This window comes from Schistocerca americana, chromosome 1 (genome assembly GCF_021461395.2).
Source record: "Schistocerca americana isolate TAMUIC-IGC-003095 chromosome 1, iqSchAmer2.1, whole genome shotgun sequence".
In the NCBI taxonomy this organism is placed as follows: Eukaryota; Metazoa; Arthropoda; class Insecta; order Orthoptera; family Acrididae; genus Schistocerca; species Schistocerca americana.
In genome coordinates, this window is record NC_060119.1 from 418,768,060 (window position 1) to 418,912,238 (window position 144,179).

At 43.1% G+C, this 144,179-nt stretch overlaps 1 protein-coding gene across 1 annotated transcript; it reads left to right on the forward strand.

The window, feature by feature from the left end:
- Positions 1 to 3,737: 3,737 nt before the first annotated feature.
- On the forward strand, positions 3,738 to 116,766 carry LOC124555913 (CLIP domain-containing serine protease 2-like). Its single transcript, XM_047130002.1, has 8 exons — positions 3,738 to 3,849; positions 45,993 to 46,195; positions 50,406 to 50,616; positions 60,420 to 60,525; positions 65,144 to 65,346; positions 85,739 to 85,837; positions 87,405 to 87,490; positions 114,702 to 116,766. The coding sequence occupies exons 1-8, from the start codon at positions 3,738 to 3,740 to the stop codon at positions 114,930 to 114,932; spliced, it is 1,251 nt and encodes a 416-aa protein (XP_046985958.1). The 3' UTR covers positions 114,933 to 116,766.
- Positions 116,767 to 144,179: the final 27,413 nt, after the last annotated feature.

Here is a 144,179-nt window from a genome sequence, read left to right on the forward strand (position 1 = left end):
ATCTACATCCACCTTATTCTCAGCAAGTCTCGTTACGGTGTGTGTTGGAGAGTACTGCGTATACCACTGACACTTACTACCTTCCCTGTCTCAGTCGTGAATGGTTCGCCGGAGAAACGATTGTTGGCAAGCCTCCATGTAAGCTCGAATCACTGTAATTTTGTGTTCATGGTCTTTTCTCGAGATATACATAAGGTAAAGCAATTCATTAGTGAACATGTAATACTACAATGTTACGGAGCTTACCAAAAAATTAAATAAATTTTTAAAGAAGTATGTTGGTTGATTCTGATAGGAAAGTACGCTCTCGAAATCTTAACAGTAAACCACACCTTGGTGCAGAGCGCTGTGTCACTGGAGTTGGTTGAGAATCTCCGTGACGCTTTCACGCTTATGAAATGGGCCTGTAAAGGAACGCGCAGCTCTTCTTTGCATATCCTCCATTTTCTCTATCTACAGTCCCGCCAAATGCGTTCTCCAAAGGAGATTTTTAATCCGAGGTTAGCCCATGGCTAGTAAAATTTTGGATATTAGACTGCTTACAATCTAAGAAGAGATGGTAGGGTTTTCGTATTGCCGTCTGTTTCTCTCTTCTGCGCACATGATTTCGGTACAGTATGTGAAGTTTTGTTATACGTACTGTTTAGACTTCTTGAGTATGGTCTTTGGCGAATGACACAATTTGTTGACTATGCTCGATGTTCTGAAAAAAAATTATGTATGCTGTTACCACAACACCCAACCTCAAATTACTAATGTATTTTTCTTTGGACTACAGGGATAATATATGCAAAAATGGTTTATTTGCGGCGATAAATTGTTCGTATTTAGAGCACACATCATCAGAGTCAACACCAAGACAGCCGTTTCATGGACGACGATGTGAACCGTCATCTTCCCAAATATGAGTTGATTGTGCTAACCACTGTGCACCGTCGCTCGCTAAGTGACCAATGGATTCCACATGATAAACAGGTTAGACATTTATTGCTCCTGAACAAAACACAATATAAATGAGAGCAATGTCTCAACAAAAAGACGTTCGCTGAATGAATGTTGGTAGATAAGAAGAGGCAATGGTCTGCAAGAATAAGGAAGGCATACGACAGAAACGAAAGGTAATGGCAGAATAACGCACGTGGTAGCTATTATGTTCGTGGTGTAATATACAGCTACACAGAAGACCCAAAGCAGCTCTACGCAAATTTGTGCTTACGGCGAAAAGGTTCCCTTGAAACTTAATGATTAAGGTTTGTTCCACAGTAAGGAGACTCGGCCAACGCCGTGCACGTCACTTAATGTTGCCAACTTAGTGTATTTTCCACTGAAACTGGTGGTTTCTACCCTCCATTTAGTGGCGAAATATTGCTTCTAGTAACTGGTGGATTTTATAATGGTTTAGTAGAATTCAGTTTCAGTCACTGAAAGTGCGATCTCTCAACCACTAAGCTATTTATATATTTCTACTTTATTTGATTTCAGGAGTATTTACTTTTACTGCGAAGACAACACTGATGCATTACAATGTGATATCAAAGGAATCGTCACACTCGGCAGACAACATGCGGGGATTCCCCGTAGAATGAACAGTATTTAGTAGCACCTAGTTATAGTTCATTTCACGAACGAAGGCGGCGTGCACAGGTGCAGGGAGTGCAGCAACCGGTTTCAAACAATGGGTGCTCACTTGTTTCATTGTCGCTTCCAGTAACCACTGAGCGCTTGCTGGCTCACGCAGGGTGCCTCACGTCAGATGCGCAGAAAAAGTCATCGTTCGTAGTGTGCACTTCATAATTGTGATTCTCAGTGTACGTATTATTTCTCGACTTCATACGTGCATAACTATGCCGAAACCACAATATACGCAAAAGGTTCGGTATTCTTGGCTGCAAGACCCACATTTATTACACTGGCTTCAAGTTATTGAAAGTACTACGCGTAAAGTCAGCGAAGTGCAAATTTTGTGGTACAATTTTAAGGAGTCACTATGGAGATTTGAAGTTTCGTGAGATATCAAAGAAGCATCTACAAAATAAAACGGTAAGCAACCTTTTTTTTTTTAATTGACTAGTCATTCATTGATCGGTTTTACATCTTTGACCACTCTTTGACTAAGTAAATTGTTGCATGTTGTAACTACACAGCCTAAAATTGCTCTTTAACCCGTAACTGGTACACCTGGGTCCCAGGGACCCGAGCGAAATTTCTTTTTTCCAGCTCCGTGATGTGTGTGGTAGCACTGACTTCCCTCTCCCTGTACTCTCCTAACAATCAACTGGCTACCAGCCCACAACATTGTTGCAGGCGTTTCTTTGTTAGTTTTGTTTCTATAAAGGTGATCGGGTCCCGTGGACCCAGGTGTACCGTTAGTGAAAGTTTTCTTTTCGTGGCATTATTTCCGGTATCTTGGATTTACGGTGTAGTGCTTCAGAAAAATGAGCGAGGAAGATACTACAGATAATCTGAACGAACCATTGGACAGTGATATTGAAGACATAAGTGGAAGCGACAGTGACTATGAAATTAGTGAACATGAAACTGGAAGTGATGAAAGTGATGATGGAGACAGTAACAACGAACAATCTGGAACTAATTATATCTATGGAAGAAACAGATTCAAGTGGTCAACAACACCCAGCATACGTGGAAGAACCTCTCAAACCAACATCATTGCTCCAATTCACTTTCCTGGCATACGTAATGCAGCTAGACAGGTAACAGAAAAGACCCCTCTAGCATTTTGGGAACTACTTTTCAGCAAAGAAATGATTGCAGAGGTAGTACTCAGAACCAATGAAAAGATTATGTCATTGCCACCTGAGTCAAAAAAGAATTCTTTTTCAAATCTAACAGACAGTACTGAAATAAAAGCTGTCATAGGTCTTTGTTATTTGTGGGGAGCCTTCAAGTCAAACAACGAAGATCTGAATGGTTTATATGCTACAAACGGCACTGGTAGACCAATTTTTAGGGCAACTATGCCCTTGAAACGTTTGCTGTTTTTATTACGTTGCCTTCGTTTTGATGATGCAGCAACCCGTGACGCAAGGAAACTCACAGATAAACTGTACCACATCTCTTGGCTCTTCAATTCATTGATAGAAGCTTGTCAAGAAAACTATTCAGTCGGAGAGTACGTCACTGTTGACGAAATGCTTGTAGGATTCCGTGGTAGATGTCCATTTAGGATGTACATTCCATCCAAGCCACGGAAATACGGTATAAAAATATTTATTCTAGCTGATGCCAAAATGCACTACTGTTTGAATGCAGAGATATATTCGGGAAAATCAGCTGTAGCCATCCCGCGCCGTGTCCTCTTACCAACAGCTGTTGTCATGCGGTTGGTTGAACCAATCAAGGGAAGTAACAGAAATGTGACAGGGGACAACTGGTTCTCAAGTGTGGAGTTGGTCAATGAGTTGTCGAACTGTAATTTGACTTATATTGGCACCATGAGAAAGAACAAGGCTGAGCTACCACCAAGCTTTTCAACAGCAAAGGGCAGAAATGTGTCTTCTTCAATCTACGGATACTCTGGTTCTGTAACAATACTTTCACACGTCCCCAAAAAGAACAAGGTTGTCAACCTGATATCGACAATGCACCATGGAGAATGTATGGTGGAAAATAAGCCTGAAATAATCCATGACTACAATAAAACAAAAGGTGGAGTTGACGCACTTGACGAAAAGACGCATAATTACACGACTTCTAGAAGAACAAGGCGGTGGCCTATGGCAGGCTTCTACACTATGCTAGATATAGCAGGTGTAAATGCTTTTGTTTTGTACCATGGGAAAGAAGATACTGATGATGTGACACGCAGAGAATTCCTCATTGAACTAGGTACACAACTCATAAGTGATTGTATGAAAAGAAGATTGGATTCTCCATTTTTGAGAAAAGATATCCGAAATTCCATTTGTGATATTCTAGGCATGACCCCCTCCAAGGCATCAGGAACATCCCAGGTTCACAGTGAAGCTGGTGCTACTAAATCGAAGAGGAAAAGATGCTCAGTGTGCCCATCTAAAAAAGACAGGAAAGCATCCCGGGCGTGTGCCAGATGTCGAACACCATTATGTTTGGAATGTTCCACTGCTTTATGTCCAAACTGTTTCGGTAGTCTGGATGAATGAAATAACTGAAATGGACTGGTGAAGATGCTGTATAATTGAAACCTAATATTTTGTCATAATTTCTGCTATTTTCAAAGATCACATAGTCATTTAGCTGAGAAATGTACTAAAATTTATCCAAAAGTTGTGCCTGCAGAAATTTTTATATTGATTTTGAACTTTTCTTCTGGCTTACTGTTGTGAAGCATAGTACATTTTGTGTTTAAACGTGAAGTTTCAGTTGTCTATCTTACTATTTGTAACTGATGTGCAGGACTTTCCAAAAGTATATTTTTCACATTTCGTATTTTATGCAGTTTATTGTCCTTTTTTGTAACATCTTTAAGGTATGACCATAAATGAGGAATGTGGTTTTAAAACATTAGTAACAAAACATTAATAAAAGTTTCATATTTAAATTTCATTTAAATGTGTTTTTTTTACCAAAATATACTCAAAACTTGGGTGGGTCCCGAGGACCCAGATGTACCTTATGTGTTACAATTTATAGGTGTACCAGTTACGGGTTAAGTCAGAGCCCATTGGAAATAAAAAAAAGGAAGAAGCAAGACTTCCATTGCATGCATACTAGTATACGGTACGTGTAGTCAACCATTTGGGAGAGGTAATTAATCACAGTCATGAAAAAGATATCGAAAAAGTTCAGCTGCACCGCACTAAGTGTCCCTCAGTTATAAAAAACGTGACCTAAAACAACACTGCAAAGATCAACCATTTAGCTTATTAACTGATATTTCTGTGCATAAATATTTAAGATTGATATAGTTTATTACAGTAAATTACACCAAAAAGTAGTATCTACATATTTTGACCTTGCTGAATAGCACTAGTGTAATGCTGAAGCCATTGTTTCTGCGATACAGAAGACAGTTCAGTGATTCGATTTGCGACTTGAAATTTTGATGGCCGTTGGAACAGATAATGCCTCTGTCACGGTTGGGGTTTTTAATTAAAGAGACGTATGATTGGCTTAGTCGCTCCTCTTCCAGACAATCTCTTCATAAGGAGCTATACAAAACCATCAACGATGGACAGGAACCGTTAAAAATAGTTCAAGCGCGCCAGAAAAGGTGGTTATCAATAGAATGCGCTGTATCAAGAATATACAAGCAATGGTCAGAGCTAAAAAGACATTTTTCATAGCTAAAGTGAGTGAAAGGTGTCACATGCAGAGTTATTGCACGCTATGTACGCAAACGAGATTAATTACACATATATTTCATTTTTATATCCAATATTAATTGAAATAGACAGGGTGAATAAAATGTTCGAGTCGAAAGATACACATCACACCGAACTCTTTGATGAGTTGACCAACCTGATAGATATGCTTGTCAGCAAAGTTAAGTTTCCTGCAAATAAAGTAAATATTTTTACTCAAAATATTCGTGATTTATTCGATCGAAGATGTTATCTGGGATTCCGCTTTGAAACAACGGTGGCATTTCACAGAGAAATCTTTTGACGACGCAACCTTATCCGTGCTAGGGAAGGGTTTAAATTTTGCACCCACTCCGAAGAATTTGCCGGTAGTTGATTATATTAGTTCAATTGAACAGGCAGTTTGCAAACTATCTCCTGACGCTGCAGAGGAAGTTAGGAGGGAGGCATGCCGTGTTTTGACTAGGGCTCGTCCACAAAAAGAGTAATGTAACAGCAGCAGAGAGGGCTGCTTTACGCTCTCTCAAAGTTAATCCCAGTATTGTTATTTTACCTGCTGACAAGGGCAATGCCACCGTTGTTTTAAATAAACATGATTATGTACAAAAGATGCAACGTTTACTATCTGATTCTGCGTATCGCAGAATCGATGCTGACCCCACGAAAAGTGTTGAGAGAAAGACCAACAGCCTCCTGAAGAAAAGTGGTTTGTCGCAGGACACAATCAAGAGGCTTAACACCTATAGTGCGGTTCCCCCTAGGTTATATGGCCTTCCAAAGGTTCATAAGGAAGGGGTTCCTTTCCGTCCTATAGTGAGCAACATCGGCGCTCCGACATATCGTGTATCCAAGCATCTTGCTTCTCTGTTGAGTCCACAAGTAGGACGGTGTGAACATCATATCAGGAACTCAGCTGATTTTTTACGTCGTTTGGAGGGACTGAGGCTGAATGACTCTGATATTTTAGTGAGTTTCGATGTGGTCTCTCTCTACACTCGTGTTCCTCTGTCTGATTCGTTGCGGTTAATTGAAGCCAGGTTTGGTGCTGATTTAACTAATCTCTTTAGGCATGTGTTGACATCCACTTACTTTTTATTTAATGACCAGTATTACGAGCAGACAGATGGAGTTGCGATGGGTAGTCAGTTGTCTCCTGTGATCGCAAATTTGTTTATGGAAGACTTCGAGGAACGTGCATTGGAGTCGGCGCCCTTAAAACCCGCCTGTTTCTTTAGATACGTTGACGATACCTTCGTTGTTTGGCCTCACGGTAGGGAGAATTTGAATGTCTTTCTAGAACATCTGAACTCGATCCACCCGAACATTCGTTTTACGATGGAGGTGGAAGAGGATGGTTGCCTTCCCTTTCTCGACGTGTTGGTTAGGAGGAAGGATGATGGATCATTGGGACATGCAGTCTACAGGAAACGTACTCACACCGACTTGTACTTACAAGCTAATAGTTGTCACCATTCGGCTCAGCGTGAAGGGGTACTTCGTACCTTGGTGCACAGGGCTCATGTCGTTTCTGACGCTGAGACTTTGCCAGCTGAGCTGTTCCATCTTGAATTTACATTTCGTCAAAATGGTTATAGTGATAGACAGATTGAACGTGCGTTGCGCTATCGACCAACTGTACATCGGGTGATTGATGATAATTCTGAGTCAACATCTAAGTCTACTGCCTTTTTGCCTTACGTAGGAAACACGTCCAATAAGGTCGGTCGTATTTTACGGAAATACGATGTGAAGTGTGTTTTCCGACCTCCATCTAAAATTAGAGCACTTTTGAGTTCCGTTAAGGATGATCTTGGACTGCGTAAGGCGGGTGTATATCGTATTCCTTATAGCTGCGGCATGGCATATATTGGTCAAACTATCAGGACCGTGGAGGACAGATGTACTGAGCATAAACGGCACACACGATTACAGCAGCCAAATAGATCTGCTATTGCCGAACATTGCTTGGATACTGGTCACCCCATGTTAGATAATAACACCGAGATGTTGGCATGCACGTCCAGCTATTGGGACAGTGTCATTAGGGAGGCAGTTGAGATTAAATTAGCGAGCAACTTCGTTAACAGGGATGGAGGTTTCTGTTTAAACTCTGGAATCCAGCTCTCTCCCTTGTCAAAAAACAGAGGAACAGAGTCAATGCTGCCTCACCTGCGAATTCATAGTCTCACTATCGATAGCTCTGACTTTGGTCATCTTCGGTGGCACTAGTGTTCAGCGTGTGTGTGTTATCTTTCCTGCTTCTATCCGAGAACCGAGGTATTAAATTTCCATGTACGCCGCCTGTCCGTTGCAGTTTGCCTTGAAAATGGCGGGGTGTTCTCCCGCCGAAATATCGGCGGTCGCTGAAAGTGTTACCTGGCTGAATTCCCGGAAGTTATTTGAAAGTTGTATACGCCAGGAGAAACTCAGGTCTCACATAGTCTTTAGCAGAACCCCATTTCTTTTTTGCAGTTCGACTTCATCCTCATTTTTGGACCATTTATCCTTATCCCGAACTCTGTGGCAAGGAGGTCGTCCATTCTGTTCAATTTTTTCTTCTTTGATTTCAGGCATAAGCATCGCACGTCCCTTATCAAGGGTATATATATTCCCCCTGAGTTTTTTTTTGTTTTTTTTTTATCCATCAGGAAATTGCATTCTCTTCTTGCTTTACTTCCACAATAGACAAAATGCACAAATTGTTATGAGCTGCGTTGCTGCCCAACACCCTGCTTACCACTAGTCTATTTTCTTAAGTTCCGTTTTACAGTACTCTAATTGTGTTATTGTAGATTATTCGTTTGACTTTCTAATTCATTCCATTTCTTCTCAGGGCTTTAAACATTTTATTCCACTTATAATCAATGAAAGATTTCTTTAGATTCACAAATGCTAAGAAAATAATCATTTATGTTCCTCATACTCCTTTCCTTTACTAAGTACTGCTTCTCTAAGACCTTTACTCTTAATGTACCCAACCAGATCTGTGTCCAGCATCTCATATAACAATCTTTCTATTCATCTAAGTACTACTCCACTCAGTCATTAACAAGTGTGAGGTGTTAGACATCGCCTGAGACCACTCACATATATCGTCCTGTGCATTATTATGCAGCGCAGTAATGCTTTTCTGGAAAACTGAGGCAAGTTTCCTGTATCACACATGTTTGACATCAGAAGAGCCACCTGGCTCCTACACAGCCTATTGATTACTCCGAAGATATCTCATCTACCCATGCTGAACTGTTTTACCTCATATTATTCAGTGCTCTGTCAAACTCTGAGCACATTAACGGATCATTTATTTGTTTCGTATATACACTTTCACTTTATATTGCGTTGCAGGACAGCTTCTTTAATCGAAGAAATCTACGATGCACTCTTACTATCTCTCTGCTTGCCTTTTGCACTCAACAGAGATTTCCATTCAGCACGTCGCTGAATAACTTGTTTACTTGTCACTTCCCAGAAATTACGTAAAATATCCTTGCACGTGCCGTAAACATTTCCAACGACCATACCTTTCTCGATAAATTACTCTTTCACCGGTTCTGCTGTGCTGCTTTTGTTTCCTGCTGACTGTATTTCTAAGCTGACTGCTGGTGCGTCACGTCATGCTTTTCATTCTTATATTTCCATCTCTTTCAACGATGAACTTTGGTATTTCTTAAATTATACATTTTCTGTCCCTATCGCTGCCTGCGTAACTTTCTTTACGTCTTTCTGAGTTATATTTCAGTTCTCCTCTCCTGAACAGCCTATAACGGATAATATCCGCTTCTTCCAATTCATACTAAATGCCCGATATTCAACATATTTGTTTGTCTTACTCTTTATCCTTTTGTCAGTTAACCTGCTAGATTATTATCTGGATTCTTATTCTCCATGGGAACAATTTTGCAGTCCTGTATTTCGTTCCGAAGTCTTTGTTTTCATGACGATGAAGTTCAGTTGATACTGTCCAGTGTTGATCAGTATCTTCTTCTATAATGTTTTAGAAGAGAATGTTCTCTGCACCCAATTGAAACCTTAGAACTTTAACAATCTTTTTTCTATTTCGTTTCTTCGCCTTGTATCATATTCTTCAGCAATCCCGTCTTCCTTAAGCATGTTTTCAGTTTCTTCACGTACTTTTCCCATTTCGCCAGCAGTGGGCATGTCAACCTGTAGAATGGTGGTTGGAGTTGCCTACGTAACAATCCTCAGGAGAACAAATCGATCACTGTACACTGTTTGCAACAACAAAATTTGCTGCTCACCTTCCTACTCAGTAAAACTTCGACTTACTGCTGATGATATTGTTCTCATATAACCACAAAGACAATTCCACGTTTTTCTACTCGTGACTACCGCACCAACTGAGCAAAATGTTTACATTAGCCACATAACTGTAGAGCGTCAGCGATTTCAGTTATCACTAACTTAGTGGTTTTGTAAAAATGATCAACTTGCTAAGTTCCGGAACATGGACGTTTTCATTCCTTTGAGGGCGTCCGTAGACATACAAAGACATCACACAAGGTAAGATGAATATCTTTTTAGGAGTTGCGAATAAAGCGGTTCTCAGAGACCTACTTTGCGTAATTTTGACCGTGAATTTCGATTATTCAAACTCCATAGAACTGGTTTTTCTACCAAATTTGACAAAAGTAACCACATCATAGTTTAGCAAAAAACGCCAAAAGAACATAAAATACGAAAATTCTCGTAAACAAACTCGTAAATAATTAATTAGATGGTTATAATTTTATTCAGGCGTAACTGTAAGAGTCAAATAAACACGCACCTGGTCATGAGTATCCCATTATGTGACGCTTTATGGAATGTAAACATAGTTTACGTACCTGTCAGTTGTCACATTCAAAGTTCCGACCTGTAGCGTGCCTTGCACCAATAGCGGAAGAGCCGTTTAACTGTGATTGGTCGGTGCTCAGAATTTACAACGGCTTACACGGGCTTGCACAGACCACAACAAAATGCGACTGCTGAAACCACTGTTCAGATTCCTCAAAGAATACCCTTCCAGAATAAAACGTAAAACACATGTAGTCACAACTACAATAAAACAAATAAGACAGAGAAAGTAAGTAGTAATAGCTACAATTCAAGGGCGGGCTCAACAATGATTGAAGAACGTTCTTTCCAGAAACTGAATTAATATTTTTAAGAACGCTTACACTGAGACAAGCTTGCCACAAGAAATAACAAAAGTATACGAAATTCTTGCTTTACACGGAGAGTGTTTGGTATTGCAGCCCATCATTGCGTGGTCTGTGCTTTCTGACCTCTTACATAATCGTTGTTGTCAAGGTCTCCAATATCTATAAGTATGGGTGGGGGGAGAAGGGGGTCTACGGGAAAGACAAAAGTGTAATCAGGTGCTGTTCTTTCAAAAAAGTCAGTATTACATAGGTTTTTAACATGGTCACATTTATGGCTAATTACTCGTACCATTCATTTTATAAAATATTGAAGATACATCATACCCCTAGGTCTAACATCGCCCCCCCCCTCCCCTCCTACAGACTATCGTATGGGTGCCGTTAGTTGTTGTTTGGATCCAGTTTCGTATGTGCGCGGTTACAACGTTACATACACACATGTTTCTGTTTCTGACATCCCATGTACAGTTTTAAAATAATATACAATGCACTTTTACTCGCCGATCGCGAAGTTACAGTCCGTTGCTTTTAACAATCACAATCACGAATCCACAGTTCTGGCGAAAACACTACCAGACGTCAGAGCAATTGTTAAGGCTTCCGGCGACAATTTTAACGAACTCGGCAGTTCATTAAGGTGCACATGATATAACAAAATTCAGAGTTCGCGCAACTCACAATCACAGTCCATTCGCGTAACTATTGTCACCAGTGGCGGCGCTAGACGAAAACTGGATGTCGGCGACAAATTAGCTTTGCATACCCTCTTTCATTTTCCAGTCAGAAAGAAAATGTTAAATGAGCTGAATTATACACTAATAATAATTAAAAACAAATTTTGTTGATGTACTGTAGAAGTACTAACTGTTTTTTTTTTTTTTTAAGATTATGTCATAGTTAACACGAGCGGCTATTTCCGCTTCAGTTGATAGTACTGAAAACGAGGATAGTTTTTCTTGGATCGTCATTTCGCAAGTAGGTCTTAATCGATTTTAACTTTAAGAAGTTTCTCTCGGCCAAAGCTGCTCTGTCCAGAACTGTGAGTAGGATTCTGATTGTTTTGTAAACATTTGGATCTACTTATTCCAAATTATTCTCTAAAATGTACTGAATAAATTGTTTCGCGTCTTTGATTGAGTCCACTGAATTGGATTTTAAAAGCTGGAGTTCCTCATCAAGTTATAAGGCTGTATGTCACTATTTTCTCCTTCTAGAGGTAGTGTATCTAGATCATTACAGTGCTTGAGAAGGTCCACTTTGGATAAAGATTTCAAATAATTGATATTGTAAATAAAACCAAACAGTTCAAAATATTCATTGAGCGCTTTGAAACGACATTCAGTGTCGACTATATAGCATGTATGATTGTGTTAAAAAGTTTATCCCTATACTGCATTACAACAGATTGTATAGGTTCATCAGTATGTTCATACCCGAACATTCGTTTCTTCTGTGCTATTCTTCTTCTTTAATTCTGAGACTCACTTTCGTAACTTTTTTTTCTACAAATAATCGAGCTTCTGCAACGCTTGTTTCAAATCCTGTATTACGGAATTCTTGCACCGTCACGAAATTAACGTAAAGTGTCAATACCGACTTTCAAGTTCACTTAGCCGTGAGGTCTGGGCGTCTTGCCACGGTGAGCGCGGCTCCCCCCGTCGGAGGTTCGAGTCCTCCCTCGGGCATGGGTGTGTGTGTTGTCCTTAGCGTAAGTTAGTTTACGTTTTACGTTAGATTAAGTAGTGTGTAAGCCTAGGAACCGATGACCTCAGCAGTTTGGTCCCATAGGAACGAAAAAAAAAGTTCACTTTAACCGATTGCCATATTTTACCTATATTGTTCACAACTAGTAATATCTCTTACCATACGTGCATTGCAACTATAAACTGAAAAGTTAACATTTCGTTCAAGACTGCTTCACAGTAGTCAAGAGTTTCGGTATCATCAGTTTTATTTTTTAGGTCATTCACGCTTTCGATGACATCATCAACTTACAAAGATGTCGGTTTTACTACTCCAATTCTACTTTCCCACTGTGTTTCAGACAGAAGTTTTAATGTCAATTTTAATTTAATTTTTATGTGATCACAACGCTTGCTTGACTTTGTAATGAGTACATAAACTTTATTGGTGAAGCCGCAAAATGTATTAGCTCTTACAGAACTGTTAGCTGCAGCTATCAAAACCGAATTCCAACAACGACATCCGCACGATGTGAAGAATGCTCGTGGATTAATATGGAGTACTTTTGTTGTGACACCTTCATTAATGCAAACCATATTGGCGCCGTTATCGTATCCCTATCCTCGACAGTTTTGGACATCTAGTTCATTACTTTCTAGTTTCTTTAAAATTGCATTTGTTAGATAATTTCCCGTTGTTTATACGACGGCAGTAAACTGAGCGAGACGTTCCTCTATCTCTCATGTCAAAGGATTGTAAAATCTTAATATTATTGAAATTTGTTCCGCATGGTTCACATCCCTAGTACAATCGAGCATGAAGTCATAATATTTTGCTTATTTGACTTTGTTTATAATTTCGTTAATAGCAGATCTGGATATTAATAAATAATTAATTCAGTTTGGACTTCGTGGCTCAGATAACGTTGACACAGTTGCTCTTCAGTAATACGTAGCAAGTGTTCTTTTAGTGTTAAATCATTACTGTATGACAATTTAAATAGATCTATCAAATTTCCACTGTTTCTGCTGTCGTTCGCGGTAAGGATTTCTCAATGAGCTCTACACGCCTGATTGTGTAAGACTAAGCAGGTGATAATACCGATCAATCTTTCAAACAAGTTATACCAGTACTTCTGTGATTAACTAATCAGTCTCTCGTTTTCTTTATCTATTGTTTTTCCATATTTGATTCCTTTACAAAATTCCATTTATTTAATCATGCACTCCATATGTCCTTGACTTTGTTCATAACTTTGCAATATCCTTCTCAGATCTTTCCAGTCACAACATTACCAACCATGTATGCAAATGTGAAAAAAATCTAATGGAAAACAATAAAATTGATCTTGAGATGTGGAGTGGGCTAGCCATCCGCGATATTGCTTTTCGCCGTTTTGCAGTAAAATGAAATTTAGTTAAATGTCTTTTATTTGCGTCTTTGGCATAACTTTCAATAGATTTCTCTAGGTTTTGTTGGGGACTATTTTACATTACGTCATAACGCCGTGAATCTGTTACTGGAAACACTCTCTTCCCCAGATCTACTTCTATAAATCACTCTCTTATATGAGCAGTTTGCTCTTGAGTTTCTGAGTAAAAAATCTTTTCACAAAAAGCTCATTATTGGGCTCAGAATCTGGGATCACAGCAGTTTCCCCAACTCTGATGCTCTATGAGAAAGGTTAACAGATTTATTCGACCCTGAAGCTGGGTCTGTTTCATAAACTAAAGAATCTTGGAGAAGAGATTCATCAGAGGTGTCTGGAGCAATTACATCTTAAGAAGATTTCTTAAGAAATTTCATCATACTCGAACTCATAGGTTGGTTGGATGTGACCGTCACAGTCTTTCTTCTTTTTGATGCACCAGATTCCCATTTCCTCATTTTGTCTCTGTCTCTTGAGGGTCCTCTAGACAAGATGGTCTAAAAAATATTTTTTGGTAAGGAGACTGATAAATACAGTTCTAGAAAGTACTCATTGTTACGGTACAGAGAGAATAGCATGTGTGATGATCAGCAAGGCAGAATACATTTTTCTGTTCTGCCATGTACGACAGCAGAATAAAAAATTTTAAAGTATAAAAATTATTTTCGAAAAGCTTATCTAAAATTTAGAACAATAAAACAAATCACGTTTTACAGACAAAGAAATATGCTAAGAGCTGTATTTGGATACTGACTTACCGTACAAGTGTAAAATAAATAGCCATACTATGAAAAATGTAAAAAAATTGATAAATGTATCAAAATATAAGTGACCAACGGCCTTGCCGCAGTGGTAACACCGATTCCCCTCAGATTACCGAAGTTAAGCCCTGTCGGGCTGGGCTAATACTTGGATGGGTGACCATCAGGCCTGCCGAGCGCTGTTGGCAAGCGGGATGCACTCACTCAGCCCTTGTGAGGCAAACTGAGGAGCTACTTCACTGATACGTAGCGGCTCCGGTCTCGTAAACTGACATATGGCCGGGAGAGCGGTGTGCTGACTACGTGCCCCACCATATCCGCATCCAGTGACGCCTGTGGACTAAGGAAGACACGGCGGGCGGGCGGTACCGTTGGGCCTTCATGGCCTGTTCGGGCGGAGTTTGGTTTTTTGTGAAAATACAAGTAATAACTTATTTACAATAGACAAATAACCAGTTTTTTACTTAACAACGAAAAGAAACGTTGCCAGAAGTTTTGCACATGCGAGTCACTGGCTCTGAGTTTCGTGCATTACTGTCGTAGAGCGCATGCGTGGATTTGCGACAGTTATAACCAGCGTGTATCGTGTAATCCATAGACCACAGATAACACAGACTGCGTGTGATGTCATTACACTGAAAACAACATCGAAGTCATGCGACTCAGGGCAGGACGCCGAGTTCCTGTTATTATGCACTGTATGGGGTGAAGTTGAAGGTTACAATTTTTCTCATTTATTGCTGAAATCAAGCATTGATTTTAGCAAGTAAACAATTTGCCTTATTGCTATTACACATATAGTAGTAGAGTTAATCTGCTTTCTCCGAAATAACTCGTCTTTTCGTACTTCCGTGTCGCCGAATTGTGCCTTTAGTCTTGTAGCGGAAACACAATTATGTGTAAGTTATCTTCTTCCAGTGGGTCTTATACAATGGAACCCTTGCTTTGTGAGGAATAAAATCACGTTGACCACAACTTAAGATTTGGCAGGTTGTACTAGCTGCCGAATGTGACCCTACACCATGTAAGTTATATTTTAGCATTATTTTTCCCCGTACTTACGGTGCCCTGACCAGTAGATCAACGAACTGCAATGTATGTGCATTGCCGTAGCACATGCGTCACGTTCTCGTTAGTGTTCTTGCGGCAGATCCATCCGGTTGTCGCAGCTGTGGTTCTTTCTCATTAGCGTCGCATTCGCAGCACTCCATTGAGTGAGCTCTGAGACTACATGGGAAAAATCCACGATATATCTGTTTGAAGAACAATTACTTAAAACCAATAAATACGAGAACGATATGTATTACTGTTTGTAGTCTGTGTGCATCCGGCCAGATATAGCAGTGTCGATCGAGGTGGCCTAGTGGTTAAAGTAGTGGATCCGGATTCCAAGAGCAACCGTTCAGATCCGCTTCCAGCAATCCAGATTCAGGATTTCCTTGGTTCGCATAACTCTCTTAAGGCAAATGCCCGAATTTCCCTTGAAAAGAGTGAGATCGATTTCCTTTCCTATTCTTTTGCAATCCGAGCTTGTTCTCCGTCTGTAAGGAGCTTGTTTCGTGTTGTTCAACGCTGACCTTTCCTTCAAGAGACAAGAAATAAACTTGAATCTTACTGAATTCTCGTTTCACGGGTTCAGTTCTGGATAACACAAGCATTATTATAACATTATGTGAGTAATAAGAGCGTAGGTAACATCGGCGCATGGTGTACATAGAACAACAAACGTCCGGAAAACCGAGATTGTCCAGGTTTTTCATCAAAACATACTGTGTCCCGAAAAGTTTGTTCGGGACGCTGGGATTCAACTTTTAGACATGGTTTATGAAATTCTATAAGTTTTTGGTCATTTCGCTCTATTAAACGGAATACAACACGATAAATTACTACATTTTAACTTGTTTCCCTGGCATCCATAGCCCCACAGTAATCACAATGCCAGTATTGATACACAGAAACAATACTTTATTCCGGGTGGTAGTGTGGCTGAAGAGTAGTTGTAAATGTGTAACAGTTCCTGGTGTTTCAACACGAGAATAGACCATTGTCATTGTCAGAATAGTGTGTAGTTGCCGGCCATGTGTCAGACAACCTCTACCGGTGGCTTATCGTGTTAGTCGATTTAGTTGCAAAACACAATGCCGACACATGCCTGCAAATTCAGTGAAAGTTATTGTAAGGAGTAGAATTTCATCAAGAAAGGTCGACTTGATTACGAAACAGAGTGTTCGGTATGTAACCGTTTTCTTAGTATCAATCATCGTGGGCGTTCTGACATAGTTAATCACCTCAAGTCAAAGGAACAACTGAGCTGTAGTAAAATAACGGTCACAATAGTTCAGCGGAACGAAGCAAAAGGCTTACAGGAGTACTCTTCTTTTTTTTTAGCTATTTTTCAGTCGAGTGAAGACACAAAAATTCGAAGAAGCGAGCTTACATACACTAGCCTACCACGCGGTAAAACATCAAAAAGCCTAAGGTCTAGTGATTGCACTAATAAGCTTAACAGCGTTATATCTGATGATTGCAAAAGGTTTATTTCGATAAGAACTAAACTAAAAGACGTTATCGCTCTCCAAACTTTAATGTAAAGCCTTGAGAACATCAAAAAGTCTTCTTTATACAGGACATCCACTGCCACCGATCGTAAGGCTGATAAAATATTTCCCTTTGTTGTTCAGCTTTGGATGTTAAGGAAGGAATTCTGTCCAGACTTTTGAAGGTGAGCTCCCTACCATTGGAAGCGTTTGACTAGAATGCTTCTAAAATGTAAAGAAAAAAATGTATATGTGGCATTTTGTGGAGACAGTGCTAACATCACCTATCGCAGTTTAGAAAGACAAGACAAATGTAACGTATTTACCAAACTGAAGACATTGCATGAAAACACTGATGGGACAGGCAGCCCTGCACATGGTTTACACAACTGAGTGCAAACGTCTGCTAATAGTTTGAGCTTTGATGTTGAAACTACCACTGTGAAGATGTACACAGTCAGCCAGCAGATGAGGGAGTAATCAGGCTGCTTGGACCTAAAAACCCCCAAAATACTAGTCAGTTTTTCAGCAGTCCTTTAAGTAAATCCTACTAGCACTTTGCAGCATGGAGTAAAGGAGAGGAGCAAGAAAAGTGTAACAGAGGTAAGGGATTCTGAAACGTGCTTTGAAACTGTTACTAAGAGAAAAATAGTAGCAGTTCATTTATTTTAATCTTGAATCAGTTATTAAAAGACCAGAAGTAACACATTAAGCAGAAAGTTACTTTAAGGAAGTAGCTGACAAATTTTATGGCATTTGTATAGAACATGTGAACAAATGAAGCATCTCAAATTCACCATTATTGTCGGTGTTTGACTGTATGGTATTGAAAATAGTGGCAAAATGGGAAAGTGTTGAAGAGACAGTTTCTTATTTGAAATCGATGACTCTATTCTCCTTGATCAGTTCGGGATATTGACAAATTTCGTTGATGAAAATCTTCATAAGTGGAATGATGATAACGAAGCGTCATTGCAGTGTTATGACAAAAAGTGTGAAATGATAATGAAATGCCAGCCCATAATGCCAATGTACTGTATAAGAATAATTCGTTCATTAATATTCAGTGGACTGACGAAAGGTACAGAATGGAGGTAGACTCCCTTGAAGCAATCCTACAGGTTCTGTGCAACTACAAAAGCGACTGTGTAGAATTTTGCCACTACGTCTCAAAGAACAAAATTACGATCAAGAAGGCTGCAGGCAGTGAAAAGAACCTTTTTCTCCAGGAACAGTCAACCTTATCTGCAAGAGCTCAGTAATGTTTGAAGCTTATGTCAACACAATTTTATTGAAGATTCCATGGCTACAACGTTTTAAAAAACCATAATAAATTTATTTTTTATTATGTATATTACATATAATTAATTAATCAGGTATTATGGAAATACAGAAGAGGAAATTTGTTTTTATTCTTTTTACTAATAACAAATAGACTGCCATTGTGGGGAGGAGGGGGAGGGGTATATTTGATTACAAGAAACAGATCGTCGTTGCCTCATTGCAATAAACTCACTGCACGCAGATTCTGAGACAGGCCTCTTGTAAAACAACAAGCTGTTTTGCTACTCCTAAATGACCATAACGCAGACCCAAAGAAACTTGGAAAGCTATTTTGTAATCCTTACATAAAGGTTTTATCTGGATCTGAGTGTAGTTAACAGTCACCAGCAGAATACTCTGCATTGCTACTGACTTGAAACACGATAGTTTGTTAACACAGATGAAATTCATTCTATAAATTCTGTGCTAAAATGATGTGAAGTAGTTGTGTCCATATATATATGAGAGGCTTCCAGTCTACGAAATGGTAGTACGATTTAAGGAGCCGGTTCCCGAACTTAGTGTGAATTTTTCTTCTTCAAAGGTCTCAGAATTCTTAAACGCTATACCGCTACAAATTCTCACTCACGAAACTTGTGGTTAATGAGATGGCGTAGTTCAGTCACAGAGCGCAATAGAAGAAAGATCTGCAGTTCAACAGCACAGAGAAATGTATACTTTTCTGCAGCTTTCTTTTCCAAAATACTCCTGCAATATTATTTTAAAATATTTAAGTGATCAACGTTGATTTTTGGATACAGGTTGAAAAGTTTCCTTGTGAATACTCCTTTCATTTTCTACAGGAATTCATCATCATAGTTGAGAGATTTCCGCTGTAATGAAGTGACTAGTTCTTTTGCTTTTCTCATATTGAGCCAGAATATGACTTCCTGTACACTAGTATCAACTACGATTTCGCCTCACAAATCTCTAATACCTCATATATTACACAGATTTTTGATGCTGTAGCCGAACATATGCGCCAACGTTTTAAAATATTAGGGTGTGCTCATCATGTGACACTTTAAAATTCATAATTACCCCCTATATAATTATAATAAAGGTAAATGCTACAAAAGTAACTTGAAATACATGATCACTCACCTGCATAGGAAGAGTGGAACGGGCTCCTCCTGATAGTTGTTTTGATGATGATTTCGTTGATTAGACATTCCAGAGAGATCGAAACGGATGTTCAATAATGCCACGTGATTTAACCGGTCTTGGTTCATGATGGCACTGGTATAAGTTTTCAGTCTGCGAAGTACAGAAAGCGTACGTTCTGCAGTACATGTGGATACAGGTATCTTTGAAAGAATTCGCAACAATTTTACATATTCTGGTATCACGTTCTTCAGAGCTACACACTTTCCATCCTCTGTCTTGCTACACTTTCAAAGCTATCTAATGTGACATTATGCTTTTTCACCACGTCCATCTAAACACCTCTATGAAGAGTCAGTCCTACACAGCCGGAATCGTAAAAAGAAGTAACGTAGCTATATTCTTTGCCTAATAAAAACTGTTCTATTTTGACAAGTGTCCACTATCTCAAAAAATGAAATTCGCAACATTTCCGGGGTATGTGATGAATTGTGCTACCTTCAAACTTTAATGGCAATTTTCTAGGGCGTGAAACAGTGGGGAAAATTAATTGGAATGCATCACACTTTTCTTTAGCGACTTCCAAAACTGATAAAAATGTATCTGCATTTCTGGTTCCTTGTATTGAAGACAAAACAGCATCTACAGAATTATGAGCAACGCGGAAATTCAATGAAACTTTTTGCTGTACTGAATTAAGTTTTTCTATTCTCTGGAATACAAAAATTATCATTTTGATATGAAACAGAGTTTCATATTTTCTAAAAAAAAAATGGCTCTGAGCACTATGGGACTTAACATCTATGGTCATCAGTCCCCTAGAAAGTAGAACTACTTAAACCTAACTAACCTAAGGACATCACAAAACACCCAGTCATCCATATTTTTTCAGACTTTTTAGAAATTCTTTAGCTTCTGCACCAGCATCGTTTCTTTCAGCTTGCGTTTCGTTAAGAAATTCCAATAGAGGTTCATAATTATTATCGATGCACAGCAGGAACACAACACTCATGAACCATCTCGTTGGACAGCATATCATGAGGATCTGAACGTAATTCTTTCAGATTTCCGAATTTTTCTAACCTCTTGGGTGAATCACGATATGAGATAAAATCTTTGAGAAATGACACACTATCTCTTACTGCAGGGATGTTGTTAAATGAGTCATGAACAACTAAATTTAGGGAATGAGCCAAGCAGTGAATGTAAATAGCCTGGGTTCAATTTCCTTTATCCGTGACTGTAATCCTTGCAGACAACCGTTAAAGTTTGTTAAGCCGTCATAGCATTGCCCATAACAATTGTTCACAGAAATGGAATATTTTAATAATATATCCCTCACAGATTTAAACCGAGTATCTGAGTCAGTTAATAGGGACTCATAAAAACCACAAAAAAATAATGAACAGCAAAATTTTGGTCAATAGTACGTACACAAACAGACATTTGCTCTCTAATCGATATATCAGATGTCTCGTCCAACGTTTGCATGTCAATCACATATATATCATATATCAAAATTCTCTGAAGAGGCGTGCTTATCAGTGTCATAATTTCATTAATTATGTCATGCGACATCCACCAATAACTAGTCTGATTAAGCCATAGTTTCAGTTCGGGTACATCCACCGAACGTAATTTCAGAAGATTGACAAAATTGTAAGACTCATCAACATGACCACGTAAGGCAAATTCTTAGCCAGCCAAGAACAATGTTGAAGTAAAAATTTTCCTTAAGTAAACAGTAGCGACCGGCTTTTTTTTCCTTGCTTTAGAATGACTTGATGACAGAATATTTATCTCTTTTTGCATAGAATTGTTTTTACTAAGCGAACAAATATGCAAATTACTTTTTTAGTGAGATTTGAATCTGTTTAGAACTACGAACCAATTCTTAAAGCCGTCCTTAACAAATGCTTTATAGGAATCCTTGTTTGCAGTAAAGCTTTTGGAGTCAATCTCTTCCTTTCGCACTTAGACCGATACGAAGAAACAAATAAACTCCGTCATCTTTTTCGTCACACTGAATCCATGCATATTTTTACCTGATGTTTGTGTAAAGTCCTGCCCTTGCGGCTGCCACTTTCGGTACTGATGATTATCAGTCGAAGTCCTGATGTGTTTCACTATGTACTTATCCGATTTAACGATTTCGATACGCAAGACATGAAGACATAATATAATTCCAAGCACAGGTGGCACAGGTCAAACAGAACACGAACTAATATCTAGCGGTCTGGACTTATGACTTATGACTACTTCGTTGCCCCTTCATTTCTTGAAGTCTGGAAATTCAAATTCAACATAAGTTACACTATATCCAACATGATTTCTGAAGAGGGAAACTCTCGCTGGCTGTTGCCAATTAAATCACAAAGAACTTCGCCAAGTTGTTATAAGTACTGTCCATTAATTGAACGTTTTAGCTAGGAGTGATGAGGCACTCTTAGCGGCAGCTGTGTCGGCTCACTGGTAACGTATTTGTTTGTGTCAAAAGGTTATCTTAAGCGAAACCTCTAATTAAATTCGTATTTCGTAGTATAAATGTTTTCATCGTATAATACCCAACCGGCCTCATTTCTAGTTATAATACAATACAATAATAGTAATAATTAAAGGTTACCGCCTTCAGTTTACATTACTGACTTAACGAGCAGCATTCTAGTAGTATTCGAACTTCATAGAAGACGGTCACTTCACTTATATGTCAACGTGGATTGTAATTCCTACGAATTCAATTAGTCATTTGTTTAAGATAACCCTTTTACAGCGGTGTATTACAAAAGCCAGCCGCCTATCAATGCGACGAGTGACTCAGTTTTAATTATGGTCAAGAGGCAAACCTTTATAACGCCGGCAAGGTACGATGTACGATGCTGCTTTCGTCCTCTCAACTCTGTATATTGACCGTTCCATAATCACTTAGTTTTGATTCGTTTATTCTCAAAATCCTTTGATAAGAACGGTGCATATCGTATGTGCTATCGAACAAATAGTTCGCCAAATGTATTCGGGACTGCCCTTACAGCTCCTCATACCCGCCAATGAAAGCGATGAATGCCTCTCTGAAGTCTTGTAGGTGTTTCATAGCGTAAAGCGGTCTTCAGCTCTTGTTAGAATAAGCTGTAGACTCAGGAAGGTTTTATTTTCAGTTGAATTTGTAGACTACATGCTATTTTTCCAGATAGCTTTTGACACCAAAATTTGCCTTACACAACGGACTTTCCTAAATGCATGACCGATCTATTTTTGTGTGACATTATTTTTAACGGTTAGATGAAGTAAAGAATTTTAACATTTTTCGATTCTAGGATGATAAACTCATTAGTTAATCTTCTGGCTCGCGTCAGACGTAGCATTTCGCAACAAACATCACATTTCGAAAATGTAATGTCTATTGTAGTCATTTGCCTAGACTAATTAAAAATTATGGGTAAGAGTGGAAGACCAAGAAATACATTTATCGTTATGGTTACAACGTCCTTTTCTTGAAGATATTGGAAGTTTGGCCATGGCAGCATGGTCGTCACAAACGTATATTTATCTCTCCTTCACAGTTTTATGAATCATCGATAGTTAAACAAAATTACATTTGGAATTCTTAAGATTTGTGACTTTCAGAAACAGCTTGACGACTGGAAATAAGCAGGGCTGTTGAGCGTTTAAATTAAGAACATGAGTTTGTACGCAAGGAGAATAAAAAAAGTTATTATAGAAAATAGTCAGACAGCACGTGCATTTTCACTGGGTCGCGACAACTGGCTGTACCACAATCATGGAGCTAACAACCCCAAGAGAAACTTCACGCACTCTCAAATGATGTTATATTGAGAAACCGGTGTGTAAAGAAGTGTTTGTGTGGCAGTGAGAAACAACGGAGCTTCACCTCTATGCACTTCAGACTGCAGAGAAATGTCTTTCCACAAGGCACCCTTGGCACCAGATCAAAGACCTCCGCTTACCACGACTTACCACAGTAAGGTTGACATCATAATATTATTCCAAGTTACAATAAACACTCTTTTCCCAAGCCTGTCTGGCTTCAGCGGGAACTACAGTGAAAGCTGAGAACAGAAAGACTGCTGTAGAGATGACGTTTTTCTTTGACAATGTCATTCCGTCCGCCGTATTAGAAAAATGAGGCATTCGCAAACATAGACGATTCTGCGTTCTCTGAATTGAGGGTTTCTTCAACAGCGGCCGGTACGTCATAGAAACTCTAGACCTCGAAACTCGTGGCCTATGTTCTAAGCATTACCAGACAGTAATCCAGCAGGACTATACTCATCGGTACGTTGCAGTAAATGTCGAACACTCTCGTCAGCATGACAATTATAGTGTCTTGCTTCGTTTGTCCTTTCACAATGGATTTTCGATGTGCTGGGGTCAATACTCACGTACTTCCGTCGGCACTGCAGCTAATCTTTTGGGTCATTCTAGCCATCTGGAAGGCCTTTCTTCGAACACAGAAAGAAAACATACTATGCATCTGTGTTTCTGACCCAAAAGCTCTTAGGAGTTTTTCTTCTCCTGCAGCTTCTTTCACCTCTGACAATAACTTCTTAATGTGAAAAGTAACTAGTTAATTCGGAGTCCTCGCTAAAATATAGGTCCCTACATAACTGGCTGGAAAAGTCAGTTCAAAAGTTCAAGGACGACAAGAACATACTACCTTCAATAGAACAAAGCCTATTAAAGCACTGCGCGTTTCAAATGAACCGTTCACTTGCGGATAACTTTACGTATCTTTTGACCATATATTGCAGTAATTTATGAAGAGCTATGAAATAGGAAAGGTTGGCAGATAAATCTAGCTTTATGACCAATCTAACGTTTTCCCTCCAAGCATTTGTGTAAAGTTCAATAGATATACAAATATTTACTTAGAATTAATTTTCTCATGTTAGGTTCCACGGTAGTTTCATATTTTCTGAAATCAACATGATCTCTGTAGAAACTGCGACTAAATAAATCACATCGAACACACATACGGTTTGTACAAACTTATACAATATAACCGTTAAGAATTTAAAAAGAAAAAAATTAAGTCAGAAAAATACAGTTTTTAACTTTTTGAGAATAAACACAACAAACTTTGCAAATATCGAATGTATATTCTATGTGTCTTTTTTACGTTCATATAAAAATGACTACTAGCTGCAATTCGTCAGTAGTGGTTGATGTAAGCTCTGTTATATGAAAATAAGTGATACTAGTGGAAATAGCGTTGTCTGTACAAAATTTTAAGGAGAATGTTAAACTCTGTTCATCGTCACACGAGACAGACGGAAAGCTCGGAACTAAATTCTAGACAACTTTATTTCGTAGACTGGGGGGAGGCGGGTCACTGTTCCAAAATGGGTGGTTGATTTGGGGGAGGGTACCAAACAGCGAGGTCGTCGTTTCCATCGGATGAGGGAAGGATGGGGAAGGAAATCGGCAGTGCCCTTTCAAAGCAACCATACCGGCATTTGTCTGAAGCGATTTAGGGAAATCACGAAAAACCCACGTCAGGATGGCCGGGCGCAGATTTGAACGGTCATCCTCCCGAATGCGAATCCAGCGTGCTAATCACTGCGCCGTCTCGCTTGGTATTCCAAAATGTGGCATACAACTATACGCTGTTAAGTTCCCCATACTAGCTGGGGCTCACATCACAGTGAAAATCCATGAGTCAGAGCACTGTATTCAGTCCGAAGCAAGGGTAAGGGACTTCGCCCTCGTGCTTGTGAGGAGTTATGCCGCAGGTGAATTATATGTGATACATTACAACCTCAAAATAATGACACATTTATTTCGATGAAATTCACACTGTAATTCTGACCCTAGCTGCTTTGTGAGACTATTATTCTTCATTTCAAATGTGATCAATCTAATGCAAAGTAGTTGCACCAGCAGCTGTTTATGGCGCAAACTTTGCGAAAAAATGGCGGCTAACAACAGCTAGTGGTCCACACTAACCTTGACAAGTATTTTGTTGCAAGGTGAAAGACAAATTAACTGAATATGATGTAACTGACAATAATGTAAAAGATAATCAGCCATCCATTATATATGTCGTATTTTGTTGGTGTTACACCGTCCGATTGTGCTACGATATTTAATACTTGCCTATGCTTCCAGCTTCTCAGTTTTAATCATAATATTATACTTCATTTACGACATCCTGAACGAATTTTCAAGGGCCTAGGTGGAGCAGACGATGTAAGCCCTATCTGCCCAAACCCAATTAGTAGACAGCCTCCGGGAGAATGGTATTGAGGGGGAAACAAGCTGCGCTTTTCTCTCGTAGTGCTGTCGCTGTATCCTTACTGGCTTAGCACTTCACGGCAGACCGATCACTTTGTAACGGCTACGGAACATGGTGGTACTTCATAGCAGCCGGACACAAAACATTCGTGACCTGAAGTAAACCGACTTCTATCTGCTTCAGCAGATAAGAAATTAGGGACGTTGTGAACAAACTGTTTCAACAGTTTAATAATCTTGTTGAAACACAGGTTTACTCGATTTGTCAAATGCGCAAGTTCACTGCCTTACTAACGGAATCTGCTCGCTTATAATGTGCTTTAATCCCCTTGTGTTTTGACTATATAGTGTAAGTTACTAACACATATGTTGATACGCTACCTGACATTTAATGTGTAGTCAGTGACATAACTAACAAATAAAGAACGTACTGCCATGGAATGTCAATTGGTACAGTACTGAAAGGAAGGCCGAAATGTAGTTTTAAACGCATATTCACTTGTAACGGCTACGGGACATGGAGGTACTTCATAGCAGCTGGCTTTCGGCTTCGGAATTAAGGAGCACTCGGTCAAGACGTTATGAATAAACTGTCAACAGTTTAATAATCTTGTTGAAATACGGGTTTACTCGATTTGTCAAATGCGCAGGTTCACTGCCTTAGTAACGGAATCTGCTGGCCTATAATGTGCTTTAACTTCCTACACTTTCGACTATACAGGGTGATTCACGAAGATATGCAAATATTTTAATATGTTATTCTACAAGAAAAACTAAAGAAAAGAAGTTCATATACCTATCGGTCCGCAAACATTTAGTTACAGCTAATAAAAGATTTTGCCTGAAATTTAGCAAATTCGCTAGTATGAAGCCATCACAAAACTGTACGAGGTTAGAGTAAAGCACGATTTCCATTTATTTTGTTGTTACTGTTCTAGTGACTCTAATAAAATATGTTCCAGACGTGTATATGCAGTAGTTTTCCAGAACATCAGAGAAGCAAAAATTATTATACAAGTCAATTTGTTGCCTTTCAGTTAAGAATGTAGAAACGTTTATGTCATTGTTTGCAACCGTTAGTGAATTGTTTCAGTTGTTTCTTAAACTTGAAACGACTTAGTTTTCTGTATTGTTCAGTGAAAGAACATAATAACAACAGTGTATTTAAGTGAAACTACATAGTAACTGTTCTAGTTTGTAGATTATTTGTAAAATAGGGCCGCGCGGGATTAGCCGAGCGGTCTCAGGCGTTGCAGTCATGGACAGTGCGGCTGGTTCCGGCAGAGGTTCGAGTCCTCCCTCGGGCATAGGTGTGTGTGTTTGTCCTTAGGATAATTTAGGTTAAGTAGTGTGTAAGCTTAGGGACTGATGACCTTAGCAATTAAGTCCCATAAAATTTCACACACATTTGACCTTTTTTTTTTAAATAGGGATGACTTTCAAATTTACGACAGAGGAATACGCCGATATGGTGTTTATCAGTGGCAAACGTGATGGTAATTCTACGGCCGCAGTTAGTGAATATCGCGTACGTTATCCAACTTGGAGGATTCCGAATGCACGAACCATTAGTGGAGTATTTCGAATGTCACGGGAGACAGGTTCTCTACCTAGCGTTGATAATCAGTACGTGTGCTAGATCGTGAAGGCGATGATGAGGATATTATGGATGGTGTTCAACGTAGTCCGGATACCAATACACGACGTATGTCTCAACGATTAAGCATCTCACAATCTACGGTATGGCGTACAACGAAATTCCAGGCAAAATCTTTTATTAGCCGAAACTCCGTAACTAAACATTTGCGGACTTAATGTTTATATAAACTTTTTTCTTTAGTTTTACTTGTAGAATAACATATTAAAATATTTGCATATCTTCGATAGTGAAAGCTACTAGCACGCTGCCGGATATTTAGTGTGTAGTCAGTAACAGTACTTACGATTAAGGAATGTACTGCCATGGAATGTCAGATGCTGCAGTACTGAAAGCGTGGCCGAAATGTATTTCAGAACAAGGCAAAATGTAGGTCAATGAAATGTACATTCACTTATAACAAACACAATACATATACAAATACTAATTGTTTCTACTTATGCGTCAATTAAACAACAAGCTGTGTATGCCACGTGTTAAACAGTAGTTGTTATATTGCTATTCTTGTGCGCGTATCTATACATCACTTGATATATGTAACAGACTACTACATCGTATAGTCAAAATAGCTACTTCCTTTATTATGATTTTAGTTATATGCTCCCTTTATGACTATTTCTAATTTGTTCAGTATGCTGTGTGAGTAGTCAACTGTTTAAGACTGGCGTTTTATTTCACTGTTATTTGCACCTTAAATGTTGTACTGAAAATAGTTCCTCTCGTTTCGTGGGACATGGATTATCGGTTTTACTTAATGCACTTTACTGTGATTAACATTAACCAGCAAAAGTGTGGAAGAATCAGATATTTTTTGATCCTGCCATGCATTGACTGATGTGCTGTCGATGTTTTGAAGATCCTCTGCGGCATCGGCAGTTCGGAACAAAAGATGTCGTAGATCGATCTCTTCGATTTATTGCAATTACTTAGAAAAATTATTCAGGAGGTTAAATGGCTTGCGATTCACATAAGAAATCACCTGCAATATTTAAAGCTTGAGAAAGATATAAAGTATAATAAAAGATGGATTGTATAATTATCTGACTCAGATCATAACGAAGAACTTCTAGAACATTCGCTCTCTGATTATAATCACCTACCCTTCCAATGAATAACCATCTTTTATATCACATAACTTTCGTACAGTATGCATGTTTCAAATGGCCTGGTGTGTAGTTTTCAATGTAGACTCCTGCACGATAATGACTTTCACTCACCTCCGTTATAAATTTATCCTTTTCCTGCAGTAAATTATTTCAATGCAACTTTTCAATGCATCTTCGTCTTGGAACACGGAAGCCAGACATGAAAAACTTTCACTTGTTTAACGGAAGCCGTTCTTAAGTAACTGGCAGAGAATTCTGCGCATGGATGCTATAAAAATACTATATTTGGCTGTACTGCGCAGCAGGCGGAAGGCAAAAAAATACATATACAATCTTGCTGCCGTCTTTAAACAAAACTTACATTCAGTTTAACATTTACTGGCTATTACAGCATAAGGAAACGTAGACAAAATTTTATAAAACAGATTATGAAAGCCATCACATTCCCCTATTATGAAATCCATCACATTCCATCCGCTGACACATGTTGTTGTTCCTAAATAGCAAAGCTAATGCGTGTAGAGAACAGTAATTAAAGCCCGAACATTGGCTGCTAGATCTGCAGTTTCATTGCCCTGAATTTCGTCATGTTCTTTTACCCAGGAGAGTATAATTATGGCAGTTCCCGTGTTTACGCCCATCAGTTAGACATACTATTTCGATGTTCACATAAGTTTTTGTTTAATATTATTGTGAAAATATAGTTTGGAGTGCTCTCTCTCTCACACACGCAAGCATGTAGAATGCGGTTTCTCGTAGTAGATGTACAGGCAGTAAGAGCATTGCTTCTCGTAGAAGACAGAAATCGTTGACGTCGTGTAAGGATAAGGGTCATTGAAACTCAGACTAGTGACAGCGTTTGCTTTTAGGCAATGTTGGTAGAAATTTTCCATTTTAACAGTTCTCTTCGTATTAATATCCGGCGTCATTGGGCCATATTCTGCTACGAAAATGGTTTGATACTTTTCATTCTTATGCCACGTCTACATCTCTTTGCTAACACTGAAATATAACTAAATTTATCTGTGCACTACAAATTGTATCTACTTGGATTAGTTACCGAAGGTGCGAAAAACTGATTACTAAGTTGATATATACGCTTTTGGTAGAACGTATGCATTCTGAGTATAACTTCTAAGGTAATTCGCACTTTAAGATAGCGAAGAACGGCTAACCACGGAGTGCATTCTTTCTCATGATGATTACGTTCGCCTTCCACATGAACTTTGGTGGCCATTTTATAATGGACAGGCATCTGAGCTGCCTTGTCCAATGATGCCGTCTAATTAAAATCGCAGATATCTCTAGCGCGACGCTAATCTGTGTCGATCAGTATGAGCGTAGCTATAAGTATGCCTCTGATGGGTTCAGAGCATACGTTAGCGTCATTTAAATACAGAGTGGTGCAGCTCGCTGCTCATTTCCCACTGGAATAACTGTATCTCGTCTGAGACAGCCCTGATCGAGTTAGGTTGAATAGTGTTGTCGCTCTACTATTATTGAATTTGTAATGTGTCAGTGAATATATGAGTGGCTGGATTTGCTCGAGGACTTCTAAGGTAACGGTTTCTTTTACTTGAGACTGAAGAGAATCAGACTGAGACGTTACGAGTGTATAAGGGAGCTTGGACGAACGTCGACGATCATCGCTTCCATTTTCCTCCATCTCACATCTAAGGCATGTGCCAAGATGGATTTTTAACGACGTTGTTTGTTGTTTTGACGGTTCCCTGTCTGAAGTTCTCCGCTTCTAGCGAACTGTCCGTTGGATGCTCATCTCAGACACCTTTACCGAGCGAGGTGGCGCAGTGGTTAGCACACTGGACTCGCATTCGGGAGGACGACGGTTCAATCCCGTCTCCGGCCATTCTGATTTAGGTTTTCCGTGATTTCCCTAAATCGTTTCAGGCGAATGCCGAGATGGTTCCTTTGAAAGGGCACGGCCGATTTCCTTCCCAATCCTTCCCTAACCCGAGCTTGCGCTCCGTCTCTAATGACCTCGTTGTCGACGGGACGTTAAACACTAACCACCACCACCACCAGACACCTTAAGAACTTGCTCATCTGAAGCTAACGCTTGTATCAAGACTATTATTATTATTATTATTATTGTTGTTGTTTTGTTTTGTTTTTGCTGCAGTTAAGCGTCCGAAAGGAATGACGTCACATGTGGCAGGCGAAGTATATCTTCGTCAGTAAGTTGATAGGGAAACTAAAAAACAAAAAAATATGAAGTGCGAAAATGGCTACAGCTAAAAATAGGAAAAGAAAGGGCAATACTCCTGTAGCCCTTCTACTTTGTTCCACTTACCAAATTTGACCGTGATCACGTGTACCCAAAATTTCTTTTAAGGTATCAATTCCAAAGCATTTTAACCACAATGTTATGGGAGAGTATACAACTATTCACTAGAATGAGGGATTATTGCATTGTCTTAGTGAAATCTTAATTAAAGGAGTTACAATTATAAAATTGAATTCTGATTACTTAGATGCGATTATCGTTGAATATAATACGTATTTCAGTGAAATATTGAAAAGATATTACAGGGATATGGTCGAAAGCCCTACACGGGAGAAATTCTTTTTGAACCAAATATTTGTGAATAAAATTATGTTCAAGTAACAATTCCGATAAGCAGTCCAGCCAAGAAGAGAATAGAAACTTTTGAAATGTGGTGCTACAGAAGAATACTGGGGATTAGATGGGTAGATCGAGTGACTAATGAAGTATAACTGATTGGAACTGAGAAAAAAGAAATTTACGAGACAACTTGACTAAAAGAAGGAAACGGTTGATAAAACACAACACATCAAGGAATGGTCAATGTGGTAATCGATGGAATTGTGGACGACAAAAATTGTAAAGGGAGTCCAGTGACTGAAAAAAGCAGGTTCAAATGGATGTAGAGTGCACTACTTATTCGGAGATGAAGAGGGTTGCCCGGGAAAGACTAGCATGGAGAGCTGCATCAAGCCTGCCTTCGGACAGATGACCACAACAAACAAAAATAGTAACACTCGTTCGAGTGACGTCATTCACTACTTGTGGGGAACCAAATTTTGCATTTAGGAGGTAGTAGAATTAAGTTCAGTCGCAATTCAGATTCATAAAATTTAGACCTACTTAATATGATTATTAATAGGATAGTAAACGAGTTAACAGCTGCTGTACGCAACACGAAAATAATGAAGCTATTTGACGTCAGTGTAACTCTTACTACAACGAATTTCAACAGAGAACTGTTTTTAAATATCCAAATATCACTAATAATATTCTTTAACATAAATGTTAATGCACTGAAAAAAGCGCTAATAGACTACTGCAGCGCTGAAGTAAGCCGGCCAAGACATTGGTATGCAGAAAGCACACATATTTAATAACGATCGTTAAATAAAAATAAGGAAGGAATAAAAGAGAGAAGCCGCCGGCCACATAGGTACAAGGGCTTCGGACATTAATTAGAAGAAGAAATATTGAAGAAAATGAGTGGACAGATAGGAACGAATTGAGAATGAAAATTAAATTTGATGTCTAATCTTTGATTACCGGCAAACCTAAATACGTTGTAAAACAGGACACAATAAACAAACTAAAAAGAAATTACTGAATTTTGCCAGATTATGCTATTTTCAGCAGATCAATTAATATATTTAATTAATTATGGAGATCATCATTTATGGAAACACACAAATAATACAGGACAATAGGACTTTATACTGTTCGAGATAATAATGACATGGAGAAATGTTTTCTTTCTACATTGACAGTGCATATAAAAAATATACTGTTCATGTTACGCAAAACACTGGCAGGCCTTCTACACTACGAAAAGTCTGCAGCGTTTTGATTTTACAGTTTTTACTGTTACAAATGCAAAGTAGTAGCTTGCTGGCAACAATGTTCCTTGCTTCCACGATATAACTGTTCACTTCCCGATGCTAATAGTTGTGGAACTAGCAATGCCAATTGGTTATTGTTACTCTAAGTATTTTTCCTCCCAGACATCTCGGAGGCTCATAATTAGTAGCCTGTAACCTGTTGCGTAATTTGGAATCACAAGAATTTGCAGCTTTCGTGTTCGCTGCGCCAGACACCTGCATCTTGCTGTCTCGCAGTTCCACCGCTACCGTTCTGTAATTTGCAAATTTGTGGTAAGGACTATGGGACCAGACTCAGCAGTCATCGGTCCCTAGGCTTACGTACTACTTAATCTAAATTACGCTAAGGACAACACACACACTCATGCCCGAGGGAGGACTCGACCCTCTGACGGGGGCAGCCGCGCGAACCGTGACAAGGAGCCCTGATCGCACGGCTACCCCGCGCGGCACTACCGTTCTGTCTACGGCCTAGCACTCGTCCTGTACAAAGATTTTATTTAATAACGATGCCAGTTTCTTTGCAATACCGTTTTATAAAACTGTATCATTTTCATAAAATACTTGAGTTACGAGAAATACATGGTGCGTAACTGTTTCGCAAATATAATATAATCAGTCATAATTCATAATTATATCTGTAAAAAGAAAAATAATTAATATTCAAGAGGTGATAAAGGTATTGTGAACTCATATTCCTCTTTCATATCCTCGACAGCTCTAAAAAGAAAGGAAGGGTTCTATCATTATTATCTACAACGTAGACACCTCACTTCCTACTGTGTTGCTACGTGGTTAGAACAGGAAAGCCGTAGAGCCATAGCTGCAGGACATAATTCTCACTCGGACTGTTGTTTTTCTGGCTCTTATTGTTTCTTTCACTTCTGGCAGCGATCCGGAAAATACAAAGTTGCACCTTGCATTGGAGTCCACGTTAATAGGTAGATCATCCTGTAACTGGGTAGATAGATCAGGTCTAAGGTCGGAAAGAAAGCGACAACTACCACCTCCAGTACGAGCAAGCACTGTGATGTTCAAAATCCTCAGGTTAAGGAAAATTCGAGGTTTAATTAGATAAAATGCGTGTGTGCGTTACTCATTCTTTAAAGTGAGTAAGGTATCACTTAAGACTGGCTTGCGGAGCTGAATTTCTCAATTTATCATTTACTTTTGCGAGTATAAAAGTCCTCAGCGCTCTCTAAAGCAGAACAGACGGCGATCCATAGCAAATCTGACAACAGAGTACTGTTCATACAATGTAGGCATTCACTGCCGGTATTGTCTTCACTAAAAACTTACGGGCTGATAGGCCGTGGTCGATGAATAAAACTCTCCCCTAACGTTTCGTTTCCGACTGCGGGAGACATCCTCCGAGGCCAGAGGGCGCCATACATAGTATATATAATCAGCGCTTCCTCGAGCCCTGTTTGCAGTTCGCCGCTTTACCTCGGTGGATGCCTCCGGTAGTCGGAGACGAAACGTCAGGGGAGAGTTTTATACATCGACCACGGTCTATTAGCCCGGAAGTTTTAAGTGAAGACAATACGGGCCGTGAAAGCCTACACTGTATGATCAAACGCCCCTACGGGAAGGATGTGTCAGCACGGTTCGATGATTCGAAGGAATTCGCAAGAAGAAAGGACAACAACTGTGTACCCTCACCTTCCTGTTGCGCTATAGGGACACTTCGACGGTTGCGAAACTTCTGAAGGTGAAGAGGATATTTCGCTCGGCTCAGCCTCATCGTATTTACAACCATGTTGAATCTGCAATGTTACGGGAGAGGATTCATCAGACGCCGCGAGAACTGGCGGAAACCAGGAGTAAGCTTTTTCACCTCCACTTGGTTATTAGTGATGCTATGCAGTGTGGTGATTGGAATAAGACTGACGGTCTAACATTCAAAACTATGGAAGTTAGTGCAGAAATATCAGCAAATAGACAGAAGAAGAAGTTCGCTAACTTACAAAAGAACATTTCGGGAGGTTCAGTTGAGGACAATTCTCGAACTGTTATTAACCTATCTGATAAAGGTTTATCAAAAGTTGAAATTTCTGTATTAGCCAAAGGAGGTAATTTTGCTGTGACGTCCCAAAACGTACCCACGGAGGATCTTGTAGGAAATATTGAGGCCGGTATCCGTCAGCTTCCACAGCACTCCGCTGATTTAATTAGAATGGAAAACATGTCGCAGGTACATGTCACAGGTACAAAGGAAGGCACTGAGGGGTATCAACGCAGATAAAAACATTATTGTTATTACTGCAGATAAGGGTAATGTCACCGTCATATTCAAGAGTGGGGATTATCATGGAAAGATCAATGATATTTTGGTTCCCTCAATTACAAAAAACGTCAGAAGGATCCGACTATGAAGATTTTAAAATTGAGCAATCGACTGGTGAACGCGTCTTCATTCTCCTCCGACGACAATTAGTTGCTTTGTAAAACAGAAGCGTACCCAACTAGATTGTATGTATTACCCAAAGTGCATAAACCTGAGATGCCTTTGAGGCCAATTGTCAGCGCCTTAGGCGGTCCCACCCACGAGTTAGCTAGACACCTTGCTTCATTGCTGAAGCGCTATGTTCGTAGGACTGACAGTTATATTAAAAATTCATCTCATTTCATTGACAATTTAAAGGAAATGAGCATGGGCACGGATGATATCCTTGTCAGTTTTGATATTGTGTCATTACTTGCTGTGATTCCGGTAAACGAAGCTGTCTCATGCATAGCGGATATTTTTCCTACCGATATTGTGGCATTATTCTGACACTGCCTCTCCACAACCTACTTCCAATACAATAGCGACTTTTAGGAAGAGATTGGCGGGGTGGCTATGAGCAGTCCTCTTAGTCCTGCTGTCGCTAACTTGTTTATCGAGACTTTTGAACAACGGGCGTTGCAGTCTGCCAGTAAGACATCAGCCAGATGGTATCGCTATGCCGATGACGCTTTCGCAGTATGGGCACACGAAGCAGAGGAGATGGATTCCTTTCTGACAGATCTAAACAGCATTAATCCGAAAATCCAGGTTACTATGGAGACGGAGAGTTATGAACAACAGAATTTTCTCGATGTGTCTGTGTTTAAACGACAGGACGCAGCGTTTGGCCACAAGGTGTATAGAAAAACCACACATACTTATCGTTATCTGCGTAAAGATTCAAACCACCAACCTAGACAAAAAAGACAGGGCGCACAAAATTTATGAACCTGTTTATTTAAAAGATGAGATTGAACATCTACGGTCGACTTTCGTGGATAATGGCTATTCTAGCAAGGAGATAGATCGAGACGACGAACAACAGCCGCCGAACGGCAAGGTTTTCTTTCCGTTCATTAGTAAGGTCACAGATCGCATTGGGAAAGCAAGTATGGGATGGAAACTACTTTCAGACCCACCAGGAAAATAAAAGAATATTTAAGATCGGCATAAGATGCATGACATCCCTTGACTACCCCGGGGGTATATAAAATTCCTTGTAGTTGTGGACAGATTTATATCGGTATCACAAACAGAAGTGTTAACACCCGTCTTCAACACAAGAGGAATTGCCGCCCGGGCCACATGAATAAATCGGCCTTAGCAGAACTTGTTTAGCAGGAAGGTAATCATGAAATAAAATCAGCGGGACGAGCGTCATTTATAAAACCTCGCATTATTATGCGTGAATGTATAGAGAGGCTACCGAAATTGATAAACACCGTAGTAATTTTAACAGAAAAGAGGAAGGTGTTAAACTGTATAAAATTTGTATGTCAGCGTTGCACCGGAAGCGTGTATCATATACTAGATTATGAATGTAGATAGATGACTATGCAATATGTCCCATTCATGGTTAATTCTCGAACATATACACCAAAGAATACCAGATAGCATCCTATACCTATGTAGTTAGCTTACCTACAATTTTCTAGCACTTCGATCATAGTGCTTAATTTATGATTACAACCGCCTACTTTTACCTATGTGGATGGGAGTCGTATTCTCACATTCTTAGGATAAAGCTAGAGACTGGAAGATCTCCATGCCCTATCTTTGACCAACCATCCCTATAACACTGTCCCCAAGTTAATCTGCAGCTGACCAAAAGTAGGAGGGTACTATACCCACTATATTCCAAGTCTGGTGAAGGAATTTAGCGAGCTGAGTCCGTAACAGCTCTTCAGCGAAGACTGTTCAGCGCCAGTCTTACTCACGGCACCTATCCAAGTGCACAAGGTCTCTCCAGATGCACACTTGTCGAGGAGGTTAGCACCCATTATCGGTGTGTAGGAGATATAAGGCTCAAAATGGCTCTGAGCACTATGAGACTTAACTTCTGAGGTCATCAGTCCCCTAGAACTTAGAACTACTTAAACCTAACTAACCTAAGGACATCACACACATCCATGCCCGAGGCAGAATACGAACCTGCGACCGTAGCGGTAGCGCGGTTCCAGACTGAAGTGCCTAGACCCGCTCGGCCACACCGGCTGGCGGAGATATAAGGGTGTTGTGATGGTAAGAAGAAGCATGTGGTTTAGAAGAAAAATGTGATTTGTGCATGATAGAGCTCCAGACAGATGGGGTTTGAAACATTTTATGTAAATCAACTGTGCTATCAGTCCTGAAGTATTTTTCTGGTGTTTGGTGTGAATACCAAGAAGATATCGGAAAGAGAGAAATGATCATTGAACATAAACACATTCCAAGAGCTACACGGTTCTACCCTTAAACATGCTATAATGCCAGAGTTGTGCAGTTCTCGACATATTAGTCACGTGGAATGCAACGCTGTTGATATTCCAATGAAAGAAATATATTTCCTCTGCATGACAAACATTCTCCCTGTAAGTTTCTCTATGATAAACTATGGTGACAAACTATAAGGTGATAAAACAGCTGCCTTGCACACCAAAGAAATCATCGATTCTTTGTAACACAAGCCCTCCATAGGTATCTGGAGGTGTATGATGGCTGCTTTTTACAAACTCCAAGCCCGATTATGGTTCAGAAATTATGATAAGTTCATAACAGTCCTATAAAATGATAGTCGGCAGCCGAAAATGAACATGAAGAAACAGCATCTTACAAGGAAACAAACACCATGATCAGTAGCCAGAGGGGATGTAACAGTCTTATCACAGTTTACCACTAACCCTGGTAGCACACAGAAGCCATGGTCCAATGTTAGTTTTTAATGCTCGTGTATGGCATAATACTCCCATTTCGCCTTGACGCCACGTCTGCAGGACGCCTCCTTTTTCCACTATTAGGGTGTTTATATCTAGTATCAGTCTACTCTCCTCCTCCATAACATGCAATTTTATTGATTTGGCTCAGTACTCTTTTCTTCTTATTTTTCTCTAAGTTTATGTATTCTCAGTCGATTTCTGTAATTTTACTAGACTTTCGCGATTTTACACATTTCATCGTATTTCCCTCAATTTTTATTCCTCGAATTTTACCGATTTTATGACATCTTTCATATTTTTCTACAGTTTTCCATGTGTATATGGTCGTCTCTACGAGAATATTTTTGCGTCCTATACACCAACCTACCAAAAAACCCTAAAACTTGTCCTCTCTCCGATGATCCACATGCATGCGTTTGGATAGGACGATTATGAGAAGTATAGCAACAGTCGCTTTGTCCCTATATGAGTCTCAGCGAGTGGTGCAGATGATGGCTGTAGTGGAAACTCAAAGCCTGGAAGCAATTCTATGTACTGCTCCAAGCCATCACAGAGCCTGTCTGCAGACTCATGTAGAGCTGCACTTGACCGAAACTTAAATTCTGGATACAGTTCTACATGTTCGTTTGACATCCACTTCTTCTTGTAAGGGTATGCAACAGGGAATTGACATGTGTACAGAATTGATTTCTGTTGCTGGTCACATTATTTCTGATATATATGCTCTTATTGCTTTCCAGATGTGCTTCTTTATCTCTGTTTATACCTTGCAACTCTGGTATGTACCCACAACCCTACCAGGCCATCTACAAACTATAGCTTCCGGGTATTTATTTTCATTACTCCTGTAATAAGTTATTTGTTAGTGGACAGTGTGTCGACTGTAGGTAACATCTTGGGACATAAATAGTTTCCCTTCTCCAACTACAGAGTGCATCTCCACAGGCAGATCATTTGTAGACGACCAGTTACTGCGATCAGTGTTCCGACATGTAAAGAAAACGGCTGTGTCTGGTCATAAGGGACGTATAGATTTGACATGCAAGATTTAGATTTCAGTGCACTGATAACTGTAAGGGGAATAAAGAATTTTTCGTGGAAAATTATATCCAGTCATAAAAGAGATATAGATATTGATATTTCCAGAGCCACAGTCGTCAGGAGGAGGTCTTTCTGAAACTTCACTCATTGTTGAATGTTATCAGATTGGGGCTACAATCATAATATCTGACTATAATTACAGTGATAAATAAGTGGCTGGTTTCCTAGGACGACACCATTTGATGAGCAGGTATTGTGGTGGAGGTAGCCTGTAGCTGGAAGAAATGAACATTTCTGTATTAAAGCTCTCAGGAGCACTGGGTACAAAGAAAAGTTCCAGCCAGCCAGCTAGTCAGTTCTTGCCCACAGCTGCAGGGGCAACTCCCAGTGGTGGCGCCTTCTGGATAGCTAAATAGTGAACTAATATTCAGTATGGATTGGGTTGTCTTTGCAGTTGTGTGTGTTGCATGTATTCTCCGTGGAAAATTGAGCAATTCAGTATTGATCACTGCCAAGTTTTGGCGCTGAACATATTAAACATCCAAATTCCTAACACTCCAGTCATTCCCAGATGCTATCCATGGTCACGGTGGTGCATTCTGGCATATACTCAAGTCCACAACTGTAGCAGTTTTCTGCAGCCTCTGAGCATTGGTGCTGGTGGTGTATGAGGGGATGGGCATGCTGCATGTGGGCATCACGGGGGTAGGGGAGGAAGCGGTCTGTATATATGAATGTTGGAAGTGATCTCTGACATGTAGCCATGACAACTACTGTTACAGACTGGATTGTGGTTTATGTGTGCCATGTTTAGCACTCCTCAGTGCATCACAGTGGACTCTGGCTCGCAGTGGTATTTGATGTTGTCTCTATCCTATGACACAGTAGATCCTTCCTTGTCTCCCTCCTTCCAAATGTAGCAGAGAGAGCGAATTTAGTAATGCTATAGTGACTTAAAAACCCAATTGTGACATCAAACACCCGATTGATAGTGATCTCCAAAATCTTGCCATGACAACCAGTCAGACGAAGCAGTCGGGAGTGTGGTTGGGTAATGCCCTGTGGTCAGTGTGGGAGTTTTTAAAAGTGTTATTACATGTGGTGAGTTATGTTGACAGTAATCCTTGCATGATTGGGATAAACAATGTGCTGAAATTGTCTAAATATTTCATACTACCTTCTCACGCTCAAAATGTTTAAAGAAACAGTGCTCCATACACTGCAGTCAATTTCCTGGCAAATTCATTGAATAAGTAAATGAACTATATTCCAGACATGAAATTGAAGACATGAAAATTTTTAAATAAACAATATTCCACATACTGCCTTGTCCATCAGAAATTGTTAAAACAGTATTCCATATACTGCAATCGTTTTCCCACCAATTTCCTTAAATAAATAATAAACTGTATTCTATACACCACTGCATATCCCATAAATTTTAATAAACAATATTCACACATTGCCTTGTCTAGGAGAAATTGTATAAGTAATACTGCATACACTGCAATCAAATCCCTGCCAAACAGGCAATCAATTAAGTAGTTTCCTGCGAATTTACAGGTGGGGGAGGGCAAGAGGAGGAATTGTGGGTTCTCAGAGAAGGAGGGGTTAATTAATTGATAAATTTAGTTAAGTAGTAAATTAATTTGATATAAAAAGCCTGCTTGTATCAGTGAGAGGAGTTCCCAGAGGGGTGGCGAGGAGAAGGGGGAGGGGAGGAGGAGGGGGAGGGGAAAGGTTGGGGGAGGTTTCTCAGAAGGACATCTTACCCCCAAGGGTCCATATCCACTTAGCAGAACAATGGGTTAACGACCTGTCAATCAAAAGAGAACAATAGGTTAGCCCCTGAATGTATGATTATCCTGATGTAGAATGCTGATACTGCCTTTACCCTACTAATGTAGGAGATGAAAGTCCAATTTTCAACAAGATAATGCATGCATCTTACGCTGGCCTTCATGTAACCTGAATCTGAGACTTGAGAAAACTTTTTGGGAATACTTGCAAGGTGTGTTTATCGCAATGGAAAGCATTTAGAGGTCACATGTTAGTTGGAAAAGCGATACGAGAAGAGTGGCGACAATTTCGCTGCAAGAATTAGAAACCCTCACAAAATTATGGCGGGAGAGAATATCTGAGGTAGTTAGGAAGAAAGCTGGTTGGACGAAGTACTAAAACTGCAATAACCATACAGGATAGTGAACCATTTATACCGATTTCCATCCAGGAAATGCAAACGCCTTATTTTGTTACTTGTATTATAAAAGAAACTGTCGTTATTGTTTGTGTCTTATAAGTATCTACTACTTTCATAATAAATTCGATACATGTATGCTTCAGACATTGCCTTTTGACTGATTTCCACTACTGTATGTCGCAAAAATTGTCAAGAATAAGGGAGAGGATTGTAGGACATGTGTTACAACAGGGTCCTGGTGCTGTTGAGTGGAGTCTGATGCACGTTGCTGATCCGAAATGAAGTAATCAGTAATTTGTCGTCTAATCTGCTCACTGTATGCAAAGGTCAATGTGGACACAAAAAGTATAATTTGCTAGTATACTGGGTTACATTTATTTTTTTATGGGTCGTTTAACCAAGTAAGTTAAGGATCTTGAAATAGAGGTCAGGTCAACCTTCAACAGAATTTTATTTACTCTTAAATTTCACAAAGATTAAACAAAAGTTATCTAAGAACAAGAATAATTGAGTACAAATTATTTTAATAAAAATGACGCTAGTACTGTGGGAGGTACGAATCAAAAGGAAGACTTTTTAAATGAAATCATTCCGCGTTTGGCTGTTGAGAATCAGTTATTGCGACTACAGTTTCAACATATGGTAATTTTCAAGAATTGTGGGATGTTCTGTCCCACTCAAGAATATAAAGTTGTGACATGGTGTGCAAGAGCAGTTGCATGTGGTGTTGTAAATTTATCTGCTGTTCCATACACCATACACGATAGAAATCGGGTGAAACAGTGATATAAACACTTAAATTTAAATTTAATGTTGCAGTGCTGCAGTATGAAATTTGAAGTTACTTCGAAATTGAAATCGTAGTAAACAATGTGTTAACAGCCAAAATCGGAATTATTTCATTTAAAAATTTCACGAAGGCTATCGACCCAATTATTACCAAACTTAAAAGGAAGACTGCCTGGAGAATTAAGCACCAATATATCCTTATCTGTGCAGCTCACGGGCACAAAATTAAAGAAACAAAATACAAATGCAAATTAAATCAGCAAGATAAGCGCGTACCCGAAACATATGAGAAGTGGAGCAACTCAGATTATGTATTGTATCAACACGGATTGTGAAAACTAACATCTCCTCAAGATCAGCGAAGTGTGCCAAACAGTCCCAGGTGGCGGTCAGCTGTCAAGTCGTCTGACATTCCGTTCCTGAATGTCGAAAAAATTGCTTCCTTCTGCCCATACTTTCATCCTTTATGTGCCAGAGGATAAATGTAACAAAATTTACGAATATATCTGGGAAGGGATAGCAAATATCCCATTTTTTTGCGTAAAAGACCCACATTTTAACATGAAGAACTCGGCACTGGGCTGAACTAGTGTTACCTCGATTGGTCGGCCTGTGCGCAATATGCACTAAGTGACACTATGCGATCTCATTGGACAGTCCAAATTTTTGGAGTAAAACGGAACTAAGGGCCACCGTGCGTCTGGGATTTTGACGTTAGCGAAGCGAGGCAAAAATGTCATGCTCAACTATCCCAAGGGGATGGTAAGTTGGGTGTGGCGTTCACTGTGCAGCATGAGAACAAGCGTTGGTTGTATTCAAACAAAAGCAGCGAGCTGGGAAACAGCCTGGCTTCTGTGGAGGTTGCTCAATACACCAGGGAGGTGTATCTTGCTGATTTAATTTGCATTTGTATTTTGTTTCTAAAGATATTCTGCTGACAAAGGAGACCGAAAACCATACTGGGACCAACCTGATCTGCTAGAAGAGCACAAAGCTATGTTTCGAGTTTTCGCAGATGTAACCGCAAAATAGTGACCGAAAAATGAATTAAGGTCTCACAGCGAAATGTGACGGTAATGTCACAGCATCGGTGAATAACATTCATAGTGCTTCAGCTACAGAGGATAAAAACTGCGGGGAAGACTATGCATAGGGTGAAGCACACCTCCACCGACAAACTTTCAGAGGTGACAGTTTGGAACAAAACAAGAAAAAATTCTCTAATGAACATGGTCTCTAAAACGCACGCGTTAAGACCTACGAGCGCATTTTCATCTTCTCTCCTGCGAGATATACACTGATGAGCCAAAACATTATCACTACCTGCTTAATAGCTTGTTTGCCCATCTTTGGAACGAAATACATTGCTGATTCTGTGTATCAGGGATCCAATAGTGTGTTGGTGGGTTTGTGGAGGTGTGTAGCGTTAGATGTCTTAGAACAGGTCAGGTAATCCCAGTAAGTAACGACCGCTGATTTACGTATGCAGTGATGGCGCTAGATAGCGAGCCAGATGGGTTCCGTAGAATTTACATCAGACGAATTTGGTCGCCAAGATATCAACGTGAGTTCACTATAGTGCTCCTCAAAGCACTGTAGCACAGTTCTGGCTCCGAGACACGGACAGTTATACAACCGAAATATGACATCACCGTCGGGGAAAACATTATGCATGAAGTGGTGCAAGTAGTTCGCAGCTGCCACAGGTCCCATGTAGGTGCAGGAGAGTGTCTCCCATAGCATCATACTGCATCCACCATACCCACCACCCTGCGTCCATGGCGCGCTGCACGTTTCGAGCTGCCGTTCACCTCGATGAGGGTGTTTGTGGAGACGACCATCGGTCTGGTGTAGTAAAAATGTGATTCTTCCGAAAAGCCGACACGTTTCCATTGATCGACGAGCGTATCCCAATGGTCCAGCACCCACTGTAATCGTAACTGACTATGTCGTTGGATCAACATGCGAACACCTGGGGTGGTCTCTTGCGGAGCTCCAAGTTGAACAACTTATGATGAACAGTATGCTCCAAAACACTTCTGCGTGCACCAACATTGTGCTCTTTCGGCAGAAATGTCACAGATCACCATCTAACCTACTTTATAGAGCAGACAAGCCTCCGAACCCCAAGTTCCATGAAGAATCGTGGAGCACCAACCATTTAGCGCCTAGTGGTAGTTTCACTGTCCTATGCCTCTTTCCGTAGGTGCTCACGAGAGTATCACATAAACGATGGACCAGCTTCGCCATTTTAGAAATAGTCGTTCCCAGACTACGCGTAATAATAACCTGCTCTTTGTCAGAGTCTCCATTTGCAGAATATGTCTTCGGTAGTGTGATCCCCGTCCGTTTCTGCTCTGCTTACATACTTCTGTTACCGCATCACGTGCCCGCAACGCAACCAGGTTGCATCCAACGACGCGGTGGCAGTGGTCATAATGGTTTGGCCATCAGTCCACATTTTTTGCGGAAAGCCCTTTGCTCGCCAATTTCGAAAGTTGGTAGTATGGACCAAAAGAAGAAATATTGTCCAGGAAACATGGGCTGTAATGAGCATACCTTTAGAATTATACGCACTTGTTCATCTTCGCCTCTGTGAAACACTTAGCTTCTACTAAAAAAAGTGCTCATAGATTTTAAGGTCTGTATTTGAGAGTCCACATTTGCTAGATATATTGTTTTGGCCTATGCTTACAATCTCTGAAAGTTTGTCGGTGGGGTTCTGCATAGATAAAAAAAACTGGGGACCTAGGGTGTATGTACTGTGTGATGATAATGGTACCGGGGTAATATCAAAAATAAGGTCTCCTATTTTTTTATACGTACATAGACCTGTTTATTTCTACACTGGTTTACATCAGTTTACATCTTGAACATTTAGCTATTTTTCGACATAATCACCATTTCTGTCGATTCATTTTTGTAGACGCTGTGGCAGTTTTTGTATGCCCAAATCATACCAGCTCGCCACCAGTTCCGCGGCTTTGGCGAAGAAGGATGCCGCCATTGGCGTGATTGTTGCTTGTCTCAGGTCTAAAGTGGTACGCCCAGGTTTCGTTAACAGTGAAAGTTGAGTCCAGTGATATGCCGATCTTCACGCATGCTTTGCTCAACCTCCAACACTGTCTCCTCAGAAACTGATGGTCTCCCGTTCCTTTGTTCGTCGTGAATTTCGGTCCGACCAACTGCAAACTCTCTACACCACTTACGAACATTTTTGACATCCTGCACGAGTCATCATGCACTTCGTCAACTTGGGATGGATTGCAATCGGCGCAGTGCCCTTTACGTTCAAAAACCGAATAACTGCGCGCAATTCGAACTTGGCGGTAACATCCAACGGGAGCTCCATTCTCAACGGCTGCCAAGCCAAGACAGCGCTTCAGCGCGGCGTGCGCAAGTTTACACACAATACATGAAGCACTCTTGATAACAGTGTGACCAGCTGCCACTCAAACAGAGTTCTGCACTTATAAAAAAATAGGAGACCTTACTTTTGGGATTATCCTCGTACAAGAAAGGTATTTGTGGCAGTCCGCATAGAACGAGTCACAACATTAACTGAAAAGAAAACGAGAGACAGTACAGAATTCTGATCCGGGTCCACCATCCCGCCAATAAATGTTTCCGCGTAAGTCTGAGGGGCGACACATTGTTTGTCTCGCGCCGTAGTCGCAAACAGGTCACGGATTCTTATCACGGTCGCGAAAGTGATTTTCTACATCTACATCTACATTTATACTCCGCAAGCCACCCAACGGTGTGTGGTGGAGGGCACTTTACGTGCCACTGTCATTCCCTCCCTTTCCTGTTCCAGTCGCGTATGGTTCGCGGGAAGAACGACTGTCTGAAAGCCTCCGTGTGCGCTCTAATCTCTCTAATTTTACATTCGTGATCTCCTCGGGAGGTATAAGTAGGGGGAAGCAATATATTCGATACCTCAGCCAGAAACGCACCCTCTCGAAACCTGGCGAGCAAGCTGCACCGCGATGCAGAGCGCCTCTCTTGCAGAGTCTGCCACTTGAGTTTGTTAAACATCTCCGTAACGCTATCACGGTTACCAAATAACCCTGTGACGAAACGCGCCGCTCTTTGGATCTTCTCTATCTCCTCCGTCAACCCGATCTGGTACGGATCCCACACTGATGAGCAATACTCAAGTATAGGTCGAACGAGTGTTTTGTAAGCCACTCTCCCAATGAATCTCAACCTGGTACCCGCCTTACCAACAATTAATTTTATATGATCATTCCACTTCAAATCGTTCCGCACGCATACTCCCAGATATTTTACAGAAGTAACTGCTACCAGTGTTTGTTCCGCTATCATATAATCATACAATAAAGGATCCTTCTTTCTATGTATTCGCAATACGTTAAATTTGTCGATGTTAAGGGTCAGTTGCCACTCCCTGCACCAAGTGCCTATCCGCTGCAGATCTTCCTGCATTTCGCTACAATTTTGCGCGACTACACGTAAATTTCGAGGACGAGATGAAACCAATGTGTCAGTATAATGCCTGTACGCTCCTCGATTCACGCGGGGCCACTACTGTAGCTTTTTTTTCCATTTTGCACTGCAGAGGGCTGGTGGGGCGGCTACCAGCCGCAGAGGGAGCAGTGCCGCTCGCCCATGGGCGCCGAGGGGGAGTGCGTGCAGGTGACGCGCTGCCCGCCGCTGCTGGCGCTGCTGCGCGCCACGCCGCGCCCGCCCGGCGCCGTCGAGTTCCTGCGCAGCTCTCTGTGCGGCTTCGAGAACCGCTACCCGCGCGTCTGCTGCGTACAGGTACGTACCTGCCGCCTCCCACCACTGACTCCCTGTGGACGTAACGCTTTCGTCTATCCAAAGTCGATTACGGTGGGCAGCTTGATCGCTCCTTAGACACATTTAGATAAAGAAACGACATAACACGAAGGAATTATTCGAATGGGACGGAAATCAGTAGATGTGATCTACAGGTACAGACAAACTGATGACTACAGTTTCACAAAAATTGGACGATTTCTTAGAGAGAAAGAGCTTCACAACTTGAACAAGTCAATAACGCACAATGTAGGCTTTCACGGCCGGTGTTGTCTTCGGTTGAAACTTCCGGGCTGGGCCACAAGGTATATAGAAAGAACACTCACACGGATCGATACCTCCACAAGGAATCTAACCATCACCCTAGGCAAAAAAGAGGTGTCATGAAAACCTTGGTGGACAGAGCCAACAAAATCTGCCAGCCGGCTAAATCACTTACGGTCAGCCTACATGAAAAACGGATTTACCAGCAAGGAAATTGATCGAGCCCTCCATCAAAGAAGAAAAGAAGCCAGAAGTCCAGAGCAACAACGGTCACCTACTGGAAAAGTTTTCCTACCGTTAATTAATAAAGTCACGGACCGTATCGGGAAAGTTCTGGCCAAGAATGGGATCGAAACAATCTTCAGGCCCACCAAGAAGATTAAGGAATATTTAAGAACTGCAAAAGACGCCCCACACCCCATAGCAACACCTGGGGTGTACAAAATTCCATGCAGTTGTGGACAAGTATATACTGGAACAACGAAAACAAGTGTAAACATTCGCTTGGCCGAACATAAAAGAAACTGTCGCTTAGGACACATCGAAAAATCGGCCGCAGCTGAGCATGTTTTTCGAGATGGGAATGACGAAATTAAATTTAATAAGACAAGCGTTCTAGCACGAACATCCCATTATCATGCGCGCATGTATAGAGAAGCAATAGAGATTCACAAACACCATAACAATTTTAAAAGAAAAGAGGAAGTTTTAAAGTTAGACAAAATATGGATGTCGACGTTGCGCCAGCAGATTGACAATCGATTACTCTTTATCGAGAATGATGACGCCTTCCAAAGATAGGCATACCATCGGCATCACGTGACGAATGATGGTGCCCTCTATGAGCTCTATAAGTGCAAGAGTACCTGCAGCCTCAATGCCAGTAGCCGGACGACTTCAGAAGATGTCTCCCGCAGATGGAGACGAAATGTCAGGTGGAAATTTTATACATCGACCACTGCCTCTCAGCCCGTAAGTTTCAACTGAAGAAGTCAATAACGCTTTGGTCCACTTCTGGCCCTCATGCGAGCAGTTATTGGGCTTGGAATTGAGTGACAGAGTTGAAGGATATTGTGCCAAACTCTGTCCAATTGACGCTTTAGACCCTTGGAGGGGCCTGCCCATAAATCTCCAAACGTACTCAACTGGTGAGGGATCCAGGAACCTTGCTGATCAAGTTAGGGTTTGTCAAGCAGTAGAAATTCTTGATGCGTGAGGGCGGGCATGCTGAACTGCTGAAATGGAAGCTCAAGGTGGCTTCCCATGAAGGGCAACCAAATGGGGCGTAAAATATCGTCGATGTACCACTGAGCTGTGGGGGTGCCGCAGATGACACCCAAAGGTATACTGCTATGAAAATAAATGAGATCCCAGGCCACCAGCTCTGGCGAGCGACAGTCAGGTTTGTATTCCATCGCTGTCAGGAGCGTCTCCAGATACATCTTCGGCCTGGAATCTTATTGACTGGAGCAGAATTATCTTCAGTGATGAGTCCCGCGCCGGCCAGTGCGGCCGAGCGGTTCTAGACGCTTCAGTCTGGAACCGCGCGACCGCTACATTTGCAGGTTCGAATCCTGCCTCGGGCATGGATGTGTGTGATGTCCTTAGGTTCGTTAGGTTTAAGTAGTTCTGAGTTCTAGGGGACTGATGACCTCAGATGTTAAGTCCCATAGTGCTCAGAGCCATTTGAACCATTTTTTGATGAGTCCCGCTCCGAATTGAGCCCCTGTGATCGGCGAAGACGTATCTGGAGATGCTCCATACAGTGGTGGCTTACCAACCTGACTATCGCCCGCCATATGATCCGACAACCATGATTGATGGTCTGGGATGACACTCCTTTTCATAACAGAAACCCTTTGATTGCCATCCGCAGCACCCTTACACCACAACGGTATGTCGATGATATTTTATGCCTGGTTTTTCTTTGCCCTCAAGGCAAGCTATCCTGGAGTTATATTTCAGCTAGATAATGCCCACCTACAGACGGCGTGAGCTCCTACTGCTCGTATTCGTGCTTGCCAAAACCTACCATGGCCAGCAACGTCGTCAGATCTCCCTAGAATTGAAAACATTTGGAGCATTATAGGCAGAGCCTTCCAGTCATCTCGGCATTTTGACTGTTTAATGCGCCAGTTAGACGGATTTCGGCACTAAATCTCTCAGGTGGACATCCAAAAACTCTACCAATGAATATCAAGTCGAATAACTGCTTGCATAAAGGACAGAGGTGGACCAACATGTTATTGTCTTGATCAATTTTTGAAGCTCTTTTTTTGAACAAATCTTCCTTTTTTTCTGGAATTACGTATCATGATCTGTCTGCCTGTACATGTGCATCACATGTACCGATTTCCGTCCCATTCGGATTAATTCTTCGTGGTGCGCCGATTTTCTTTTCGCATTAGAGTGTATTTTGTCTGGAGAACTTTAGTTTCTCTCGGCAACATGGGCGTTCCATGCATCTCATTACGTGTACAGGAATTCTCCACGAAAGATAAGTTTTCAGAGCTCTGACGGATCATCTATATTTAGGTTCTCCGTGTTTCCACTAAACTTCTTGCGACAAATTTCGGGTAGGGCTCCTTTGAGAGGTACATGACCTATTTTCGTCCCCACCTTTCTCCTATGCGAGCTATTACAATCTCATTAACGACCATTTCGTCGAGGGGATGTCAAACCCTAATGTTCATGTCTTCTTCCTGTCTTCAAGCTGAGCAGCATACAGTAACGCTAGAAACCTTTAGATACTTCTGCAACAAGTTCTCGCGAAGCTTGGAAGACTTTGTAAATGTGGTACCTCGACGTAGTACTGATTATGAATGCACAAAATAAATTATATGTGAAAAAAAGGTTTCACGTATGTTAACAATGGAGCACACAGTTTCTCTTCCAGTATTTCATTTGAGCTGTTCCTTTTCATCGTATTTTTTCCCTTCTTCTACATAGACACTGCATGAAATTTCCCTCAGTCTGTAATGTTGCCATCCACTATGCTTATTGTGAAAATGGTATAAGAAGTAACTGAGCGTCGAATTGAAAATCACACTCGAATCACTCAACAGAGGAAATGGCTGTGGGCCTGATAAGGTTTCTGTCATAGTTTGTGTCGAATGTGGGGAGATTTGTCCCACCTTCTAACTACAGTTTATCGTCGCTCATTAGAAGAAACAAAAGTGCCACGCAACTGGAAAGAGAAGCACGTCATTCCAATGTAGATTAAGAGTCGCAGTCCTGATGGACAGAACTATAAGTGTATCTCATTGATTTCAACCACGCCATTTTACTTCTCCTCTCTTCGTTACTTGTCCGTTTCTAACGACCACGTTGTCATCCTTCCCTTCCTTCTTGATTACTTGTGTTTCTATCACATTCATCTGTCTCTTCCTTTCGCACCCCCCCCCCTTTTTTTCACATCCATTCCTAACAGTATCCTCAGTTTAAATATGTTACCTGCCTTCACTTTCTGCCTTTCATGAACTGACATAAACTCTGCTCTTATCTACTACAGCTACTACTACTCTCCGCTGTTAATATTTTCACTACTCCCAAGTGTAAAAATAATGTGTAATATGCAGAACGCCTTGTCAGATGTAAGAGAGGGCGTGATTATCATTAGCTCGCCCCAATAAAAAACTAAATAAATAAAATATATGTTGTGAAACTGAGGACTATATTTTGTGCTTACGTAAGATTACTTTTCAGTAAATCAAACACGTCCTATGTAAAATTTGTTTATTAGAAAGGAACTGCAGTAACCAGTAATTATTATGTCGTCAAATTTCTTGTATCATTATTATTATTATAAAAAAGAACGAGAAGTACAGCTGGAGGAGCGGCCTGCACCACACTCGATGACGTCCCCTCGGTTGCATCAAGTGGCGTCCCCGAACCGCGAGCTTTTGCTCACTGCACGTCTCCCCTACAGGGCTTCCAGTACGAGCCGCCCGAGGTGGAGGAGCAGACGACGACGCGGCGCCCCGAGCAGACCAACCAGCGCCAGCAGCAGGCGTCTGACCACCCCAACGCACGCCTGCTGCCCACCGAATGCGGCGTCGACTTCTCGGAGCGCATCTTCGGTGGCAAGACAACCGAGATAGACGAGTACCCCTGGCTCGCGTTGCTCAGGTACCGCGCAAGTGAGTACCCGCATTCCACCTACCCAACAATACAACAGGAAAAAGGGAAAAAAGTACAAGAGGTTCGTAGATTCTCGAGGAGATAGCATTGTCAAATGATGTAACGTTTCGAGTTACGCCACTGGAGTAGTAAATCGGTCTATCGGAGCAGCAATAGAATTAGCGACCTGCTGTGGTCCACCAAAGAGACAATCGAAACGCAGCGCACGCCGGGAGTGTATGACGCCAGCTGGAATTGTGGAGCAGTTTACGCAGAGAAACGGAGCGACTTGTAGTAACTCATCGAAAAGGAGTACAAGTAACACATACAACTTGGATAACAACATAAAACTGCAGCGACAAAACAGTAATATCAATCTGGGAAATATATACAGTTCGAGAAGGCTAGCGTGCTATCTAGGCTGCCGCTTAAGTTCAAAAGGGGAATACGGGAGCGATCGAGATAGTCAAGCGGCCCACCAACGTGAGACACGATAATTGTCAAGGCCTCCATCATCATGATTACGAGAGGTAGCCGGCATATAGACACACTGCGAGGCTGTCCCGTTGCGTACGCCAGTGCAAAATGTCTGATCCGTACTAACTACAAACTGACACCGTGGGACTAGCAGCTCCCACTGATTCACCAACATAGTTCCACCTTAAATTACAATCAACAACAGCTCACTTACCCTCCACAACCAAAAGCCAATCCTATGATGAATTTTATTTACGTTCCTTGTGGAGGCGGCAGTGATAACTATACGCTATCTGATCAAAACTATACGGACACCCCCACGAAACGTGGAAGTGAGCTCTACATGTCACGAAAGGCGGGCCTGCTAGTATAAAAGGAAGCAGAAAGTATTGTATAGTGAGTAGAGAAGCTGTAACAGTAGAATGCGTCGCTTAGAAGAGCTCGGTGATTTCGAATGTGTACTGGTCATTGGATGTCACACAAACGAAAATCCAAAAGCGACATTTCAACCATTCTAAATCTGCCCAAATCGACTGTTGGTGGCGTGATTGTGAAGAGGGCAACCACAGATAAACAAAGACCAGAAACGCATCGTACTGACGGACAGTCATAAAAATAGGGTTTGGGTTGGGTTGTTTGGGGAAAGAGACCAAAGGGCGAGGTCTTCGGTCTCTCGTGCTTATCCCACGCACACTGACTGTAGTACGTCACTCTGGTGGTTCGACCTGTTGTGCTGCCATTCATGCACAGCAATCCTGAAGGTGTTTTCCAGCATGGAATGGCGTACCCGCATCAGTTACCCAAACTCAGTTTGGCTCGATGACCACCCGGCTCAGATTCATTGTTGCTGGCAGAGATGGCACACTGAATAACCTTAAAACACAAACAAATTTATCACGAAATCTTGCTACTGTAAACGAACATGCTATACAGAGTGTCGACATATTGTTTTGGAGTGCTTGATCATCAGATCTGTCTCCAGTCGAGAACATATGGCACTTTATCGGACGAAAACTCCAGCGTCATCCACAACTAACGTTAACCGTCCCTGAATTGATCGACCAAGTAGAACAAGCATGGAACTCCATCCCACGAAGGGGAGGAGACCATCGGATTAGGGAAGGACGGGGAAGGAAGTCGGCCGTGCCCTTTCAAAGGAACCATCACGGCATTTGCCTGGAGCGATTTAGGGAAATCACGGAAAACCTACATCAGGATGGCCGGACGCGGGATTGAACCGTCGTCCTCCCGAATGCGAGTCCAGTGTGGACGGACAGTCATCCTCTATCATTGCTGAGGATAGCTGTAAAAAATTACATGAAACCAGCGAGTTTCAACGTAGTATCAGCAGTCCATCTTGCACAATGACTGTGCGCAGGGAGTTAAAAGAATGGGTGCAATGGTCGAATAGCGCCTCATAAAGCACGCGTTACTGTCGTCAGAACTGAGCGATGCTCTAGGGAGAGTAAAGAGCAACCCACTGGACGGTGGATGAGTAGAAGCGGGTGATTTGCAGTCATGAAGCTGCCTATGTTCTGTGGCAGTTCGGTGGAAGGGTCTGTATTTGGCGATTGTCCGGAAGCGTTACCTGACACCATGTCTAATCCCAACAGTGAAATACGAGTACAATGGAGGTGGTTTTACGGTATGAGAATGTTTTTAGTGGTTCAGGTGTGGCCTCCTTACTGAGCTTAATAAAATGTAAATGCGGTAACTACAGGACGTTAAACTCTAACATAATCTCTGATCTAAATGCGGCAGCATATAAACACATTTTACATCATTGTGTGCTGCGTACAGGAGAGGTACAGTTCACAAACGATGATTGCTTGTATCAGAATGGCAATTAATTCTGTGATAGAGCAGCTTCTGCAAGGCAGTTATCTGTGGACAATAACATTCCTGAAATGGAGTGGCGCGGCCAGAGTCCCGAACTGAACCCAAAGGAAACCCTTGGGGATGGGTTAGAACATCGACTTCGCTCAAGACCCCAGCGTTCGACTATCACCACCTTTCCTGGTTAACGCTCTTGAGGAAGAATAGACTGACATTCTGTGAGGACTGATGGATCCACCTTTAGCCATGTGTTTTTAAAGTTCCTTTACGCAGTGCACTAAATGAACAAACTTTAAAAACGAGGCTGAAGACGGTTCCATCAGTCCTCACATACTGATCACCCGTCGTTCCGTTTCTCATTGATATTGGATATACAGAAGATTGACACTCATCCACAGATATTCAGACGTCTCAATGAAAATGTACCCAGTGTAGGTAATGTCCTCACAAACTCGAAGGATGGAAATAGCCCATATTAATGTCCACTGACAGGTATCTGTACACTTTTGATTAAATAGTGCACACTACAAATGAACTTATGCTGCCCCACTAGTATTGCGTACTCTGATGAAAGCCTCTTCAACGGTGACCGATACGTAGGTAGATCATTTTAGAGCACGACACGGTTTATACGCAGAAGAATTATGAAGACATATCACAGTATCCCATCATAGCACCAGCGTAACACAACACTTAGAAATAAAGTGTTTCTACGGGAGAGTCAGTTCATCATTATTCACTCCAAATGACGCTTCCCAGTATCAAGATTTTAAACTAGTCATATACTATCAAGTCATCTAAATGTAGCTGCTAATAGCAATGGAAATCCTATCGATACTCGGCTGCAAGATACACACACGGTAGTATCAACAGATTCAAAATGTTTCCACTACACTAATAAAACATTTCAGATTCACGAAACAGTTTCTAGCTCTAGTACATTGTACTAAATACTTTCGTACCTAAAACATATATTATGACACATTCATGACCTACTTGAATAATATTTTTCTCCTCGATTGTTACCAATTTTTGTGAATGTTAGAACGTTTGCCAGCCAGTGTGGCCGAGCGGTTCTAGGCGCTTCAGTCTGGAACCGCGCGACCGTTACGGTCGCAGGTTCGAATCCTGCCTTGGGCATGGACTTGTGTGATGTCCTTGGGTTAGTTGGGTTTAAGTAGTTCTAAGTTCTAGGGGACTGATGACCTCAGATGTTAAATCCCATAGTGCTCAGAGCCATTTGAACCATTTTTGTTAGAACGTTTGAAATGCCTATCAATTTACTGATGTGATTGAATACAGTCAGCAGCATTATGCAACATGGCTTCTTTTCGCGTGTTGCGGGTTTTCCATTAATTGCCACCACATCATATCGTCATAATCAGTACCACGAACTGCAGCAGCCATTTGACATCTACAACCGTATCAAAGTCTCCTCTAGATTTTATCAAGTATTGCGATCTTCAGTTAAGTATACACATACATGTCGCTTCTGCGTGTTTTCCGACGTAATGTAACTATGTTCCATTACGTTGTCGTAGAGCTTTTTTATTATCTCTTGCAGTTTAATAGAGAACTTTCTCGGCCCATCAGCTATCCATTCGCATTCCTTTACGAATACGTAGTATTTGTATATCTTCTCTAGGATTTCAGGCACCCTTGTTCCGAATTCAAAGTAAGGCGGTTGATTTCAGGCCTTTAGCGCTTTTTCTGTGACCACAACGAGCCTTAGTAATTTTAGGAGCAGTAGCACTATACTTACCACCAGTGAATGCTTTGTTTCTACATTTTGGTGCATAATTTGGAGTAATAAATACCGTTAGCTCCAATGTTAGGGGCGTTGTGGGACCCCTTAGGGACATGGTTGACAAGAGGGGGAAGAAAGCCAATGTGCACTCCGTGTGTATACCGGGTGGACTCATTCCATACCTGAACCGGGTCCTTCCGGATGCCATGAAGAGCACACGGTGCAGCCAACTGCAGTCGGTGGCTCACGGCGATACCAGTCATGTGTGTCATTTTGGATCTGAAGACATTCTCTCTGGTTTCGAGCGGCTGACAGAAGTGGTAAAGACTGCCAGTCTTGCGTGCGAGATGAAAGCAGAACTGACCATTTCCTGCGTAGTTGACAGGACCGATTGCGGACGTATGGTACAGAGCCGAGTGGAAGGTCTCAATGAGAGGCGGAGACGGTTCTGCGACCGTGTAGGCTACAGATTCCTCAACTTACGCCAAAGGGTGATTGGGTTTCGGGCTCCGCTGAAAAGATCAGGAGGCGGCTATACGGGTAGCGGGGTCGTGTGGCGTGGACTGGGCGGGTTTTTAGGTTACAGGGCCTCGGGAAAACACAAAAAGGGCTTCAGTCTCAAAGGGTGCAGGCCGAACACAGGTAGATACAGGAACCATCGGTATAACAGTTGTAAATTGTCTTAACTGTGTTGGAAAAGTACAGGAGCTTCAAGGGCTAATAGAAAACACTGACGCTCAAATCGTTACAGGATTTAAAGCTGGCTAAAGCCGGAGGTAAGTTCAGCGAAAATGTTTGCGGAGAACCTAACGGTGTTCCGAAAGGATAGGCTAAACACAGTTCGCGGTGGCGTGTTTGTTGCTGTTGGAAGTAGTTTGTCTTGTCGCGAAATTGACGAGGATAGTTCCAGTGAGTTAGTATGGGCAGAGGTCACTCTTGGCAACCGGTATAAAATAATAATTGGATCCTTTTACCAACCTCCAAATTCAGATGATACAATTTATGTGTGGTTCAAAGAAAACTTGAGTTTAACTTCAAACACGTACCAACAAAAAAAAAATGGTACAAATGGCTCTGAGCACTGTGGGACTTAACAGCTATGGTCATCAGTCCCCTAGAACTTAGAACTACTTAAACCTAACTAACCTAAGGACAGCACACAACAGCCAGTCATCACGAGGCAGAGAAAATCCCTGACCCCGCCGGGAAAAACACGTACCCTACTCGTTCAATTATAGTTGATGGTGACTTTAATTTTCCCTCGATAAGTTGTCGAAAATGCGTGTTTAAATCAGGAGGTACGCATAAAACATCATCCGAAATTGTGGTAAATGCATTCTCTGAAAATTATTCCGAGCAGTTAGTTCATGAGCCCACGCGAACAGTGAACGATTGTGAAAACATACCTGACCTCGTAACGACAAATAATCCTGAGCTAATAACGAGCATCATAACAAATATTGGGATTAGTGAACGCAGGATTGTCGTAGCGAGACTGAGTATTGTAAGCCCCAAACTCTCCAAAATTAAACGAAAAATATGCCCATTCAAATAAGCAGGTAAAAATTCACTTGGCGCCTTCCTGAGAGACAATCTCCACTCCTTCCAAATTAAGAATGTACGTGTAGACTAGATGTGGCTTGAATTCAAAGAAATACAAACATCAAATAAAGTTTTGCATCACCCCGATTCCCAGTCCCTTTGACTGTTCAGAGATGTCACTAAACCCGCCCAAAGATGTAAACAACCATGCATGAGCAGCACATATTAGACGGAGGGAGTCCGACAGCCGATCAGTTCCAGTCATTCCAGGAGGAGGAAGGTACACGGTTCGTGTTGTCTGTAGTTCAACCATGCCTAGACGGTCAATACCACGGTTTGATCGCATCCGCATTGTTACTTTGTGCCAGGAAGGGCTCTCAACAAGGGAAGTGTTCGGACATGGAGGAGATACAGAGAGACAGGGACTGTCGATGACGAGCCTCGCTCAGGCCGTCCAAGGGCTACTACTGCAGTGGATGACCGCTACCTACGGATTATGGCTCGCAGGAACCCTGACAGCCACGCCATCATGTTGAATAATGCTTTTCGTGCAGCCAAAAAACGTCGTGTTACGGCTCAAACTGTGCGCAATAGGCTGCATGATACGCTACTTCACTCCCGGCGTCCATGTCGAAGTCCATCATTGCAACCACGACACCATGCAGCGCGTTACAGATGGACCCAACAACGTGCCGAATGGACCGCTCAGGATTGACATTAAGTTCTCTTCACCGATGAGTGTCGCATATGCCTTCAACCAGACAATCGTCGGAGACGTGTTTGGAGGCAACCCGGTAAGGCTGAACGCCTTAGACACACTGTCCAGTGAGTGCAGCTAGGCGGAGGTTCCCTGCTGTTTTGGGATGGCGCTATGTGGGGCGGACATATGCCAGTGGTGGTCACGGAAGGCGCCGCAACGGCTGTGCGATACGTGAATCCCATCCTCCCACCGATAGTGCAACCATATCGGCAGCATATTGGCGACGCATTCGTCTTCATGGACAACAATTCGCGCCCCCATCATGTACATCATGTGAATGACTTCCTTCAGGATAACGACATCGCTCGACTAGTGGCCAGCATGTTCTCCAGGCATGTATCCTATCGAATGTGTCTGCGATAGATTGAAAAGGGCTGTTTATGGACGACGTGACGCACCAACCACGCTGAGGGATGTACGCCGAATCGCCGTTGAGGAGTGCGACAATCTGGACCAACAGTGCCTCGATGAACTTGTGGATAGTATGCCTCGACGAATTCAGATATGCATCAATGCAAGAGGACGTGCTACTGGGTATTAGAGGTACCGGTGTGTCCAGCAATCTGGGCCATCACTTCTGAAGGTCACGCTGTATTATGGCAGAACATGCAATGTGTGGTTTTCATGAGCAATAAAAAGGGCGGAAATGATGTTTATGTTGATCTCTATTCCAGTTTTCTGTATGGGTTCCGGAACTCGCAGAATCGAGGTGATGCCAAACTTTTTTTGATATGTGTAGTATCGGCAGCAGTTGAAATATTTAATCCAAATAAACTAGCAAACGACGGAGCTGATGCTCCTTGGTACAAAAAACGAGTCAGAACACTGTTGCAAAAACAACGAAACGAACATGCTCAATGTAAACTGAAGTAAAATCTCCAAGATTTGCAATTTTTTCAGAAGCTTGGAAATTAGCGCGGACTTCAATGCGAGATAATTATAACAGTTTCTACAACGAAACTTTGTCTCGAAACCCGTCAGAAAATCCAAAGAGACTCTGGTCGTATGTGAAGTACGCTAGTGACGAACATTATGAATAACGCAGAAGAGAATGGTCTATTGACCCCATACCACGGAAGAAAGGAGATTGCACTATCCCGATAGAGTTTTGGGTATGTTAAATACGAAAAAGTTGCTGTGGTAACTTCTGGAGTACCGAAACTGGACTTCTTGGCTTTATCCATACGCCTAGAGGCCGGTCTCAATCCCTTATTTCAGAGCATCCATCAGTGTCGTCCTCTTTTTGAGCAGTGCAGGAGGAGCAGGGAATGGATGGTCTGTGGCGAGTAACTAGACGACCTTTTTTTTTATTTCTTCAGAAGTTTCGAGACAGATTTGTAGCTTGTAACTCAGACGGTCCAAAGTAACTCTTCACGAACTACAATCATGGAAGAAATTAAACACCAAAAAGTTATTAATATAGAGTAATGAAATTACTACCGTATTTAAGCAACTAAAACTGCAAGATCACAGGTTAATGTAAGCGCGAGATAACTCTGAAATTTGCGTTAATAACCGGTGTAACCTCCAGAATGCTGAATGCAGTATGCAAACATGCATGCATTCTGTTATACTGGCGCCGGATATCAGTTCGTGGACCTAGCTAGGTGGCACAGTGGCTGGCGCACTGGACTCGCATTGGGGCGGACGACAGTTCAATCCCGCGGCCGGTCATCCTGATATAGGTTTTCTGTGATTTCCCTAAATCGCTCCAGGAAAATGCCGTGATGGTTCCTTTGAAAGGGCACGGCCGACTTCCCTCCCCTTCCTTCCCTAATCAGATGAGACTGATGACCTCGCTGTCTGGTCTCCTCCCCCAAACAACCCAAACCCAACTCAGTTCGTGGGATGGAGTTCCATGCTTGTTCTACTTGGTCGATCAATTCAGGGACGGTTAACGTTAGTTGTGGATGACGCTGGAGTTTTCGTCCGATAAAGTGCCATATGTTCTCGACTGGAAACAGATCTGGTGATCAAGCACAGTATGTCGACAGTCTGTAGAGCATGTTCGTTTACAGTAGCAAGATTTCGTGATAAATTTGTTTGTGCTTTAAGGTTATTCAGTGTGCCATCTCTACCAGAAACAATGATTCTGAGCCGGGTGGTCATCGAGCCAAACTGAGTTTGGGTAACTGATGCGGGTACGCCATTCCATGCTGGAAAACACCTTCAGGATTCCTGTGCATGAATGGCAGCACAACAGGTCGAATCACCAGAGTGACGTACTGCAGTCAGTGTGCGCGGGATAAGCAGGAGAGTGCTGTTAATGTCACACGAAACCGCATCCCAGAGCACAACCCAAGGTGTAGATTCAGTGTGTCTACGCCGCCGTGACGATCGTTGCAGGCGCTCACCTCACCTCCTGCTAACCAACACACAGCCATCAATAACACCGAGGCAGAACCGGCTTTCATCAGAAAACACACATACTTCCAGTCCCTCCTCCAATGAGCTCTCGCTTGTCACCACTAGAGACGCAAAACGGCGGCTGGTTGGATCGCTGGAATGCGCGCTAAAGGGCTTCTGGCTCGGAGCTGACCTTGAAGTAATCAGTCTGAAATAGTTCGCCATTGTCATTGTGTTGCCAGCTGGTGCGCCGGTCGTCCTTGTCGGTACTACCAAGTGGCCATCTGGAGCCCGTACATTCCCTCGACAACTGCTGCCAGCTACCTGAACGGTGGCTACATTCCTGCCAAGTCTTTCTGCATTACCGCAGAACGAACATCCATCTCCTCGTAGCCCTATTACACGACCTCGTTCAACTTCAATGTGGTGTTTATAATGGCGTCTCTGTCGCATTAATGGCACTCTAGGCTAACATCAACTCACCACGTCCAATCCCAAAGGTATCGTTACAGCGTGTATTGAAAGCAAACCTGATTTGAATAGTCATAGTAGTGCTACTACCGCCACTCTTATGCGACTGGCGTGAAATTTGAGTAGACATCCTCTTTCAGATTAGAAAGTCTCTACCAACTTTTGTTTACGTCGCACAACTCCTTTTTGTTGTTGCAATTTTTTTGCGGCGTTGTGTTTGTGTCTGCTTGGACGTATCAGTTGATAAATGATTACTCACAATCTTGATATTACTTCATATTCTGCGAAGCACTTACTGTGAAAGTCTATAAGGGTCGTCATGCGTGCTTGACACGTTCTCATTGAGGCGTAATTTGTGAACAGCTGTTGCTGTGATCTATACCATGTTCCACAACACATCTTTATCTTTGAAGAGGCAGTCACCATAATTAGCCTTGCTTTGAAATGCAGTACAGCGTTTTTGTTTTCTCGTAAACATTTGGCTTTTATAGAAAGTCGGAATCTCATTTATTTTCCAGCCTTTGAAATGTTGTTTTTAGTCCCAGAAATTATTAACAGAGATGTCACTAGATATTATCCTTTTCCTCATACGTGTTTCATTAATTGCAGGGTGGTACCTCGTGACGATTTTTCTGCATTTTCAGGGGATGGGCAGCTGCTGTTCCTTTGCGGTGGAGTCCTCATCAACAGCAGATATGTACTCACAGCGTCCCACTGCGTCAACGGGAGGGACATCCGTGATTATCGCCTGTGAGTATCCGCCAAGCAGTCCCCTACAGTCATTGCAACGCCTGCTTCTCCGATAGTAACAAAACGATTTTATGTCCAATATCAAAATGTATTCCATTAAACACGACGGCCAAATGTGCAACAGTGCGAGGGGGGCAAGTTCTGCAATTTTAATCATCGCCTCCAAAATGTGAAGCTGCGACTATGAAACCTGGTGAGTTTTCCTCTATATAGTCACCACCCTTCAATTTTTCCCCACGAGGGGTGAGTTAGCACGGGCCTTTGTTGTACGAGCCTGCATTTTGGCTGTTCAATAAGTGTTCCACCTCGAAAACCAGCTCGCCGTCATGATGAAAACTCCCGTCGCGCAATGGTTAAAAACTCCCATTGTCGTAGTCTCCCGCAAGACTGTCTGGAGATCTGGGAGGTGTCATTCTTTAATGGTTTGCCCCAAACGAACATAATCAGTCGGCACCACACCATGGCAGGCCCAAAAAACAGCATCAACTTGCCCAATAATGATTGGATCTTCAGCTCTCACGACGGCGGTGGAGCAGTATGTTTCTACTGTTTGATTTTCCTCGTAGTCGTAGCGATACATACAGCACTTGTCCATGAAGACCAGACCTTTATCTTAAAAAATTACGAAGTCTCGAATCTCATCTGCTCTTCCTCCATAGCTCCCTCCCACACCCTCAACACTTCCTTTCCTCAGTTTCTCAGTACTTCTTTCCCACTTTCCAAACTTGACACAAACCCTCCTTCAACTCGCGGGACTAACACTCCTGGAAACTGATGAGAAATGGCTTATTTCCAGAATGATCCTGTTGCTCTGCAGACAATATGTGCTGTTCTGAAAGTTCCTGGCAGCTTACAGCCGTATGCCGGATCGGCATTCGAACCCAGAGCTTTGCTGTAGAAGGTACACAGGAGAGTTTCAGTGAAGTTTGGAAATTGGAGGAGAGGTCTTCACAGAAGTCATGTGAGCGTGGGTTGTAAGCCGCACCTGGCTAGCTCAGTGAGCAAGGGCTTTGCTCACTAGCATTAGGGTTCCACCCGTAATTTCTAGTCCCAATAAGGCAAAAGGTTTTAATCTACCAAGTAGTTTCAAAAGACCAATATTGTATTTCCTAGAACAACTTTCAAGAGGGTTGCCGTGTAAATAACAGTATCAGAGGCATATAGTGCTACGAACGACTAGACCATTGTCAAAGAGACTACTAATTTTCCTACACTTGCACAGATTTCCATTTGCGCTGCTGGCCATTAAAATTATGACACCAGGAAGCGACACGCAAGAAACATCAGATTGCCATGAAGTGTACTTTATGCCAGGACATGCACGTAATTAGCATTCCAGTGCAGCCACGCAAAGTAAGAAGCAGCGACGTCATCTACGGTCTGTATACAGGGTGTTCGGAAATTACCGATACAGATTTCTAGGACTTGTAAAGGAGAGTGAGTACATAAGAGAACCCACGTCCGGAAACTTACAGATTCCGTGCTTCATCCGTTTAACCTACCTCTCTCACCTGGCTTGAGCTTCATTCAGGTGTCTGTGAGTTACAGAGCAGCATGTTTGAGTACTCGTTTGCAGGATACTCCGACATGATCCTTCTGTATGGCGAAGTTGATAGTAATCGAGAAACTGCTAGTAGCCTTTATGAAGATCGTTATGCACAACGTCCGACTCCATCGCGTACCCTTTTCGTCACAATTACCGAAAGGCTTCGAGAAGAGATTACCTTCGCCGTCATCAGGCGTGACCGTGGAGTTCCGTGGAGACGCAGCACACCCGAACTGGAAGAGACCGCCTTGCATCATATTGAAGAGAAAGCGTCAACGAGTACACGAGCAATTGCGCGTGCAATGGATGTTGCTCCCAGCACAGTCCGGTATGTTTTGGATGGACAACAACTACATCCATATCCCCTCCAACACTCCAGACCACCTCTAACACAGATGCGTGAATGAGGCTCGAACCAGGTCAGTGAGATAGGACAGACTTCAAATGACATCAGTCAATCCGATGTAAGCATCCCCACCATGACTACCTTGTTGCAAACCTAGCAAGCAAATATGTTTTCAACGTTTGTAGCACGAAAAGAATTCGTTTCCAGGCATTGGGTTCCTGTTCAAAATATTGTGTACTCATTCCCCTCCACAAGTCCCAAAAGTTTTTAACGCGAATTTCCGAAAATCCTGTATAAGGGGAGGTAAAGCAGTGAGCTTCTGACAAGGAAGTCACATTTGAAAGTTGTTTGTTTGTGAGAAGATCGTGTCATGCTTCGGGTACGAAGAAGAAACCTTTAGCAGCACGTGCAGGAATTCGGTAGCGGTAGTACCATGGATTACTGAGACTGCGGTTCTATGCTACTGTTGCTCGCATTGTTAAGCATCATGCGAATATGGACTCTACGCCTTCAGTGTGGCTATACTTAACGACACACAAAATCTCGAAGGCCCTACAAGACTAGAGACCGAGAGAACAACACGTCGTCTCTTTGGCAGTTACAGACCGTACAACCACGCCACGTAAGTTGAGACAGGGAATGTGCTTGTTTGGGACAGCACAAGTGTCCAGACGGTCAGTACTATGACGCCTGACGTCTGGAGTACCACAGTATATCAGCACAGCGGCCATCATGGCGGCATCCCTTGACGCAGCAGCAGACACATGTGCGCCGACAATGATGTGTACAACGTCAACACTGGACACAGGAGTGTGACCATATCAAATTTTCAGGAAATTTCCAGTTCTGAATACAGAATCACGTTTGATGTATCCATGTGTGGAGGCTCTGAAGAGAACGAATATTGGTAGATTGCATTTGTCACCGTCATACAGGCCTAGCACTTGGCATGATGGTATAGGGTGCCAACGGGTACTCAAAACGATCACCTTTCATAATTCGGACAGCAACCGTTAAATTTATGGTGTCTTAAGGCCGGTGTCAGTGCCCTATCTTTACGCTATCTTTCAGCAAAATAACGCAAGACTGCCTGCTGCTCATCCGATCCTGATTGATATAGATGGTATCCGACTGTTGCCCTGGCCAACGCGTTTTCTAGATGTCATCAACTGAAAACATGTGGTCACGGTTTTCAGGGAGACTGGCACTCCCTCACTCTCCAGGCACTGCTATTTATGAGCTCTGTCATAGCGTTGAAGCATCATGGAATGACGTACCTGTATCCTTCAGCCAAACTCAGTTTGGATCGATGACCACCAGCCTTAGAACCATTGTTGTTCATAGATGTGGCACCCTTAATACCGCTAAAACACCTACAAATCTTATTACTGTACACACAATAAGTAAAACTTTGTCGTTTGCTACTCTTTCGGCTGTTGCACCTTGTAATCTCCCCCTCCTTCCTTCTTCCACCTACTGTCCACATTAAACAATGCCCAGTCCAAGTAATTAATAAGCAAAGCCTTTTATGAAGATTTGTGAGGAGCGAAGATTGCAATAAACTTTCAAGTTTACTTAGCTTGTCATGTTGAGATGGCTCCAGTCCTTCTTGTCTAGGGGTCTGATTCTTGAAGCTGGTTCAAATGGTTCAAATGGCTCTGAGCACTGTGGGACTTAACATCTTAGGTCATCAGTCCCCTAGAACTTAGAACTACTTAAACCTAACTAACGTAAGGACATCACACACATCCATGCCCGAGGCAGGATTCGAACCTGCGACCGTAGCAGTCCCACGGTGGCGGACTGCAGCGCCTAGAACCGCAAGACCACCGCGGCCGGCTCTTGAAGCTGAAATTGTATCATCGGTTCCTCACGATTGGTTTGAACTAAATAAACTAGAAGCTCATTGTTGCAGAATTTTTTTTTTACGTAAATATATTTTCCACCGATTTTCTCACATTTTAGTATATCATACAGTATTTTGGTTTTTCACATTAATAAAGCCCAAATTACATTGTTCGCGCGGATTATATAAAAATACGTCCAATCATATCACTCTGCGGAAATAACAATATTCCAAAGGGTTTATAGATTTTTCTTAACAAATGAATTCATACCAGTTTTCGTTACATACTTAATTTCGATCATTATTTCATAAATGGATCCAGAAATAAACATAGTAAACAGTACAGGATTGCGTAATTAATAATAGCAATTTTAAGTGTGCAAGTAATTCGAAATTTCGGATATTTCTAAAAAAAGTAATTTTAAATGCACTGTCACGACTAGTACTGATCGCTTATAAAATCAAAACTTAAATGTTTAATAAAGTAATTCCTTTCGATAAATTTTAGCTTGAAATATAACATACTGTGTATAAAATTATATGAAAGTTTTCAGAAAAGCAACTGAGATAATATTAACCTGACCAAAACTCGGAAAATAATAGTGGTATCGACTATTACGCTGCGGAAAAGTAATGCTAGAGGCGGATGTCCTGTTACAAGTTTTAATCGTCAGCAGTTTATTTTACTGTTGCAGTTTGTATTGTTTCCAAATATATTGTTTTTCTGTGAGAATTGACATCAGCAAGTGTCATGTGGGATGTCTCACCTTCCTCGTGTTTAGTTTTATTAAAGCTTCTTTGTTTCTGCACTGGACGCACATTGGCAGTGCTTGACGTCAGGGGGCAGGAGGCAGCAGTGCAGTTCGCTTGGTGTGCGCAGGGTGAGCGTGCGGCTGGGCGAGTACAACACGGACCTGGATCGCGACTGCGTGGAGGAGTACACGGGCGGCGAGACGTGCGCCGACCCGCCGCAGGACTTCGGCGTCGAGCAGTCGCTGCCGCACCCCGACTACGAGCCCTTCAGCTCCAACCAGTTCAACGACATCGCGCTATTGCGCCTCGACCGCGACGCGCCTACCACACGTAATAAACACAGTTCCTCTACATCATCATCATCATCATTTAAGACTGATTATGCCTTTCAGCGTTCAGTCTGGAGCATAGCCATGATCCCCTATTCAGTGCTAACATTGGTGCCTCTTCTGATGTTAAGTCTATTACTTCAAAATCATTCTTAACCTAATCCAGGTACCTTCTCCTTGATCTACCCCGACTCCTCCTACCCTCTACTGCTGAACCCATGAGTCTCTTGGGTAACCTTGCTTCTCCCATGCGTGTAACATGACCCCACCATCTAAGACTGTTCGCCCTGACTGCTACATCTATAGAACTCATTCCCAGTTTTTGTTTGATTTCCTCATTGTGGACACCCTCCTGCCATTGTTCCCATCTACTAGTAGCTGCAATCATCCTAGCTACGTTCATATTCGTAACCTCAATCTTATTGATAAGGTAACCTGAATCTACCCAGCTTTCGCTCCCATACAACAAAGTTGGTCGAAAGATTGAACGGTGCACAGATAACTTAGTCTTGGTACTCACTTCCTTCTTGCAGAAGAGAGTAGATCGTAGCTGAGCGCTCACTGCATAAGCTTTGCTACACCTCGCTTCCTGTCCTTTCACTATGTTGCCATCCTGTGAGAATATGCATCCTAAGTACTTGAAACCGTCCACCTGTTCTTTGTTCCTCCTATTTGGCGCTCAAATCGTTTATATCTCTTTCCCACTGACATTACTTTCGTTTTGGAGATGCTAATCTTCATAGCATAGTCCTTACATTTCTGATCTAGCTCTCAAATATTACTTTGCAAACTTTCAATCGAATCTTCCATCACAACTAAGTCGTCCGCATATGCGAGACTGCTTATTTTGTGTTCACATACCTTAATCTCACCCAGCCAGTCTATTGTTTTCAACATATGATCCATACATAATATGAACAATGGTGGAGACAGGTTGCAGCCTTGTCTTACCCCTGAAACTACTCTGAACCATGTACTCAATTTACCGTCAACTCCAACTGCTGTCTAACTATCTATGTGAAGACTTTTAATTGCTTGCAAAAGTTTGCCTCCTATTCCATTATCTCGTAGAGCAGACAATAACTTCCTCCTAGGAACCCGGTCATATGCCTTTTATAGATCTATATGTTGCAATGTAGATATGTTGATCAATTCCCTGTTGGACTCGTAACACTTCTCCATTATTTGCCGTAAGTTAAAGATCTTGTCCTGACAACCTCTAAGAGGCCTAAACCCACACTGATTTTCATCCATATTGTCCTCAACTAATACTCGCACTTTCCTTTCAACAATACCTGAGACGATTTTACCCTCAACGCTGATTAAAGAAATACCTCTGTAGTTGTTACAATCTTTTCTGTTTCCATGTTTAAAGATTGGTGTGATTACTGCTTTCGTCCAGTCCGATGGAATCTGTCCCGACTCCCACGCCATTTCAATTATCCTGTGTAGCCATTTAAGACCTGACATTCCTCTGTATTTGATGAGTTCTGACTTAATTTCATCCACCCCAGCCGCTTTATTGCACTGCACTCTATTGACTATTTTCTGCGCTTCCTTAAATGTGATCCTACGAGTAATCATAATCGGCCAATTGAGTCATCTATGAAGATCATTCCCAAACCTATGCCTCTTTTATTTTCGTGGAAGCAAATACAGTTAAATAATACATGACATATATTCCCACTTGCGCGTATGGACAACCGGAAACCATCAACTGCATGATTGAATGACAGCAATGAAAACTTGTGCCAGACCGGGACTGGAACCCAGAACTGCCACTTATCACCAGCGATGGTCTTTCATTAGGCTATTCGAGCACGCTTCACAACCCAAAACTTCTGAACAGCACAGGCACTGCAATATCGTACTATCTTTCGACACCAGGCAAGCGACTTTCGAGTAAAATGTCTCCCCTGTATGGGAATATACATAATGGATGTACGAGCGCAAGTTATGGATACATGGTGGACGACATATGGAAGTTTCGGTCTGGTCGTGATGTGTGCTCGGATAGATTAATGATAAGGCATCCGCTCGCGCTAAACGAGAAAGTATTTCATAACTTCTGTAGTTGCCACAGTGCCTGTTTCTTCGGTCGTGCTAGCATATATAAAGGAACATTACATCGTACTTCTGAACAGACGCTACAATGTCGTACAGTTAAGTAGAACAAGATTTCAGCAAATAATATAATCTTCCACACAACTGCCTCCATTCGTTAGTCACTTTTGCCATCGATCAACAAGAGCCTGAAAGCCACTGTCGTAGAAACCTGAATCAGCTGGAGGCTAGCCACGATCTTACAGATTTTTCGACAGTATTTAGTCTGCATAAATGTTGGCCCTGTAGTCCTATACCCGAGCCACAAACTGTGGTCTGGTGACATGGCACATGTGGTACATTGTCGTCCATAAAAATTCCATCATTGTTTGGGAACATGCTGCAAGTAGCTGAACATAACCATTTTCAGTCAAAGATCCATTTGGGCCAGGGGACCCAGTCAATTCCATGTAAACACAGCCCACGCATTATGGAGCCACCACCAGGTTGCAGTGCCTTGTTGACAACTTGAGTCCATGGATTCGTGGGGTCTGAGTCACATTCGAAACTTATCATCAAATCTTACTAATTAAAATCTGGAACCATCTGAACAGGCCGCAGTTTTCCAGTCGTCTAAGGTCCAACCGATATGGTCACGAACCCAGGACAGCCGTTGCAGCCAATGTCGTCCTGCTACCATAGGCCACTAACGCTGTATTTCGGTGCACTGTTCTTAGGACTCGTTCGTTATACGTCCCACTTTGATGTCTGGGGTTATTTCACACAGTGTCGCTTGTATGTTAGCACTGACAACTCTACTAAAACGCCGCTGCTCTCGGTCGTTAAGTGAAGGCCACCGGCGACTGCATTGCTCATAGTGAGAAGTAATGTAAATTTGGTAGTCCCGGCACACTCATGACACTGTGGATCTCATATTGTTGATTTCCCAACGATTTCCGAAATGTAATGTCCCATGTGTCTAGCTCCAACTACCATTCCGCTAGTTAATTCCGGTAGTATGGTAATAATCATGTCGGTAAGATTTTATGTGTATAGACTGAAGAGGCGAGCGAAAATTTGTACCAAGGCTGGGAATCGAATCTGGGTCTCCTGCTTCCTATGCAGGTGCGTTAACCACTAAGCCACTTTGGCACAGCGGTTCACACAACTACACTGATTTCCTAGTACATCTCCCTCCTCGATAAAAATTCGCATTCCCACCCCATTCTACTTTAAATTCCCCCTTTACATATGAACAGAATTGCCGAGGTTCTTCATATTCTGGAGTAGCATCGAACTTAAATGGGGGATCCAGCCAGAAACCCAGGAGCAGGTACTTATATAAATGAAATGTCACAGTTTTAGATACTTTAACGATCTCATACAGATATGATTTTATGTGTACAGACTGAAGCGGTGAGTGAAAATTTATACTGAGGCCGGGAATCTAACCTGGGTCTCCTACTAACTGGCAGGTCTATACACATAAAATCATATTTCTATAATACCAGTAAAGTCTCTGAAACTGTTAGTTCTTCTCACATGAATCACATGAGAACAAATGACAGCTCCGACAATGCAATGCCTTTTCGTACTTCGTGTACGCGATAATGTATATGTGCATATCACTATTCAGTGACTTTTTTCAAGTCATTGTAAATAGACATATATTAAGCGAGCTACACAACAATCAAATCAACAGGACATTAGCTTGAAAATACAGAAATTAGTACTACATCAACATTATATGGCTCGCACGCCAAAAGTCAACACACAAAAGGAAGAGGGCATCACTTTCGGAGTGACCTTCCTACATATCTTCTCTTGTTGGCACATTCCGCTTCTGTGGGCATTATTACACAGGCTCTCAGTGTTTGTAATAACCGAACTGGTCGACGAATACACTAAATCTCCATTACTTCATTAAAAAAGTACCCCGAATGTCTCTCATAAGAGACCGGCTGAAATCTGCAGCTTCGTTTTTGAAATGTGTAGATGCATATCGCCCTAACAAAATGCTCACAATGTGTTTCATTCGGCGCCCAGTGCCGACGGAAAACGTACGCAATTCATAGCGACAGACATTTTTTTCTTGCAGATATGTAATTGAAACATCTTCGGCAACTGAATTAAACAAATTTTTTTATTACGTGTTTCGGTCTACAGGACATCTTCAGGTTTTGGAAATTGGAAATTTGTGGTAAAGTCTTATGGGACCAAACTGCTAAGGTCATCGGTCCCTAAGCTTACACACTATTTAATATAACTTAAACTAACGCTAAGGGCAACACACACACACACACACACACACACACACACACATGCCCAAGGGACATCTTCAGGTTTCTAAATATGAATACGAAAGGAGTATTGAACAGGAGATTCAATTACTGAACAAAAACCATAAAAGTACAGGGAAAAGCTTGGAATTAAAGTAGTCTCAAAAGCTGATATTCATACATGTGTGTCATTAGTAAATCATTGTACGACGAACTATCGCATGATCGGCTTAACAGCTGATGCATCCACTTTGCTAACAAGAATATACTGAAGAATGGAATAGAAAATTGAGGTGACAATCAGTTTCGCTTTACGAAAACTAAAGACACAAGAGAGGTAGCTCAGAAGGAAGACTTCCTTCATCATTTTTGTCGATCTATAAATAGCGATTGCCAGTGTAAAATGGTGAAAGATATTCGAAATTCTCAGAAAAGTATCAGTAAACTACAGAGTATTACGGGTAATATACAATATATATAAGAACCAAGAGGGAATAATAAGAGTGCAAGACCAAGGACGAAGTGCTGGGATTAAAGATAAGGATGCAGTCATTCGTCTTTATTGTTCAATTCGTACACAGAAGAAGTAATGACGGATATAAAACAAAGGTTCAAGAGTGGGATTAAAATTAAGGATGAAAGTATATCAAGGACAAGGTTCACCGATGACATTACTATCCTCAGTGAAACTGAAGAAGAATTATAGGACCTGTTGAACAGGATTAACAGTCTAACGAGCACAGAATATGGATTGATAGTAAAACAAAAAAAAGACGATAGTAATGTGGAGTAGCAGAAATGTGACTGTATAAACTCAATCAAAACTGGCTACCACGAAGTTCTGCTACTTTGGAGGCAAAATAACCCGTGATGAACGAAGCAAGGAAGACATTGAAGGCATACTATCGGAGGAAAATGGGGCCACTATAAGTCTACTAGTATCAAATATAGGCTTTAATAAGAGGAAGAAATTTTTGAAAGTGTGTATCTGGAGCACTGAATTGTACGTTAGTTTATTATGGACAGCGGAACAGCCGGTAAAGAAGACATTTGTAGCGTTTGACGTGTGGTACTATGGAAATTGAAGTGTACCGATAAGATAAGGGATGAAGAAGTTTCCGCAAAAACGGCGAAGAAGAAGGGACAATATGACTGGGCGTTTATTACGACAGCACGAAATCACTGCCATGATGTTAGAGGGAGATGCAAACAGTGAAAACCTTTGGTGTAGACGGATGTATGAATAGATCGAACAAATAATTGAAGACGTAAGGTGCAAGTGCTACTCTGAGACTAAGAGGCTGGCACCGAAGAGGAACTGGTGGCTGGCCGCATCAAACCAGTCAGAAAACTGATGACGCAACAACAAAATTATTATAGTAAGGGCCTACAGGTTGATTGCAATTCATTAGCAATCTTTCATACTGCCAACACTAATGTACTGCTCGAATAAGCACGTAACTGCAAAAGCTTAACTTATTACAGCCGTGACAGAATTTAATACGGTAGTCATTTTTACACACTAATTGTAAGACACAACCATTCCTAACCGGTTCAAACTACTGATAAATTATTAAATAAAATTTTTTGTGTCGGTATTATAGAGCGGTCCAAAACAGTCTAGGGCGACTGTTTAACGATTTACGCTAAAAGGTGCAGCAATATACCCAGAAAAGGCAGCACTTAAGCAACAACTGGGCAGCGCGCCGAGCAGAGGTAGCGACGGACAGAAAGCGTGGCGCGGTCCACCACGACACGCCAGGCGTAACAGATCGGATGAGGACGTGGAGAACAAATGTTCAACATTATGCCGTGTACCACAGGAAATGTCGTTAAACTGAGCGTTGCGCTAAGCCAATGCGGAACAGCTGTATGGAAGACACGTCTAAAAATGTCATTAGAAAACTTATTTTGTCGCAAGAAACAAACCGGATTCTTCTGTGTATTCTGGACCATACAAGAAACACTACGAGCAGTATTCGTTTGTGTGGTCTCCATCTGCACGATGAAAAACTGATTTGCAATTATCTGTTATAATACTAGAGAAAATGTGCCGGACGGGTATAAATCGCAGTACAGGAATTATTTTTATTCATGTGTATGATTATTAAACCAGCTGCTTCCATTCCTTCTTCTGACCTGTTCTCCTTATCTCTTATCATCTTCGGGAAGTTCCTGATGCACGTAAATATGACTGAGATTGTTCCGCAATTTGTGTTTATTAGCTTTTAACCTCTTGGAGTGATATCCTGCTGCGCTATGTTCTATGATCAAACGTCTCGCAGGTAACTATCGAACATTGCTTTCCGTTTTCTCTGTGATTTTTCCATCTCCTCTGTGTGAAAGTACGTTCTCTTAATGTGAATTGCTCTTCGACTACCTTAGGCAGACGGTTTTCTAGAGCATATTTTTTTTCTTTGCTACTTCATGAAGTTCCCCTTGTTTACAAACACGCTGAAATATCATACATAATGTATAGATTCTCACTCTGTGCCACATCGATCGGGAAAACCACCTACGGACGTGCACACTCATCTCCACCACACTGAGCATTAACCCAGGTGCCATGTACAGAAAGGATTACCCCCTCCTCTACTTACGTTACATATGACTAATGACCTCAATCTTAATATCATAAATCTAAGATCGTGCCGATCAACTGAAATAGCCACAAATTAAGGAATTAGACGTACACTACTGGCCATTAAAACTGCCACACCAAGAAGAAATGCAGATGATAAACGAGTACTCATGGGACAAATATATTATACTACAACTGACATGTGATTACATTTCCACGCAGTTTGGGTGCATAGATCCTGAGAAATCAGTACCCAGAACAACCACCTCTGGCCGTGATAACGGCCTTGATACGCCTCGGCATTGAGTCAAACAGAGCTTGGATGGCGTGTACAGGTACAGCTGCCCGTGCAGTTTCAACACGATACCACAGTTCATCAGGGGTAGTGACTGGCGTATTGGGACGAGCCAGTTGCTCGGCCACCATTGACCAGACGTTTTCAATTGGTGAGAGATCTGGAGAATGTGCTGGCCAGGGCAGCACTCTAACATTTTCTGTATCCAGAAAGGCCCGTAAGGGCCTGCAACATGCGGTCGTGCATTATCCTGCTGAAATGTAGGGTTTCGCAGGGATCAAATGAAGGGTAGAACCACGGGTCGTAACACAGCTGAAATGTTACGTCCACTGTTCAAAGTGCCGTCAAGGCGAACAAGAGGTGACCGAGACGTGTCACCAATGGCACCCACGCCCGGTGATACGCCAGTATGACGATGACGAATACACGCTTACAATGTGCTTTCACCGCGATGTCGCGAAACACGGATGCGACCATATGATGCTGTAAGCAGAACGTGGATTCATCCGAAAAAAATGACGTTTTGCCATTCGTGCACCCATGTTCGTCGTTGAGTACACCATCTGGTGCTCCCGTCTGTGATGGAGCGTCAAGGGTAACCGCAACCATGGTCTCCGAGCTGATAGTCCATGCTGCTGCAAACGTCGAACAGTTCGTGCAGATGGTTGTTGCCTTGCAAACGTCCCCATCTGTTGATTCAGGAATCGAGACGTGGCTGCTAGATCCGTTTCAGCCATGCGGATAAGATCCCTGTCATCTCGACAGCTAGTGATACGAGGCCGTTGGGATCCAGCACGACGTTCCGTATTGCCCTCCTGAACCCACCGATTCCATATTCTGCTAACAGTCATTGTACACTCCTGGAAATTGAAATAAGAACACCGTGAATTCATTGTCCCAGGAAGGGGAAACTTTATTGACACATTCCTGGGGTCAGATACATCACATGATCACACTGACAGAACCACAGGCACATAGACACAGGCAACAGAGCATGCACAATGTCGGCACTAGTACAGTGTATATCCACCTTCCGCAGCAATACAGGCTGCTATTCTCCCATGGAGACGATCGTAGAGATGCTGGATGTAGTCCTGTGGAACGGCTTGCCATGCCATTTCCACCTGGCGCCTCAGTTGGACCAGCGTTCGTGCTGGACGTGCAGACCGCGTGAGACGACGCTTCATCCAGTCCCAAACATGCTCAATGGGGGACAGATCCGGAGATCTTGCTGGCCAGGGTAGTTGACTTACACCTTCTAGAGCACGTTGGGTGGCACAGGATACATGCGGACGTGCATTGTCCTGTTGGAACAGCAAGTTCCCTTGCCGGTCTAGGAATGGTAGAACGATGGGTTCTATGACGGTTTGGATGTACCGTGCACTGTTCAGTGTCCCCTCGACGATCACCAGTGGTGTACGGCCAGTGTAGGAGATCGCTCCCCACAACCATGATGCCGGGTGTTGGCCCTGTGTGCCTCGGTCGTAAGCAGTCCTGATTGTGGCGCTCACCTGCACGGCGCCAAACACGCATACGACCATCATTGGCACCAAGGCAGAAGCGACTCTCATCGCTGAAGACGACACGTCTCCATTCGTCCCTCCATTCACGCCTGTCGCGACACCACTGGAGGCGGGCTGCACGATGTTGGGGCGTGAGCGGAAGACGGCCTAACGGTGTGCGGGACCGTAGCCCAGCTTCATGGAGACGGTTGCGAATGGTCCTCGCCGATACCCCAGGAGCAACAGTGTCCCTAATTTGCTGGGAAGTGGCGGTGCGGTCCCCTACGGCACTGCGTAGGATCCTACGGTCTTGGCGTGCATCCGTGCGTCGCTGCGGTCCGGTCCCAGGTCGACGGGCACGTGCACCTTCCGCCGACCACTGGCGACAACATCGATGTACTGTGGAGACCTCACGTCCCACGTGTTGAGCAATTCGGCGGTACGTCCACCCGGCCTCCCGCATGCCCACTATACGCCCTCGCTCAAAGTCCGTCAACTGCACATACGGTTCACGTCCACGCTGTCGCGGCATGCTACCAGTGTTAAAGACTGCGATGGAGCTCCGTATGCCACGGCAAACTGGCTGACACTGACGGCGGCGGTGCACAAATGCTGCGCAGCTAGCGCCATTCGACGGCCAACACCGCGGTTCCTGGTGTGTCCGCTGTGCCATGCGTGTGATCATTGCTTGTACAGCCCTCTCGCAGTGTCCGGAGCAAGTATGGTGGGTCTGACACACCGGTGTCAATGTGTTCTTTTTTCCATTTCCAGGAGTGTATATCGACCAACGGGAGCACCAATGTCGCGATACAATAAACCGCAATCGCGATACGCTACAATCCGACCTTTATGAAAGTCGGAAACATGATGGTACGCATTTCTCCTCCTTACACGAGGCATCACAACAACGTTTCACCAGGCAACGCCGGTCAACTGGTGTTTGTGTATGAGAAATCTGTTGGAAACTTTCCTCATGTCAGCACGTTGTAGGGTTCGCCACCGGCGCCAACCTTGTGTGAATGCTCTGAAAAGCTAATCATTTGCATATCGCAGCATCTTCTTCCTGTCGGTTAAATTTTGCGTCTGTAGCACGTCATCTTCGTGGCGTAGCAATTTTAATGGCCAGTAGTGTAATACTGAAAGACGTAGTAAATCTGCCTTCACTGGGACCAAAAAGAGGATAGTTGTATGACAATGCAAAAAAAGCTTTTTATGTAAACATAAAACAATAAAATAGATCAATACTAAGAAAGCAGGCATAAAATTTTAGACATTCCTATGTTACCAGTATGAAAGTACTAGCAGGATTAGTGTATATTTGCCATATGTAGCGTTTCGCGAAGCCTCGAAAAATGAGCAAAGCCATCAAAACTGGAGCTTCATTTGATTTCACCTGTATGTGTTATCCCGAGATTTCTAGATCTCAGCATACGAGGAAAACAAGCACGAATGGAGAAAAAAATAGTTTCTCTAAGACACAGTCTTAGAGAATTCTGCAACAGAACTATTTAAACGTGGATTCGAAAAATAAACGTGAGTGGAAGTGGTAAGAGAAGAACAAGGATAAACATACAGCTTAATAGAAAAATGTAGAATCTTCCTTAGCTACAATGCCTTCCTGCAAAGGTATTTAAATTCATGATTGATGTTATGTTCTCCCAAACTCCATCATTAGGCAATAGTTGACATCAATCAAGGAAGTTTAGCTATCATGTCGGTTAAGGCTACACGAACAGCTTTCCCAAGTCAGGCGTGACGCGTGGACAGAGCTTTCGTAATGCACCGGGATGTGTGGTCCACGCGCAGCGATAAAGGTTTCCGTCGGCGGGAAACAGCCTAACCCGCTGTCGTAATGGCTGTGGTGTCGCCGAAACCTGATGACCCGGGAATGTACTCAATAGCACCGCGATGCGGCGTTGTTACACGTGGTGTTGCAGCGACTAAAATTGTTTATGGCTGTCATAGATTCAGAATACTCAACACCTAGCAATCAATAAATGATACAGGAGTTGGGCAAAAATAAACACGACACTCTACCATGTCTAATACAGTTTAAGAAACCAATTAGCATTCAAAATAGTTTCCACTCGTCTTGGAATGGGTAAATACAGATCCTGCATGGTTTTCACGCGAATCTTGAATCATTCTTTCAACAGAATAGTGGCAAGTTCAGATAACGCTAACGGAGGAAGACTAATCTCCAAAGTAGACCACAAGGACTCAATATTAGTGAGATCTGGTGGCTGTGATGGACAGGGGTGATAGCGGAAATTCAGCCTCGTGCTCACAAAACCAATCCTGGAGGACGCGAGCTGTGTGAGCAGACTCCCAGTCACTGTGTGACACAGAATCACCATTCAGGAACAAATATTCTTATGGGACGCAACTGTTCAGCCAGAATGGTCACACAGTTCTTGGCAGTAATCCAACCTTGCAGAGTAATCATGGCGCCCGTGGAATACCGTGATGTGGCTCCCCAAATCATCATTGAACCCCTGCCATGTTTCACTCTTGGGTCGTAAGCTGGAAACAGTATGTAACAAGACTTATGCGACGAAATCACTTGCTCTACAATCCAGGTTTTATGGTTTCGGCACCGCTTTTTCCTGTTATGGACGTTTGCATCACTGATAAGTGGCTTTGAAATCCCGTCTCGCCCTAAAGTTCCCTGCTTCTGGAGCCCACTTCGCGGTGTTTTGGCGCTGACATCGTTCGCAAGTGCGATATTCAGTTTTGCAGTAACTTCTGCAGCTGTCGACCTCTTGCTTTGTGTCACAAACCTCCTGGATGACCATTTGTCACTATCACTCAACATGTCCGTGTCGTGATTCAGCGGGTGATGTATATTGGCCCTGTCTGTGGTGCCTTTTGGAACACCAAATACTTCGGCTCCCTTGGTTACGGAAGCGTCCACCATACGAGCAACAACAATTTTCCCACGTTCGAATTCAGTTATCTCCGACATAATGCACTCACATCTACACAGAACACGGTTCTGACCACGGCTGACGCTTACAACGTACTGAGAACATTGCACATGTGCCGTCCGCGGTCAGATACAACAGCGGCACCCAGGTTTTTCTAGCATCTCCAGTTATGTTCAAGCACGCATATCTCGTGGCATCTGCATATTTTTGTCCTATGCCTGACCGTTCATTTCTGTTCAGATTGACACCAGTACCGTTGCACTGAACGAGTGCAAATAAAACTGTGTGATCTGAGTACTCTGAATGAATCGGTAGCACCGTCGTTTACAGTTGAGACACATTGACTATCTCCACTCAGTGCGGTGGAGAAATCAAAGAGATGAGAAATTTTGTAGAAGCAATCTATTTCTGGTGTTAGGTTCTGGAAACGATACAAATCTGTTACATTCTACGAAGCAAAGTTCTCATGGTTCATAGACTGGAACACTACCTAGCGTAGTATTATCAAAATAAAAAATTACGTGTCATACCGTCGTTATCGATATCGAACGATAGCTTTCTGTGTGAGGACTGAAGCTGAAATCCATTTTGTGGTGGCAACATGTATGAAACGTAAATGTTTTCATGTAGATGCTTTTAATTAATTAAAATACTGCGTAAGATATCATCTTCTCAGAGATGTTAGATGTTTGAACTGAAGAGTTTTGACCTCCCACAATGACAGACATAGCTCAGTTATTCCAAAGAGCTGTTTATTAAAACTAACGGAAAACAAGTTGTATAGGCCTTTCGCATTACAGTTCTGGTGATATTAGTACCTGGAAGGCACGGTCACAAAATTTCTATCACAATGTGAGTGAAACATGCTTCTGACTGTCAATATGAGGTAGCAATTTTGCGAATGATCTCCAAAAAGGAAACGATAGTGGGAACGGGATTCATGTACTGACACATGTTCGAGTCTATGTACTACACTGAATCTATTTGTATAGCGATGGCTGTACTACATTATCCATATTTACAATCTAATTTACAGTTAGTAATAGTAAGTACACTGGCGGAAAAAAATTATTCACCTGGAAAGATAACATCGTTTTCGATCTGATGATGGCGTATGCCACCTGGGGTTAGTAGATGTACTGGTAATGGTTTCACGTCGTCCGCAAACAGACTGCGTAGTGGCATAGCTACCAGAGCGCCATCTGTGTGTGTACCCTGTGTACCCAGCCAGAAGACCCCCTGTGGTGGAAGCAAGCAGGCAACTATGCCACGGAGACGCACTTGTGCTTCGTATAGCCAACTGAACGAGTTTGAAAAGGGTCGAATTGTGGCCTTTCGAGTGGCGCGATGGTCCTTTCGGAGAATTGCCACAAAAGTTGGACGTGCTGAGTCAGTTGTACAACGCTGGTGGTACCTGACTCCCGTAGAAGACGTTCTGGACGTCACGCATCACAGACGCCCGTCAGGATAGTCATTTTGTATGAACAGCAGTGCAGATCTTACAGCTACCACTGCACAGGTAAGAGAGTTTGTGAGCCCAGACGTGTCAACACGAACTGTTGCGAACTGGGACTCCTGTCACACACATCTCTCTCCCGCCTCCCACTCACGCCGTGGCATAAATGTGCACGGCTCGGGTGGTGCCGTCAGAGGATCACTTGGTGGCTGCAATGGCCCGCCATGAACTTCAGAGATGAAAGCAGATTCTGCCTGTTCGCAAGTAATGGTCCTTTGCGCGTACGACGTAGACCTGGTGAGCGCTGTCTCGTAGAGTGCTTCTTCGTCCAAGAGACACTGCCCCCATCCCAGGCGTTATGATCTGGATTGCGATACGTTGCTACTCTCGTTCACCTTTGATGTTTGTGGAGGTGTAACATCATAGATTAAGGGTCGACCTGCGACAGCAATCGCACAGCTTGCGTACTGGCCGCTAGACGCCGCCGCGAGCGCTAAGAGTGCATTGCGATCACAGGCGCTCGTGTTGCGTACGGGCCGCGAGGTGCCGCCACGAGCCGACGGAGTTCGGCCAGCTCTCATTTTGTAGGCATCTCATTTTTGCCTATTCTCTTATTTGCTTGGCTCTTATTCGTTTATGGCTCATGTTATTGTGCTCTCTTTCAGCCATTCTGATTTTTTTGATTTACTCCCAATAGAGAAGTGCTCATTTTGGCATTTCACTTTTGCATATTTCTCAATTTGCTAATAATATGCTCCTTAGCTTTTTACAGTTGAATTGATTAACATAGTCTCGTGTACTGTTTGTTCATTTCAACCTGTTCATATTTTGATGTTCTTTAAATGCTGTAATAATTATCGGAAGCATTTCTTCCCTTAAACTTGTGTAAAGTATTCTCGATGTAGGATTTGTTCTGTGACACAGGTGTAAGGTTTTGAATATAAATTATATGCGAAACTGTGCTTTAAAAGGAACTTATTTTTTCAGTTTGTACTACATCAGACGACAATTTTGTGATATGAGGGAGAAATTCGAGGGGCGAACTAATGGAAATAGTCTTAAGTGATCCCCTTTAAAAATAAAAATTTGTGTGACACTGAAAGACGTGGCACTGTAGGCACCGAATATATATATATATCACAGAGGGAACGTTAAGCAACACCCAGTTCGTGCAGAATGTTGATAGACCTGTCCTTTCATTGTTCTTGCAACAGATAGGTCATGAGTTGTTCCAACACGACAATGCTCCGCTGCACATTACCCGTGGAACTCAACGTGTATTAACTTCTCTGACCAGCACGATCTCCGGATTTGATTCCAGTCGAGCACGGATGGGAACTGATGGGACGAGAAGTTACTCTTCCGACTCGTCGACCAACAAACATTACAGAACTACGTGAACAGGTCGAGTAGGCTTGGCACAACGTATCCACACCCCCCTGCGGGTCCGGGGTAAGAATAGGCCTAAGGTATTCCTGCCTGTCGCAAGAGGCGACTAAAAGAAGTTTCAACCGTTTCGGTCTTCCATGTGATGGTCCCCCTTGGGGTTTGACCTCCATTTTTCAAAATTCTACAGAAGTACGAGCCTTTTGGGGAAGGACGCCTTGCGTGGTGTACCACTGGTCCTCAGTGCACTAAGACCTTGGCACTCAGCATTGTAACGGTGTTGGCACCATACCCACTATTCCTCAAATTGGGCCTAAACGCCTGATGGGTTGTACAAGTTTCGCCCATAGTGCGTCCCCATCTGCACCTACGATCATGATGGACTTTCCATGGCACCCGAAATCCAACACGGTAGCCAGCCCATTGTGGTGGGGTCGTCATGTACCCTCTAGGTTGTAGCCCCCTGACAACATAGGGATCGTACTGCCGATACCTGAGCTGCACCCTCCCCATGTCGGCCAAGGAGTAGATGCCCGTCTCCTTGGGGCATCAGGACTCCCGGCAATGGTCATCCTGCCAGGTGGCCCTTGCTGAGGCTGGGTAATGCCTGTGGGGAGAGCCTCTGGTCGGAGTGGGTGGTATCAGGGCGGACGTTTCGCGGATGAAACATCAACACGTATCAGGTCGCTCTGCGGCCAAGTCGTTCAAAAGGAAAGGTACTTTCTCTGGTTCTGGTTCTCCTGCCCTTTCCCCCTTGGCTACTCCCTGGGAGGAGGGACAGGCCCGCCGGCTTGGGGCGAAGTACTTCCCCCGCTTTTTGGTCCTCGAACCGATGGGGGGACGTTCGCCACCTCCAAGCCCATGTTCTTTGTTCAGCACATCGAGGACATCTTTGGGGAAATCGCGGCTCTCAGTAAGATGCGTTCAGGGTCCGTTCTTATAAAGACCACCTCCGCCACACAGTCGGCGGCGCTCCAGGCGTGCGACCGACTAGGGGACATCCCAGTGTCCATTGTCCCGCATCTGGCACTGAATAGGACGCAGGGGGTTATTTTTCATCGGGACCTTCTGCTGCAATCTGATGAGGAGCACCCCACCACCTTGGTGCGTTAATTGTCCTGGCATCCACTCGCCTAGATCCTTAGACTGCCCCGTGTATCAGAAGGAGAAGAAGATTCAAGAACTCAAAACTTTGGATCGTCTCTCTTATTCTGAGGTCAGGAAGAAGCATTACTGCCTCCATCTCGTGACGTTGACCACTTCGTTTGCCTCAGTCGTGTCCACTCCTTCCACGGTATCCTCACCCCTATCCTGTCGCCCCTCCACCTCCTCCCCCCATCCGGGGTCTCTGCCCTCCGCCTCCCAAATCCCTCCCTTCCAAATCCTCCTCCCCCGCGGCCCCCGCCCCCTCTGCCCCAGGGGCCACCCTTCCTCCACCTCTCCCCCACCCCACCGTCTGAGAAGCGATCCTCTTCTCAGGCGTCCATTGGGGAAACGTTCTGGACCGCAGCTTCCAAGGTCCAGCATTCCAAAACGGACCCCGCGCGTGAGGACCTTCTTCGGGTCCAGCCCACCATCCCTGTGCCTCCTCGGACTTCCAAGAAGGCCTCCAAGAAGAAGTCTCTATCCCCCTCTCCACCCCGGCGCGTTTCGTCTGACGCTCCATCCGTGAGTCGCTGCTCCCAGCTGTCCTCAGTTTCGCCGGGACGCTCTGCTGCCAGGCGCTCAGCTGGCCTCTCGTCGGCAAATGATGCTGCCCCTCCTACACAACCCGGGACAGCGGCCGCAGCTGGCGACGACTCGATGGAACAGGATCCGCCTCCCGCCGGTTATAGCGTTGTTCCCTCGAAACCTGGCCCTCCGCGGCCGTCGAGGTGACCAGCTCTTCCCCCGTCTCGTTCCCCCTCTTCTTTGACTAACGATGGCCTTGTTACATTGGAACATAAGAGGTATTCGATCTAATCAGGAGGAATTACAACTGCTCCTCCGCCTGCACTGTCCGCTCGTCCTTGGTCTCCAGGAAACCAAGTTTTATTGATTCCTTTTCAACGGATCGAAAGTTTAGGGTACGTGTGGGTTCCGTATTGTCCGACGTCTTCCTCCAGGAGAACGGAGTGCCTCAGGGCTCTGTCTTGAGCGTAGCCCTTTTTGCCATCGCGATCATTCCAATTATGGATTGCATTCCACCTAATGTCTCAGGCTCTCTCTTTGTCGATGACTTCGCGATCTACTGCAGTGCCCAGAGAACATGCCTCCTGGAGCGCTGCCTTCAGCGTTGTCTAGACAGCCTATACTCATGGAGCGTGGCAAATGGCTTCCGGTTCTCTGAAGAGAAGACGGTTTGTATCAACTTTTGGCGATATAAAGCGTTCCTTCCGCCATCCTTACATCTCGGTCCCGTTGTTCTCCCATTCGTGGAAACAACTAAGTTTCTAGGGCTCACATTGGACAGGAAACTTTGTTGGTCTCCGCATGTCCCTTATTTGGCGGCCTGTTGTACACGTTCCCTTAATGTCCTCAGAGTTCTTAGTGGTTCATCTTGGGGAGCGGATCGTACTGTCCTGCTTCGCTTGTATCGGTCCGTAGTCCGATCGAAGCTGGATTACGGGAGCTTCGTCTACTCGTCTGCTCGGCCATCCCTCTTACGCCGTCTCAACTCCATCCACCATCGGGGGTTACGTCTTGTGACCGGAGCCTTCTACACTAGTCCTGTCGAGAGTCTTTATGCTGAAGCTGCCGAATTGCCATTGACCTACCGGCTGTGTCGGTATGCCTGCCGGCTGTTGCCAATGCCCGACCACCCCTCTTATCAGTCCTTCTTCGCCGATTCTCTCGACTGTCAGTACGGGTTTTATGTGTCTGCCCTGCTGCCCCCCGGAGTCCGCTTCCGTCGCCTGCTTCGACAATTGGATTTTGCCCTCCCTACCACCTTCAGAGAGGGTGAGAGCCTGACACCACCTTGGCTCCAGTTCATATTTACCTCGACCTCAGCTCACTCCCGAAGGAGGGTACTCCGGCTGCAGTGTATTGCTCACGGTTTGTCGAACTTCGTGCTCGACTTGCCGGTCACACCTTTATTTACACCGATGGCTCCAAAACTGACGATGGTGTCGGCTGTGCCTTTGTCGTCGGGGCCGCCAACTTTAAATACCGGCTCCTCGACCAATGTTCCAGCTTTACGGCCGAGCTTTTTGCTCTCCATCAGGCCGTTCAGTATGCCCGCCGCCACTGCCATTCATCGTATGTACTCTGCTCTGACTCACTCTGTGCTCTTCAGAGCCTTGGAGCTCCCTATCCGGTCCATCCCTTGGTTCAACGGATAAAGCAGTCCCTCCATTCTTTCGCTGATAATGGTTCTCCTGTCAGCTTTCTGTGGGTTCCCGGACATGTAGGAGTGCCTGGGAATGAGGCTGGAGATGCTGCAGCCAAGGCTGCAGTCCTCCTGCCTCGGCCAGCCTCCCATTGTGTCCCGTCATCTGACGTTCGTGGGGTTGTTTGTAAGAGGCTTGTGTCGTTGTGGTGGGATGCTTGGTCATCCCTCCAAGGAAACAAGCTCTGGGCAGTACAACCGCTCCCAACTGTTTGGACAACCTCCTCCCGACCATCTCGGCGACAAGAGGTCCTTCTGACCAGGTTGCGGATTGGGCATTGCCGGTTTAGCCACCGCTACCTGCTCTCCGGTGACCCAGCCCCGCAGTGCCCTTGTGGTCAAGCACTAACAGTGCGCCATGTTTTATTGTCGTACCCCCGCTTCAGTCAATCTCGTGTTGTCCTGTCCCTGCCATCTACTTTACCGGATATTTTAGCTGATGACGCTCGAGCAGCTGCTCGTGTTCTGCGTTTTATAACTTTGACTGACTTGTCCAAAGACATCTAACTTTTTTACTTATTTTATCTGCATCTTTGTCAGGACTTTCTGGTGTCCCCCCCTCCCCTTGAGCTTTACTAGATTTCATGTGCTCTAACAACTGTGACTGGGCGCTAATGACCTCAGTAGTTGAGCGCCCTTAAACCCCACCAAACAAACAAACAACGTATCCACGGACAATTGTGCCACCTATAAGATTAACTGGATGCCAGAGTCGGCGCCTGCATTGCCGCCCGTGAAGCCTACACCACGTAATAATATGGATGTTTCCGCATGGGTCTATTTCTGGTCCCGCTGAATCGCTTGTGCTACTGATCTCTGAATGTAGTAATTTCGTATACTCCATATGTACAGTTGCAACAATAAATTTTGAGTGAATTGGAAACCTCTAAAATGGTGTACTAATTTTTTCTGGCGTTGTAAAACACTTAATTGTGGCATTTTCAGTCGGTAAAAAGTAATAGGAAGCAGCTGCAGGAATGTGACTAATGTTGTTCGTAACTGTTTCTGTTTGTATGAAATGTACTTATTTTGCATTATGACTAAATTAATACTAGCTGCTCTTTACAGAACTACTTACTCTGGAGTGTCTTAACGGAACCAATTACTATATTTTCATTACAAACTAAGATTAAAAAGAAATCATAATGCTCCCATTGTGTAAACAGTAATCTCAGAGTCACCTTGCTTGATGTCAGTCATAACTTTGATACAAACAGAATGATGTGTTTCATTGTCAGGTGTTGCAAGATCAATCTATAGGTTTCAAGAAACTGTGATTTCCACACTGTGCACATGAAATAATAAACAGTGGCTGTTATACGGACAGCTGTATTCTTTCCTGGAGCAGACCTGCCATCTCCCAGCAACGAGTCTGAATGATCAGTGTCTCGAGTCGCCCTCCAACATATGCTGTTGTGTCACATCAGGCATTGCAGCAAATTATCCCGTAGTAGGGATATATCAAAGTGTCCCCCCTCCCCTGGTATTCTCTAAAATTCGCATTGGATGTACCTTTACAGTTTTAGGGCCAGCTTTCGATTTTGTGTCTCTCCAATCTTATTATCGGCTAGCATCTGTGTTGCTCTTACGTAAAACGCTGATTTTCCACACTAATAATACACACACTTCTCAAAAATGTTCTACCTGAAAGCATTCCACAGTACCGACTTCAGAATCTGCCAACTCTATGTTCTGTTCCGCTGTGAATTCATCTGGTCTCTAGACTGGCTCCTCCATCGTGCTCTGTTGTTCACCTGCAAGCTAAACAGTAATTGGAAATCCATCCTGCGTACAATGGCGTTGTAGCAGATTCGCCTGGAATTTCATTGTCTGATGGGACGGCTTCCATCCAGTTTTTCAGGCCTGACCACGTCTCAACACACTATAGTACGCAATGTGTTTAGCATTAAAAGAAACATAAAGTGACAAGCACCTGTTTCTCAAAACCTTTCTTTTATTATCTTTGTTGTTAGGTTGGACAACCAAGAGCTTGTGGTTTGAAGAAATTGGTCAGTTATAAATCATATGGTTCTTATCCGTCTTTCAGTATAGAAAGTGGTGGAATCATAAAACTTGTGTCACCAGCCTTAGTGATGGAACTAAAGCTCGGGCCACACAGGTGTCGGGACGTGGGAGATAATCAGCCGTGTTACTTTGCGAGGAACCGATCAGCAACCAACGCAGATCGCTCGCAGTGGTGTCAGTCGCACTACTTTTCTCACACACCTCGTAACTCTTGACGGCCGCTGCTGCTTCCGGGTGCTAGATCAGTACCCTAAGCGCTTTGCTCGGTACATAGTTCATCAATCATAACTGGATTCAATCGTCGAAGATAAACACCGCGATGTAACAAGTAATGGGTATAGAGAGTGGAAAAACTATGTCGACATGCGAATGACCAAAGATTTGTTTGTATCGTGGGAGAGCGTCACAGACGCGTTGAAATGTCTGAGCTGGTACGTATTTTATGAAATAAGTGTCACATCTCTTGTAGTGTAGTGTAGTGTAGTGTAGTGGTTTCTTGAGCAGTTTATTAACTTTGGTGGCTTTGCAGACTACATCCGACCTATCTGCCTGCCGACGGGCAGCACTGGAAGGCTCTCTTACGCCGGTCGTGACCTCGTAGTCGCTGGCTGGGGCAAGACTGAGTCACGTGAGTATCCGCCATCCTTGTGTCTGAACTGTGATTCAGTCTTATTATACTTCTGTCAATAAACGAGCAAATAACCTCAAATTACCTTTAGGTTTCTGATAATTACTAAATTTGCATTTAAAAAACATCGAACAAGTCGTACAGGAATTTTTTGTAAGATCTTGAGTCACTGATTTAAATCAGCAGCATGAATTTTGGCAGCAATGAATGAACGCAGGCATTGAGATTGGGTATAAACCAAATCTGATAAATGACAGAATAAATAGTTATTTCATTTTCCACAGAGCTTTGTAAGGTTAAAATCTGTGATGTAGTTCTGTATTTTACAGACACTGTAAGAGAATTTAAGACTAATTTTTCATTTTATGACATGGCTTTCATCAGTGGACAGTAAGGTTCTAATGTTTTAATGATGAAAACAAAGTTCTGCTCAGGAGTATCATGAATTCAAAGCATTCCATTCAGTGTTTCAAGAATTATATTGTCCCTAAAATATGAATTGCATGTTACTCCCACAGTTCCACTATTCACTTTCTTTATTACCTTTGTTTCTGTGTGTGTGTACTGTGTGTGTGAAATCTTATTGGACTTAACTTCTAAGGTGATCAGTCCCTAAGCTTACACACTACTTAACCGAAAGTATCCTAAGGACAAACACACACACCCATGCCCGCGGGAGGACTCGAACCTCCGCCGGGACCAGCCGCACAGTCCATGACTGCAGCGCCTTAGACCCCACGGCTAATCCCGCGCGGCCTTTGTTTCTGTATACAGTGTTGTCGCTTTTGTAATACTACTTACTGCATCCAATTTTCGTTTTATAATTCTAATACTTCAATTTAATTTGTTTTTACGTGGAGCATTTTCTTTGTATTTGTAACGATACGCTCGGTGACCAATGGAAAACGTCCCAGTTTCTTTCAAATAATATTTCTCTAGAGTGGACGAAATCGCAAAAATGTAAATCTTGAATTCATTCAGAAGAAAAGCAGTGAAAAACTGGTAGCTATGCACCACTAATGAAGCTGTGATACTGAATCTGGCATTTTCACTATTTGCATCATAGAAATTACGCTAATTCACTGAAGAAAGTAGACATATCATTCTGTAATTTTGTAGTAAAAAACCTTGACCCACATATTTCACTAAAAAATAAAAACAGGGCAATGTCGAGGGAGAAATAAGAGTGACGCATAAAAATAATTTTAAAAGTAGTTAACAGTAGTTAGTAATTCTATAGGTGGTTAACAGGACATTCATAGAAAGGCAGAACGGTAAAAGTATGGTCATGATATTAATAGCTATAGAATGGTAAATAGCGCTGATGCCCGCTAAAAGATGCTGTAAATTACGCTGTTTCACTAATATGTTTTTAATTTTTGTTGTTTCTCTCTGTCAAAATTGTGATCCAAGTTAACTTCACTTTTATATGACGTAACGAAAAATCATTATCTTTGTTCATAAATTACACCTTCAGCAGTTTCGTAAAATTAAGGAATATTTTTCTCGGGACATTGTGGTACTTATTTTGTAATATTGGGTAAAATCTAGCATTAATATGTTGCAGGTGCGTTCAGCCCAGTGAAGCTGAAGGTCGCAGTGCCCGCAGTCACGGAGGAAGAGTGCAAAGGAGTGTACAACGGACGGCGCACGGTGAGGACATTGTGATTAGACTTTGTACAAGCCTCTGCTTAGATATGAAGGGTTCTCGTGTGTAGCCAAGTAGCATAAAGGGTTTTCCAGGATTAAACTTGCGTGTACATCGATTATTTTAGAATGAGCAGTAAAAGTGCCGAGCCTAGTATTTTTGTGGATGCATGCACTGGAATAACATTCTCTGTACCTAGAGATATGTAGCATACATTTCTCTGTACTATTATCGTTATAAAATTGTTACAGAAGATCATATAGTGTGAATTCGTGACTAAAAGAGGTACAACGATTTTCCTACCGTTTTTCTACACCTAAATGTTTATATTTTCAGGCCATTATTCAGTAACCGATTTTTACAAGAGTAACTTGGTTATATTCGCTGTATTAGCACTTTACTAACTGAATGTGAACAAAATATAAGATTGCAAACGCGGTCACCCTTACTGGATCATACTGTCCAACTGCAAGAGCACAAGACCAATCCCGTATCTCGACTGTGAGCAGAACCAAAGGCCAAAGTGCAGTCTAAAAGTATAAAAGTAGATAAGATTGAGATTGATACGGGAGGGGGGGGGGGGGGGGAGACCAAGTACTCAGTGTTCACTGGAGAAAATACAGGAATCCTCCTGAGTTTATTTGCAAAAGTAGCTAACGAGACGTTTAGCCATTGCCATCCAATTACACTGTCAACTAAATCCCTCTTATGCTTCTCAGAATGGATGTAGTATCTCAGTAATGAGGCGAACTATCTGATGGAGACAGAAAAGTCAGGTGTCTCAATAAATCAATAGTCATCTGAATACGAACTTCAAAAATTCATGTTTCTCTTATGGCACTGAAATGATCGAAATCCACACACTAAAATAGTACTTGCAAATGATGTCCAAAAGACGGTGGATTTACTTTGCAGCTCTTTATTTGCCGAAAATTTCTTATATATGAAGGCTGCAGCCGTGGAACACCACATAAAAAATCGGAATCGTTTGACGCTACTGAATTGCGAAAAAGATGCAGCAAGTAATGATACGAACCGTTCTGGGAGAGTGTAAACAGGGCACAGTAAGTTTTCTTGTACGCGACGCAAACAGGCAAAATAATGTGAAACGAAAGGTCTTGTCTTTGTGCGAGGAGACGACGCATTTTGTTTCACTGGAATAATTGCTGCAACTGTAGGATAGCCGAACAGGAAGACTTCTTAAGTACCAAGACGTGGTGCTTTCTTGAGTGTGGCTTCTAAAAATTTGTTTTCTGCTTCTTTTTTTCGTTCGTTTGTTCACAAAGTGGCGGTATGGGTGTGAACAGATTTGGCATGGCCAGTTTTTAATAGAAATGCGTACCATCACGTTTCCGACTTTGATAAAGGTCAGATTGTAGCATATCGCGACTGCGGTTTATCGTATCGCGACATTGCTGCTCGCGTTGGTCGAGATCCAATGACTGTTAGCAGAATATGGAATTGGTCGGTTCAGGAGGGTAATGCGGAACGCCGTGCTGGATCCCAACGGCCTCGTATCACTAGCAGTCGAGATGACAGGCATCTTATCCGCATGACTGTAACGGGTAGTGCAGCCACGTCTCGATCCCTGAGTCAACAGATGGGGACGTTTCCAAGACGACAACCATCTGCACGAACAGTTCGACGACGTTTGCAGCAGCATGGACTATCAGATCGGAGACCATGGTTGCGGTTACCCTTGACGCTGCATCACAGACAGGAGCGCCTGCGATGGTGTACTCAACTACATCATCATGATGGTCCCATCCGTGTTTGGCGACATGGCGGTGAACGCACATTGGAAGCGTGTATTCGTCATCGCCATACTGGCGTATCACCCGGCGTGATGGTATGGGGTGCCATTGGTTACACGTCTCGGTCACCTCTTGTTCGCCTTGACGGCACTTTGAGCAGTGGACTTTTCATTTCAGATGTGTTACGACCCGTGGCTGTACCCTTCACTCGATCCCCGCAAAACCCTACATTTCAGCAGGATAATGCACGACCGCATGTTGCAGGTCCTGTACGGGCCTTTCTGGATACATAAAATGTTCGACTGCTGCCCTGGCCAGCACATGTTCCAGATCCATCATCAATCGAAAACCTCTGGTCAATGGTGGCCAAGCAACTGGCTCGTCACAATACGCCAGTCACTACTCTTGATGAACTGTGGTATCGTGTTGAAGCTGCATGGGCAGCTGTACCTGCACACGCCATCCAAGCTCTGTTTGGCTCATTGCCCAGGCGTATCAAGGCAGTTATCACGGCCAGAGGTGGTTGTTCTGGGTACTGATTTCTCAGGATCTATGCAAATTCCGTGAAAATGTAATCAGATGTCAGTTCTAGAAAAATATATTTGTCCAATGAGTACCCTTTTATCATCTGCATTTCTTCTTGGTGTTGCAATTTTAATGGCCAGTAGTGTAGTAAGTGTAACCTACTGCGTATAACAAGGCGAAAATCCCCATTAATGTACGAATAAAAAATAAATGCCCAGTCTTTGGAAGCGGTAACATCCGTCAAGTGCCTTTGTGTGACTATTCGAAATGATCTCAAATGGAATGATCAGATTACGTAAGTAACGTATAGGACAAACTCTAGATTGCGGTTTATTGGTTGAATCCTGAAGCGATGCAGTCCTTCAACAAAGGAAATAGCTTACAATACGTTAGCTCGTCCAGTCTCCAGTATTGTTAGTCTGTATGGGACCCTTATCAGTTGGGTTTGATTCAAGAGATTGAGAAGGCCCAAAAAAGAGCGGCGAGATTCATGACTGGTACATTTGGCCATCGCGAGAGTGTTACAAATCTCATAGAAAGTTTGAAGTGGGTCACACTTGCAGATAGACGGTGGGCTAAACGGAAGGGGCTGCTCACTAAATTCCGAGATCCGACCTTCACCGAGGATGTAGAGCATATATATCATTACCACCAACTTTCAAATCGCGCAATGATCACCATTCAAAGATAAGAGAAATTAGAGCTCGTACTGAGGCGTACAGACAGTCGTTTTTACTTCGTGCGATCCGCGAGTGGAACAGAGGGGAGGAAATACGACTTTGGCGGGAATTATGCCCTCCGCTACACACCGCTTCGTAGCTAGCGGAGTATATATGTAGATGTAGATGTGGAGCCTCGTCGTTAAACCGCCAAGTGAACTAGATACGTGACCGGTGCACATCTTGTCCCAGAAGTGGCATTTTAACACGCACGGCGATCCGGAGGGGTTAAATTCACCATTTGTTAACGAAAATTAAAGTCCGTGAAATTAGTTCCCTGTATATTCATTAATTAAACATTTTTCTAAAGAAACTATGGCAAACTGAAAAGTTCAAATGTGTGGCAAAATTCCAGATGAAATAACCAATTTGTCTGCCTGGAGACATATTAAAATACATTCTAAGACAGAAAAGCGATTCACCACGATTAAATTATTCCATTGGGCAGAAATCGGTAGGTGTGATGTACACGTAGAGAAAAACAAATGATTACAATTTCAGAAAAATTGCGCGGTTCATTCAAAAGAAAGAGCTTTGCAACACATTGGTACACCTCTGACCATTATGCAAGCAGTTATTCGGCTTAGCAGTGGTTCACAGAATTGTTAGATGTTTTCATGGGGATATCGTGGCAAATTTTATCCAATCGGTGCTTTAGATCGTCAAAAATCCGAGCTGGTTGGAGGGCCTGCCCATAATGCTCCAAACGTTCTCAGTTGGGGAGAGATCCGGCGACCTTGCTGGCCAAGGCATGGTTTGGCAAACACGAAGACAGGCAGTAGGAAGTGTAACCCTGTGGGGTAAACATTTCTCGCTGAAATGTAAGCCCAGGATGGCTTGCCATAGAGGACAACGAAAGGGGGCACAAAATATCGCCGACGTGCCGCTGTGCTGTGAGGGTGCCGCGATGTGCTCTTCATGTCGAGCTGTACTGGGGTTACGTTTCAGCAGGATAGTGTCCGCCAGCACACGGCGAGAGTTTCTACTGCTTGTCCACTGCTTTGGCCAGCAAAGTTACCGAATCTCTCCCCAACTGAGATCCAACCAGTTGGAGATTTTGACGATCTAAGGCGCCAGCTGGATATGATTTGCCGCGATATCCCCATGAGGACATCTAACAACTCTGTGAACCAATGCTAAGCCGAACAACTGCTTGCAACGGGTCAGAGGTGGACCAACGCGTTATTGATTTGCTCAGATTGCAAAGCTCTTCTTTTGAATCAATCGTCCAATTATTCTGAAATTGTAATCGTTTGTCTGTACATGTGAATCACATCTACCCATTTCCGTCCCATTCGGTTAATTCCTTCCTTTATCTTAAAGTGAACGCGGTAGAATTTAGAATACCGAAACTACCGTCATCTCAGAAGAAAACTCATCTGATCGTCGCGAGACCAGTTCTGATGTTGTTTTGGTTACACCCGTTGCTCTTTACTCAAAAATTTCGCAACATATTTGTCTCTATTCGACACGTCGCCTCAGTTTCTAGCCAAAATTGGAATCTTGCTACCTGTTAACTCAATAATCTTACTTTCCTACGCAGGAGTAAACTTTCATTGATGTTTCTGGGAGTGAAACTATGTAAGCCATTAGTAGTGACAATCTCTAGTTCATAAACTCTTTGTATAAGTAATAAACAGAATTACAAATCTGGTCAGAAAATAGATAAACATCGGACCATACTGTAAATAGGAGAATAGTAGGAAACAAGAGCGATAAAGACCTTCGTAGCAGTCCATTTTATCCTTTCCTCCTGCCAAAAAGACCACAAGGGAATTGTGTTAGACTCTGAGACAAAATAGTAGATGTAGATATCGAAAGAGTCTGCACTGTAGTCGCGGTCCTGGATTGTAATGAGAGAGGAAAATAGACTGGCTCGAACGCTAAGTGGAGGACAGTTTTCCGTTATTAGAAAATTTTCGGGTTCAACATCAATTTTTTTATGTAAGAGTATTGTAGTTCCAAGGAAATCTTAATGTATGGGAAGCTTCAGATAGTTTTCCATGATGGAAAAATTATTTCTAATATACTGTTTCCCCCTCCACGTGGACCATGTCGTTGGTGGGCAGGCTTCCGCGCTTCAGCGATATAGATAGCGGTACCGTAGGTGCAACGACAGCGGAGGGATATCTCTTGACAGGCCAGAAAAATATGTAGTTCCTGAAGAGGGGCAGCAGCCCTTTCACAAGTTGCAGGACAACTGTCCGGATGATTGACTGATCTGGCCTCAAAACATCAACCAAAACGGCCTTGCTGTGCTGGTACTGCGAACGGCTGAACTACAGCAGTAATTTTTCCCGAGGGCATGCAGCTCTACTGTATGATTAAATGATGGTGGCTTCCTCTTGGGTAAAATATTCTGGAGGTAAAATAGTCTCCCGTTCGGATCTCCGGACGGGAAGGACATCTTTATCAGGAGAAACAAAACTGGCGTTCTACGGATCGGAGCGTGGAATGTTAGATCCCTTGATCGGGCATGTAGGTTAGAAAATTTAAAAAAGGGAAATGGATATGTTAAAGTTAGATATAGTAGGAATTAATAAAATTCAGTGGCAGGAGGAACACGACGTCTGGTCATGTGAATGCAGGGTCACCAATACATAATCAAATATGAGTAATGAAGGAGTAGGTTTAATAATGAAAAAAAAAAAAAAATGGAACGCGGATAAGCTACTACGAACAGCATAGTGAACGCATTATTGTAGCCAAGACGGACACGAAGCCCACGCCCAACACAGAAGTACAAATTAATATGCCGGCTGGCACCGCAGATGATGAAGAGATTGAAGAAATGTATTACGTGATAAAAGAAATTATTCAGATAGTTAAGTAAAACGAAAATTTAATAGTAATGGAGGCGGGGGCGGGGGGGGGGGGGGGGGGGAGGGCAGGGGGGCTGGGATTCGACAGTAGGAAAAGGAAGAGAAGGAACTGTAGTAGGTGAAACTGTAGTGGGGGAAAGAAATTAAAGAGTTAGCCGCCTGCTAGAATTTTGACAGAACATAATTTAATCGTAGCTAACGCTTGATTTAAGAATCATGAAAGAGGCCTGAAGACACCGAAAGGTTTCAGATACATTATATAATGGTAAGACAGAAATTTAAGAACGAGATGCAGATGTAGACTCTGACCACAATTTATTGGTTACAAACTGTAGATTAAAACTGAAGTAACTACAAAAAGGTAGGAGTTTAGGGAGATGGAGCCTGGATAAACTGAAAGAACCAGAGGTTGTAAAGAGTTTCAGAAGGGAAGCATTAGGGAATTATTGGCAAGAACAGGGGAAAGGACTACAGTAGAAAAAGAATGGGTAGCTATGGGAGATGAAGTGGTGAAGGCAGCAGAGGATCAAGTAGGTAAAAAGACGAGGGCTAGTATAAATCCTTAAATAATACAAGAGACATTGAATTTAACTAATCAAAGGAGAAAATATAAAAATCCAGTGAAGAACCGGGAGAAAGGGAATACAAACGTCTTAAAAATGAGATCGACAGGAAGTGCAAATGGTTAAGCAGGAACGGCTAAAGGATAAATGCAAGGATGTAGAAGCATATATCGCTAGGGGTAAGGTAGATGCCTCCTACAGGAAAACTAAAGAGACCTTTCGAGACAAGAGAACCACCTGTATGAATATCAGGAGCTCATATGGAAAACCAATCCTAAGCAAAGAAGGGAAAGCAGAAAGATGGAAGGAGTATATAGAGAGTCTATACAAGGGCGATGTACTTGAGGGTAAAATTATGGAAATGGAAGAGGACGTAGATGAAGATGAAATGAGAGGTATGATACTGCGTGAAGAATTTGATAGAGCACTGCAAGACCTAACTCGAAACAAGGCCCCGGGAGTAGACAACATTCCGTTAGAACTATTGATAGCCTTGGGAGAGCCAGCCATGACAAAACACTTCCATCTGGTGAGCAAGATGTATGTGACAGCGAAATACCCTCAGACTTCAAGAAGACTATAATAATTCCAGTCCCAAAGAAAGAAGGTGTTGACAGGTGTCAAAATTACCTATCAGCTTAATACATCACGTTTGCAAAATACTAACACAAATTCTTTACAGACGAATGGAAAAACTGGTAGAAGCTGACATCGGAGAAGATCAGTTTGCATTCTGTTGAAATGTTGGAACACCCGAACCAATACTGACCTTACGACTCATCTCAGAAGATAGGTTAGGGAAAGACAAAACTATGTTTCTAGCATTTATAGGCTTAGAGAAAGGTTTGGCAATGTTGGCTGGAATCCCCTCTTTCAAATTCTGAAGGTGGCAGGGATAAAATACAGGGACTGAAAGGCTATTTACATTTTGTACAAAAACCAGATGGTCGTTGTAAGAGTTGAGGGGCACGAAAGGAAAGCAGTGCTTGAGATGGGACTCAGACAAGGTTATAGCTTATCCCCGACGTTATTCAATCTGTATATTAAGCAAGAACTAAAGGAAGCAAAATAAAAATTTGGAGTAGGGATTAAAATCTACGGAGAAGAAATAAAAACCTTGACGTTTGCCGATGACATTTTAATTCTATCAGAGGCACAGAAGGACTTGGAGGAGCAGTTGAACGGAATGGACAGTGTCTTGAAAGGAGGATATAAGATGAACGCCAACAAAAGCAAAACGAAAATTGTGGAATGTAGTTGAATTAAATCAGTTGATGCTGAGAGAATTAGATTAGGAAATGAGACACTTAAAGTAGCAATGAGTTTCGCTATTTGGGGAGCAAAATAGCTGATAATTGTCGAAGTAGAGAAGATATAAAACGTTGACTGGCAACGGCAAGAAAAACGTTTCGGAAGAAGATGGTTGGGTTGTTTTGGGGGAGGAGACCAGACAGCGAGGTCATCGGTCTCATCGGATTAGGAAAGGAGGTCGGCCGTGCCCTTTCGAAGGAACCATCCCGGCATTTGCCTGGAGCGATTTAGGGAAATCACAGAAAATCTAAATCAGGATGGCCGGACACGGGATTGAACCATCGTCCTCCCGAATGCGAGTCGGAAGAAGAGAAATTTGTTAACATCGAGAACAGTTTTAAGTCCCAGGAAGCCTTTTTCGAAAGTATTTGTGTGGAATGTAGCCATGTATGGTTGTGAAACATGGAGGATAAACAGTTGTCACAAGAAGAGAATGGAATCTTTGGAAATGCGGTGCTACAGAAGAATGCTGAAGATTAGATGGGTAGATCACATAACTAATGAGGAGGTAATGAACAGAATTGGGGAGAAGAGGAATTTGTGCCACAACTTGACTAGGAGAAGGGATTGGTTGGTAGGACACATTCTGTAGCATCATGGGATCACCAATTTAATATTGGAGGGAAGCATGCAGGGTAAAAATCGTAGAGAGAGACTAAGAGAGGAATACACTAAGCAGATTCAGAATAATGTAGGTTGCAGTGGTTACTCTTAGATGAAGAGGCTTGCACAGGATGGAGTTGCATGGAGAGCTGCATCAAACCAGTCTTTGGACTGAAGACCACAACAACAACAACAGCCGTGTCTTCTATTCCAGAGGATGAAGTTCCATTTGTGTTGAATTTGATTCGTAATCCCTTCAGTAGGAATGCTACTGCAATTTTGGCACACCTACTCAAAGAGATCCAATTTGCTTGTATTTGTTACGGTTCAAGGCAAGCCCCTAGCCTATGATTTGATCATAGTGAGTCATAAGCCACACCCCCTTTTTCACTAACGTCATCGAGATGACGGATGTCAGGTACTTTTAAAAAATTGAAGGAGGGAGATGGAGGAACATTTGAAAATGTGAAAAATATGGATGGGCGGAATATTTAAAACAATTAATGGTGGCGGGTGGTGGCAAATTTGCGAGATGCCGGACGATGGGAAGTGGTTTTCAGCCAATCACAGTGTAAAACTTTCGCTATCAATAACAGTGCAGAATACATTTTTTCCCATACCTCTCCATGTTATAAATTATTCACAGCAATTACTCACAGCGTTATTTGTCAAAAACTTCTAGTAAGCCACAAACACACACACACACACACACACATTTCGTAAGCGCTTGCACGCACACACACATGCACACGCACACATACACATATTTGAAATTCTAAGCCGTTTTTGAAAGTATCCTTCCTTACAACATTTCCAGCATAAAAAGTGGGCACATTTAAAATTTTACCTCATTAGTAAATATTTTATATCTCTGTCTTTGTAATATATAGTACAGAAGTGGAACTGGGAAAAAATCAAACAAAATCTAGTCTATGTAAATATCATTACAAAAATATTACATTTTTTTAGCACCATTTTCGGCGAGAAACTTAGGTAAAGGGTCTAACGAGCAATATTTCAAAATACTTTATAGAGTGCCCAAAATATCGAAACGCTGTTTGTTTTGCGCTACGTTCAAAACTGTTAATCAAAAAACTTTCGTCATCAATGTAACTTGCAAAATTTCATAGTAATTTACAGGGTGCTCAAAAGTATCTGAAGTCACTGATTATTTTTTCGCCACGTTCAGAGATATTTATTCAAAAAATTATGTGAAACAGTTGTTCAGGCGCAAAGTTCAGTGTCTTTGTCATAGATGGTACCACGCACAACGGAACCTCAAATTAACTATAATGGGCGTTCAAAAAGAAACGAGCCGGAGGCATAATTACAGAAACCAGTACCTGTATGTTAGAAGTACTGACCCTGGCTGTTGAGACACTCGTCTCACTGTGACACAAGGGGGTGAATGGCCGTCTCATAGAATTCCCGGGGCTGTGATGTTAACTAGTTCCGCACATACAGCTGTACGTCGTCTTCCGAGGTGAATGGTTTGCCCCTCAGAACCTTTTTAAGGGGGCCAAAAATGGAGAGAGGTCCAGACTGTATGGAGGGTGGCCGAGAACCTCCCATTTGTATTTCTGCAGGAGTGCCGCGACTGTGTTGGCCATATGAGGCTTTGCATTGTCGTGGAGCAGAATGACCGCATGGCTGAGACTGCCTGGTCGTTTTGAGTTAACCGCTTGGCGAAGGGTGGTCAAGGTATGCGAGTAACGCTGGGCATTCACTGTTGTCCCGTGCTGCAGGAAGTGAATCAGAAAAGGGCCTTCTTGATCAAAGAAGAACTTCAGCACAACATTTCGTGCACTCGTGTGGATAGCCTTTGCTTTTTTTTTGTGGTGATGACCCTGGATGCTTCCACTGGAGACTCTGTCGTTTTGATTCTGGTTCGAAGTGACACCATGACTCATCTCCAGCCACCACTCGTGCCAGGAACGCACTCCCTTCCCGAGCATAGCGCTGCAAATGAGCAAGCACTCAACATGCTTCCTGGTATGGTTGAAGACTGTGAGCACACACTTTGCACCTGTGCAGTCGTTCCTTCATGATGGTGTGTGAACACTTCAGACACTAAATCTCACAACTGTCACCCGGCGGTCCTGTGTAATGAATGCATCCACCAGCTGGACAATGTCATCGGTAATGCAGTGTGGCACTCCAGACTGTGCATCATCAGCTAACGACACCCGTCCTTCCCTGAAGCGCTTGTGCCATGCCTTGACCCTTGCAACGGACATGCAGTGTTTCTCCGTACACTTGTGACTTTCGTCGATGAATGTCCGTTCCTCCTACTCCTTCCGCTGTCGGAAAACCAACAACACCTCTTTGCTCTCCATTTGACGCCTCCATGTCACTGTTTGCAATGCGACTGGCAGCGGTGGACGCTGGAGTAAGAAACAAAAAAGAATATTTGAATTTGCATCTAATGTGGATTTTTCTTGTTCCTTTTCGGTTTGCGGCTACCACTGTAAGTCTTTCCCTTCACCGAGTGAGAAAACAACCTAGGCTCACAGCCGCCTGTGATTTCCTGCTACTTTTATTCTGTAGTATGATTAGTCCCCCGGGTTAGTGCGTGACTCGGTTAAGTTTCGAGGCAGCACAACTCCGTACAGGTTTAACATACAATGTATTTTACTCTACTTATCCAACATTTAATATTGTAATTATACGCATAGTTAATAGTCGAGTTGTTTAATTCTTACATTAGCAAAACATTGCGTCAACAAGGAGAGTTACACGTTTGTTAAATCATGATTATTCTGTGCTCCACAGGTGATCCGTGTTAACCTTAATAACAACTACCACAGCTACTTTAATAGTGCCTTTATTATACCACAACTAGTTTCGTAGCAATGCACGTCAAAGGGTGACACTGAAAATTCGCACGTAGTCTTCGTAACCAATTCTTACAGAATTAATTCGACATCATGACTGAAGAGTTCGAACAGTTTTTACAGAACTTGAAAAGAAATTGGTTGCGGCGTAATAAAGTACCCTGAATACCGCTGTGGGTGGAGTGTATCAACGTCATTATGTTTGTTCATTCTTTCATGCAAGGTTTCTAATTTCAATGTTACGTCATGAGACTTGGGTTACAGTAGCGATATCTAAAAATAAGGTTGTGCTTAGAGCGAAATTATGAGGAGTGAGTAAACGATACTCACGTTCAAAAGGGCTCGAGAATTCTCAACATGCACAGAGCTAGCTGTGGTATCGAGTGCTGTTCGAAAAAACATGTGGCGTTTGACTTACGCGCAACGACGATGAAGATGTTTGGTTTGTGGGGGGCCCAACTGCGCGGTCATCAGCGCCCGTACAAATTCCCAATTCTTCCACAGTCCAGTTTCTTCACAATCCAATCTAGCCACTGTCACGAATGATGACGATGAAATGATGAGGACAATACAAGCACCCAGTCACTGGTCAGAGAAAATCCCCAACCCAGCCGGCAATCGAACCCGGGACCCCGTGATCCACAAGCAGCAACGCTGGCCACTAGACCACGAGCTGCGGACTCTCACGCACCGCGAGGACAACTGATAGGTGAGACACCATGAGAACTAACTACAGCAAGAAGCTACAGCACCGCTTCAAACTAACGGTTTCGTGAAGCAGAGGAGGAAATAGCTTTAAATCCAACCTCTGTTGCATTTGAACAAATTTACAATAATACTACTCATAAATCACCATAAACGTTTGTATATTCATAAATAACGTACACTGATGAGCCAAAACATTATCACCACCTCCTTAGTAGCTTGTTTGTCCGTCTTTGGAACGAAATGCATAACTAATTCTGGGTATCAGGAATCTGACAGTTTGTTGGTAGGTTTGTGGAGGTACGTGGCATTAGATGTCCACGCACAGGTCATGTAATTCGATTAAATAACGGGCCGCTGACCTGCGTATGTGGTGAAGGCGCCCAACAACGACCCAAATGGGTTCCATAGGGTTTACGTCAGGCGAATTTGGTCGCCGCAACATAAACGTAAGTTCACTAAAATTCTCGTCAACCCACTACACCGCGGTTCTAGCTCCGAAACACATACAATCATACCGCTGAAAGATGCCATCGAGTAAGAAATCAAGCATGAAGGGATGCAGGTGGGTCACAGTTGTCAGGGTGTCTTCGATTACTACCACAGATCCACTGCAAGTACAGGAGAATGTCCCCCATAGCATAAATCTGCTTCCATCAGCCTGCGTCCGTGGCGACTGCACGTTTCGAGCCTCCATTCATCTCAATGCCTTCCCAGGGGACACCGCCTTATCGAAGGTACCTTCAGTGCCGGGTGGGAGGGTTTGCGTGCTCCGATGAACTCAAGATCTGTGTCGGCGGTAGCGTAGCTACTGGCAGGGTCACTCAAACCGGAGCCAGACAAAGTGTGTCCCACAACATAGGGCAGGGAAGCCAGCTTCCCTAAAGGAGTAAACCTCATACAAATCCTAATCCTTCAAGTTGGGGGTTGGGCAAGCGGCTAACAACCCTTCCTGTAAAAAAAAATGTTGTTGAGAAACCTCAGAGTAAAGAAGCCGGACGGATTTTTGGACGACGACAGGGCACTGTTAAAGACAAACGAAAACGAAAAAATGGTGTGTTTATTGGAACCTGGAACGTACAATCGCTGTACAGGGCGGGGGCCCCGAGGTCACTGCTAGATCAACTCGTTAAAACCAATTAAGGCATAATTGCGCTACAGGAAATACGATGGACTGGACATGGAGTGCTTGATGTGGGAAGCTGGATAATTTTCTACCATGGTTCAGATAGCCACCATGAATTTGGTATAGAGTTCACAGTAAGACAAAAGTTTAAACACATAGCGAGTGGATTCACTGGAATAACATCAAGGATCTCACATATGAGATTGAAGACACGATTCTCAAACTACTCATTAATCAACGTACATGCACCCACATAAGTATCAGATGACCAGGATAAAGCCACCTTCTTTGAAAGCCTCGAGAGAATTTACGACAGATTCCCTGTGTATGACACTAAAATAATTAATCGAGGCCTCAATGCACTGATGGGTAAAGAAGAACATTACCTCCCAGCAATTGGAAAGCACAGCTTCCATGAATACACAAATGACTATGGCCACAGTCATTCAGTTTGCCGGCCGCGGTGACCGGGCGGTTCTAGTCGCTTCATTCCGGAACCTGGCGACTGCTACGGTCGCAGGTTCGAATCCTGCCTCGTGCATGGATGTGTGTTATGTCCTTAGGTTAGTTAGGTTTAAGTAGTTCTAAGTTCTAGTGGACTGATGACTTCATATGTTAAGTCCCATAGTGCTCAGAGCCATTTGAATCATCATTCAGTTTGCATTGTCACATAACATGGCTGTAGATAGCACTATGTTCCCACACAAAAGGGCTCATAAAGCAACATGGTGTAGGCCTGATCAGCGTACCTTCAACCAAATTGATCATGTAATTATTGATGGCAGGCATTCCTCATACTTATTAGATATACGAACTTACAGAGGACTTTGTAATTGCGAAACTAAGAGCTCGAATATCCAACGCAAGAAAAGTCAAACGAACCCCTCAGAGTAAGCATATGGTATCGAAGTTAAAAAATGAAGACAACTCTGAAACGTACTCTGAGAAGGTTGCTGAGAAACTTGCATTATACGCCCCTAGTGTAAGTGATAACCTGTATCAGGAATGGAACGCTTGCAGGGATGCAGTCATTAAAGCAGCAGAAGAAGTGCTAGGGCAAGAAGGAAAACAACCGAGGAATTCCTGGTTCAATGACGAATGTAAGAGAATAAGTTAGGAGAAAAATCTGGCATACAGGAAAATGCATGAGAAGTTCAATACTCGTTTAGCGGTAAGAAATTATCAAGATAAAAGGAAAGAACATAAGAAACTGCATCGGAGAAAGAAAAAGGAATGGGAAAGAAAGCAGATTGAAGAATTGGGAACAGTTGGAGAAACAAATGATGTGAGAAAATTTTATCAGAAAATTAATAGTGGAAGAAGAGCATTTAGGCCGCGCGTCAATCTATATAAAAGTAAAAATGGTACACTACTAATTGATGACCAAGAGGTACTGGAGGGTTGGGTAGAGTAGTCCAGTGAACTGCTGGATGCCTCAGAACCCCTGTAGAAGATATCCCAGTCGCTCCAGAACATGTTGCCATAGTACCTCCCCGTTCCCAAGGAGAAGTGAACAAAGCAATTGCCCGATTGCAGAACAATAAAGCACCGGAAACTAACAATACAACATCTGAAGTATTGAAAGCTGGATGAGTTGAGCTAAATCGTAGGATCTACAAGACTGTGTGCCTCATCTGGAAAAAGTAAGAGTTACCAGAAGAATGGGATGCAGGGATAGTGTGTCTGGTGCATGAGAAAGGAGATCTATTTGAATGCAGCAACTACAGAGGCGTAACACTTTTAAATATTATATATAAAATACTATCAAATATCCTGTTTAGTATACTTCCACCTATAGCAGAAGATATTATTGGAAGCTCTCAATGTGGGTTCAGGCCAGGAAAGTCCACTGTAAACCAGGTATTTACTCTCCCACAAATAGTAGAAAAGACCAATGAATTAAGTGTTGGTGTGCACCATCCTTTCATTGACTTTAAATCTGCATAGGACACAATAAACCGGGCCAAACTTTATGAGGCAATGCGGAAATTTCGAGTGCCTCGAAAATTGGTGCGTTTAATAGAGGTCACCCTAAACTATCCCCAGTGTACCGTGCGAGTATAGTCAAGGCTATCACCTCAGTTTCACACTCGAACTGGGCTAAGGCAAGAAGATGAGATTTCCTGCCTACTTTTCAACCTGCTGCTTGAAAAAGTGGTACGTGTATCGGGTATCCAGACAAGAGGAACTATCTACTATAAGTCTGTACAATTTCTGGGATATGTAGATGTCTTGGATTTAATGAGCAGAACATTTGGTGATCTACAAAGTGCATTTTCGGCCTGACAATTAATGAAGGAAAGACGAAGTATATGTATAATGGCACTAACCAACCCTTACAGACCACAATAACCCTTGATGGAATGACATTTGAGCGAGTACAATGTTTCGCCTGTCTGGGCTCAACGATAGAAGCAAATGGCACCACCTTTACTGAAATTATGGCTCGCATAAGTGCTTCTAACCGATGTTACTTTGGAATGTAGCGACATTTTAAATCCAAGCTTATAGCACGAGGGACTAAGTGCAGACTTTACGAAACGCTGATACACCCAGTACTTACTTATGGCTCAGAAACATAGACAATTAGGAAGTAGGGAGAAAACAAACTGAGAGCACATGAGATAAGTATATTGAGGAGGATTTTTGCACCTGTATATGAAAATGAGAACTGGAGAAGGCGAAGAAATGAGGAACTTTATGAATGCTATAAGGAGGATGATGTGGTAAAGTTCATAAAGCTGTGCAGACTGACATGAGCTGGACATGTAATGCGACTCGATGAGACAGATCTCGCCAGGAAAGCCTGCTGCAGTGAACCTGGAAGAAGAAGAGCAAGAGGACGACCTAGATTGAAATGGAGTGACGAGGTTGGAGAGGACGCTGCCAGAGTCGGTTGGCGTAACTGGGGGTCCCAGCAAAGTCCAAAGAGGAATGGCAGAAAATTATTGAGGAGGCCAAGTCCCATCCCGGAATGTAGTGCCAATGGAAGAAGAAGAAGAAGATTCATCTCGATGACAGCGTTTGTGGAGACCTCCATCAACCTAGCGTAACAAAAATGTCATTCATTAGAAGAGCCGACACGTTTCCATCGGTCTATGGTTGAATCCCGATGGTCCCGTGGTCACTGTAATCGTAATTGACGATGAAATTGGGTCAACATGTGAACACGTAGGGGTGGTCTGCTGCGGAGCTCCATGTTCAACAATGTACGGTGAACGGTGTACTCCAAAACACTTGTGCGTGCCAAAGCATTGTGCTCGTTCGGTAGATAGACCACAAATCACCATCTATCCCAATTTACAGGGAAGACAAGCCTCCGAATCCCAAGTACTGTGAAGAGTCGTGGACGTCCAACCATTTAGTGCCTAGTGGTAGTGTCACTGTCCTTCTACATTTTTCTGTAGGTGCTTACGACAGTAGCACGTGAACATTCGACCAAATTCACCGTTTTCGAGATAATCATTCACGGTCTGTGCATAATAATAATCTGTGCTTTGTCAAAGTCGCTTATTTCAAAGGATTCCCCTTAGGGTACAAACTTTTGTTACCACATCATGTGCCCGCAGCAACACCAGGCGACGTCCAACATCACGGTTGGCAGTGGTCATAAAGTTTTGGCTGGTCGGTATATCAGTAAAGATAACACTCAAAGGAGAAAATTTCATTCAAAAACATTACTTACTGTACCAGTAATATTAGAGAATATATTTATCATGTGGGTTACAGATAACAATTTCAGTCCCCCTTCTCATAGTAGAATAACGACTAAAATAGTTACAAGCTTTTCGTTAGTTTGAAAAATGCTAACTGTGTTGTGCGTACTGTAAGACCTTCAGTACACACACCATCAGATTATTTGACCTGTCGCTCTAACGAAGTAAGCGAGTGTCAGCAATATGTCTCGTGGTCTTATCATGGAGTGTTTATCTTCTGCCGTTAGGTCAGACTATAGAAATGCCACTTGCACGCTTAGAGTAGCAGATTGACAGTGACCAACTTTAAACAGAACTTTATTAATTTTCACACACATTTATTAAAATAATAACAGGCATAAAAATTACTTAACTTCGTTCTGGATGCTATTTACAATTGACAATCTGCAGTTCCTTTGGTACTGGTACGTTAATCTTATTCTCACATATACCTCTGATACTTGACAAAAGTGTCTATATATTTATCTTCATGGCTATGTACAGGAATATGGTAATCTTATTAGGCGCAGACTGAAACTTGACTATAGACTGGTACAGACAAATGTAGAACTCGTACAGACTGGTAGACTAATGCAGACTGGTACCGAGTGGTGCAGACAAATGCAGACTGACTAATCGGAGGTCTATACACTCGTTATAATACCTCGCACGTTCATGTATCACTGCGTGAGTGTGATCCGCGAGGAGAAAAGGTTCTACGTTAGCAGCAATCTCATTGGCTGCGTTACATATTAATACGCGGATCGGCGGAAGCAGAATTTAGTCCGTCTCTATGGCAACGCCATCTCGTAGTGCGGAGACGGACGAGCGCTGCGCCTGCGCTGTTGTGCTTAGCGGGGCGCGATCTAGTGGGAAAGTTGTGTACGCGCTGACTATGCGGAAGTATGTACCCAACACTGACATTAAGATAAAACAAGGAAGAAAACTAACTAAGAATTAAATAGCTCATACACAAAATAAATCCTATTAAATTAACTGTAACTGCGGTCGCGAGAATAAACTACAGCGTCAAGATTTGTTGTGGGGGTACAATAGTACACACAAACATCACTGGATGTCGGAACGAGTAAAAGTTCTAGATTTGGACTGAATTTTTATTGCAGTATTATATTTATTTATTAGTTGGTGTTTCTATATATGACTTGCACCCTAGAAGGTATTGAATCCTCGTTTGACTATTATTTTTACTGAAGACCCTCATATATACGATCAAAACATTTACCAAATTTCGTATGTTTGGCAAATTATTTGGCAATGTGCTGCGCTGTTTGACGTGTTTGTCAAAAGAAGATTGTGTCTGAGATGCCAGAGTGTAATTTAGATTAAGTGCCGATATGACAAACGAGTTTGATAGTTTGTGCTTGCATTTGTCAAAGAAAAGCCAGTTGCTAGCCAAACTTCTAAGACAGTGGACCATACACATGTTGATGTCTTCACGCTTATTATGAGCAGAAATAAAACTGCTGCAGCTCATCTCGTTATATTAAATTCTCACAGTTTGGACACAAAGAACAAAGGAATATACCTTCAAGAAAAAAAGATCACAGGTGGTTACGAAATTGGTAGAGGTTTTACAACTTTCCCATCGCAGTATAATACAAGAAAAGAGAAGAAAAAAATTAGATTCTATTCACGACATTTAAAATGGACTGCAAGAAAATAAGGACGTAAAAGCTTTCCAGCTCTCCCACAGAATTTTTTTATGTTCTCACGTAGCGATATTTTAAAAACTTTTCGAATATTGTCTTTTAACGCATTTATTGCTTCGCATAATAGCGCCACTCACTGTGTGCATGCAGTGCGGAATAGAAATTTTAAACATTAGAAATCTGCTCCACTTGCCAGATATCTCAACGTAGCAGATGACTGTTGAGTGAGCAACTGTGCGTTCTTTTTGAGTTCCAAGGCGAAGTAATTATTACATTAAAAGTTTGACTGCCTGTTCGCAGACAGTCCTGTGTGCAACATTTTCTTCACCAGATTTCCTTTATAAACAGTGCTAAAGTCACTGTACGAATTGCTGTGTCTATGCTGGTTCCCATTCTGTATCAAAATATCTCACGAATCGATGGCACACAACGTGAGAGCAGTTCCAAAAGTAAGGTTATGATTGTCAAACTTGGTTCGTAGATAAGCACTCCCGGATAGCAAGCAGCAAATTTGACAGATGTGTTTGATCTTTAACAAAGGGTTGTAGATTTACGTTAGTCACAGTATCAAAGAAGTAGCTAGATTGCAGAAACCCCAGTTTTCTAGAGTTATGACGTAAACTGTTCGAGCCGTTCGAATGATGCTCAAGCGCAGCGGTGCGTGTGGCAGCGAATATTTACCTCAGTGACGACCAAGAACACGGCTTACGTGGCTGCTTTTGCACGCGTGTCAATGTCTCTCACGCGAGTTCACACTTTCCCTTCTACCATGCCACGCTGTCTGAGCGGGAAGAAGGGGAAGGAACGGATACTGTGAAAGCGCCGCATGCGGCTTTGTTTCATATTTCATATTTCTCAACAACATAGATGACAAACAAAAGAAACTTTTACTATTATCTAATTGGTTTTGGTACGCTGAAGACATAATACAATTACTGCCGTCAGAAACTGTCGGCATATGGACAGATGCAGACAGTTTCGCAGATTTTCGTCACTCTGGTTCCTACCTAATCGTGACTTATACAGATTCACAATAGTGAAAGCCTTACATGCTGGTTGCAAGATTAATATCACGTTTGTAACCTCACATGGAAAGTTTTCCCTTGAAAAACTGCCGACAACTGGAAATTTCTAACATAAATATATTTGTCTTTTAAACCGGAATTACGTTGCATATTGACTGCTTCCATCTGAAGGTGCACAAGATGAAATGGCAAACTGTCTCGAAATCAGCTCAAAAATAGATGTAAGCCTGTCGGTATTCTCAAACGTTAAGACAGCTATTCCTGTAATTATTTCAACGCCACAATGGACTGTTCTGAATTCGCGTTTTTTTAAGGCCAGGAAATCGATGTTTTTGTAAGAATTCGTCCCTTCCACAGCGCATTTTCAACCCCTTCAAATCATAAATAAGTTGCTTCTCACTAGGGAATGTATTATTGCGGGCAGTCTGCAGCAAATTCTATGCAGAACGAGGGGTCTCTAATCCATTCCGGATGTTCTAATATCCGTTTATGCTTTCCTTTTCTTTCATAATCTCAACAATAGAGGCCCTAAATCTAAACCCAATTCGAGGCATATCCTTTGGATTAAACAGTGTACTTTGCAATAACGTGTAACGTCCCTATACTGTTCGTTCATATCCATCAAAAGCTGTTGCAACTTACGATGTAATGCTGCTTTTGTATAGAATAAATCCGTTGAACACGGGCTGTCAGAAAAGTAATTAATGAGATCGGCAAGATTTGATAGAAACATGACATCAGACTTGTTTGCAGACTATCTAAAAAATATGTCAAGCACTGCGATCAGTAAAGCACAGTCGCCCTCCTCCGTCAGAAAATGGAGTATGTAAGGTACTGTGTACTTGCCACTTGCGGAAAAGTCTACATTGGAACTATCAATAGAAGCGTGAATACAAGAAAGAGAAAGCAAATGAGTCTTTACCGAACAGGGAAAAACGAAAAATCAGCTACTGCAGAGCATGAAGCTTTCCGAAACCAAATTTTATCTACTGTGACAAACTAATATCCACGATTATATAGTAAAACCACCGAAACGTATAATAGATAGTGATAATTTGAATAAAAAAGTGGTAGCCATGAAACTCAATGATATACGAGTATAGATAATGGCTGTGCAGAATCGATACGTAAGTTTCTACCCTTGAGAGACGAGAATCGATAGTTATGTTTTATCCCTAACAAAGATTATCTCTGCTGTACAGTGTAAACCTGACCACGCTCATTTTATGCAGTACTGAAGTCGGTCTGTGACTCGTCAGACGGCAAGAATCAGCGTTGACGGGAGCACCTCCGACCTCCGAAGGTGTACAGTGCAGCAACGTCAGGAACCGAAAAGTTTCTCCAGCCCGGAAGACTCATCAGCAACTACGACGATGTAATAATGCGTGCAGTATCACAAAATTCACTACTCGCACTACCAATTCCATCACATGTTCCACGCCTGAATAATTAACACAAAATGCTTCTTGACGTACAGAACAACGACTCCCGTCTCCCGTCTATCGATCGTTATAATTTTTAGCTCTTTCATCATCAACTAAACCTTTAAATCCTTAGTGTACGGTGTTGCAATGTCGCTCCACAGCAAATTTGTGGTACCCGTAAATTATGCGACTACATAACAGATACTGAGAATTCTTGTCTTTCTCCTCAGTTATTCCTATTCATTTTTAAGGGACTGCGAGATAGATCGCTAGACGGGACACTTTTGGGCGAACAGCTACTGGACCTGTGACCTCCCTTTATACCACGAACAAATAGGGAAGGATAAACGCTGTTTCACCACCTATTCTGCGAACTGAAAATAGTCTTAACGACCAAAGTAAGGCGTACCAAATGCTAGAAGGAAGTGTCGCATCGCACTGCTAAATGAAGTGTCACGCTGAACCGAGAAGGACCGATTAAGGCCGAGATGTACCGAGTAGTGGCGAGACGGGCCGAGCCTCGGTCCGCACGAGAGCAGCAAGCTGTGCGCCCGAGAAGTCTTGCACACCAGTACCCAAAAAGGGAAGTAGGAGTCATCTGCTGAATTACAGGCCTATATCACTAACGTCGATTTGCAGTAGAGTTTTGGAACATGTACTGTATTCGAACATTATGAAGTACCTCGAAGGAAACGATTTATTGACATATAGTCAGCACGGTTTAAGAAAATATCTTTCTTGTGAAAGACAACTAATTCTTTATACTCATGAAGTAATAAGTGATATCGACACGGGATGTCAAATTCATTCCATATTTTTAGATTTCCAGAAGGTTTTCGACACCGTTCCTCACAAGCGTCTTCTAACCAAACTGCGAGCCTACGGAGTATCGCCTCAGTTGTGCGACTGGGATTCGTGATTTCCTGTCATGAAGGTCACAGTTCGTAGTAATAGACGGAAAGTCATCGAGTAAAACAAAAGTAATATCCGACGTTCCCCAAGAAAGTGTTATAGGCTCTGTATTGTTTCTGATCAATATTAACGACACAGGAGACAATCTGAGTAGCCTTCTCAGATTGTTTGCAGATTTTCGCTGTCACTTACCGTCTTGTAAAGTCATCAGATGATCAAAACGACTTGCAAAATGATTTAGATAAGATATCTGTATGGTGCGAAAAGTAGCAATTGACCCTAAATAAAGTGTGAAGTTATTCACATAAGTCACACAAATCTGAAGGCTGTAAATTCAACTCATCATCATCATCACCATCATCAATGTTCTGCCTAAAGGCAGGTTTTCACATGGTAATTTTCCAGGCTGTCCGGTCTTCTGCCATCCTCTTCAGGTCTGAATAATTTCCTCTTCCCTTTATGTCGTCTATCATCTTGAATCTCCTTCTTCCTCTCAGTCTTCTCCCACAAACCAATCCTAACAACGCATCTACTAGTAAGTACTCCCTTCTCAATGAATGTCCCAACCAGTTCTTTTTCCTTCTCTTACAACCTTCAGCAGACATCTTCTCTCACCAACCCTTTCCAATACTCTTTCATTACTCACTGTTTCCATCCAGCTTATTCTCTCCATTCTCCTCCACATCCACATCTCAAATGCTTCTAACCTTTTTTCATCCCCTCGTCTCAGTGTCCATGTTTCTGCCCCATATAGTGCCACACTCCAGACAAAACATTTGCCAAGCCTTTTCCTTAGTCCTTTATCTAATTTGCCACATAAGAGTCTCCTCTTCCTGTTGAATGCCTCCTTCGCTATGGGAATTCGAGTTTCCACCTCCTGGTGACATCTCAAGTCTTCAGTTATTGTGCTTCCGAGATATTTAAATTCACTTACTTGGCTAATGGTAGATCGTCCTATTTTAATATTGTACTGATGACTATACTCTTTCTTTTTGCTGTGTTTATTTGCATCCCATATTCCACACAAGCTTCATTCAGATCTTTGAGCATGTTATTCACTGTCCGCTCACTTTCTGGCACTGATACAATGTCATCAGCAAATCTTATACATTCAACTAAGGGATTACAATTACAAATAACCTAAATTGGAACGATCACATAGATAATATTGTGGGTAGAGCAAACCAAAGACTGCGATTCATTGGCAGATCACTTAGAGGGTGCAACAGGTCTACTAAAGAGACTTCTTACACCACGCTTGCCGCCCTATTCCGGAGTATTGCTGTGCGTTGTGGGATTCGCATCAGGTGGGACTGACGGATGGCATCGAAAAAGTACAAAGAAGGGAAGCTCTTCTTGTATTATCGCGAAATAGGAGAGATAGTGTCACAGACATGATACGTGAATTGGAGTGGCAATTGTAATGACACATTCCGACGCAGTGACATACAATTCCTTAAAGGCTGCGCCAAAGATTAAATTGAGAGCGATGTAGAATATAATCTCTGTAATGTTCATATTGGATTCTCTTTTGTTTCATACTGCAAGGAGGAGTTAAGATACACTTTCGATTGTTACCTTGTAGGGGATAGACGTAATTTTTGGTGTGTGCGGAAAGGCAGCCATCTTGTTAGTATTTATGGTTTGTACGACGAGCAGAGCAAGTCTTATTGTCTTGTGAATACAAAGTAGTGAGAAGTATCTAAGTTTTACGAGAATTATTTAGTATTCCTTGGTTTCCATCGTCTTCGTGAAGTAAACCGATGCCGACTTAGGAAGATACACACGGTCAACAAAGAGAAGAACATCGATGGTGACTAATGAATTAATATGGTTCAAATGGCTCTGAGCACTATGGGACTCAACTGCTGAGGTCATTAGTCCCCTAGAACTTAGAACTAGTTAAACCTAACTAACCTAAGGACATCACAAACATCCATGCCCGAGGCAGGATTCGAACCTGCGACCGTAGCGGTCTTGCAGTTCCAGACTGCAGCGCCTTTAACCGCACGGCCACTTCGGCCGGCAATGAATTAATATTGTGGCAGGAGGACTAATTCTACGTCTAAGGTGAGAACTCTGACTAAATCAACGATGAGGTAGAATTTAAAAATATAATTAATCGGAATTGTAAACTATATTACAGGCAAATTTCACGCAGCACTGAAATTGTCCGCATTCAAGCTGGTCAATACAGTCGGTAAAAAAGCCTTCCAAAAATTCTAAAGTTACAGTTCCATATCCATATTTTTTTCTCTTTTCAGGAAATCAATAAATTTAATTTTTTTATTTATTTCGCCACACAGTCATTAAAACAAAGGCGTTTTTCGTTGCGACGGGATCTTCTCATGAAATTTCATTCACCAGTTTTTAACATTTTAAATGTTCGGATAATATGTTGCCGTCTCTTTACCTAAGAACAGATGATGAATGCAGCTAGCCGCTATCTCTGTGTAATGCCTTGTCTGTATACACGTGTATCTGTTGTCTTTACGATCCCTTCACCTTCACACATAAGTCTATACAGTAAAGTAAGGCCCTCCCAGTTCTTGGCTCATCCGTGATAAGACAGGCGAAAAATTAGACTAATGGAGGATTATTAGTATTATCTCTATTTTCATTCGCTCTTTCTCTCCTTTATCTATGTATAGTTTTTAATACAAGATAATCAGCCAAATAGAATCTTTGGTGGAGTCCTTCGTCCTGGTAATCAGCGGCTGGCTTGCTGTAAGAGATCTTTACATTTATTATTATTGTTAAACACTGCAGTAAGTCGGGAGAATCAATCGTTTGGACAATTTGTTCCTTTTACGAAAGATTGCGAATTCCAGATGTGTACGAAGCCTTTTTGGACGATTTAACACAGACTCAGTGATTGCAGGCTCTCTTCGACACAGCTGAAACTTCCCCATTTATTACAGGGCCAACTTGATCAACAAATGATTCAGAAAAAACTCATTCGTTCATTCACTCCAGAACAAAAAAGTCACAAACCTTATTTACGGAGGAAATCGTGTATTAAATCCATCTCCATTACATGTCCAGATCTACGGTGATTCCACGCCTTAATTATTTTCCTTTTACAATCTCTTTCTCTTCAAAACAAACCGCTAGCGGCACAAATGTTAATTGGCTCGCTTTTGCGAGAAGAAAAGCAGAATATGTATCTCTCAGAAACACGTCGACCCCTCAACAGATACTCCAGAAGCTGTCCTAGTTACCACTCTAACAACCATGGAGAATGCAAATATGCACCTCTGTTATTTCATAGAATAAACGCACTAGAAAATACTTTGGCGTCAACGAGCTGTCGCCGCATATATACGAGAAAATCCGATGAGATAACTTTTCCAAAGTGAATGAATGTGGATGGTTTGATTGAAAATGATTAATTAGTGCGTGGTAGAGGGTATCTGCTGTGGGGAAATTACAAGTTTTCTCCTCCGATTGCGAAAACATTCTGTTGGCACCCACCTACAGAGTGAGAAATGACCATCACGATAAAATAAGAGAAATCGGGGCTCGCACAGAAAAATTAAAGTGTTCGTTTTTCCCGTGTGCCGTTCGAGAGTGGAACGGTAGAGAGACAGCTCGAATGGCTGTCAATTCTACCACACTGCGTCAAAGATTCATCTCTCCAAATTAGATTCTCTTCAATATAGAGCCACTCGTACCTGTCTTGGAGCCATGCGATCGACGCCCACCAACGCCCTTTTAATAGAAGCAGGGGAGATGCCCTTGAGCATTAGGCGCCAAATGTTATCGGACAAATTCTAGATTCAAGGCATGGCCATTATGGACAGTTCCGTATATCAAAGTAGAGACTGCATTTATCGACTGTGGATTGCATCCCACAGAAGGAATAAAATGCCAGCCGTTTGTGCCAGCTTTGACACTTGGTCACCTGTCATACATTCTATACGGCGTTCAGCGCATCTACCTGTTTTTGAATATGATCTTCAAACGCTCTGCTCTCAGATCCCAGTCCATTATTTAAGTACGACCTGGCTGGACAGTACTAATGTAAACATTGGCTTCAATCGTCTCGTTCAAGCACAATGGCCGGGTTTTCTCTGTGTATATACCGATGGCTCCAAAATTCCGCAAGAAGAGTGTACAGGATGCGCTTTTTTCTGCCCTCAGATCCAGATCCGCAAAACCTTCAAACTGCCTACGAGTACTTCTAGTTTTACGGCGGAGACAGTGGCAGTTTGGGAAGCACTTAAGTTTGTCTCTAGCACTTCCTTCCCCAAGATATTGATAGTATCTGACTCGCAAAGCGTTCTTAAAAACATTCAGTACAGTCGATGGAACAAAACGACCAACAGTTATATCTTGGATGTGATATCTGAATATATTCGCAGCACACGCACGGGCCGGACGATCCATTTGTTGTGGGTACCTTCCCACTCTGGTATCCTCTATAATGATGAAGTTGATGCATTAGCCAAACAAGCGGCAACGTTAGGCACCGTCCTGGATCTGCAGCTTCCTTATACAGACTACTTACGTGCAGCCAAGGATCACGCAAGACAACAATGGCAGGAAATGTGGAACGTTTCTCAACAGATAAAAGGCGGTTATTACACAGTGCTACAACCTCGGATTCCTTCACAGCCGTGGTTCATGAGGACACATCTGGACCGATCCACGAGTTCTACCATCATAAGACTCCGCTTCAATCATGCCTCTTTCCCACAACATCTACATCGGATCAACGTTTACAGTTCACCAGCATGTGAGTGTGATCCTGAGTCGGAAGCTGATGTCAACCACATCTCATTTATGTTCCCCAAATTTGACCGTGAACGGTTGGTCTTTTTGAAGATATTGCTGAGTATGGGCTACCATCTTGCTCAATCAGCTTCTTCTCTTTTGTGCACTAAAGACGTTCGTCTATATAAAGTGATCGTTAACTTCATCAAGAGTACTGTTCACAATCTGTAGGTTTTAATGGTGTACGTCAATTATAAATATGTCTTGCTGATGAAGATATTTCAGAATTGGTGTGAATTGTAAATGGTTCAAATGGCTCTGAGCACTATGGGACTCAACTGCTGAGGTCATTAGTCCCCTAGAACTTAGAACTAGTTAAACCTAACTAACCTAAGGACATCACAAACATCCATGCCCGAGGCAGGATTCGAACCTGCGACCGTAGCGGTCTTGCGGTTCCAGACTGCAGCGCCTTTAACCGCACGGCCACTTCGGCCGGCCTGTGAATTGTAAGCCAAGACACTTTTAATTATTTTCCAATTCAATTTTTAAAACAGTATGTACAAAACTGTAACAGTTAAGCTTTTTATTCTCGTAAATATGCATTTCTGTATTTGTTTATTCAATTATGTGTACATTGTCACTATGTGTTGCCGATGGCTAAATTGAGTACACACTCAAAGGCCAAATAAACAAACAAAAAAAAAGGTGGTTCATCGAACACTTTGCCAGGCACTTTATTGTGAGTAGCAGAGTAATCACACAGATGTAGATGTCGTGACCGAGCACGATGTTTGCTCCCTGTGTTGCAGGTGAGCTACGCGACGCAGCTGTGCGCCGGCGGCCAGGAGGGCAAGGACTCGTGCACGGGCGACAGCGGCGGCCCGCTGATGGCGGTGGGCGCGGTCGACGGCGTCAACCGGCACCACGTGGCCGGCGTCGTGTCGTACGGGCCGCGCCAGTGCGGCCAGGCCGGCTGGCCCGGCGTCTACACGCGCGTCGCCGCCTACGTGCCCTGGATACTCGACTCCCTGCAGCCCTAGCCGGGCCGGTGCCAGCGCCCGTCCTCAGTTTCACATTCTGCCGTCTCCGGGGACAGACGCTTCCTTTTAAATGAACCGGGGTTGTCTTCACGGACACTTTACATTTCCTACGTCCTGGTTGCAATATTAATTTGCCTAAAAATAAAAATGTGTTTCTTTGTTCCTGTTACTGGACTGGTTACGGCGCAACGTGTCTATTTGCTATTAACAAGTCGTGACGAAACACTTGTCCTACTACTAAGAGGATCTGTCGGTCGCTCAGGCAGCGTCCTGAGACACAGGACTCCTCTGAATGAAAACGAAAGAACCACCGTACAATTTAAAATTTTGTTAGTCAGTTGCAAAACTACAGCTGATGCTGACAATTCGGTAATTTCTTGTAAATTTCATATTCAACTTTAGACATGCAAGGAAGGAATATCCATCGAGTGAAAATTCAGTTGGGCAAAAAGTAATTTTTGTTACCTACATAAACCGATCCCGAAAGTCACATGACTGTGGTGCGGCGTAAGGTTGATCCGTAAGCACTCTGAGCATTTTGGATGTCGTGACATCGCTCGTCCAGAAGCACCGTGCATTTTGTAAACGCACTCCGTAAGCATCTTAATAATTTCCAATTTATATCTGGAATGAGCTTGCCTCATAAGAAATAAAGGCGAGAGCGTTTGACTTTTTTGCGATAAGACGCCACTAATTGTTCCGCTATAGGGAAAGAAGGCACAGCTATTTTTAGGTTTAATACTGCACCAGATCACAGCTATTTTTAGGTTTAATACTGCACCAGATCATATATCCGAGTTTGTGTTTTAACATGGCCTCATAGTACACCAAAGTAAAACAGTGCAGAAAAAAAAAATTGAATCTGGAGCTATCATATGCTCCCAATTACCAATTTACCACACAATGAAATATTTTTACGGACGAAACGGTTTTTAAGAACTAATCTATTAATCGTACATACTCATTGTCCATAACTATTGTGTCTACTTTAAAATATGCGACATGCTTTGGAGATCTGTATAAGCCGGAGGTAATGACATACTGTTTTTCATAAATCTTGCTTGTAGGTGAAAACTGGTCGAAATATGCATGTAACGAAATATGTATGTAATGAACTGACTGACAACACACTACCGAAATTTACCTGGTACTTGTCTTGTAAAAACGCAGTCACGTGAAATATCCCTACGACATTAACTCTTTATTAGACTTTGTCTCTGTAGTAATCAACATATAAACCACCTCTTTCTGGTATGATAACTCGGATTAGGCCCTTGCAGTAATTACCTTTGGCAAGTAACTTTTTCTCCGTTTGCGTCTATAGCAGCAACAATTACTCACAATTGTTGTTAATAATAAACAAATGTTTAAAACAGGGAAACCGATGCAACATTAAAGTTTCAGTCTACGTGTAAGCAAACGGCGTTATACTTACATCACGTGACGATTTCTATTTGATGTTGATTATATTTGCAGTACACTACGCGCACTCCATATATACCCGTGGCACTTTCTGCAGATGAAAGTGTCACCTCGAAAAGCTACTTTCACTAGAAATTTCCCTATTACATTAATTGTCCGTTGCGGAATAGCATTGCTTACAGTGTGTTCACTACGTTGTACTTGCGGAATGAAATTCGTTACGTTACCAGTAACGTAGGTAAAGTAAATTCTAGGAGAAATGTGAAATGCATGTCTCCACATTTACTACTTTTCGAAGTAATTCTAGTAGAAAACTCTATTTCTATACTGACAAAATATGTCGTTAAGAATGATCTCAGGGGCTTTTGTTTATGTTGATAAAATGGAGAAATAAAGTCATTCAGTGTTACAACTCCCTCATTCTTTAATGGCAATCCATCTTACTTCAGTGTTATTAATTTTGACTAATTATTAGCAATAAAAAGTGATTTCAATATTTATGTAACTAATACTCCTACGTTCTATAGCTACGATATTAATCTGTGAGACTCTCGTAACGACTAAACGCGTTTTGGAACAATTGTAATTTGCGTAATAGCTGCTTGTCACTTTATTAAAAACGGTTTCGGTGAAATTCTCAGGTATAAAAAAAACGATTTTAATTCCAAGACGTGTCTCGCATCATGACAATTTGTATGTACATCAACGCTAAAGACTAGCTGCATCAAAACAACAGAATGCAGGAAAGCATTTAGCTCACACATACTGTTTGACAGATGTCCTGTGATTTGTGTATTTTTTATGCGCGGGTATGGTCTGTGTAATCTGCGTGTGTTTAATAAAGTGGCATACAGTTAGTACACAAATCATGATTTTTCAAAAACATTTTGAAACTGTGAATTACCGCCATGCTAAAATAATGTGAACGAAACATATTCGTGGCCAGAGACGATGCCTAGGATGTTTGTCACAACATTTTCTTTATCATGTCCTTAGGTTGGTTGGTTGGTTGCCAAACAGCGAGGTCATCGGTCCCATCAGATTAGGGAAGGATGGGGAACGAAGTCCGCCGTGTTCATTCAAGCGATTTAGTATGTCCTTAGTGCTAACAATAGTTCACCTTCACATCAGTTCTTAATAATGTCGTTTATTTACTACAAGTTCTCTGATTCTCATGTTGTGAGTTCTGTTTGTCAAAATAAATGTCATGGCAGCCTTTTTAAGCATGGACAAATTACATAGAAATTATCGACCTTCGTGAATTACGTTCGCCATTCATGAACACAAATATATTTTCCAGCACAATTAAATAATCACGCTCCAGTATTCTTCATAATTTAGTTTTGAAGCTATCGTAAGGTTCATTGTTATTTACTGATAGAAAGCTGTTTTATACTGTTCACTCTCATTTGCTTTATCACACACATCTAGAAATTATTAAACGTTGCTGACGCTCATACGCCGAAGGTAAGTACTCTGCAAATATATCAACATATTTTAAACCCATGTCAGACTGGAAATAATTTTTGTAGACAATTGAAAGCTGCTTCTCTGTATGACAACTTTCAGAACAATTTTCTTTCAATGTATTCTGCATCGCAATCATCCTCTATCTATGTTTCTGTAACAAGTAGTCGATTATTGAAGGTGTCACAGTCTTTTACAACCGAGGGAGGGATATTTGAAGTGAGACACATCGGCGAGTGGTAGCGCTGACCAATGGCAAGCGAGAACAGCCACGTGTATCACGGTGTGCAGGCCTTTTAAACCACATAAAACAGCCTTCTTCGGTCTGGTTTTTCCTGTTGGCGGTTCCAAGTGCTACGTATCTGCTATGGACCAGTAATGTATAAGCTTGCTTCGAAGTTGTTTTCCGTTAATCATTCTCAGACCGAGGTTTATACATGTACGTTGAGATTATGGCTCGCATTGCGCAGCTTGGCGTAGTATTGTTTGCAGCATTTTCAGATATTTAATGCGCATTTAATTGTGTTCAGACTTAACACTCGTTGTTGAGTGATGTGGTTAGTTTCCGGGGCACATGGCACATAATTGGATTTTCCTTTTTCCTTTCGACAGTAGGCTTATTGAAGTCATCACTCTCTCATTTGGTTAATGTTTCCAGTCCGTACAGAAATTTTGTTGTTAATTTCCTTCTTTTGCGGTGGTCCAATATTCCATGTGTTTCATGCATGTACGATTGTTTGCATTCTCGCATCAATGAGTTTTAGATGAAATAATTATTAATTTAATCGAAGCTTGAGAGAGTGATTCATATGCCTCTGCCACTGACAAATTCATTTTTAAGAATTCTGTTAATTTCGTGATACTGTAAGCTTCTTACAACCTGTATCTAACTTCAGCATATACCTCTACAAGTTCTCTGCCTTCAGTAGGAATACTAGTCAAAATAAGCTTACAACAGAGTTACTTACTTAGTGGTACAGATGTCTGGAATACTAGTTCTATCATTCAGTAAGAAAAAAAGATGAAGCTAACAATGTCAAAAGCTATTTTTGGAATGAAAATATTTTTACAGTAGTTCAGAGGAGAATGTAAACAAGTATTTATTGAAATTATTGACTGATTTCGTTAAATTTAAAAAAAAATCACCAGCTAGGTATCAGGAGTTACTCAGTTACTTAGCAGTGTCTTCCCGTGGAGTCGGGAGCTACTGAAAGACATTGCGGTGAACAACAACAAGAAATTCATCGAGTGACACGTCTACATACACGTCTGTCTACATTGAAGAGTCCTTTAGAAGTATAATCGCTGATAAAGCGAGAGGAACATGTATTCATCCTGGTTTTGGGTGATTTATCTTTGCAAAATCAATATTTGGTTTGCGTTGACAATATTGTTTGAGCTTCTCGTATCGTTTTTTGCTCCGCCAATGATAAATGAGAATGTTTGTAATTAAATATAGTTACATAAGTGTAATGGGCTCAATGAGTGCAGTTAAGTCATTTGATTACAATAACTTTTGAATCCTATGGCATTCAAAAACTTGTGCTACATTACTTGTATCAAGAATTGTCAGACAATGTATCAAACCTGAGATCCCTGCGTTGGTAGAGGGCAACACCAACAACTACTAGACCACAAAAAAATGGTTCAAATGGCTCTGAGCACTATGGGACTTAATATCTGTGGTCATCAGTCCCCTAGAATTTAGAACTAATTAAACCTAACTAACCTAAGGACATCACACACATCCATGCACGAGGCAGTATTCGAACCTGCGACTGTAGCGGTCGCGCGGTTCCAGACTAAAGCGCCTAGATCCGCTCAGCCACACCGGCTGGCACTAGACCACAGAATCGGGCAGTGTTATCTATGTCAAAATCGCTGCGTTTAGACTTTAAAATTAAACTTTACTTCGGATATACTTCACATCTAAGGGTGTAGATTATAGTCTTTCCAGAGCGATTCATGCTCACGTTGGTGAGGCCAAGTCAACCCTTACATCCAGTCTATGTAAATGAATAGCTTGTTATAAATCAATTCATCTAAACAGCGATCACAGATGTTAACAGCTGATTCAATTACGAATCGAATTATTGGAATCGTGGGAAGATTGCATGTATGTTAAGCAACTACAAAAATCTTATATGCTGATCTATCCCATTAAATTAATTAAGTGCGACATTCTGACGCTACCATCGTTTTGTGAAGAAATGGCTGACAGTATTACCATAATAATTATGTTATTACCATAAATCATATATATTAAAAAATCTCAATATGCCGTTCGACACTGGAAAAACCTGTACCTGGATAAATTTTGTCGATGGCTCACATAGGCACAAAGGGGGATTCAATTTACATGTGCTCACGTTAAAATAGGGAAACTCTTAATTTCAAAAAGTCCTCGCGCACGCTATAAAAACGTAACAGTGGTAGGCAAGTGCAACCTCCTTGCAGAGTTGGCAACATGGATTATGATTTTAGCCATTTAAGCACACTACCTGGCTTCTAAAACGGCCTCAGACACTGCACTACACCTTACATCTGACCCTGTTGTGCTTCAGTCATTTCTCGTTCTGTGGTAGCTAATTGATGTCAAGCAGCATGTCCTGACCCCCATTAAGAGTCGGCGCAGAATACCGTGGCCGGTAGAGGCGCAGTCGGCGGGCAAACGCTTGGGGAGGGAGGCAATGGTGGGGATTATGAGCAGGCGCTGTAGGCCGTAGGGGGAATGCCAAGCGCTAGATGGGATGAGCCGCTCTAAACTGAAGCCTACGCTGCAATTCTTATAAACATTGAAACGTCCCCTTAGAAAAATTAATGAATGATTGTGCTGATAAACATCTTACGTTATTTGATTTTCAAACAGCTGAGCAAAACTGAACGTACTCAGACATTCACTAAACTGACACACAATATTTTTCGCGCAATGCAATCTGACTTTCGGTGATCCCTACAAAAGAATGGCCCTGACTAACAATAACCTATACCTTTCATGAATTCTTACCTCACAAAAATCTTCGTTACTCGAACTACTGCAATACAGCGAGCACCAATACTTCCAGCTAAATAAAAGGTTCTCACTACTGAAGCCACTAACTACTGACAGGCATAGTCAGCAAATGAAAGATTTTGATAGAGAACAAACAATGTATTTACCTTAATAGTGTTCAAAAGTCATAATATATCAGTTCATGACATCCAGTCTTACAAATTTACTGTCTCTGATGGACACACGTCCAGATCATCCGCTCTCAAAACTCTGCCATTTCTCTCCCCACATCCAGCACTGCTGGCGGCTTACCTCCAACTGCGCAACGCTACGCGCTGTTAACAGCCAACTGCCCAACACTACAATAGCAAACAACAATGAAAACCAGCCACAGACTTCACACAGCACAGCCAGTGATTTTCGTACAGAGCGCTACGTGGCGTTACCAACGTAAAAACCTAAACAGCCTACTTACAACATTAAGTGGAGCTACTCCAAGTCCACTCTTCCATTGTGACCATTCAAAAAGATCTGTCACCTCTGCTTTCGTTAGTATCTAAAAAGAATTCTGCTGAAAGTGCAACGATTTATTTTCGCTTGACATGTTTACCCTTTGTAACTCGCAGAGAAGCGTCATGAGTGTCGAATTTTGAGTGAAACCTACATATTTCTCGTGTTGCCATATTAAAATTTGACTCTTTTGCCAAAACAGAGCGGAGTTCACACAGTGCCACCTCACTATCATGTTGTGCAGATGCAGCTGGGAGAGAATTCTGAAGCAGTGCTTTATTTTTAAGTTTATTAAGAGAGCAACTGAGGAAAAGTAAAGTCAGTAGCTTATGAAAAACATAGCCTCGGTACAAAATAAATGTGTAATGACTTCACTTATATTGTTCCGAAACACACAGCATTTCTCGTTTCATCAACTATCGATGACCCCTAAAAATTACATTCTTTCATCTAAAAAGTTTGTAGCTGGTGGAATAACATTGTAGGTAATGACTTTTTGCCTATTAACCATATGGAAAAATACTCTCCTCTTTGCGTGCTATCATTCGCCAAAATCTCATTTGGATATCTCAAACCGTTGATGAAATATGAGGAATGTTGTGGATATTACGCTCTGAGTTCATCACTAGCGCGGAGTGACGGCAAATGTATGTCCTACATCAGATCAGTTTTCTCAAGCTTAGTGACAGATAGAGACCTCCAACCAAGTTTAAGGAAAAATTCGATATTTTAGCTATATTTCGTACGTGGTAACATATTATGCAATATGAACCAGACGCAAAATCATAGCGACCCCCCATTTTTCATTGCAAACTGTTTCGAATTTCGGATAGTGTATTACTTCCATGTACATATCACAAGAACTATGATCATTAAAGAAACGAAGGGCACATCATCAAGAACTTGACATATAAAGCTACAAGTAACACAAAAATGTAATTTTTTTTCCCTAATAGTTTCTCTAAAATTGTTTGAGAAATTGCAGGACATGCGCCTTGTTTCTGTCATCGTCGACCGGCAGAAGTTGATAATCAAGGGTGACCTACCCTTCCAAACAAACTAAAGAAATCGTCCAGCCCTTTGGCTGAAACTTGGTCACTTGCTATTAATTCAGTGGCATCGCGAGAATAAGGCATTGACCAATGTCGGACTCGTGGACGGAGCTACAACTTTGCCAGCTGTCTACATGGTGTCGATAAGTTGGTAAGCGCTGCGGTCTGGCCAGCATTTGGAGCGAATCTCTAGCACTCTCATGGCTAGTTAATTCCTATTCTCTTTCTGTATCCTATGCAGGCTTGATAGTTAGTTTGTCTGCTGCCGTCTTGCAGTTACATATCAACATGCCACGGACTGGAGTAAGTGAGCTTCTATATCTTTTTAATAAGTTTTCGTTTTAAATGTTTTCTCATTTGTTATATGGCCATTTTCAATAACAGTCCAACAGTGTGGATAGCGCCTCACAGAATGGAAAGACTCCTCAAAGAAGAACGCATCTGAATTACGGGAAAGTCTCCGTAACGCTTTTCGTCTGCAACTGTCCCACCTGTCTGTACATAATTCATACAGCATGTTTCAGCGGAAGCAACTGCTGTACGACGAGAAGTACGACGCTACACGGTCATGTGACTGGTAAACTTTTCTTGAGGTAAGAGATTACTTTTCTGAGTGTAGGGGGGAAGTGACAATTCAGGAATGAAAGTCAGATTGACACATTTAATATTTCAGCAGTGCTATATCGCCATTTATTTCGTCATATAGCACTTATGAAATTCTACCAGTTTCATCGAAATCATAGTTTTCAGACTAACTGCAGGTGTTACAAGTGGGAATGTGTTAACATCCTATTGTCCGGTGCTAGTAAGACCATGTAAAGGACTGCCTTGATCAAAATCATAACTTTCAAATTGATGACATCTCTAGTTACTTAAGGAAGCCCTCCCGGCTAGCCGTTCGGTCTAACGCACTGCTTCCCAAGCGGGAAGGTGTACCGGTCCCTGGCACGATTCGCCCGGCGGATTATTGTCGAGGTCCGGTGTGCCGACCAGCCTGTGGATGGTTTTTAAGGCGGTTTTCCATCTTCCTCAGCGGGCTGGTTCCTTTCTTCCTCCTAAGTTACACTATGTCGGCGAGTGCTGTGCAAACACTGTCTCTACGTACGCGTACACCATAATTACTCTACCATGCAAACATTGGGTTACACTCGTCTCGAATGAGACGTTCCCGGGGTGTCCACTGGGAGCTGAACCGCACAATAACCCTGGGTTCGGTGTGGGGCGGCGGTAGGGTGAGTGGACTACTGTAGTCTGTTGTGGGGTTGGGTACCACTGAGGACGAAGGCGGGACGAAGCCTCTCCGTCGTTTCTAGGTCCCCAGTTCAATACAGTACAATACTTAAGGAAGGAGAAGTGAAATGCTGCGAGAGTACATAAAACACAATACCTGACAGAGAAATGTAGCACCCAGAAGACAGAGTCTAATGGCCATGTAACTTCATATGCTTACACACCATTACGTAAAAAGACAGAGTTGCAATTCTACGTGACAGGTAGAGTGACCAACAGAGTGCATTAGTATTGCTCAACTTCATTGTTGCCACCAGGAGTCATAGGGTTTATAAGGGGCATAATGGTGTCAAGTGTTGAGATATCACTTCACAGAAATGACTCTTACTCATGTGAGACAGTGTTATCAGCAACTGACAGTTTGAAAGGGGCCTCACTGTGGATCTCCATTAGGCCTCCTGATCGAATCGTGCAATATTTAGATTTATGGGGTATTTGGACATCAGTGACCCGATGTTGGACTCAATGGGATAGCGAGAGCAAGTATTCTTGTCAAGGTTCTTGCCGAGCACGCCTGACCACAACAAGTGGGATCGCCGCATTGTGCACCAAGCACATCAGAAACCTTCGCATTGTGCCTACCATCCCAGGACAAGTAGTGGACTCCTGCAACATTCTGTGTCGTCCTGAACCTTTGGTCAGAGGTTTTCAGCAATCTGACTAGGGAATCACTGTACCTCGTGTGGTCTGTCGTTAAGACCACTACACAAGTTAGGTTGAGTTTGTAGTGGTGCCGTGACCAGTACGGATGGGCTACTGATTAATGGCACTGGATTGTATTCATAGCGGAATCATGGTTCTGCACCATCCAAAATGACCATCGTTGGTGAGTGTGGCGGTGATCTGGCGAGAGGATCCATTCATCCAAATTTTTGGAGAGCCACAGCTGTGTTATTCCTGGCGTTGTGGCGTGGTGACCCATTGGATGTGACTTCAGATCACGGCTGATGGTGATTCAGGGAACTCTGATGGCACAATTGTACATGACAGACATTGTGTATCCTCATGTATTACCTCTCTTTTGATAGTATCGTAGTGCCATTTTTCAACAGGACAGTGCTGATCCACACACGGAACATGTCTCTATCAATGTCCACATAGTGTTGAGATACTCCCTTGGTGTCTCCCATGGCCAGCAAGACCCTTGACGTCCCCGACAGAACAAGTGTGGGGCTAACTTTAACGTCAGTTCTGGCTCTGTGCAGGTATCAAGGGTACTGAAGATTAGTTGCAGCAACTGGAGGCCAGTTTACCTCATGAGAGGATACAACGGCTCTAGGACACGTTTCCCAACAGAATCAGTGCGTCTATCCAGGCCGGAAGGGGGGGAGTGTTATACTGGCAACTGGGTTCATGTTGCTGTTGTGGTCTTTAGTCCGAAGACTGGTTGGATGCAGCTCTCCATGTTACTCTATCTTGTGCAAGCCTCTTCATCTCTGAATAACTCTTGCAACCTACATCTTTTCGAACCTTCTTACTGAATTTGTCTCTTTGTCTCCCTCTCTTACCCCCACACTCCCATTCAGTATTGAACTGGTCATCCCTTGATGTCTCAGGAATTGTCCTATTGACCGATCAGTTCTTTCAGTCAAGTTGCGCCAAAAAGATTTAATTTTTCCTCAGTTCTACTCAGTACCTCCTCATTAGTTACATGACCTATGCATCTAATGTCCAGCATTCTTCTGTAGCGCTACACTTCAAATTTTTCTGTTCTCTTCTTGTATGAATTGTTTATCGTCCACGTTTCACTTATATTCAAGGCTAAACTCCACTTTCGGGAAAAACACTGGAATTTATATTCGATGCTAATAAATTTCTCTTCTACAGAAACACTTTTCCTGCCACTATCAGCCAGCATTCTATATTCTCTGTATTTCGGGCACCATCAGTTATTTTACTGACCAAACGATACATTTATTGTATATCGTTTCGTAATCTAATTCATTATCACCTGATTTAATTCGACTATATTCAGTTACCCTCGTTCTGTTTTTATGTTTTCATCCCATATCCTCTTCTCTAGATTCTATCCAATGTCCTCGGCAAATATCAGAGCTTTTATTTCCTCACCCTGAACTGTAATTCCTTCAACAAATTTTTCTTTGATGTTCTTTATTGCTTGCTCCATGTACAGTCTGAATAACATAACCACTGGTTTCCTTTGCTGCCACTCGACTCTTAGAGCTGCCGTTGGTTTCTATAAAAGTTGTAAATAATCTTTCGCTACCTGTATTTTACCCCTGCAACCTTCAGAATTTCAAAGAGTGTATTCCAGTCAACATTGTCAAACGTTTTCTCTGAATCTACAAATGTTATAAACGTATCTTCTAAGATACAGCGTAGTGTCATATTGTCTCACGCATTCCAGCATTTCTCCGGAAACAAAACTGATCTTCCCCGAGGACTGCTTATAGCAGTTTCTCCACTTTTCTGTAAATAATTCACTTCAGTATTTTGTACTAACGACTTACTAAAGTGATAACTTGATAATATTCGCAACTGACTGCACCCTCTTTCTTTGAAATTGGAATTATTATATTCTGCTCGTAGTCTAAGGGTCTCATACATCTCCCACTCTAGGGAAATACACTCCTGGAAATTGAAATAAGAACACCGTGAATTCATTGTCCCAGGAAGGGGAAACTTTATTGACACATTCCTGGGGTCAGATACATCACATGATCACACTGACAGAACCACAGGCACATAGACACAGGCAACAGAGCATGCACAATGTCGGCACTAGTACAGTGTGTATCCACCTTTCGCAGCAATGCAGGCTGCTATTCTCCCATGGAGACGATCGTAGAGATGCTGGATGTAGTCCTGTGGAACGGCTTGCCATGCCATTTCCACCTGGCGCCTCAGTTGGACCAGCGTTCGTGCTGGACGTGCAGACCGCGTGAGACGACGCTTCATCCAGTCCCAAACATGCTCAATGGGGGACAGATCCGGAGATCTGCTGGCCAGGGTAGTTGACTTACACCTTCTAGAGCACGTTGGGTGGCACGGGATACATGCGGACGTGCATTGTCCTGTTGGAACAGCAAGTTCCCTTGCCGGTCTAGGAATGGTAGAACGATGGGTTCGATGACGGTTTGGATGTACCGTGCACTACTCAGTGTCCCCTCGACGATCACCAGTGGTGTACGGCCAGTGTAGGAGATCGCTCCCCACACCATGACGCCGGGTGTTGGCCCTGTGTGCCTCGGTCGTATGCAGTCCTGATTGTGGCGCTCACCTGCACGGCGCCAAACACGCATACGACCATCATTGGCACCAAGGCAGAAGCGACTCTCATCGCTGAAGACGACACGTCTCCATTCGTCCCTCCATTCACGCCTGTCGCGACACCACTGGAGGCGGGCTGCACGATGTTGGGGCGTGAGCGGAAGACGGCCTAACGGTGTGCGGGACCGTAGCCCAGCTTCATGGAGACGGTTGCGAATGGTCCTCGCCGATACCCCAGGAGCAACAGTGTCCCTAATTTGCTGGGAAGTGGCGGTGCGGTCCCCTACGGCACTGCGTAGGATCCTACGGTCTTGGCGTGCATCCGTGCGTCGCTGCGGTCCGGTCCCAGGTCGACGGGCACGTGCACCTTCCGCCGACCACTGGCGACAACATCGATGTACTGTGGAGACCTCACGCCCCACGTGTTGAGCAATTCGGCGGTACGTCCACCCGGCCTCCCGCATGCCCACTATACGCCCTCGCTCAAAGTCCGTCAACTGCACATACGGTTCACGTCCACGCTGTCGCGGCATGCTACCAGTGTTAAAGACTGCGATGGAGCTCCGTATGCCACGGCGAACTGGCTGACACTGACGGCGGCGGTGCACAAATGCTGCGCAGCTAGCGCCATTCGACGGCCAACACCGCGGTTCCTGGTGTGTCCGCTGTGCCGTGCGTGTGATCATTGCTTGTACAGCCCTCTCGCAGTGTCCGGAGCAAGTATGGTGGGTCTGACACACCGGTGTCAATGTGTTCTGTTTTCCATTTCCAGGAGTGTAGTTTTGTTGTGGGTCATCTCATCTTCATCTACCCCCCTTCCCCCTTCCTTATAGTTAGTTTCCCTTGTATAGATCCCCTATATATTCGTTTCACCTTTCAGCTTTCCCTTCTTCACGTAACACTGGTTTCCCTTCTGAGCTCTTATTTTTCTTACAGATGCTTCTCTTTTTTCAATGATCTCTATAATTTTCCTATGGGCGGTATCTATCTTGCCCCTACTTACATAAGTTTCTATATTCTCACATTTGGTATGTAGCCATTCACGTTTAGCCAATTTACATTTGCTATCAGTCTCATTTTTTAGACATCTGTATTCCCTTTTGTCTGCTTCATTTACTGCATTTTATATTTTCTTCTTTCATCAGTTAAATTCAACATTTCATGTGACATCCATGGATTTCCACTAGTTCTTGTGTTTCTACCTATATAATCCTCTGCTTCCTTCACTATTTCAGCTCTCAAAGCAATTCATGCGTCTTCCACTCTATTCCTCTCCCCCGTTTGGGTCAATTGTTGCCTAAAGCTCACTCTGAAACCCTCAACAGCCATTGCCTCTTTGAATGTATCCAGGTCACATCTCCTTACTTTCCAACCTTTTTGTAATTTCTTCTGTTTTAATCTACAGTTCATTAACGTAAATTGTGTTCAGAGACCACATTTGCACCTGGAAATTTCTTACAGTTCAAATCTGACTCCGAAATCTCTGTCTTACCATTACATAATCAACCTGAAACTTTCCAGTGTCTCCCGGTCTCAATGGGCTCATATTGCCAAGTTATTGGTAAACATGACTCGATTTTGTAATAGCTGAAATAACATCACGTAGCCTCTCAAACCGCGAAGTTTCGTTCCCGCATCCCCTTCTCGGTGCTTGAGTTTCTTTGCCGGCAGTGTGTGACTAATAGCTGCGACATACTGTGTGCATCTAGCAAGAAATGAAGCAGGTAACAAAACACTACTGTTGCTGGATAGAGTAGCGCCGATAGGCCTAAAGTAGTAATCAAAGTGGAGCAGGACAGAAGACATCTCATAGATCAGCATCGGGGCTCCCGGCAATTCTGGAAATCGAGGAAATATTAGTATGCCTTCAAAAGTGTTTCAGGAAATAGTGTCAGAAGGGGTGTAGTCGTTGTTTACTTCAAATTAGAACCTCTCAGCCCTGACTAGAATTTTCATCGCTTTTCCAGCATTGAAACAGACGTCCCAGTTCGTGTACACAGTAATATGAATGTGTGGTCCAGAGTCATGGTATGGGATAAAATACCCAAAACATCACAGTACAACCTCCGGTCTCAACTACACTCCCCCATTACCACAGGTCGCATAACAATGGGTGTACTTGCATGTTGTTATTACACCACTGTGCGTCGCAATACATTTACTCGTCACATATTTCTACAAAGCGCGACTTACATTCAGCTTAACCATTTCCCATAATCCTTGTGTGTTCATCATACTGGAACTAAATGACGTCCTCTCATTGTCTAGAAAGGGTGCTAACGACTGCTTAAGTGATCTTTCCAGCACAAAAACACTCCTAGCCTTCTTGATGGATTTATTAACTTCAGTAACTGTCGTGACTATGGTGGTATTACTTAATAGGTAAAACATATTACATACTGTGTTTAAGACTGATACACTGAGTTTATATACATTTTGGTTGTATTATACGTGAGACAACAAAGATTCGTGATACCGCCAAGTGCACGGTGTGATGCAGGCTAAAATTTTTTATCTATTCATGTATTCTACCTGGTAAGATTGGGGGCGAGACTGTCTAAATTTCGCAATAGAAAGAAAGTTCGGATAAATGCGTTGATATAAGCACTGAAATAACTCTTTCAGTTTGGCTGTGAAGACAGCGATATTGCTCTTGAGGTTACCTTTTCAGGAATATTCTTCGTGTGTAGAATTCACTTGGTCATAGATTTTAGGGAATATTGTTCGATGTTCAACAACGTATCTTCTTCCCAGCATTTAGTCTCCGCCGATGGGTTTCCCAGTATTGATTCGAAACCGTTGAAAATGATAGCCAATCACTTGCGAAACGGAAGGGAGATGAACCATTGGCCGAAGACAACCAGTATGCCAAGAAATTCTACAAACTACGGCCGAGAGAGTCTGAATAATCTTACTTCATCTGCGTTTTAAATACCCAACAAACACGCCGTATGTTTCTGTGCTATAATGAAAGTTATTATCCACTTTAATGCAAGCGTTGCTGTTTCTACAAATAAAGGACCAAAAGCGTTCTTTACAAAAATAACGGATAAATGAAGCACAGTAGGAACATCAGTGTGGCTGTGGCAGAAATCAGTCAGTGCACGAATTGATAGCTGTATATTAGACTTTCAGTGTCAATAGCAAAGATAATTACAGTGCAGAAACGATTAGTCACCCACTAGAATGCATCACCGCAAATATTACGTAACACCACTTCTAGTCTTCATAATAACCTCAATTCGGCATGGAACAGAGTCCACAAATTTCTCATTGACGCCTGGATCCCATAGAGCTACGAAATTGGGAATGTTGATTGCTACATCTGACCTGCTGTTCCAAACAGTCCCAAACACTTTCCTGCAGGATTAAGACCGGGTGGTTTAACAGGCCGGTAGAAGTGTGATAGCGTGCCCGATTGTTCGTCACATCGGGAACTTGGGCTTCTATCCCTGACAGCACAGCGGCATCTTGGGAGACGGCAGTGTCTTTAACATACTCATCATGAAGATATAGCAGGAAGGGCAGCACGTGGTTACTGAGAAAACTGAAATAGACATTCCGGTTCATGTTCACGATAACCTTAGTGAGTGGTCCCACATCATGATATGGAAAAAGAAAACAAAATATGAAAGTTACAAACCGTCCGGTTGCCATCCTTCCTTTTGTATGCTAAATTTATCTGCCGCTTGTCACAACCGGCGATAGACAGGACACCTTAGTTTCATCATGCTAAAATGCTGCGGAACGTATTTTATAAAACTGCAGTGGTTGTCGGCCGAAGCTTGTAGTTCTATTCTTAGAATGCTTGAGAACCTCTCAGTTCGCACAGAACTCTGAAAGTGGCTGGGGAGACCACACGGCATCCAGTGGCTTTGTTTCGGCTTACGCGAGTCAAGCAGCCACCTGCGAGGGCTGCCAACGAGACAAAGTTCGCGGTATTCGACACGGCTCGGCTCTGTAGATGCCTGAGGGTGATATTCTCAAGTGCTGGCTGTCACCTAATAATTTATGGTGAGAAATCAGAAGTCTTGGAATGTCTGGGCCTACGCGGTGAGAGGATAAGCCTCGCGAAGTTCCCGTCGTGTTAGTCAGTTTTCTGGAAAGTCAGAAGTATATAAACAACGCTCTGATTCGCCCGTCGCCTACAGACGTCAGACGGGAAATTCTAGAGAAAACTGGCGAGGAAGATGTGCTCCACGTCTGGAGACATTCTGTGGTGGGAATTTACTAAACGTGGCAGTTCCAACTCTATTGGCGGAAAACAGTAACATTTTTCCTGATCAGCTGCTGTGGCTGGAACGGCTAAAATAGCGGAATCGAGAGCAAGGACACTTGAAGATGGGCACTCTCGGTATTGATGTGGAAGGTTAAAGGTCGGTGGTTTTTACGCCCATGACTCTGAGTTCAGACAGTGGATGGGGCTTCACTGTATCCGAGTCCTGACGAGCGAGATTCTGGTTCTTCACTTGTCACTTCTTCTTCCGTGTGTATTTGCTTTTAGGAAGCTTTAATTGTCGGGTGCTATTAATAGTGTTCCATAGATTTCGTGTTTGTTTTGAATACATTCAGAGAGAGTCCCTTTAGTCAGCCATAGTGCCAGTAGAGTCAGTTTTGTCGTAACTGCCGTCTGCTTCACGTCTGCTGCGCAGCGAGCTACCTTAATTTAAGTATTAACTGTATTTTTCTTACTTGTCACTTCTTCTTCCGTGTGTATTTGCTTTTAGGAAGCTTTAATTGTCGAGTGCTATTAATAGTTCCATAGATTTCGTGTTTGTTTTGAACACAGTCAGAGAGTCCCTTTAGTCAACCATAGTGCCAGTAGTGCTAGTGTTTGTTTTCAATACAGTCCAGAGACAGGTAGTGCTATTTTCATTGTTTTCTACAAGAAGTGCCTAGCAACCACAGTTTAGTGAATAAACAGCCGCCTTTAGTGAATTAGCAGTCTAGTTAAAGGTTGGTTAACTCTCTTCAGTAAATTGATTCCCTAGGATGGATAGGATGTGTGACTGCTGTGTACGGACGCAGGAGGAGCTGGCCACTGTTCGCGAACAGCTGAGCGTGTTGATGGCCGCGGTCAGCCGTCTTCAGGCTGCTGCCTCGGAGTGTAGCGGCAGTGGGGAGTCTGGTGCGTCGCAAGGTACACCCCAGGTGTTACATGCTTCACCCACTGTCCCTGCTGTCGATACATCTTCGCGTGTACTGGGCGCGGTTGGGCCACCCTCTCCCCAAGGGAAGTGGCGGGTTCAGCGGCGTTCGCGGCGCACGAGGCGGAGGATCAATGTGGAGGCTGGCCGTGTGGCATCGCCCGCTCTGCCTGTGAGTGGACATGTGGCTGCTCCTTCAGCAAGGTCCGAGCAGGCACACGGGGGGAGAGGTTTATTAGTTATTGGGAGCTCCAACGTTAGGCGGGTGATGGAGCCCCTTAGGGAAATAGCGGGAAGGTCGGGGAAGAAGGCCAGTGTTCATTCTGTCTGCTTGCCGGGGGGTCTCATCCGAGATGTGGAGGAGGCCCTACCGGCGGCGATAGAGAGCACTGGGTGCACCCGACTGCAAATTGTTGCTCATGTCGGCACCAATGACTCCTGCCGTCTGGGTTCAGAGGTCATCCTCAGTTCGTACAGGCGGTTGGCGGAATTGGTGAAGGCGGAAAGCCTCGCTCGCGGGGTGAAATCAGAGCTAACTATTTGTAGTATCGTTCCCAGAACCGATCGCGGTCCTTTGGTTTGGAGCCGAGTGGAAGGCTTAAACCAGAGGCTCAGACGATTCTGCGGAGATCTGGGGTGCAAATTTCTCGACCTCCGCTATCGGGTGGAGAAATGTAGGGTCCCCCTGAATAGGTCAGGCGTGCACTACACACCGGAAGCGGCTACAAGGGTAGCGGAGTACGTGTGGAATGCACATGGGTTTTTTTTAGGTTAGATACTTACCTCCTTAGGCCCGACAAGACGCCTCCTGAGACGCGGCAAGGTAGGAGTAGGCAAAATGCAACAGGGAATAACAATATTAATGTGCTAATAGTAAACTGCAGGAGCGTCTACAGAAAGGTCCCAGAACTGCTCTCATTAATAAACGGTCACAACGCCCATATAGTACTAGGGACAGAAAGTTGGCTGAAACCAGACGTAAACAGTAATGAAATCCTAAACTCAGATTGGAATGTATACCACAGAGACAGGCTGGACAGAAAAGGGGGAGGCGTGTTTATAGCGATAAGAAGTGCAATAGTATCGAAGGAAATTGACGGAGATCCGAAATGTGAAATGATTTGGGTGAAGGTCACGATTAAAGCAGGCTCAGACATGGTAATTGGATGTCTCTATAGGCCCCCTGGCTCAGCAGCTGTTGTGGCTGAGCACCTGAAGGATAATTTGGAAAATATTTCGAGTAGATTTCCCCACCATGTTATAGTTCTGGGTGGAGATTTTAATTTGCCGGATATAGACTGGGAGACTCAGACGTTCATAACGGGTGGCAGGGACAAAGAATCCAGTGAAATTTTTTTAAGTGCTTTATCTGAAAACTACCTTGAGCAGTTAAACAGAGAACCGACTCGTGGCGATAACATATTAGACCTTCTGGTGACAAACAGACCCGAAGTATTTGAAAAAGTTAACGCAGAACAGGGAATCAGCGATCATAAAGCGGTTACGGCATCGATGATTTCAGCCGTAAATAGGAATATTAAAAAGGGTAGGAAGATTTTTTTGTTTAGAAAAAGTGACAAAAAGCAGATTTCAGAGTACCTGTTGGCTCAACACAAAAGTTTTGTCTCAAGTACAGATAGTGTTGAGGATCAGTGGACAAAGTTCAAAACCGTCGTACATAATGCGTTAGATGAGTATGTGCCAAGCAAGATCGAAAGAGATGGAAAAGAGCCACCGTGGTACAACAACCGAGTTAGAAAACTGCTGCGGAAGCAAAGGGAACTTCACAGCAAACATAAACATAGCCAAAGCCTTGCAGACAAACAAAAATTACGCGAAGCGAAATGTAGTGTGAGGAGGGCTATGCAAGAGGCGTTCAATGAATTCGAAAGTAAAGTTCTATGTACTTACTTGGCAGAAAATCCTAAGAAATTTTGGTCTTATGTCAAAGCGGTAGTTGGGTCAAAACAAAATGTCCAGACACTCTGTGACCAAAATGGTACTGAAACAGAGGATGACAGACTAAAGGCCGAAATACTAAATGTCTTTTTCCAAAGTTGTTTCACAGAGGAAGATTGCACTGTAGTTCCTTCTCTAGATTGTCGCACAGATGACAAAATGGTAGATATCGAAATAGACGACAGAGGGATAGAGAAACAATTAAAATCGCTCAAAAGAGTAAAGGCCTCTGGACCTGATGGTATACCAGTTCAATTTTACACAGAGTACGCGAAGGAACTTGCCCCCCTTCTTGCAGCGGTGTACCGTAGGTCTCTAGAAGAGCGTAGCGTTCCAAAGGATTGGAAAAGGGCACAGGTCATCCCCGTTTTCAAGAAGGGACGTCGAACAGATGTGCAGAACTATAGACCTATATCTCTAACGTCAATCAGTTGTAGAATTTTGGAAGACGTATTGTGTTCGAGTATAATGACTTTTCTGGAGACAAGAAATCTACTCTGTAGGAATCAGCATGGGTTTCGAAAAAGACGGTCATGTGAAACCCAGCTCGCGCTATTCGTCCACGAGACTCAGAGGGCCATAGACACGGGTTCACAGGTAGATGCCGTGTTTCTTGACTTCCACAAGGCGTTCGATACAGTTCCCCACAGTCGTTTAATGAACAAAGTAAGAGTATATGGACTATCAGACCAATTGTGTGATTGGATTGAGGAGTTCCTAGATAACAGGACGCAGCATGTCATTCTCAATGGAGAGAAGTCTTCCGAAGTAAGAGTGATTTCAGGTGTGCCGCAGGGGAGTGTCATAGGACCATTGCTATTCACAATATACATAAATGACCTTGTGGATGACATCGGAAGTTCACTGAGGCTTTTTGCGGATGATGCTGTGGTGTATCGAGAGGTTGCAACAATGGAAAATTGTACTGAAATGCAGGTGGATCTGCAGCGAATTGACGCATGGTGCAGGGAATGGCAATTGAATCTCAATGTAGACAAGTGTAATGTGCTGCGAATACACAGAAAGGTAGATCCTTTATCATTTAGCTACAAAATAGCAGGTCAGCAACTGGAAGCAGTTAATACCATAAATTATCTGGGAGTACGCATTAGGAGTGATTTAAAATGGAATGATCATATAATGTTGATCGTCGGTAAAGCAGATGCCAGACTGTGATTCATTGGAAGAATCCTAAGGAAATGCAATCCGAAAACAAAGGAAGTAGGTTACAGTACGCTTGTTCGCCCACTGCTTGAATACTGCTCAGCAGTGTGGGATCCGTACCAGATAGGGTTGATAGAAGATATAGAGAAGATGCAACGGAGAGCAGCGCGCTTCGTTACAGGATCATTTAGTAATCGCGAAAGCGTTACGGAGATGATAGATAAACTCCAGTGGAAGACTCTGCAGGAGAGACGCTCAGTAGCTCGGTACGGGCTTTTGTCAAAGTTTCGAGAACATACCTTCACCGAAGAGTCAAGCAGTATATTGCTCCCTCCTACGTATATCTCGCGAAGAGACCATGAGGATAAAATCAGAGAGATTAGAGCCCACACAGAGGCATACCGACAATCCTTCTTTCCACGAACAATACGAGACTGGAATAGAAGGGAGAACCGATAGAGGTACTCAAGGTACCCTCCGCCACACACTGCCAGGTGGCTTGCGGAGTATGGATGTAGATGTAGATGTAGACCACGCACAGCCGACTAACCGCCACAGCAGACTGATGACAAGATGCATCAGCACCGGCGATAGCTGGGCGTTGATGGCAAAAGGGCGTCCCGTTGCCACAGTACTGCTAATCTCAGTTCCATTGATAGTACCGTTTTCGTTTATTATTCACTCAACCATGGGAGTAACTACAATGTTTGATGGGTTGCATTCTTTGAATGCAATGTTAGGATACAGTAATGCTCGCCCCCCCCCCCTCCCCCTGCCACCCATCACTTCATATTCTTCTTGCAATCACTTTCTCAAATAACCATGTCATGTAGTCTTACGCTATTAATTATTTTTAATAAAAGAAAGTAGCAGTTTAGTATTATTTGTATTTCAATTGAAGTAACTTGTAGTTTCAGTGAATTTATTATAATTATTATTATTATTTTTTGTCGTTTGAGTAAAAATAGTCATTCAGTACGATTTTGAAGGAATTTTCCACCTTAGGATTCCATTTTAGTGTCAGTTTTGAGATAACGATTCTGTTGGCCAATTAAAATTTATCATCGGGTCTTAAGGAGTGTGTGACGCGAGTCTGGGCAATTCTGTCATTCGGGTACTATTTCATATCAACACACCGCGAGGGTTTTACAAATATCACAAAGCAACCTGCGGTCTGAACTACATTCTCCACATACTGCTTTCCTGGCTGCGAGTGGTATACCGGTCTTCGTAGACAAGCTGGGCATTTAGCGCTGATGCAGCAACAAATAGAGTAAACTCATTCCCGGCGTGATCATCGACATGTCCAAACACGATAGTTCTTTTCTATCATTGTGTCAACTGTGGACCCATGTTACTGCACCGTTTCGGTACACCGATTACCGTCATCATATCCAGTTCTAGTTTGTTTTTTTTTTTTAAAAAAAAAAAAAAAGAAAATAAACATGTTTATTTAAACACAATACATTTCAACTACATAAGATACATCAATAACCCACTACCTGAATGATTAGTGGGTCTATTTATTATACTACTACTAGAAGACTGCAAATACTACATTTCATTATTTCAACTGGCTATCTTATGGGCAAGGTTAGTCTATTGTCTATTCTACTTTTCTGATGTATTCTGCAGCGATTACAAGTGTGCCAGTTGGTGTTATAAACCTACTATTCAGGCCTGCTCACTGAGCTAAACCCATGTGAGCTTGCCCCTGGCACTGGGCTGGCCAAATCTGTGTTGTCGCTGCAGTCCCTACTTGTTAGTGTTGTTAGTGTTCTACTCTACTAATACTACAATTTAATGGTACTATGTCTAAGAGTGCAGTTGTCATATCCGGTGGGGGTGATGCACTTGCTGGCCTGGTCCAGTGGCGCGGCGGATTCCAGTCTGGGGAGACTGGCCAGCTCCGCGCCCGGCGGTATGGCGAGTGCATCTCGGTCAATTCGGGTTCAAATTCGTCCGTCTCGTGTTCTTAAGAATTCTCGCAATATTTTTTGAGATACCTCATTTGCCAGAGTATTGATGATGCTGAATGTATCGGCACGTCGCAGTAGGGCATATGTGTTATGATCAGGTAATTGTGCTCGCAGGTCATGCGTCACATCATCATATAACGGGCAGTTATAGATGATGTGCTCAGGTGTTCCGTCTAGGGCACCACAGTCACACGCTGGTGTAGCCCTTTTCCCAAACCGACATAGATATGTCGGGTATGGTCCATGTCCTGTGAGAAAGTGCAACAGTCCCCTGCTAGGCTCGAAGTAGGTCATCCCAAGTCGCTCTTTGATGTTTGGCAGTAACTGGAAGACCCTTCTGCCCGCTTCTTCATTCTCCCATGATGTTTGCCAAAGCTCTTCCCCCCTTCTTTTGATGGCAGGTTTATCTCCTACTTGGACCCCCAAAATGTCCCTTGTCTTATCTATTTTCCCTCTAGTGACCCAGTACCATGCGGCCTGCTCTCTTATCTTTATGTCTAACGGGCATAAACCCATCAGCACCAATAGAGCCCCCCCAGGAGTTGTTCTGTAGGCACCTACAGACCGCATTATCATATTTCTTTGCACCCTTCTCACGGCCATGGCAGGCATTACCCTCGTGAGCCTGTGAGCCCAGACCCCACACGCATACCCAACTACTGATGACAGGATGCTATTATGATATAATTTTATGAGAGCGGGTGGCAAGTGAAATCTTTTGTGTCCAATATTGATGAGGTTATTCAAGGTTTCTATGGCACGTAATGTGATGGTTTCGATGTGTGATGTATAGCTCCATTTTTCGTCAATGATTACTCCTAAGTATCGCGCTTCGCGTCGCCGAAGAACTGGTGTTCCATCAATTCTTACGGTTGGGTTCCTAACCAGACTGCCTTTTAGAAGAAGGTAAGTTGATTTATTCGGTGCTATTTTCATTTTGCTTTGCTGGCACCATTCAGCTAATATATTAATTGCTGTTTCTACTTTAGGTTCTAGTTCTTCACGGCTACGGCCGCCGACCAACAGGAGGAGGTCGTCAGCGTAGGCTATCACGTCTAGCACGTCCTCGCTGTGTTGCAGTCTTTCTAACAGCGGTTCTATATTTACGTCCCAAAAGAGTGGCCCCAGTACGGAGCCCTGGGGACACCCTTTCGTAATGGTCTTACTTATTTTCTCGCTAGGCGATGATAGCCAGACCTCCCTGTCCATGCAATAGCTCCTAAGACAACCATAGAGGGGCCCTGGACACTCCTTCTCACGCAAGCGGGAGAAGAGCGAGGGCCACCACAGGTTGTCGAAAGCGCCACTGATGTCCACCATGATGCCGATCACGTATTTGTACGGGGCAGAGCCACAGACCTCAGCCGCTAGGGCGATTGCGTCGGACGCCGATCGCCCCGGCCGGAAGCCGAACTGCCTGTCGCTCATCGCGCACAAAGTTCTGTGTGCGGTCAGTCTGTCAGCCAACAGCTTCTCTAACAGTTTCCCCATAATGTCTAGGAGACATATTGGTCTGTAGGACTTTGGCTCCATGGGGTCTTTGTCCTTGCCCTTCTTGATAATAACCATATTTGCTCTCTTCCAGATCTTTGGAAATTTGCCGGTCCTGAGACATTCGTTGTATAAACTTGTGAGAGGCGCTGTTAGCTGCGGGGCGAGGAACTGTATCACCTCCGCTACTATACCATCTGTCCCTGGCGCTTTCCCCTTTTTTAACGATTTTATATGTGCAGCAATTTCTTCCTCAGAGAACGGGTACACCCGGATGTTGTTGGTGTACTCCTGCTGGTCTGCCCTACGAATTTGCTGTTGGATCTCTGTTTCTTCATTCTCCTCGTCATCTGGGAGTAGAGTCCTCAGGAGAACCTCGGCGGTCTCCCTCCAGGACTCTGTTGTTCTTCCAGCTTCTCTGAGAGTAGACAGCACTGCTGGGGACCTTATCTTCTCCCTGACCAACTTGTAGGGAACTCCCCATGGGTCAGTTTCCAGTTGTCTTAGCACGTAGTCCTCCCAGCTTTTCATTCTGACCTGTTTTAGCTCTTCCTGAAAGGCTTCCTTTACTTCTCTATATTGCTGCAACCAGTATTGCTTTTCCGGCCAGACAGCACTTCGCTGGTAGTACCTCCTCGCCCGTCGGACAGACTGGCGCAGACGTTCGAGGTCAGCAATCCATGGTGATGGGGAGGCCGCTACAGCCCTTCTCCTAGTCGGAACAGCGGCTTTTACCGCCCTAACCACCGATCCTACCAGTTCTTCGGCGTACCTATCAACGTCCAAGTCACCCTCGGGCAATGGGGGAATACTACACTCTCGAGCCAGGCGTTCCCAGTTTGTTTTATTAAAATTATACTGTGTTTCCCACCCCAGGTCCCAGCGGCACTCTTCATGGCTAAGTTGAAAGGTGATCAGATTGTGGTCGCTTGTGGTGACCTGATCTTGAACTATCCAGTTATGGATATTGCTGCTGATGTTTGATGTGGCCAGGGTGACATCTATGTTGGTCCCTAGTCCACCTCCACCTGTATAGGTGGGGGGATTCCCTGGTTTATTTGCCACGACAAGCTGTTGGGCCATGATGAATTCCTCAGCCTTACCGCCGTTTACGTCTCTGGTGCCGCTGTGCCAAAGGGGGGATTTCGCGTTCATGTCTGCCACGATGATTATTTTCTTGCCTTGTAATGTAGTGATCGCTTCCGAAAGATGATTTAAGTAGTCCTCGAAATTCCCTCCATATTGAAAGTACATATTTACTATGAAAATCAAGCCGAAAGGTGTCTGTAATTCTACGACATTACAGTGACTATTTGATAACTGAGTTATTGTTGTTGCTCTTAATGCTTTATTTGTAATAATCATAATTGCTTGGGGTTCTTCCCCAGTAGAGATGACTTGCCAAGAGGCTGACATGAAAGGGATTTGCCCAGCTCGAGAATATGGTTCCTGCAGACAGATTACGTCCAGTCTCATCTCCTCCACTATCCTTCGCAGCTCCTGCATGACAAGGCGACTGTTGTGGGTATTTAGTTGTCCGATAACAACCTTTGGTGACATTATGGAAAATACACTCCTGGAAATTGAAATAAGAACACCGTGAATTCATTGTCCCAGGAAGGGGAAACTTTATTGACACATTCCTGGGGTCAGATACATCACATGATCACACTGACAGAACCACAGGCACATAGACACAGGCAACAGAGCATGCACAATGTCGGCACTAGTACAGTGTATATCCACCTTTCGCAGCAATGCAGGCTGCTATTCTCCCATGGAGACGATCGTAGAGATGCTGGATGTAGTCCTGTGGAACGACTTGCCATGCCATTTCCACCTGGCGCCTCAGTTGGACCAGCGTTAGTGCTGGACGTGCAGACCGCGTGAGACGACGCTTCATCCAGTCCCAAACACGCTCAATGGGGGACAGATCCGGAGATCTTGCTGGCCAGGGTAGTTGACTTACACCTTCTAGAGCACGTTGGGTGGCACGGGATACATGCGGACGTGCATTGTCCTGTTGGAACAGCAAGTTCCCTTGCCGGTCTAGGAATGGTAGAACGATGGGTTCGATGACGGTTTGGATGTACCGTGCACTATTCAGTGTCCCCTCGACGATCACCAGTGGTGTACGGCCAGTGTAGGAGATCGCTCCCCACACCATGATGCCGGGTGTTGGCCCTGTGTGCCTCGGTCGTATGCAGTCCTGATTGTGGCGCTCACCTGCACGGCGCCAAACACGCATACGACCATCATTGGCACCAAGGCAGAAGCGACTCTCATCGCTGAAGACGACACGTCTCCATTCGTCCCTCCATTCACGCCTGTCGCTACACCACTGGAGGCGGGCTGCACGATGTTGGGGCGTGAGCAGAAGACGGCCTAACGGTGTGCGGGACCGTAGCCCAGCTTCATGGAGACGGTTGCGAATGGTCCTCGCCGATACCCCAGGAGCAACAGTGTCCCTAATTTGCTGGGAAGTGGCGGTGCGGTCCCCTACGGCACTGCGTAGGATCCTAGGGTCGTGGCGTGCATCCGTGCGTCGCTGCGGTCCGGTCCCAGGTCGACGGGCACGTGCACCTTCCGCCGACCACTGGCGACAACATCGATGTACTGTGGAGACCTCACGCCCCACGTGTTGAGCAATTCGGCGGTACGTCCACCCGGCCTCCCGCATGCCCACTATACGCCCTCGCTCAAAGTCCGTCAACTGCACATGCGGTTCACGTCCACGCTGTCGCGGCATGCTACCAGTGTTAAAGACTGCGATGGAGCTCCGTATGCCACGGCAAACTGGCTGACACTGACGGCGGCGGTGCACAAATGCTGCGCAGCTAGCGCCATTCGACGGCCAACACCGCGGTTCCTGGTGTGTCCGCTGTGCCGTGCGTGTGATCATTGCTTGTACAGCCCTCTCGCAGTGTCCGGAGCAAGTATGGTAGGTCTGACACACCGGTGTCAATGTGTTCTTTTTTCCATTTCCAGGAGTGTATGTGTGAAAGTTACATTCGGGCCATGGTTTGTTCCAGTTTGACGCTATTCGCCCATTTGCCAAAACGGATTGTGCATATATTTCGTCTAACTTAAAAATTTCCCCTCTCCTTTCAAATACCTTTTTTAGTAAGTCACGCAGGGCTCCGAATTCGGTGGGGAGGTTCATTGACCTCAGCTGTATTCTGTCTACAGCCTCCATTGTTGAGAAGGTGACTCTTCTTCCATATTTATGCCCTACACGTACGACGTGCCGAAGTGCTGTGGTGAGGATAGCCGGCTGCTCCAGGCGGGAAAGCTGCATCGCAAATTCTAGATTTGGGTAGATTCTCCTGGGATCTACACCTGTGGGTTTGGGTGATGATGTGTCAGGTTGAGTAGTGCTTGTGACAGAGCTGTCTTGTAGAATTGCTTTGGTAGTGTCACTTTGTGTGGGAATTGTGATGTTTGTATCTTGGGATCTTGGATCATAAGTTAGCGAGTGGGTGCTTTGTGTTGGCGGGAGTTTCGTTATTGTTGCCGAAGGGGCGACAAAACTTGCTGCTTCCGGGTTGAGTGTGGAGATAACAACTGGAGTGTCATTTTTTACGTGTTCGGCCTGCGTAATTGTGTCTTTTATGGGGGCTTTTTGTTCGTCTACTTCGTCCTCTGATTCTGTCTGTGTGCTTATACTCCTCAAGGTTATTTCTTGTTCCTTAATGTCTTGGACTTGATTTAAGAAATTTTTGAATTTGCGTGCTCTCTCGGCGTCTCTTTTTTGTTTGCTTTGTGATTTTCTTTTCTTAGCTATCCTAGTTTGGTTTTCTGTGTCAGCCATAATCGGTTCTGGCGATTAATCGCTGTTCCAACATCTTGTAGGTTGGACAGTTTCTGCCAGTTGCCCCGCAGGACTTTTTCCCTCTGCGTGTGCATGGCACACAGATGTTTGTTCGGCTGCAGTTTTTCCTAAGATGATCCTCAGAACCACACCTGGAGCATGCCGGTTTCCTGGTACAGTATTTGTGTATGTGATCAATGTCTGCACAGTTGTGGCAGCGAGGTACCACCAAAAAATCTTTAACGTTAATGGCATGAAAGCCTATGTAAACCTTGCCCATTACTGTTAGTCTTTTCCAGAGAGCCCCTGAGACCTCTGCCACATGGTGGACTACATCTCGGTCCCTCGGTCCTGTTCTGAATCTTAATCTAAATTCTTTCATAAAAGTCTCCCTGTCCATATCATCTAGGTTCTGTTGATACAGAGTATCACAGAGGTCCTCATTTGTTAGTGAGACTGGGACATCATATAAGATGACCAGTGGGTTCCTCTTTCGTGGGGGCTCACATCGTACTGATTTGCAAAGTTTTTGGTTTGCCAGTAACTTGTCTTTGTCCTCTTCTGTGGCAACGTCAACAATAACTACGTTCTTGGTTGCTTTGACTCTGTTGATTTTTATTTTTTCTTTGGCCGGATTTACAGAGGTTGCAAAGACCTCTTGGACTTTCTTGATGTCCTGTCCGGGGAGTGGTCGCAGAAAGACCGCTGTATCGGGTCTTTTTGACACTTTCGCGATCGTGTCTTTAGTCGATTGAGCCTTTGTTGCCGTTTGTGCGACAACGCCGGCCCATGATTTCGTTGGCTGCTTCCTGAGCCTTTCGTTTTCCCTTTCTAATTCCTCTATCCTGCCCTCTAACTTGGCATTTACAATTGACCATGCCGCCAACTCATTTTTAAGTGTTTGGACGGCTGCCTGGCTGATTTTGCCGTTTTTAACATTGTGGTCAATAAACTGGCTTAGTCTCATAAATCTATCTACGGTACTCTCCTCCGTCACGCCATCTTGTGGCGAGAGATCAGCTAGCATAGAAGCCCTCGTAGGCGCACTCGATTCGCTTGTCTCTTCTGTAGCCATCATTACCATATTGACAAGCGAAAAAATTGGGAGCCACGTCTCTTGCCCCGGACCGGCTCCTCTGGCATGGGGGGGGACTAAAAATGCAGCTCGCCCACCAACCTCGTCCCTAGGTCAAGGGCATTCCTAGGCCGCCGAGTTCAGCACACCGTTGCCAGTGTCCTGGTCTCCTTCAGTGGCCCCGTCACCGACGATTTCTCCCAGTGTTCCTCGGCAAGTGCGCCCCGCACTCCGGAGAAGCGGATGCACTTCTCGTCCTTCGCCGTCTACTAGCCCGAGCTCCCACCTGATGGCCAGGGACCCACTCCTACTCAGGTGGCGGGCCGGTCACCCAGTCGTTCGACGGTCTGGACCCAGCTAACCTAGCCCAGGCGATGTTACCACCCCCTGGGTTTGGCAGAACACGCCCCGGTTACCCACGGGCGCGGCGAAGCGCACTTGCCGACTCGCGCCGAGGTCCCACGCCGACAAACGAGGTCGCCGGCATGCAGAGCACTAGCTGGTCTTGTGCCCTGCGAGTTGGGAGGGACTGATGGTTTGTCCCTCAGACACAGCTCCCCCTGTGCCACACACCCTTCGCTTTCGCCTCGGGTTGGGGGAGTTTAACGTCCTACCTTGACGGGAGTTTAACGTCCTGCCTTGACACAACGACAATCC

Excerpts from the sequence above, each read along its gene's own strand:
- LOC124555913 (XM_047130002.1), top strand. The coding sequence starts at position 3,738 with ATGGCAGGCTTCTACACTATGCTAGATATAGCAGGTGTAAATGCTTTT. Across the intron at positions 60,526-65,143 it reads GACATCCGTGATTATCGCCT|GGTGAGCGTGCGGCTGGGCG; the intron begins GTGAGTATCCGC and ends TGGTGTGCGCAG. Across the intron at positions 85,838-87,404 it reads CTGGGGCAAGACTGAGTCAC|GTGCGTTCAGCCCAGTGAAG; the intron begins GTGAGTATCCGC and ends AATATGTTGCAG.